This window comes from Pieris napi, chromosome 13 (genome assembly GCF_905475465.1).
Source record: "Pieris napi chromosome 13, ilPieNapi1.2, whole genome shotgun sequence".
Classification (NCBI taxonomy): domain Eukaryota; kingdom Metazoa; phylum Arthropoda; class Insecta; order Lepidoptera; family Pieridae; genus Pieris; species Pieris napi.
The window spans coordinates 3,771,254-3,915,432 of NC_062246.1; the positions used below are offsets into that span (position 1 = coordinate 3,771,254).

Below are 144,179 nucleotides of genomic sequence, written 5' to 3' on the forward strand. Positions count from 1 at the left end.
TTTTTAGTATAGTAGTTTATTCTAAGAGTACATTGTCTTCACATATAATTATTTAACAAATGTAACAAAATATTGTAAACCTATTTTAAAAGAGTAAGTGTGGAGTTTCTTGCCCATTCTTCTCCACACGAAACTACCTTTTGGAAGGGGCAACTAGAATCATCTTTATATTTTATTTTTTTTTGACGTTCAAAAGTGCCATTTTAGATGGTCTAATTGAAATAAACGATTTGACTTTGACTTTGACTTTGACATCTGATGTCAAATGAATTATAAAATTTTTTCATTAAACTGTTTTTATTAAGATGCTTAAAATAATTAAAAACATTGTGCACCATTTCACGAGATTGCCCTGGTAATGTTTGAAAAAATATCAACATTTACAGTAAAGATCAACATAAACAGTAGCAAAAGCAAAACAATAACAGCTGTCCGTTTTATACTCATAGGCTTGACCGAGCGCGAGAGAGACGGACAGTCTTTTCATGATGTATTTGTGATTGTATTTCTGTTTGACATCACACCTCGCGCTTATTCACAGACACTACACAAGCACAACGTGTAAATGTGTTGAAGCCGCCAGCTTTAGATATATTTTTATGATTTATGGCTAAAACCTACATTACTTAAAAATATATCTTAAGCCTATACCCAAAGGTTTCAATTATTAATTTACTTCCTGATTTAACAAATTATTATTGTAATGCATACATAGTTGCATTACAACAACAACGAAGAAATACATAAATACGCTAATAATATATAGCGAGGTAAGATGATATGAAGTGAGACTAGGCAAGAAAGGGGCGAGAGCATCTCGATACTCACTCCATATGTAATATAGGATATCTTGCTGAGTATGTTCAGCTGACATAATCTCCTATTAACTCTAAATTTGAATGTCATCGAATAATAAATTTTTATACTTTCATTATGATAACATTCACTTTACGGTGAACACAGAATTAGTGACCAATTTATGTTCCACAGTCAATAAATATAAATTTATGTCGTATTTTTTAATATTTGAAAGAATAAACACGAAAAAACAAAAATAATTATGATTTAATCTTATTTTAGCAAGTTCTTTTATTAAAATTTGTATTTAAATATGAACAATCGATAACAGAAACCGTTAATTTGCTCTATCTATATTTTGGCACAACACTACAGTGAATGTGAGAGAATGATAAAATGGTGCATTCGTCGATCAAACCGGGCCACACATTTGAAGCTGGAAATTAAATTAGACATCCACCATTTTGTTTATTTTCACGAAACCACTTCTATGTGTATTGTACGACTGTCGAATTTTTTTATTCATTGTGAGCTAACGTGAACAAGTTAATCTAGCAATGCTTATTAAATTAGGAATGTGCTATTAGCATACTGCCATCGAGCCCTTGTGTTGAAAATTGCAGACATCGGCCGCGCCGCTAGTAAACACTCTTTGAAAATTAACATCTTGCCTTCAAAGAAAAATAAAAATTCGGATGCGCAAAGTGCTCGTGTCGATGAGAAAGGCCCATTGAAGTACGTTCATCGAATTTTTCATAAGTCTAAAGGGAACGATCCCCGAGTGTTAAAGGTAGGTGAAGTCGCAATTTATGTGCGCGAAAAATACCTATGGGCTGTTTAACATAGTGAGGATTTTATTTAGGCAATACCGAAGAGTTGTGGGCGAGAGTCCCCGGTGGCGCGCCCGGCTAACATGAATCACACGTCTGCACCCGACAGGCAGCAGCACGACCCTAATGTGAAGGTTGAAGAGATGGAAACACAAGAAGGTCAGTCACCTATAATTAATTTTCTCACAAACAGAAATTCACTTGACATTACCAACACTGGGTTACCTTGATCAAATCATATGATTGTCAGTGTTTATAGTTCTGTCCTGTGGGTTATATTTTGTTTAATTTTCCACAAGGTGAGAAATAGTGTGGATACAATCACTTTTGTTATTGATTATTTCAAACCTTTACATAACCTCAATATAATATTCGTCAGATATTTAAATGACATAGTTTTAGTGTTTTTCTCTATTAAGAAGAGTGTGTTAGTGGGTGGTGTAACATTCAGTATTATACCTAAACTAAAAAAGTGCAAGGTGTTGTAGTCTATAATTAGAATCCTTTGTTTGGTGGTAATTTTTTATTATCATACATTTATTGCATTTGTTTACACTAACTTAGATAATAAAAAATTTAAAATATGATATGTAGACATTTTGATTGCCTAGATTCTTTGAAAGGATTATTGGATAAGGTGTTAGCTGTAGGAGCTGGATATTATACAATACTAATATTTTACTTTGCAAAAGCTCAATGTCCATACTAACTTCTAACAAAACAATTTCACAAGTTTTAAGTTTGATAAGCTTTTACTTATAGATTGATTTGACAAAAGTGAAGAAATTTGTAATTTTAACAATAATGATGACTCATATAAAATTATATAAAATAGTGCAGTGTTTTCTGCAACTATTGGTTTTACAATACCTTACTAGAATTTCATACATTCATTAGTTTTATAAATTTAAATAACCTAGACATGGTCCTGCCATTTTGGCCTCAATACATTTACATTATTTTGATTACATGATATTGATAGAGAGGAAGAACTTGGGTTTTTAATGTATAGTAAGATTCCAACAAAGAAACTCTTTATATATAATTATACATTGTTTTTTAATCTTGAAATTTAATTTTAATTTTATCTATAGTTCCTAAATTACTGAAAACATGAATAGATGTTGAAGGATTCAATTTTTTTTTATTTTATTGATGGCCATGTTTGTTGTTATTACTGTCATATGAATCTTGCCAAAATCCATGTGTCACTATTAGTGATTGTTCAGTGAAATAATAAGTAAATATTTAATATTTATTTTGCTTTAAGATTTCATCATGGTTCTTAAACATTTTATTCTAAATTACAGTGGAGACTGTAGAAACTGCTACTGAAAAGACTTGGGAAAAAACTTGGGAAGACGATTTAATGAGAGGCCGAATTACCCCCAATGGAGGTGTGGTGATGTCTGATGTTATGAAGAATCAAGAGACTTCTGAAATGCCTGTAAATATAAAACCTTATGCTTATTTAACTATACTAATTTTCCTAGCTAAATATATAGATTTTAACATTTGCATGGCAACAGAGCTGTTTTATATTGATAGAAACAGCTCCCACAAAGTTTTTGACTTAAGAAACTAAAAAATATGTATATGATTTTTAATTATTATCACAGTCAAGTCATGACTAAAATAAACATATCTTATGTAAAATGAATTAAAACTGTAAAGGTGTAGTTTTTTTTTCTCTGACCAGTGTTTGTTTATAATCATGATTGTAATCTATTACACAATAAAATTTAATAATAATATAAATAATTTTGTTTTTATTTAGCAACTGGCATGTGTTGATGCTGAAATGGAAGATGATGAAGCAAGATCAGAAGCAACATTTCGCTTCACAGTACATAACTTTAAAACTATCAAGGATTCAGTGTTATCGCCACCCTGCTATGTTCGTAATCTGCCATGGAAGATAATGGTAATGCCAAGACAGGCTCCATCGCCTGATAAACAACAACAGAAGTCCCTTGGATTCTTCTTGCAGTGTAATGGAGAGAGTGAGTCATCTAGCTGGTCTTGCTTTGCTATGGCTGAGTTAAGGCTCATCTCTCACAAACCTGACACTGAACCTTTTCATAGAAAGATCCAGCATTTATTTTATAGGTTAGTTGTACATTTATTTTATATATTGCTGTATAATAATACCAAATAATCTAAAAACAGGGAAATTAAATGAATAAGTAGTTTAAAATTTGTTTTGTTGAGTTGCTGTATTTATTATTGCTGTAATCAGTCATAATTACATTTTGGGTTTTAAATAATGAAACATTAATTTATATTTCCAAATAGTTTAGTTTCAATAAAGTGCTGAAAGCTGATCATACCTTTTACATGTAAAGCTCAAATGAACAAAAACCAAAACATTATTATGCATCTAATCTATGGTGATACAATATAATGCTAATAACTTTTATACCAGAAAGAAAAGTAATGATATAGACACCTGTATTTAATTGTCTTTCTAGTACCATAAAATTAAATTATTAATGTAACAACAAATATTTCAGTAAAGAGAATGATTGGGGATTCTCTCACTTCATGTCCTGGAATGATGTCTTAGATAGCGATAAAGGCTATATAAAAGATGATACAATTACTTTAGAGGTCCATGTCAGTGCTGAGGCACCACATGGTGTCTCTTGGGACTCTAAGAAACACACTGGATATGTTGGTAAGATCTAGTATTTTAAAATTAATAATAAATTTTTCTGAGTTCAGTTTATGTATGAACTGATGAAATCTCCTAAAATTGCGTGACGTAATACTTGAACGCTTATCTGCCATTAGATAAATAATATGTTGAGAGGAAATTCGTTTTAAATGATATTTGTCATGTTATTGAACATATGTGAAGAAAACATTATTTCTAGGGTAGAATAATAATATAATGAGCAATAACTAATTTCAGGGTTGAAAAATCAAGGTGCGACCTGCTATATGAACTCACTGTTACAAACGCTTTACTTTACTAACCAATTGCGAAAAGCTGTTTACAAAATGCCAACAGAGTCTGATGATAGTACTAGGTATCTATTATTAATTGGTTCTTTATGTATTTAAATAAGATAATGCATGTAATTATTTAGAAGATTTTCAAGAATTTGTACTTATTACAAACAAGCTTTAGTATTGAAGAATTTAAGTGATAGCCCTTAATGTTAATGCAATGCAATGTTATGCACTTTACACAGCCCTACGTATTATTACGGACTGCTAAGAAACCAATATGTCATGGGTAAGATTACTTAGAAAAAAAAAAGAAACACTTGTCTATATTGTATTTAGTTTTTTTTTTTTTAATAATTTGGGTAAGATCAGTGTTTTGAGTCCTCCAATATGATACATTATGTTTGGAGCTCTAGAAACAAAAAATAAACAAGTATTTGTAGGATTAGTATTTCAGGAAGTTTTTATAATTTTCAGGTCTGTAGCATTAGCACTCCAGCGAGTTTTCTATGAGTTGCAATTCTCTGATAAACCAGTTGGAACCAAGAAGCTGACAAAGAGCTTTGGCTGGGAGACACTTGATTCATTTATGCAGCATGATGTGCAGGAATTCTTGAGGGTAATTTAACAGTTTATTATTTAGAATTTTTAGATAATTTTTTGCAAATCATCCTCTATAATGTTACACTGTAGAGAGCCGGTGTTTACTTGTTGTTATGTAAAATCTTTTCCAATATTTGTCTGAGTAATCCGTTTAGAACGCAGATTACGAACCTACTTCTACGAAATTTTTTCGAGTAGTAGAATATATATATATTTTTTAATAATATTTTTCAATTTCGTGAACTTATGCTGAATTCGCGCTTTGACCAGTGTACTCAGTGCAAACGCATCAGAACGTTTTGGCCATTGTCAGCTGTGACCCCAATAAGGTTGCGTAAATTGTAAACAGCTAAGTCTTGTTACACAATGTAAAAGTAAATAACATGAAAATATAAATCAGTGATTCACCAAGTACTGCCTAATAATAATACCTTGACCGACCAACCGAAATAGAGAAGAGAGCATTAAAAAAAAGGGAATTATAACGAACAAACTTAGAAAATAATGTCCAAGATCCACAGAAGAAGATGAATACACAATAAACTTTCACCAATACACAGATGAGGAAGATTAAGAGAAACGGTGTGGATACTATTAAATCCAAGAAGGAAAGAGAGTGAATCTAACGTAATAGAAGAAAAATCCAATAAGAGTATAAGATTGAAATTTCCTATGCGAAATGCATGAATATATTTTTTTAATATTATTTATACATACTCTGAAAAAATCAGAATATGTGAGGAGGATTTTGTATGTAATTCCATTTTAAGATTTATCATAAAATATGATTTTTTAAAGGCAGATTGGATTATCTTAACTCACATAAATTTGACGTTTGTGTTGAAGTTTGTTTTAATTTAAGCAATCAATATTCCTTAAAGTAAACATAATTTCAGGTATTACTAGACAAGCTGGAAAGCAAAATGAAGGGTACATGCGTAGAGGGCACAGTGCCAAGATTGTTTGAGGGTAAAATGAGCTCATACATTAAATGCAAGAATGTCAATGTGTCCAGTACAAGAGTTGAGACCTTCTACGACATTCAGTTGAATATCAAGGGGAAGAAGAACAGTAAGTTTGAGTATTTTTTTAGAATATAAATATTATCTGTTTTGGTGCCCAGGGGATGGATTTCATAATATCCTGGTATAGCCAAAAATTATGTTGTTTACATTTGTAATATTAATTTGTTCGACATTTTATTGGAATCGCATACCTTCGTTAAGGGACAAAGGGCCTTTAGGATACTATAAAAAAGTTTTTAGAGTTATTAAGGTTAATACTAATGCAATACATACACTGACACACACTCACGTACACACACTAACACACTTACACATGTGGTTTCCTTATATATGTACATAATTTTTTTTAATGTTGCAACCTATGTAATAATATTTTTAACACAGTTGCTCAAAAAGTGGCGTATTGCAGGGACGTATAGCGTTCGGGATGTGGGCTATTACACACTCGTGCTTTTTCTTTACCTTTTCCGAACTAGTGCGTTTTCTTTCCCAACTGTCAAATTAATGTCTATTAAAAAGAAAAAACAAACCGAAAAGTTTTTACTAAAAAAAATCATAGAAGTTTGTATGACGCATGCAAATATTTCAAAAAAGAAGCTAATAATTTGTTTCAATATCAGATTTAATGATTTGATTCAATGAGTTAGGTTAGGTTTCATTTCATCTTATTAAATTTCATATCAATAAAAAAATTCTACTGAAGACTTGGCTGTATGGGCAGCCCCTTTTCCCTTTGCCTACCCAGAACGGGTGAAGAAAAAAAAATCTCTGCTTATATTATTTTACAGTTGGCGCCATTTTCCAAAAATGTTCTTTGCGAGTTTAGTTGTTTGTTATATTATATATTAAATATACATGAACAATCATACGAAATTAATAATAGTTTGTCTCAAACAGAAAATATGCAACCTAAAACTTCCCCAGTTCGTAAAAAACCTGTACCAATTTAAATGTATATGTGAATTATAACTTTTTTAAGAAATAAATGATTAGTTAGTTGAGTTTGTGTTTTTAATATTTTATTAAATTGTTAAATTTTTTCGCAACTGTATTAAAAATAGTCGTTCAGTACACGTGCGGAACCATCATTGCAACTTGTTCCGACTGTCAACCCTCACCTTCGGCTGCGCCTCGGCTCGGGTAGACATTTGTCGGAACTCTTTGCAATGACAGGCTTTCCGCACTCGTAATGAAATATACTATTGTTTATTATCTCTAAATTTTTCTCTACTTTTTAAGACCTTCTTTCGATCCGAAGTGGTGGAGGTCTGATGACCTGTTACACAGGTACTCTTACCTTTCGCAGGCATTAGTCTCACACAAACAAGCATTTTCCCTCAATAGACGAAAAACAATTATTTATTTCTAATAATAAATAACTGTAACTTGTTTACGAACTTTTTGTGAGAAAAATTAAAAATTATTATATTAATATTTTAAAATGTTGCTTTAATTTATCAACATAATGTTTCAAACGCCAATATGTATGGTATAGAAATTACAATTATCTTCAACTTGCAGTTTACGAATCATTCAAAGATTACATAAACACGGAGACCCTGGATGGTGAGAATAAGTATGATGCTGGAGAGCATGGGCTTCAAGAGGCAGAGAAGGGTGTGATATTCGCGACTTTCCCCCCCGTGCTGCATTTACACCTCATGAGGTTCCAATATGACCCCATCACTGACAGCTCTGTCAAGTTCAACGACAGGTATGTGTCAAATTGATTTCAATGAAACAGCCTTAAGATTTGTACAATGGTAAATGTAATTTCTGTATTATTTTTTATTTATCGAGTAAAAAAGTATAGTTTACGACTTGGACAGGTGTCTATGGATTACAGTATAGGGGACCGTTCACGTAGTACTTAAGCAGATTTACTGCATATTAATCCCCCCCCCCCCCCCCCCCCCCCTGTTGGCAAAAGCTAGCAAAGCTTTCAAAAATAATAGTACAAAAAACATATTAATTTTTGTAGGAATCCTCAAAATGCATTTTGTTTTTAAGCATAGGCAATGTAGACCAGTGCAGATAGCCTTCAAAATAAATAAAAAGTGAAAAAAATTACAGTAGGATGAAACCCATTAGAAAAGCAGGGGAATATGATCAAAATGAAAGGAAAAATAAATTACGGTCGATCTGAGGTCGGGAAGGGGTCGGGGGGGGGAGTTTTAAGGGTAAAAAACGGTTTATCTCGATTTCCGGCAAAACTAAAAGTCCTATCGAAAAAAGTTAAATGGCAAAGTTGTAGGTAATAAAAAGATCTAAAACTTTTGTATTCACACATTTTTCACATAACCTCAAAATTTATGTTTAAAATTCAAAAAACCAAGTTTTTGGTTTTTAATTTTTATCTTTTACAAATTTCTTTTTTTTTTAACGAAATTTGGTGAAAACTTACCTTATTATGTCCCAAATATACTGTAATTTATTTGATTAAAAATATTTATTTTTTCACCTTATTTTGAATTAATATCGAAAAAACACCCTAATTTTCAATCGAAAATTCTGACGTCAAAATTTCAGCTTTTTTCAAAAAGTTGGTGTGCTTTCAGTTCGTTGAAATCTCTACTTTCCTATGGTAAAAAAATATATATATATATAACCATAGTAAATATTCTCAGAAAATGCAAAAAATCGTATGCAGTAACGCCCAGACCCGTCATACCCTTCCCTATTTCTCTATGAAATACGAAAATTTATATGTTGAAATTATATGTTGATATTATAAAACTAGGGTGTGGCTTAACATGTTTTTTTTTCTGAGTCAGCTTGTTTAATTTCCGTTTAGTTAAATTAAATGAGTCGTCCTTTGGCAGTATTTAAATCACTATTTCATTATAGGTTTGAATTCTACGACCACATCAACTTAGATGCATACCTTCAAGAGAAGCCCGAAACACCAGCTGATTACACCCTACATGCAGTATTGGTACATTCAGGAGACAATCACGGGGGACACTATGTTGTCTTTATCAATCCCAAAGGAGATGGCAAGGTATACAATTTATTCATGCAATATAAACATTTCAAAGCATTACTATGAATTAATTGCACAAAACGTCATGATCGTAGGACAATGACGGCTTTGAAAAAAATCCAAAATCCACTTTTTATCATATTTTGATATCACTTTGACTAAATATTACGGTTACATTAAAAAAAAATCCATGTGTTTTAAATTTCAAATTAATAACATACAGTCGGTAAAGTGACGGATTTGACAGACGCTCATAACAACAGTTTTAAGAAATTTTAGGGAAATCATGCGAACAAAATATCATGTCATGATCGTAGAATAATGTCGGATTTGAAAAATATTAAATCTGTTTTAAATTTCAAATTAAAGTAATGTGACGGATTTGATGGAAACATGTGATTTTTCTAGAAAACGGTGTAATTGAATGTAATTATTTTTATTTTGTTTCAAAACAAACCCTTTTGTTTGCTATTACAAATTGTTTGTTAATACAAATTTGTTTTTAGTGGTGCAAATTCGACGACGACGTGGTATCTCGATGCACGAAGCAAGAGGCAATCGAATACAATTACGGTGGTCATGATGAGGACATGGCCCTAACCGTAAGACATTGCACTAATGCCTACATGTTGGTGTATATTCGGTGAGTGTTATGTTGTTATGAAAGGTTTTTTTAATAAGGGTATTTGTTTCCTTCTATGCCTATCCTTATAACAATACAGATTGTAATTACAATGTGCGTTAATTATGCTATGGAGGTTGGTTACTACAGGTTTGAATTTAGAAATGATTTATGTAGCACTAGCTGTTCCCTGCCACGCTTCGCTGTGGCACATTGTGATTGAACGGTTGAGAAATGTGAAACAAAACAAAGAAAACATTTCATATAAGTTTAATGTTGTAATACTTTTGGAAAAAAGATAAAAAAAAATAGATAAAAACAATCTTTGATGCGGATTATATATCATGCAAAAATTTCAATTCAATCGGTGCAGAACTTTTTGAGTTTTGAAGCGTACACAAACCAACATAAAAATTTTATATATATACATATTGGATAATCCATTTAATGAGAAACAAATTAACATGGGTAAAACCGCAATATACACCTTGTTACCCATACTGAAAAGCTGGAAGTGAAGTGATTATAGAGAATCCAACTAAAATGCTGTCCGATTAATCTTGTTAATTTACTGGTTTGACACCTATTTCATTTTATTACAGTGATTCACAATTAAAGACAGTGCTCCAAGAAGTTACACAGGCTGATATTCCTACTGAACTCAGCGAAAGATTAGCCGAAGAAAAGAGAATTGAAACTGTAAGTATTTGTCTAATAATTATTAAAGAAAAAACAAACTTTTATAAGTCTTGGCTTCATTTTAGCATATATGTATTTCATTGTCGGTAATTAGATCAGCCTAATGTGGCTGACAAACGACTTGCCACTATACTCTTGTTTTTTTTTTTTTAATACTCTACGTTTACATTTAACAGATTCGCCGTAAAGAGCGCAATGAGGCCCATCTCTATATGAACGTGAATGTGGTATTGGAAGATGAGTTCGATGGTCACCAAGGAAACGACCTCTATGATCCCGAAAGGGCTCACTTCAGGGTGTTCCGAGTAAGGAAGCAGGCGACCGTGGCAGAACTTATGGAGACTTTGGCGGAGAACTTCCGCTACCCACAGAAACATTTGCGCCCATGGCCGTTTAGCGCCCGTTCTAACCAGGTAAGGGGAGGGTTTGGTTCAAAAATTTCGAATTTTAATGTTGTTATATAATAATGGTGTGAACTTCTGGAATGATTTTATGAGTTGGATGAAGTCTGTTAATTATGGTTTATATAAATTAGATTGTTTATAATTAGGTATTACATTATTAATAAGTTAAAAATGTTAATCAAATATTTATTATTAAATAATCCGTTTCTGAACACTTTTTAAGTTATTAATTTATTTATAGAATCTTGCCAACGGTCGGCACGCTGATACATTGGTACAAGAAAAATAAAATAAAATGTAATGTGACAAGTACAAGTAGTACTTGTGAAGAGATAATAAAAATTAAACAAAACAATTAAATTAATATCTAAAAATATACAACCTTCACTTTTATGGCTTAATCATTTTTATAAGTTAACTTTACCGACTTTGATATAGTTATAGTCTCGTGTTCTTAAAAGATTATTTGCTTATCTCCAGCATTTAATAAAACATCCCAACAAAGTATGTTATATAGTCCATTACTTTTACTTGACTAGATTTATATGCGTATATATTAAACCAAATATGCTTATTACTGAAATATCTACCCTTACAGACGTGCAGACCGACATGCCTGGACGTTATCAACGACCAAAATAAGACAATAGCAGATATATCGGAGAACATTAATCCATGGAATATCTTCCTCGAAATGCTCGCTCCGGATTCTGGCTTCGCCACATTACCCCCCTTCGATAAGGACAATGACGTAGTGCTGTTCTTCAAGTACTACGACCCGAAGCAGAAGCGGATCCATTATTGCGGACATCATTACTTGCCTATCGCAAGCAAACCGGCTGATCTCATACCAATACTCAATAAGAGAGCAGGTAAGATTTATGGGTCGCCAGACAAAAGTATTTTAGCGTGTGTGATTGTGTACGTAAATGGTAATATGACGTCACTATAGTCGACGCAAGGAACTGAAGTATTTTGTAGCGTGTGTGGTTGCGTACGTAAATGGTAATATGACGTCACTATAGTCGTTTTAGCGTGTGTGGTTGCGTACGTAAATGGTAATATGACGTCACTATAGTCGTTGTAGCGTGTGTGGTTGCGTACGTAAATGGTAATATGACGTCACTATAGTCGACGCATGGAACTGAAGTATTTTGTAGCGTGTGTGGTTGCGTACGAAAATGGTAATATGACGTCACTATAGTCGACTCATGTAACTGAGTCGTCGGGCAATAAATGTCACTGACAATAGGAATATGCACGCAATGCAACCCGTTATCGATACTTAGCTGCGCACACGGGGTCGATGCGTCATCGTGACTCTATCGTGATCTATACAATTTCTCTTTGATACTTTTATTTTTAGATAGCGAAAAATTATTCCTATTAACAAAATTTCGCATAAGAATCGCATTTATCACGTTATCGATATGTTAAGACCTGTAAGTGCGAGGGAGACAGACAGATAAATATGATTTATGACCCGAAGCCTCAATTCATAATGCGTTGACTATATTTATCTACATTAAATATTTAATATAGCATTAATTGATTTTTAAAAACACAATCCTGTCCTAACAGATAACCCTAAATCGACAAGAATGCGACACGAAACAAAAAACTAATATACTTAGGAACCAAAGTTATATGTTGAAAATACAAATAATTCACTAACAAATAATAGAACATTTTTTAGGTCACTCAACGGACACTGAATCATATTTGTCTAGTCCCTGAACTGTAAATATATGAGTCCATAGTCACATTGCCCTAATGGGGCTCGGGGACTGGCCATTCTTTCACAAAAATGTATAGCTGCAAGGGTGTGGCTGATAGCGTCAGCCAGAATTTACGGCTAGACTATGCTAAACTCGGCAATATTTTTAGTATTTATATTGCCCAATATTTTTATTGTCAATATTTCTCAGCCATATTATTGCTATCTCCCTTTACGGCCTAAATGCGTCCCTTTTTCATGCTATGTGAAGTTTGCCACGATTCGTTCGACTAGTGCTATGTTCGTTTGTTGTGTTGGAAATAGCGGTAAAATATCCTCTCGAGTTCTGTGTAGTGCGAATTTGTAGAAATACCTAATTTTTTTATATTTTTAACTTCCTAGAAAATTTAAGTTATAACAAATACATTGACGTTGATTAATCCAACCATATTAGCTGTTTTAGACTTAATTATGAATTTATGTATTTACAGGGTTCCCACCAGACACACCTCTAGTTCTGTATGAAGAAATTAAACCTGATTTTGTGGAGAAAATCAACAATTACAACGACCCTCTCGAAAAGGTATTATTTATCAGTTTTTCCCTTTCAGACGCTTTTTAGACGTAAGGTACAAATAATTAGAGTTTTTAATTCAATTGAGAGCGTGTTTTTAGTACAGCTCTGATAACGAATTACTTATTTCGTTGGAGTAAAATATTTATTATTGATTGTAATTCAATTATTAGTACATTAATTATGAATTAGTTTTTTTTAATAATAATCTACAAGCTGCTAGATGGTTGAGGTATGGTATTGCATTTATTTTAAATAAGTATTTTAATTAAATGTGGTTGCAGCATTAAGTAGTACAGAATCATTAAAATCACCTTAGAAAGGCGAATTACCCTTAAAATTCTTAATGAATTATATACCTTAAATTAAATCTATTTTTTGTGGGATTAGGAGATAGTCATTGTGGAGTTGTAGGTTCAAATTCCAAAAAATAATTGGTTGGTAGGTAGTAGGTTCGATTAAAAAACAAAATTGTCTCTGCCCCATCGTGGGGCGGGGGCCATGTGGTAATAAGCACCACGAGCGGGTCGGGCTCGCCCTACCCGCTCGGGTTGAGTCGTGTGCACGCGGCCAGGTATTGGACGAGCTGATGGACGGCGACATCATCGTGTTCGAGCGAGCGGACAGCCGCCACGAGGAGCTGGAGCTGCCCACCTGCCAGGACTACTTCAAGTACATCTTCTACAAGGTGGAGGTGCAGTTCGTGGACAAGACGGTGCCCAACGATCCCGGGTGAGTGACGTCATCGTCGACTATCTATATCTATAATATGTAGATATATACCCATAACGTGATATATAATCTTTTGTAACCGTATTTGATGAAACGTGGACTGTAAGTTGGTATATATCTGATTTAAATTATCTTTATATGACTTTGTATTGGTTTTCGAAAATGTTATAAACAAACACACATAATGTAGTGCACGTGTTAGATTATCTAAATCCAATTCAACATTATTGCTAAGAATTGTGCACGCATTTACTTTATAGTAAGAACAAAACACATAATAAATAAGATCTACTAAAATAATGTGTGAATTTCAGATTTACTATGGAGCTGTCGATGCAAATGCGGTATGACCAAATGGCCCGCGCTGTGGGACAGCGTCTCAACGTTGATCCCTACCTAATACAGTTCTTCAAGTGCCAAAAGTAATTATTTATAATAATTTTAATTATTATTTTGCAACTATTTAACCTAATTTAATTTTAATCTAAAATTAAATAACGCATTTTAAAATTTATTTATTTAGTTTTAACCGAATTGTCTGATTGAACAACTGCTATATACAAATTACCAGGTGTAATTCCCACGTCGAAGATTGTTCTGTTAGAGAGCGTTCAAGTATTACGTAACGAATTTTGGAGGGGGGAGGTCCTTTTGTAAAAGATGCGGGGCGGGGATTGAATTACGCGTTATTGTTAATATAATTTTTGACTTTCCAGTACTTTACACCACATAATGGTATCTTTTAGGTATAAAGAGTCACTATATGGCCACGAAACGTTTTACTATACTTGGTTACGGCGCGTTACACGGGGGGTGGGGGGAAGGGTCAATAATCTCCAAAAATTGCGTGTCGTACTTACGTAACGCTCCCTTAAAAATTTGATATAGCCTGTATTTTGCTTAATTTTTTTTCAGTTACAAGGACACACCCGGTCTGCCCTTGAGGTACTCGTACGACGGAATATTGAAGGACTTGCTTGTCTACTGCAAACCAAAGTGCCCGAAGAAATTGTTCTACCAGATTTTATCTATTAAAGTGAACGAATTGGATAATAAGAAACAATTTAAATGTTTATGGGTAAGTAGTTTTAAACGTTTGCTTTATGCTTGCCAGACTGACTTTACTAACGTGGAATAAATATTTTGTTAGAAATCGAACCGTACCGCCGTACCTCTAATTACCGAGTACGTTTGGTATCAATTTTAGAAATATATTTATGCTAACTTTTGCAACCGAAGAAAATTCTGTAAGGAATTCTGTCTAAAGTAGTTTACTTTATGTCCTTGTTCACCAATTATATAAATATTACAAAAAAATAACAGACTAAGAAGGAGATTGCGTTGTATTGTATGTTCGCAAATCAATGTACGGCAGAAATCTATCTATATATAAAAATAATATTTTCGTTTCAGATTGGTCCTAATTATAAAGAAGATAAAGAATTAATTTTATATCCCAATAAAGGCGGCAAAGTCTCGGATATATTAGAAGAAGCAGCTAAGGTCGTAGAAATGTCACCGGAAGGATCTGGAAGGTAGACTATTTGAATATAAAATTGTATGGTCATATCTGTATATGTGTTAAAACATAGAATATTATAGAGAAAGGCTAATTTTTCTGTGTAATAATTAAATTTAAATACTAATGTACCAATTTGAATAATTATTTCCTGAGTTTCATAGGCTTTATTTATTTCCAAAACATTTAAAAAATTAAATATCGGGCCGCTAGTGTATTATGGAAATTGAGTTTCTAGTATATCTTACTTAAAACGCACATAAGTATGTCTTCGATTTCCGGAGAAACAATAATTGTTCTGGATAGTACGTACAGAGGGCTTTTTGCATAAAGGCTTGAACAGCTCCGTTGAATGATTTCGGATTAAGGGTATTGGTATTTATACAACAAATCTTAATATATATAAACGTGGTCACGTTGTTTGTCCGCTATGGACTCCTATAGAAACTACCGAACCGATATCAATAAAATTTGCACACCGTGTGCAGTTTGATCTAACTTAAAAGATAGGATAGCTTACATCTCAATTTATACCCGCAATATTATTTCTTGCAAAATATTTGTTTATTAGTCACAATTCTAACAGATGGCGCTGTGTTGAAAGCCCCAACGTTTCACACAAGCTACAATTTAATGGCATAACCACCAAAAAAGCATGGTGGTCCCAATGACTGGTGTTCTCCTACCGTTTCTCTTGAATAGTTTGCTACTATGTAATTTAACAAAAACCTGAGCCACAGCAACACTGCCGGTCTGTTAGTTGTATTTTAAATCTTTGATGGCTGTCAGAAACTAATATTGCTATATATAAAAATTGGACAATAATATTGTGCTAATGGTACTGTGATTTTGTCAAAACAGTGTCTAATAGACACATTTGGTAAATATTGAAGATGATTACTTTGTCCTAATAGATTACGAATCGTCGAAGTGTCGTGTCACAAGGTGTTGCCAGGGCCGGACCCTGAGCTAACATTGGACCAAGTGACAATGTCACCTCCCAGACTTTACCGGATAGAAGAGATCCCGCAGGATGAGCTGGATTTACAGGTATATATTTATATGTTCATATATACAGATAGAAAACTATGGATAAAGATGCGTTCAAGTATACACGCAATTTTTAGAGATCATTGACCCCCCCCCCCCCATGTAACGCGCCGTAACGTTTTTCTGTATCCAAGTATAGTAAAACGTTTCGTGGCCACCTAGTGACTATACCTAAAAGTCACCATTATGTGGTGTAAAGTACTGGAAAGTCGAAAATAATATTAACAATAACGCGTAATTCAATCCCCGCCCCGCATCGTAACGTTTTATAAAAGGAACCCCCCCCCCCCCCCTCAAATTCGTTACGTAATACTTGAACGCTCCCTAAACGGCTTCAGAAATATACCTATTAATGTTTGTTTCATGTAATTAATATAAAATATATTCCAGGATGATGAAATGCTGGTCCCATGCGCGCATTTCTACAAGCAGGTGTACGCTACGTTTGGGATTCCGTTCTACACGCGCATCAAACACCACGAGCCCTTCCAAGCTGTCAAAGACCGCATGCAGAAGAAGCTTGACATACCCGACAAGGAGTGGGAGAAGGTAGAACTCTTTGTAGACGATGCAGCAGAGATATCTGCAAATATGAAATAAGTGTTGTAGTAGATACAATTTAAAATTGATTAATTATCGCGATTTTTGTACTATGAAAACTTAACCCTCAGATTCGAAGTCTAGGCTTCGGGGCCGTTCAAGTATTACCCCCCCTAATTTATCCCCCCCTCCTCTTGTCAGCAAAAGTAAGCAAAGCTCTCAAAAATAATAGTACATACCTATGGCATGCTAGACTCAGTTTCAGCACTTAGACTCATAATTGGTCCATTTTTAAGCATAGACAATGTGTGGGTTATTTGTGTAAAAAAGTAAATAATTACTCGTGACGTAATCACCAAATGTGAAAATCAAAGACCCCCCTCCCCCCTCCCCTATAGTGCTTACGTAATACTTCAACGGCCCCTTAGGCATGTCATTTAAACCATCACATCTAACAAATAATAATATATACTAAACAATATATACTCATTTAAGAAATAAAATTCCTTGATATACCTATGATTTCTGTAGAAAAAATTACAATCGGTACTATAGCGATTTATCTATCAGCAAAGAGGTTACGCAAAGTACGAGATAGTTTAAAATAGGGGGTAACACTATTTATATAAAAAAAACTTATACTAACGTGTTCTAACGGAAGTCTATTTCTGTCATTTCCACTGTGATGAAAAGAGACAGGTATAATCTTAATTGTCTTTTTCAGTTCAACTTCGCAATAATTGTGAACGCAAGAGCTAATTACATAAGCGAAGGAGCTGTAGTGAACATATTCGACTTCAGGCCAAGTAGTAATGCAAGTGAGTATCACACACTTTTCTACTTCCGTTTGACCACTATTTTATTTGCGCCAAGTTTATTTAGATTATGTATGCTTTTATGCTTTTATTATTTGTATATAGAATTCAGATTGGTTTTTCTCAAAGATTTTTGAATTTTGATCTTTAATTCCATGCTACTTAGTATATACAGGGTGGCTAAAAAGTCGTGGATCAAACGCGACTAGGTCCTACATGAGGTCATCAGCAAAAAATTGTGTTACGGGAGGTCCCTAAGCTCAACCCCTGTACTTATAATTTATTTTGCGTTTTTATAAGAAAATTGTTTTTTTTTTCAAATTCTTATTAAAATTCGAAAAAATCTACATCCTGTATTTTTCATAATATCCACTAGATTGGTACTGATGAGTCCTTGCGTTAGACATGCTATTAATAGTTGTTTATTGAGTGTATTGAAGGCACTTAATATTATTAAGTTATACGATATAAAAATTTCACCAAATCATAATGACTTTTTGGCCACCCTGTATAAGTAGGTGCTATTGTTGGCCCATATAAAGCGTCTCTATAAATGCATCTTGGCGATATAAATGTGGTCCTAATTAAGTTTTACCAGCCTTCCCAACCCTACTTAGAACTAATACTCAAACATAATAAAGACCTATCGCTTCCAGACTCTTCGGGACGGCCTTGGCTCGGCCTCGAGCACATCAATAAGACGCCAAAACGTTCGCGGGTCAACTACCTCGAGAAAGCCATTAAGATCTACAATTGATTTAATGACCGTACTCTTATCTCTCACGAGGAATATATCCATAGAGTCTAGAATTTTGAATCCCGAGCGTATACGTACATGTACGTGCACGCATTCGCATTGCCTTTACACAGAGGAAACTTTATTTATTTTGGTTTTATTTATTTGAAACGCGTTTACTAATTACCGCTGTGCACCGATTTAATATGAATAGAAATAGCTTGCGATCAAATGAACACGATTTCTAAGTGTCTATACTTTCAACTAGGAATTTGTGTAAGCTGTAGAAAAGTTATTTTATTCACAAATTCTTTAAGTGTTCGTTTGATCGCGAGTGTATGTTTTCGTTAACATTTCCATTGATTTCATAATCTAAGTTCAGACTTAGATTCTAATTTTGCTGTTTGTTTAATAAAGCGCGCTACTGGCAAACTCGGGCAATAGAGTTACTAAATTTGTCCGTTTTATAAGATATTGTTTACGAAATGAATGTATATCTATTGTAGGTGATGATTAACAAATTTTCTAACATCGTAATGAAGTTTTTATTTGTTTCTGTTTTTGTCGAATTGCCGTGTATAAAATTTGTTTTAGCCATTCTGTAAAAGGAGTCTAATCTATAAATAGCGGGGTATATTACGTCGATTTAACCAGTATTTCGTAAATTAGACTCCTGAGAAAAATAAAAGGCGTAATGTATGAAGGATCTTAGACTATCAAATGATATGTTGACGGGAGTCGAAGCCGAGACTTAGCGTGTAAAACAGGTTTTTCATAAATGTTACGCGTATTACTGTCGTTTTAATGTAGAGTATTCGACGCACCCGAGATATGTTACGTTTATGACGAAATTATGTATATATATGATGTAATAAATTATGAAAAATACAATAAGTTTTCGTAAACATGCCTTAGACGTTTTCGAAATGATACTTATACCCTTTCGTTTATTTTACGATTAATGGCGCTCCATGCGCTTATATTAACAAGGTTTGGTATAGAAATAGATGTAGATAACTTGCCCAATATGGGGAAATGGGATTATTATCATTTTAAACGTTTTTAGCATTTGACAGTCTGTACACATGACAGCTTGAACACTTTTCAACGTTTCTCTGAATATAATCCTATATTTGTTTAATCTGGTTTGTTTTCACGTTACCTTTAAAGTTAGTTACATGAGTCCTAGGTTCGATTTCCAATATACAAGAATTGTTTCGCTTTGGTTGGCATTGGACGGCTGCAACTTGTCTTAATAAAGATGAATGAAATATACCGAAGTGTCTCCCGTGCATTGGTAGGCAACTAAGACATAAAATATTTAAGTTATTCGCTCAAGCTCATACAAATGTTATCACTTAATAAATTTTACATACACAAAAGTGTCTACATATTCCATCCCTACAATCCTTATGATCACTTAGGCTGAATGTGTGACATGGTATAGACATGGTGAAAAGCATAGAGGAGAAGGTAGCTTAAAGGTGATGTATTGGTTTTTTGTGTTTGTCATGTACAAAACGAAAAAGTACGGGTTTAGATCTCGAAATGGACGATAAAAATTAAAAATTACAGCTGGTATACCATAATGTTATACATAACCTAAAAACTAATTATTCTATTACACTATCTCACTCTAGTGATAGTTTATATTTCTTTAAAGAAATATTTAGTTAGAACTGGCAAAAAGTTTTTTGTTTTGCAAAATCTTTGTTGCTATAAACATTAGACCATGCTCCTCATCACATCTTGAACCAATTTAACATTTACCCAATTGCTCAAAATATGCGAATTCGAACAAACCAAGAGCATAAAAAAAAATGTGATTCATACGACGATATCAAGACTAAACAGTAGATCTTACTTTTTTTTTGCTATCTATTTGTATCACCTGACCTTGTCACGGACGTATATATTTAAATCCAATAGATATTTAATTTAAAAATTGATATGTGACGTTTAAATGACCTACATCTAGGAAGGTAAGGTATTTTGTCACAATGCCACACAGGACTAGAGCCCGCTGAATGGCGGGTCGTTAGCTATAATCCGATTCGGGAATCAGGGCATCGGACTATCCTACACCCGGGCCATTCGGAGCATTCCGCATTCCCGCGCTCGCCCCGCAATTCGGGTTCGGGAATTTGAATGCAAATTGAAAATGCCATTAGATCAGCAAACATCAGTTCCGAACGATGCCATTGTAAGCAGAAATCATTAAACACTGACTAACAATGTTTCAATTTCAGTCCGGAATTGCTCATTAAACGATTACTTGGATTTAAACGATTACATTCTTGTATTTTACCGTAATTGGCACTTAAATGTAGTGGGATTTGCTTTAACATTTTATTGATTGTAAGTCACAAAATACACTGTTTATTAAAGGGGCTAATAGGTATCGTCCCTATTGTTATTTAGGTAACCGTAGAAAATAAACGGTTCAAAGTATACAATATTTAATATTCAAGTCCCTTATTTGGCTACGGGGGAGACGAAATAATGCATATGTTTTAGTGATATTTTTTCTTTAGTAGTAGGGTAGGCACATGCCGTATTTTTAATTTAAGATGTGCAAGATTTCTCACAATGTTTTCAGTCGCCGTTCTAATGACGAACTCCTCTGTAAGGGCCGAAACACATAAGCGCGTTGCGGCGCCGCGCCGCTGAAATCGGCAGTGCGCTATAGCGGTGCGGCGCCGCAACGCACGACGTGAATTCCAGCGTTATGACGTCATACTTGTTGACAAGGATGCAGTTTGTTTCTAACACTCTTGCAAACAACACGTGTCAACCGAGAAGCAGTTTTAAAATTAAAATGTTTAATTTGTTTTACCTTAAAGTTAAGCCCAGCATTTCCAAAGCAGTAACTGGTTTTCTTCCTTTATTTTTTTTCTTCTGTATATATTTTGATAACTCGCTTAATAGCTCTTCAAATGATGATATACTCATTCTAAAGTAGGCAACAAATTTTTTTTCGTCTATCTTTAATGCTTCGTATTTTTTAGAAAAGAACTCGCCATTTGGATTCATACCCTTACTTAATGGATGTATCCAGTATCTTCTTTGCCGTATTTTTAAGATAGAATAATGTCTTCTTAATAACAAATAAGCAATAAGTTTATTACGATCCATCGCAGAGAGACGTCTATCCACACTCAAAAATCACGAGAAAATGGTTGCCCTACCATAATGCCCTGTTTCGCGACGCCGCAACGCGGCAACGCAACTGCCGATTTTGGCGTTGCGGCGCCGCAAAAATAAGCAGTTTGCGTTATGTGTTTCGGCCCTAACATTGCCGGGGATCGGTCGGCACAATAATCATCATAAATAAATTCTGACATTAATTGTAGTGTTCATGAAATAATTTCTACTAGGAAATGAATATAGCTGTGACAAATAGGGTTTTATATTAACACAGTTTTAAATTCTCAAACGTTGTGAAAAGATATAATTTTCTTCATCTCGTATCCGAGCTATATTTTTTACGGCATCGTAAACATTTTTATATTCATTGCCTCGGCCACATTCGAATTTTGCGTGTTATTTCGTAATGCCGAGATGGAAAATCGTTCTAAGGGTGTAGATGTATTATTGTTTGTTCTATATTTTGGTGTCTGTGAATGTACATTGACGACGGCTGTTATTAAAGACAATACTTCGCCGAAACCTGTTTATCGTAGATTTTATATAGGAAGTGCAGGAGTGAATGCAAAATCCACCGATAAAATGATTGATTTACTTGATGGGAGGCGAAGGAACAGTATGTCGGCAGAAAGCGGATTATATAATGGTTGATGATAAATTAAATCATAATAGAAATGTAATACATATTAGAGTTAGGTTTTGATTGATGTATTTTAAAGTTATGAAATAATAGCAGCTCTCGAGTTATTTATATACATATACTATTGTTTTAAACCGATAACTTAGAGTCGTGAAATTGCTTTACCTTAGAATTAAACGCCGTTTGTCATGCCTAAATTTTGCAACATGTTAACATTAGATAGTGTGCCATAATGGCATATCATAGAAAATTATAAACGTAATTATTGAAAATATAAAAGCGGTGTAGGCCTAGTCACCTAGTGGCTTCAACTTGGGACTCTTATCCCGCGGTCGTAGGTTCGATCTCTGGCTGGTGACAAATGGACTTTCTATGTACTCCTTTAACGCAAATGTTCTTGCTCGTACGGTGAAGGAAAACATCGTGAGGAAACTGGCATGACTCAAATCCAAAAATCGACCTCATGTGCCACAGACAGAATGCTGATTACCTACTAATTGTCAATAAAATAAAAATGATCAAAGAAACGAATGCAATCTGCATTGAATCCCATTAAAGCCGGAATTACATAAAGAAATTAGTTGCAGGAAAATTTCCCCAAAAAATCGGGCAGGTCACGAAACTCAGTTGCATTACGAAAATATTAAATTACGAGTACTCGTTAAAACTGTTGTCACGTTGTAAAACTAATGTCACGAAATTAATTTCATGCCACTAATCGTAATGTAATTCCGGCTTTAGTTGTAGCGCAACTTGAGTAATAATAGAAAACGTAAAACTTATAAAGATTAAATATGTTATTATTACCACATTTCAAACATACCGCTAGAATGTACCTTTATTATTATTGAGAATAATTTTTAAGCCAGCTTATCTAAAGATATCTTTAAGGCTCACAAATATGGGACTGGGACACTTGGTGCTTACTTCAGCCAAGGAAAGGTAATTGTGTCCAGAATATAGACAGGTAATGTTAATTTTTATTGTATTAATTACTGTATCAAATGTTGACCAATAAGGATCGAACTGAACGCGTCACCATTTCGGCATTCACTCTTCACTCTCACCTCATTTATGATTTCACGAAGGTTATATTACATGAAGTGTTCGACCAAAACCAAAAACAAACCATGAAATGTTTCCACAATATAGGTACTTACAATTTTAATTTACGCTATGTTAATAAACATAAATTTTGTCAGATTTTATTACAATCGCCAATTGGAAAAGTGCCTACCGTTTGTGTACAGTGGATGCAATGCAAATGAAAATAATTTCGAAACAAAATTAGATTGTGAACTGCGTTGTACAGGTAATGTTTTAAACGATTTGAAGTTAACGCCACTTGTTCTAGGTTTAGTGGCTTGAAACTGCGTCTTTTATCCCGGTTGTAGGTTCGAACCCCGGTTGTGTAATTATGGACCCTTATATCTGCGCAACACTGGCTCGTATGGAGAAGAAAATCATCGTGACTAAACATGCCTTAGATACAAAAAACGTCAAAGGCGTGTGTCAGGCACGGAAGACCTACTACTTATTAGAGAAAACAAATGATCACAAAACAGATACATAAATAAATAGGTAATAGCGTAGAACAAAAAAAAAACCATTGGTTTTTTTTTGTTTAGATGGTTTGGTTTACTCGACAATACGATAAAAAATAAGTATATCTATAAAGGAGACGAAATAGCTGTCTGAGCCTTAGATTTCTGTATCTGGTCCATGATCATTTGTTAATCTAATAGATGGTGATAAGCCTCCTGCGCCTGACACGACGTCGACGTTTTCGGTCTAAGGCGGCTTGCCTTAGATGGTTTCCTCACGATGGTTTCCATCACCGTTCTAGCGAATCTTAAATGCGCACACAGAAAGAAAGTCCATTGGTACACAGTCGGGGATCGAACCTACGACCTCAGGGATGAGATTCGCACGCTGAAGCCACTAGGCCACCACTGCTCTAAGAAGACAAATATAAGAGGGCTCCAAATAGAGGTACAAAATTGAGGAGTGAAGAAGAATTAAGAAAATTATCTGTGAATCCCGGGTTCTATATTAAAGTCTAAAATTAAAATTCAGTATTACCAGCTGCCATTGCATACACCTGTATACCTACAGACATGCGACTCGTAACAATTAAAAGTCAACCTTATCAATTATTGCTACGCCGGATCAAACGCTGGATTAACCCCTTGCTACGCACTGAGCTCTAGAAGCGTAGAAATGTAGTATTTGCAATTTTATTGAAATATGAATTGAGACGAAGATTGATTATACTTTTAAATCAGGTGTTACTTCGACAATGAACTCACGTGGAGTTGACCAAGGCCTTTTTTGCCAGTACCAACCTGATGTGGGAGCATGCCTAGCCTTTGAAACAAAGTAAGTTATCACTTACCTTATATTATCTGTATATTAATTTAGAAAAAAAGGATGCGTGTACTTATGTACGCGCGTAAGAAGTTATACTTCTTTGGCATTATTAAAAATAGTTTTTGATTGCATGCAAATAATTAATTACAATTAAATAATCAAAGACTGGAAAAGGAGTTATTATAGTCAATAAAGTTCAGTTTACATTTGAAAAATTAAATAAATAAGTATTTATTATTATTCTCTTACATTAAGTGTAATATAAATTCTATTATTATTCGAATGTTGTTTTTAAATTATGTCCAATGCCGTAGCATCTTCCGTGGGCAACTTTTTTCTGTTAATTTTGTGTCACGGTGCGCGCGCATCGTAAAATTTCACTCTCATCAATTTTTCATAACGCACCTAAAGAAGTATTACTTCAAAAATATAAGTACCGTGTAGTAACCATTTGGCCGTGCTTTACTATTACAATATAAAGCGTGTAAAAATATCGTCCAAAACCTGAAATCTAAGAGTGAAAGTCGACAACATAAGGCACAGTAAGTGCCTAATCTACTAAGAAATTTTTCATGAACGTAGATCAGAACTAGATCTCTCCCGACATTACTTAAACGCTAATTTAGTTTACACTGTTAATCACGAAGGACAGTGATTCGAATTAAAATTTGAAGCTAGACTTATGTCGACGCACACATAGTAAATTTACATAACATTTTTATTACATTCTAGATGTAATATATTTTTAAATCAATCCATATCTAGTTAAAGCAGGTATATTTTTATTTCAGATATTATTTCGACATCAATCTAAACACATGTTCTAAGTTTGTGTATGGAGGCTGTGCGGGTAACACAAATAGATTCGAAACAAAATTCGATTGTATGGCAACATGTGAACGACAGAATTAGTGACATTTTTAAAACTAATATTTCTATTTACGCGAATATAATAGATTTTAAGTGAATTAAAGAGGGTTTAATTTTAACAGTTTTAATGTTCATAAGTTTGCTAAAGTTTAGAAAGTAGACCTGTAGTGGTCTAATATGGTCACGGGTTGATAAATATTTAATCTTAAAATACTGGCATCGCACTCGCGAGCCCTCTGGCATTGAGAGTGTCCATGGGCGGCGGTATCACTTAACATTAGATGAACCTCCTGCCCGTTTGCTCCTTGTTCTATAAAAAAAAATAACCACATTACATGATTTGGCCGTCCTAGAGGATTTTCTGGTATCCATCACTTATTCTAAAATGATTCCATTGAAGGCCGTTCTAGTGAGTTGCGGAACTTTAAATTATATTGCAATAATATAACGGTAAAGACATATTTTGACTTGACGTATTGCTAAATTTCCTCTATACGAATTTCATTATGTATGAAGCCATAATAGATTGTAAAAGTAAGGAAGAATTATTAATTCCCCAGGCGTATGGTAAGACAGTAAAGCAAGTAATTACTGCGATCCTCAGTCTTAATCCTTGCCAGGACGATGAAAAACTCTGCTAATTAATAAAGGAACCCCTGGATTAATTAGTGAAGATATTCCAGTTCTCTTATTATATGGATTACGTTAGTTAGCGCTTTTATCCTACGGGAGTATCGTTAAAAGTTTCTTGTTTTATTTCGGAGCAATATTCATTACTCATTTAAAAGATGAAAAATATCTTTCATAGAACGGAGTTTGGAAATGTAAAGAAAATATTCCGTTGAATTCGCACATTAATGTTCTTTTGCAAGGTTCTGGAGTATCTTTTGAATTTCCTAACACGAGCTTAAAGCTACTAGGAAATAATAAACTAGGTATTGACTACAGCGTCGTTCAGATGTAAATTCAAGTTGTTCATTTTGAAAATTATAGGTAAAGGCGAATCTAGTCGTTTAAAAACAATACTATGTGCGTTTTCCAATTACAGAGCATAATGCGACTCAGTGCCGCACGATGCCGCATAATGCTGAAGCTTAAATGGAACGTGAATTAGTTTTCAAATGCATCAGCAGAGTGCGCTAAGTCAGTGTTGAAGAAAAAATGTTCTGAATAGAGTTAGCAACCTCATTAATGTATAAATAATGTGGTTAACAATAATAATTGGTTGAAAACTTTTTACGCTTATTTTAATAATCAAATTATTTCATTAACATGTTTTTACTGAAATAAGAGAAAACCTTTAAAGAATATAAGGTTTTAACAAGCTAAATTAACAGTAAAATATATAGTTTCATGTAAGAAGTTTACATCATTTACGTTTTGAGTAATTTTTTTAAAATGATTTCTAAAAAAATTATATACTTTTTCAAAACCATTGCAATGTTTACAAGAGTATAATCCTGTAAAATAAATTTGTTTACAGATTGTATTCATATTTTAAATGTGGAATATAAAAAAAGTAACTATTTATACCTTCATCTATACTTATATATTTTTTTTTTAACAGTTTGAAATAACTTTAATTATTTTCAAACAAATTTTTCAACAATAAATAATATTTACTAACGAAAATTTCGATAAATGCCAACTTAAAGAAAAACACTGGCCAATTTTCTGTCACTGTGTTGGTATTTATTGCGAGAAGCACGCGAGAGCATTAGTTTTGAGAGTGCTCAATTGTGCGAAGCGTTGCTGTAGTTGGAACATTCAACGTTGAGCATTATGCCGCATAATGCGCTCTAGTGCTGTAATTGGAAAATGCACTATATGGTCGATATATTCCTACATATTATATTTGACACAGAAGATTGAAGCCTAATCTACGTCTGAAAAAGTAAATTACACGCAGAAATATGTTTGCCTAATGCTTCGGTTAAATTTCACACAACGTTTCTATATTTTAAAATCAAAGAAAGACACAATATGCTGTAAAGGATATAATAAAAATGCTAATAAAGTTTTTGCGTCGGCCATTTTGCAATGTCAGTAATTGGAGACTAATTTATCGGTTGTACGAGCGAGATTTATTGTTGAAGGATATAACCCATTTTTAACCGAGCAAACAAATCGATATTGCAATCTATTTGACATAGTGTTTTGTAGTTCTCATATCATGTTAGTTATCACTATGCGGAATACATTTATGCAAATATATCGTATGTTTCGGAAAAAATAGCTAAGTTATCTAAGGTTTATTAAAATAATAATAATCCAGTGGCGATTTGGTGTCTTGGCCTCAGATTGCAAGTCTCTGTTAGCTGATCAGTCATCTGGCAGTCTGACATCGTGTCGATTTGGATATGAGACACACTGGTTTCCTTACGATGTTTTCCTTCACGTACGAGCAAGAATAAGAGATACACACAGATAGTAAGTGCACAGCCTATATCGAACCTACGAGTATAGGTTTGAGTGTCGCAAGCTAAAGCCACTAGGCCAACACTGCCTTTTAAAAGTAGTAATAATATAATTTACACAAGGGGTTTGGACTACCAAAGTCATCGTAATGAGTCAACCCTAAGATATTATATAAAAACCTTCGTGGTCGGATAGATACAACTTTACCACATAATCTGAAGACACATCTTTTAGTAGAGTACTTCGTTAAATATAAATATAAAGCAATTAAAGGCTTATAAAGGGATAATGTCCAGATTAAGCATTCTGATAAACGAGCTAGGTCTGGATATCCATAGTTGCTCCCCTCACACTATAAAATCGATTTTTGTTGAGTTTTATGTAATTTGAATTTTTTTTTATTAGTAATTGTTTGTTTTGATTAATAATTGTTTTGACTGATATTTGTATGATCTCTACATGTATGTCATGTTTGCCTTTAAGTGCTTGTCACATTAAAAATTGTATTTTGTGTTTGTTTTTACCAATGTGTCAGTGTGCCGAGCGTTGGCAAGCTTTTTATCAATTAAAAAAAAAAGGGACTGAAAGCTAGCTTATATATTATATAAATAAATAATAAGCTTATATATTATAGAAATAAGTAATGCTCATTCATTTTTTTAAACTTTTATTAAATAAATAAAAATTAATGAAATAAAATAAATGAAGATTCATAAAAAATTACAAAAATATAGACGTACCTCACCTAACCAATTTCAACGGCAGTAAATGCGTTACCAAAATATACATTTGTATAAAAATATGTAAATTTAACTTTTAAATATCAATAATAAGGTATAATATTCAATATCATTTATATTTGGACCCCCCAATCGCTTGCAAAGTAAAAAAGTGTTTTAAAGCGCTAAAAATCTTTGTATAATACTTCACGGAACAAACTGACGTGTCGGATCTAAATTTCTTGCACCTTATTTTTCTGCCGTCTGAAACAACATTTTGTATTTAAAAAATATAATGACTATTACTCCTCGCTGTGTGCGAGAAGCTCCATTTACCCGATGTAAAATTGGTCTATACCAGGCTAGCACCAAATCAATCGAAAGGTAATTATTAAAAATACACTTTGTAGACAAGCATATTACAAATTAGAGGATTATATTCAAGATAAAAATGCTTGGAAACATGCTGGTCCATAGGACAATTAAACTAGACAAAATCAAGTGGTTGCTAATACAGTTATATAAAAAAAAATCAGTGGCGCTACAACCTCTTTAGGTCTTGGCCTCAGATTTCTGAATCTGTTTCATGATCATTTTTAAATCTAATAGGCAAGTAGGTGATCCGCCTCCAGTGCCTGACACACGCCGTCGACTTTTTGGGTCTAAGACATGTCGGTTTCTTCACGATTTTTTCCTTCACCGTTCGAGCAAATGTTAAATGCGCACATAGAAATAAAGTCCAAGTCCAAGTGCACAGCCGGGGATCGAACCTACGACCTCAAGTATGAGAGTCGCACGCTGAAGGCACTTGGCCAATACTGTTCAGATACAGTTATATAGGTTTATATATTCTCTTAGTTCTTTAACAACTTCGACGTATTTAAAGAAAAACGCTTTTTACCGGATTAAAGTTATGTATTATTATAAATTTACAACTATTTGACATAATTTTAAATTTATCCGACGTTTCGCGTGCTTTACAGCGTGCGTGGTCACCGTGACCAAAAGAAAAAAAAAGCGTTTTTCTTTAAATGTGTAATAAGAGTTATGTTAATCAAAGACAACTTCGACGTAACTCACACACTGTTTGACTGTATGTAGGGACATGGTGTTATAAATTTTATTTTAGTATAGTAGTTTTTTTATTCGAGGTACATGATCTCCACATAATATAACTATCAAAAGTAAACAAAATACTGTAAAAACAGTTCCATTCCTTTTAAAATAGTTCCATTCCATTCCCATTCTTCTTCATATGAAACTATCTTTTGGAAGGGACAACGAGTCATTTATTAAAATAGTTTAACTTGTAATTTTGACATTCAAAAGTGCCTTTTTAATAGGCTTAATTGAAATAAATGATTTGACTTTGGCCATTGATATTAATTTAAACTCAAGTTCAAGTTGGCATTCAATATTAAGGATTCAAATAAAAGTGTGTATTATTTCTGTGTTAAGTAACTGTTACTGTTAGATACTTCAACACCAAGCCATATCACCAACCTCAGTCAACATAATATCGGTAAGTCCTAAATTCTAATAAAGTTATCCAAATAATAAACTACTGACATAAGATTATATGCTGCATAAAAATTCTGATATAAAAATGATACTTTATATTGAGTGATGGCGATTAGCCGAAAACAAAAATGCACTGCTTTTGTAGTAACAGTAGTAGTAGGATATATATATATATACAATGTATATATATATATATATATACACAATGTTATGCTGGATGTAAAACAAAAATAAAACAATTGAACATTGACTCAAGCAATCAGCGAAAACCTAAAATTAAAAATTGCCTTAAACGTATAAACTAATAAATAAAAGATTTTATTTACATATCATAAACGTATATATAATACTTATTCTAATGATATTACACACAACCTCATTCGTTTACCATTTGGCAAACATCACCCACTCTTTTTCATTTACCATCAAGTTTTTTTTGTGAAAACATGTCAATATAAATTCAACGAAATAATAATAATTGTTCATATGTCGCTGTATGTCGAAATAATTTTGAAACCCTGTATTATGTCCCAATAACCCAGTAATAGGAATGGTCATTCATGGGATATTTACTTGTCCTTACCATCTCGTAGCGCATCTCCTCGTTGATTCGCTCGCAGAGATCAGACGGTATGTCGGTCTCCGCTACGTCTTGTAAAACGTACTTTAACTGTGATGTTCTGGAATAATTTATTATTATTAAGTAATTTTTTAATAATTATCGTTAAAGGAGAATGCTTAACGTTAAAAAATCAGACAGATTGAAAAACTGGGACATAAGAGACAAGACAAAAGTCATAGACATTACCTCGAAAATAAAAAGACTTAAATGGAGATGGGCTAAACACAGGATGAGAGGAAAAGACAAATGGAGTAAAATTGTGACTCGATAGTACCGTAGGGAAGGCAAAAGGAGTAGAGGAAGACCACAAAAAAGATGGGAAGACGACATCAGACAAGTGGAAGGAGTGATGTGGAACAGAGTGGCCCAAGAAAGATATGAATGGAAATGGTGGCAAACAGATCTGCAGAAATCAAGCAAGATCCAAATATTAGAATACTTTTTTCAACCTTCTAATATATAGATTAATATATAAGATCTGATCTATGTTTATGTGTGTACCTCAGTCGATCTGAATAAAAGGCTATATTATTATTATTATAAGTAAATTTTGACGAACAAGGGCGTGTTAAGGTTCGTAAAACATTACCCAAAATTAAATATTCATGATTTTTGTTCTTGAAATAAAATTGGATAAACAACTCATAATTACGAAACGGGATTGCATAATTTTTTTTAATACTTTTTGTCCCTTATTGTATAATATAAAATAAGGGACAAAAAGTAATCGCATTTAAGCCATAGGAGGGTAATCCACCCTATGACCTCTTGGTTCTCCCTTGGTCCTTGTGTCCTTGTTAAATGAGTAAATATAATCGACATATAAATATAATAAGATGTGGTCTTATTAACACATATTCATTAATTCATTCGCACATTTAAAGAAATTTTACTTTGCCTGATTAAAGAGCTATTTAAAAAAAAAGTATTCAAAATTAAATCTTCGAAGAGCAACATTGCAATACTTTGAAATAAATATTTAAAATTCAACATTATTATTAGCACAAGGAACATTATTTAATGATTTATAATAACAGATATTTTTTTAATATGTTCAGTAAATATTCACTAAAAAGGAAGAGTATGATTGCCTATTTTTATTTATAAACCTATTTTAGATTATTTTTATTTTAGTAATTTAATTCAATATTAAATCACATGAGGAATTTTAAACCTTTTATATTATTTATTTATTTTATTTTTTATTTTATGTGGAACATGAGCATTGAGCACCTTATAATTTATATATAAGAAAACAACAATTAGTTCATCAATTAAAAATTCTTATATTAAGTCACAATCCGTATGATATACTAACTACTGCAGTGCGTCCATAGTAAAGCAGAGGTCACACCGTGTAACGGGCGGCTATTCATTTTGGCGGCACAAAATATTGTTGCGGCCAACACGCGCGCATGCAATTTATACTCGCCGGGTTACAACACTACATTGGCTTACGTTTTATTAATTAAATATGCTGGGAGTTTTAAACCTTCTGTTTAATCCTCTTTAGATTGAATTTGTTAAATTTAACTGTGGTGTAAATAACGCGAATGTATTATCTAGTTACGTTCAGTTAGTACAATACTTTATCTGCTTTTTTTAAACAGGATATGCTTTAGTTCCTTAATTATCATTAATAAGTCAGCCATCTCAGTAGACATAAAAACAACGAATGAAGTAAGTCTTTAGACATAAATTAAAAAGTAAAAAATTTCGAAAAAGAGAATGTACAAATGGCGCCAAAACGCTGATAACCGCAATGTGCGCATGCGCGTGGCAGCTGCTGCCAAAAAATTGCAATATTATGTCATAGATTTGACGCATCTCGTATTTTCTATAGTCTATTTGCAAAAATATCATGGATCCTCTTTGGTGACAGTAGTAGCACATTATTCTGTATTGTAATGAAATAAATGAATCGCTAGACTTCAAACATAATTGTGTGTAAAATAAATAAGTTGTTGTAAATGTACAACATATTCCGACTTCAAATATTATTATTAGGTGTATATATTTCTGAGTACTGTTTTTGTATACAGCTTTGTGATCCGTATAAAAACAAAAGGATATTAAGAACTTACTGTATATAAATAAGCATATAGGCACTTGTAGCTCGCCGGGCTAAGTAAGGTGCATCTTCTCTGCCGCCATAATTGTATTCTATTGCTTCTTGCTTCGTACAACGAGAGACTACGTCATCGTCAAACTTACACCACTGTAAAAATAATTATTTTTTAGTTCTGTCAGGAGAATATTCTCCCTAATTGTCTTTGGGTTACATGAGTACATATTTTTTTTTATGGCTCTGGCACGGTTTGTGCATTAGCCAGCGTCAAGTATAAGATTTTTATAATTCGTGCTTGTCTTAGAAATTCGACCATGTCCACCATGTACGGTTTAAGCACTCGCCCGGTACCGCACAACTCTCCCAAAGGCCGAGAACAAATTTAACTTAAATTAAAACTTGCCCTCGAACCGGGAATCGAACCAGGTACCCCTCACCTAGCTGCCACTTAATAAGACCGCTAGGCTATGAGGCCCCTAAAAGAGTACATATTTAAATAAAACTTTTACTTATTAAAAACAAAAGACAATATTATTTTAAATTTGACAAATCACAGAACCTTCCCATCGCCTTTAGGGTTAATGAAAACTACGTAGTGTCCGCCATGATTGTCTCCCGAGTGGACTAATACGGCATGCAATGTGTAGTGCGCAGGAGTGGCTGGAATTTCTTTCAGGTACGCGTTTAAATTCAATGCTTCGTAGAATTCAAACCTGCAAATTAAACCTTATAATGAATACTCACATTATGGAATAAATAGTTTCGAAGGGCTTTTGATCTTTGAATTTTGTATAAACAAAAAATATAAAGTGACTGTTCAATCACAAAACGTACAAATTGAATTATCGGCAAATTTTAGCATTTTATAGATACAAATCTTTTTCTTTCAGGATTCAAGATCAGCCTTACTTCGAAAGCAATTTTGCACTTATTATTAATTAAAAACAGTTACAAGGCTTAAAAGTTTATTTGTTGGAAACATAAACAAAGGTAAGTTTTTCTTCACACTAACAAATTTACAATTTATTAACAAAGACGAATCTAATATATAAAATTCTCGTGTCGCGGTGTTTGTGGTTAAACTCCTCCGAAACGGCTCGATCGATTCTCTGTTTTTATTTTTTTATGATACAGCATTAAAAAAAATACATACAAACCCTAACTTTCACCCCTCTACGATCAACCCCTATTTTTTTATTATAAATGATATACATGGTAAAACGACGTTTGCCCGATCAGCTAGTAATATATAAATTTGGTATTACATAAAGCATATAAGGATTTGGAAGCTACTTGACTAGCTTTGTTACGACTTTTACAAAACGCTAAACATTTGGGTCATATTATAATAATAATAATCGGCAAAACTTGGACTTTTCATACAAATTTTCAACTGACGAAAGACTATATAATATTTTTAACATATTTTAACACCAGAAATGTAATTATACAGTGCTTTGTGTACAAATAAATTCAATCTGCAGTTACTGGTAACAGAGATCGATTCGAGTAATATATTCAAGAGCACTCTGGAAAAACTTCAAAGATTCGAATATTCCAAAAGCGAAATAAATTGTAATTTGTTCCAACTCTCTCTCTTTAATCGGCAGCTTATGTCTGAGCGTCGTGGTCAGCAACAAAGCATCTAGAGCGGACAATCTGTTTCCACCGGTTTCTCTCCAGTGCATCTCTTATAACAGTGTATAGTTTTGAGGACGAGTATTTCACTTGATCGGTCCATCTGGTTGGTGAACGGCACGTGATCTTTGGCATTTCAGTGTTACCAAACACGATAAGTTTCTCCAAGTTCTCATTGCCGCTGCGTATTGAATGGCCGAAATAAGATACGATTCGCAGTAGGCATATGGTAGACAGGCGAGTCCGTATGCGGAGTTGGGTCACGATGTATTGGTGTTCTTCGCAGTCCTCGATATTCTGAGCATTCACCGCCAGCACCGCATCTCAAAGGCATCGCCTTTGCCTTTCTCGAGCCAAGATAGTCCATGTTTCTACTCCATACAGGAAGATAGGGAACACTGGAGCCCGTATCAGTCTTATTTTGGTTTTAATACCAATTCCTCTTTTCTTGCAGATGTTGCCTAAACGTGTCATGGTATCTTCCAGCCATGCTGATCCGCCTTTTTATCTCGGGGACAGGACTGCCGTCGAGACTTGGGATCCGAGATACATAAAGCGGTCTACGATATTGATGCCAGGAATGTTGCAAGTGAATATGGAAGCTTTCTGGCGCGATCTACTAAGATCAGTTTAGTTTTTGCTCTATTCACTGCGAGATCTATGCTCCTACTGACTAGCTGGAGTCTTTGGAACAGTTCTTCCACATCTTCCATGGACGTTGCTTGAAGAACTGTGTCGCCGGCATACCGTAAGTTTGCTCTCCTCTTTCCGCCCACTGGAAAACGCTTCTCTCAATTGTCCATTGTCTTCCGGATAACGTACTCTCAACTCTCAACCCTGTCTCACACCTTTTTTGGTTTGGAGCATATTGGAGTATTCAGTGCCCATCCTGATAAAAGAACGGTTTTCGATGTACAAATTCTGTATTAAAGCTACGAGGTGTTCTGGAACTCCCATTTAGAACCTTCCATAGTTTATCCCATTGTACATAGTCAAAGGCATTTGTATAGTCAACGAAGCATAAGATCACGGGGGTGTTGAATTCTTTACTCTTTTCGATGATTTGGCGAATGCTAAGGATTTGTTCTCGCACTGCTTTGCCTTATCAAAGCCTGCCTGCTCCTCAGGTATCTGTTGGCTAAAGTAGTAACTTGTTCCTACAACCTCTAGGTGTTATAAAATTACGAGTTACGATGTTCTATAAAAATACCTCATAGAATTAAATTCAAATATGGAACATCCGGGTTCGACACTTAAATTAACAAAGTGGTTATTGACAGGTGGAAGTACCTGTCATTAAACTTAACGGAAGTGTCGCTCTGCGGGTCGTATTGAAATCTCATCAAGTGCAAGTGAAGTATGGGAGGAAATTCGTCAAACAGAACGCCTTTGTCAGCCTCCTGGAGGCCATGTTCGCCTGCATCGTACTTGTTGTCGCCATCTAGCAGTTCTGTGCTGATGTAGTCTTTGAATGATTCGTAAACTGTAAACATATTTTTTATTCATTCTCAAACAAGATTTAATTATTTGTAGTACCTACCTATAACCATAATCTTCCACTTTCTTCATTTGTTTCCTTGATAATTTAAAAATAAAAAATAAATAAGTGGCGCTACAACCATTTTTAGGTCTTGGCCTCAGATTTCTGAATCTGTTTCATGATCATTTTTAAAAATCTAATAGGCAAGTGGTGATCAGCCTCCAGTGCCTGACACACGCCGTCGACTTTTTGGGTCTAAGACATGTCGGTTTCCTCACGATGATTTCCTTCACCGTTCGAGCAAATGTTAAATGCGCACAAAGAAAGAAAGTCCATTGGTGCACAGCCGGGGATAGAACCTACGACCTCAGGTATGAGAGCCGCACGCTGAAGCTACTAGGCCAACACTGCTACTTGATAACTAAAAATTAAAAAAAAAAGAATACAAAGCTTACCAACTTTACACCATGTACGTTGTCTAATATGACAAATACTAATACTCGATGACGATGGCGGGTATCAGGCTGATCACTTACTTGCCAATTCCAAAAAAACACCACAGCTTTTGACGTGATAACGTCTTTAAAATCGTTTTAGTCGGGTGACATGTTCAGAAACTTGTGTCACACCAAAACCTCACGAGCGCGATCGCAGGTATAACGAGAGAGAGAGACGGACCGATCTCCCGTCTCATCTCGAGCGCTGCCAGTCATTCCGTGAATGTATGAAGAAAAATGTATATCATAGTCGAATAAGTAAACTTGTCATTTTACACCCGAAATTTATCATCAAAAGTGTGAATAAAACGATAGATGTAATTTAAAATTTGAAAAAATTGTTATCTTCATTAATTCCTTACTTCCCAAAAACTTATATCACCAATAAGACGTTATCACGTAAACATCTCGATCGTAAACCTACTTTACAAACAACCAATATTTTTTTTGTTCAAAATATAATAATAAAGCCGTGTATTTAAATTTTTACAAAATAATTTCACTTAACTGTAAACTTTAACCTTAAAATAAACTCACTGTCTTTTTTCCCCTTGACACTTAGCTGAATATCATAAAAAGTCTCGACGCAAGCACTAGTGCAGTTCACATTCCTGCACTTGATGAATGAAGTCATTTTGCCTTCGAAAAATTTAGGAATAGTGCCTTCAACTGCAGTACACTTCATCTTGTTCTCCAGTTTGTCAATAAGTACCTTTAACAAAGTGTTTTGAATTAGCCTTATTATAAAATGCTTAATAAGTTATGGGCATACCATGGTAACCATAGTAACGAAATTTTAAAGTCACCCAGCGTTTGCAAAAGGCCTGAACATGTCGTATTAATATAATATATTCTATATGTAAAGTATAATACCTAGTGGAACAGAACTTTTATAAAAATGCATACGTCATGTGAAACTTTTTTTTTATAAAACAGGGCCAAACGCGCAGGAGGCTTATCTGATGTTAAGTGATACCGCCGCCCATGGACACTCTCAATGTCAAAGGGCTCGCGAGTACGTTGCTGGCCTTTTAAGAATTGGTAAGCTCTTTTCTCGAAGGACCCTAAGTCGAATTGGTTCGGAAATACTTCAGTGCAGCTGGTCATTATTCCTTTCCTGCATATATATTAGATGCGGGTAGGACGATTATTACAATTATTAAGTAAGCGAAGGTAGGTTTCGTCTGTTTATTTATATTCATTAAGTATATAGTGTAAAGGGCTATTATAATGTGCTTTTTATTTAATTTGATAATAATAAATACTGTTTAGTTAATGTTGTCGAGTTAATTTAACTAAATATATATATGACCATTTTAGGTTAATTTTCGGTATCAGCAATCGTAAGATCACGCTTCATGACCAATATTTATTATGTTCAGTTGTTTTTCTTTAAAAATAAAATCAAATCTTATTCCCTTCCAAATGTAATTTTATTCCCGTTATATATTATTTAGTTCGGCGTATATATGTATAATGTGTACATGTGTAATCTGCAAGTTAATATCAGATTCACACTGTCAACTGAGCGTCGCCATTGTCAAACTTACCCGTAGAAATTCCTGAACGTCATGTTGCATAAATGAATCCAAAGTCTCCCAGCCGAAACTTTTAGTCAGTTTCTTGGTAGCGACAGGTTTGTCTGAGAACTGTAGATCGTAGAAAACTCGTTGTAGCGCAAAAGCGACGGATCTTGAACTATCGTCGCCAACAGTCGGTATTTTGTAAACGGCTTTTCGTAACACATTTGTGAAGAATAAAGTTTGTAAAAGGGAATTCATGTAGCATGTCGCCCCTTGGTTTTTGAGACCTGTAAATGTGAGTATGAGTGAAGATGTATACACGTTTATTTTGTACATTTCTTTCTTCAAGAGTATACAAAGTAGTAAGAGTATACGCTTACAAAGTCATTAATACTAAATACATGAACTATTTACACTTTTAATAGCTGTCATTTATTTATAGCCAGATAAAAAGGTTTCCCTGTTATTAATCAAATCAAAATCAATTATACATATAGTTAACGCAATACACTTATGAACGTCAAAAAGAAATACGTATTAAATGCTTCTAATTTTACATTTACTGCCAATTCTCAAGGGCGTACAACGGAAGAGAAGAACTGACAATAAACTCTCCGCCACTCTTTTTAATCACCAAGTTTTTTGTTTTACACAATGTTTGTAAGGTGCTGCAACTATTAAACCATGACATCTTAAGAAATTAATAGTTAATTAATAATAATAAAATAAATTAAAAACAAAGATTTGTCCTCTATCAGCAGGAGGCATGGTGAAATAGGAGCACGCGCTTACATTCTCGTGGGAACAATACGCAATATAGCTTTTAAACGTACAAAATAATTATTTTTGAAGATTGTTATTAGAATTAAAACAACTTTTCACATCGCGTTAATACTTTTCGTAAAAGACCCATAAAATAGCGCATTTAACCAGCTAACGCATCGGTAACTTTAGATATTGTTTTAAATAGTATATGCCCTGACACCCAAATCATCAGTGATCAATAGGAAATGTTTACAAAACAAGAACTCTTTACCAACATAACCGGTATGTTTCTTCGAGTCCCAAGACACCCCATGTGGTGCTTCAGCTATCACATGCGCCTCAATGGTGATGGAGTCGTCTTTCACAAAGCCCTTCTCTTCATCCATAAGGTCTTTCCAGGATATGAAGTGAGCGAAACCCCAATCATCCTCTTTACTAAAAGTATTAAATTAAGTTTTATTTCGTACTATTCTATTATTGGAAATTAATTTCGTCATGCTTACGTAATTCAGATTCCTATTTATATTTTCAAAGTAGTGTTTGCCTTGTAAACGTATTGCTCTCAACCCTGAGGTAGTGAGTTCAAACCCCGATTGTTCCCAATGGCTTTTTTATGTGCGCAATTAACAATCGTACAGTAACTGTAAGAACGGCAGTTCTATGCCTGACAGAAGACTAGACGCTTGTTTTAAAAATAAAAATAATAGACAAAACTAAATATAATCTAAGGCATATTAAGTTAGGTTTACGTCACTAAAGACATCACGCACTGACTCCAAGCCTTTCTCAACCGCTGTCTTCGCCGTATTCTGGGTATCTACTGGCCCAAGATATCTAACGGGCAACTTTGGGAGCGCTGCCGAGAAACCCAAATTAGCCAACAGATCAAGCGACGCAATTGAAAATGGATAGGCCATACACTCCGAAGGGATTCCAATCATATCCCCAACAAGGCGCTTGATTGAAACCCGCAAGGAAAGCGGAAAGGTGGCCGTCCCAAGCAAACCTGGCGTACTGCAGATGAGGTAAAGGGAGCCGGAAAGAGTTGGAGCGAGGTGAAATACGAGGCACAAGAACGAACGCGGACTCACTGCCCCATCTAGGGGTTATAGGATATCAAGTCAAGTTAGTCATATTAAGGGTTATAACGCCGATGAAAAAAACCGTCGTTAATCAGGTGCGAAAACAATGCGAAACCGAAAGATAAGAGAGAAGGGCTTATCAATGTTTATATAACTGAAAACTGATCTATTAATGTATAAAAATAAATAAAAAATTACGTTAAAACATACGTTCTTCATTGACGTGGGTATCATATTAAAAATTAGTTCAAGTAATACTTACCAATGGTACATGTGATGCAGCTTCCTACATAGATGCTCTTCATCCGGCTTATACGTCAACAACTTAAGCTCCCCCAGCCCGTAGCATGACCAACCAGGTATACTGCAGTCCCCATTGCACTGCAGAAAGATTCCAAGTGCTTTTTGCTGTTGTCTTTCTGGAGTGCTTGTATTGCGAACAAGGACCAGTATCCTCCATGGCAGACATCGTACGAAGCAAGGCGGAGAAAGAACTTGTTCTTTTAGCTGGCTTAAGTTTGTGACTGTAAAACGGAAGGTGGCTTCGGAGCGAGCGATGTCAATATCTTCAGTCGATGCCTCCTGTAATTCGGTCGTACGTTTCGTATTTAGTCCTATTAAATCATATTAATCATAAAATAAGTTAATTATTTTAAATTTTTTAAGATAAATTTGGATAAATATGGGAATTATGTAAAAAAATCAAAAATTATAATCATTTATTAAACACGTAAATTAAAAGAAAAATGCACAACAGTATGTCTAATATTAATTTTGTATTGTTTTGTTTTACACATTCATCAAATTGGTTCCTTTATGATAAGGGTAATTTAAAAATATTTTTTACCGTATGGGCATGCTCTGTATGAGCAGTTTCTGGACAGGCGCTATCAAGCATTTTACCTCAGTGGCTAGGAAACTAAAACAGCTAAAACAACGAACTAAAACATAATAGCAAATACAAAAAGGACAGTGACAATTTAAATTCACATTATTTGACGATGTAAATGTTTGTTGTATAAAAATGTAAATACAAGAATTTTGATTTGTTTTGAACGATGATATATGCTGTCATTGTTTGCTGTAGTTGTCAATTTGAGTTATTCTAAATTCAAAGAGTTCAAACTGATCTGACTGAAAAAGGTTTAATGTAATGTTAATGTAATCATAATAGCAAAAATGAATAGTAATTCTTTACTTTATATTTTAATATTAAATTTATTTCACCACAATTATCGAGAATATATGATTGAAATTCTTTACAGAAAAAAACATAAAATAACTATTTATATTATATACGTTATATTTTTATCGAATTTTCACTCTAAAATTGAATTGAATTGTGAACATTCAGACACGATAATATTTCATAGGGTACTGAAATGAGTATATTAAAAGGTAATAATTAATTTAAATGTAAAATCGTTGACAATTTGTAAGGTTTCTTTCGATCCACAGATGGCGCTAGATGTCGATGTTGTTGTGTGCTGCCGATAATGCAGAACTATTCTTGTGGTTTGGCGGGAAAACACTGCATCTGTAAAATAAAATAGAGTTTTATAGGGACAGCTGTTAATTGTAAATTCGCTTATTCATAATTAAAATTATACATATCATCACGTAAACATAAGTTATGACTACTGAAATGAGTATATTAAAAGGTAATAATTATTTAAAATGTAAAATCGTTGACAATTTGTAACGTTTCTTTCGATCCACAGATGGAGCTAGATGTCGATGTCGTTGAATGCTGCCGATACTATTCTTGTGGTTTGGCGGGAAAAAACTGCGTCTGTAAAATAAAATTTATAGGGACAGCTTTTCATTCTAAATTAGCTTATTCAAAATTAAAATTATACACATCATCACGTAAACATAACTTATGTTTTGAAAGTGTAAAGAAACAATGGGAGGTTGAAAATAGGTAAGACTTATTCAGTTATTATAGTTAGAGTAGCGATAACGCCTTTTACTCTATCTAATCAACCTGACTGCGCCGTTACTAATGAAGTAACGAGACCGGAGACAGTAAGTATGCGTTGGAAGTTTCTCGACTCAGCGGCCAAGATTTTGAGTTTCAGAGCCAGCGAGTGAGTAACTGTCTTTTTTTATAAATGATATAATATTCCTTAATCGTATTTTCTGTGTAGCATTATTTTTGTTATTTACAACTTTGTTTGTTACAACATTAATTATATATCTCAATAAAACACGAATTTTCAGGGCGAAATTAATAGGTTCTTAATGACATTTAGGAATATTCATGAAACACTATTTTTACTCTTTTGGAATAAAAGTTTAAATACTATAATAGTAACAATGCATAGTTATCGCCAATTTAAAACATGGATTAAGAAAACGGTCCTAACTTTCCGCCGAGTATCTTTTATCTAACATTGATTAAACCAATATTAAACAGGGCATAATTTAAAAAATATAATATCTATTGGACGCAAATTTGATATATATAAGTAGCACTATATAACAGTAGCTGTGTTTTCTGCTCTACGCAAACTTAATAACCGGGTACAGTTGCCCGGATATTAATTAAATCCGGAGTCATCTTGCGAGGACATTATTCAATGTTTGGAGATTGACAGGCTGACTGGCTCCTTAATTAAAATTTGAACTCAAATAATTTTATTTGAAAGATACGAAGCAAATTGAGCAATCTTGGTAAACTTAATTAGTGTTATTGAGTGATTTCTGTACTATCTCTTATATCTTATTGCTAAAGTTTATTTTAACGTTTAAACCAAACCTTATGAGCTTTGATATGTTTATGTCTCAATGAGACAACAGCAATGTTTTATTAAATGGTTTTAATAAACCACGTAATTTATTGTTAAAATTAAGTTTATTTAATTAAAAAAAATTCATTAATAAAATTGTTCGTCACATTGATTAACGGGGCCGTACTTAAATAATGAAAATATTTTGACTCAAATATTGTAAAAAACCGTCAACGTTAGTTAGTTAAGTTATTAAACAAATGGGAAAGTTTGAAAAAGAAGCACATACAAAGAGGCTATAGTTGTTCGTATAGACGCTTAGCTTGGTTTAGTATTTTTAGTACTTAGTAAAACTTATATAACGTATCTACATATTTACGAACCGCAGAATTGGCTAAGGCCCGTATAGTTAAAGGAATCTCAAGTCACAATCTCCGCTATCGAGCGCTGTCAAATATGTCAAGATTTGCAAGCTCTACGTTTGACTGACGTTCTAGAATACAGACCCGAGAGGCTTACCCTAATCTCAATTCTTAAAAGGCCGGCAACGAACTCGCGGGCCTGGTATTGACAGTGAGAATGGGCGGCGGTAACACTTAACATCAGGTGAGCCTAGTTGGCCCCTGTTGTATAAAAAGGGTGCGTGTACTTATGTACGCGCGTAAGAAGTTATACTTCTTTGGCATTATTAAAAATAGGTTTTGATTGCATGCAAATAATTAATTACAATGAAAAAGTGATATATATGAAAAAGTGATATATATGATAATATAAATTCTATTATTATTCGAATGTTGTTTTTCAATTGTGTCCAATGCCGTAGCATCCTCCGTGGGCAACTTCATTCTGTTAATTTTGTGTCACGGTGCATCGTAAAATGTCACTCTCATCAATTTTTCACAACGCGCCTAAAGAAGTATAACTTCAAAAATTGTTAAAAACTTTCTCTACCCAGAGAATAATATTTATATCATATAGCAGCTAAAGCACGCCTTTCCGTATTTGCAGAGACCAGCTGATTATCTGTGTCCGCAAAACGTCTAAAATTTAATATTGGCATTTGAGTAATGCAACCAAAGATAAGAGAGGATAACTCGCCTAAGTGCATTAAACTTTCAGCGTTGTCGTTAAAATTTCAAGTACCAACTGTAGAGGATTTAACGAACGACTAATTGACTAACTCGTGTGGTTCGAGATAAGATTAAGTGGCCTGTGACTAGAGTTACAGTTAATCCTTAACTAATCTCAAACCTAATGTTCCGTCTCTGATGGAGCTCTATTAGTGGCCATAACTATAGTATATTGCAGCCTATGCGATAATAACTTTTATCTATTTCTCATTCGATATACTTAAAAAAAGTGCGTGCGTACAAAGTACACATGTCAGAATTGAAACTTCTTTGCCGAAGTAATTTTTAAGTCTTGTTCATATTCATACAAATGTAAAAAATTCCATAACTTAGAGGGAGGAAAAAAGGAAGATATGTTATTAATTTAATTTAATTGTCATTAAGATATTAAAAGTGTCAAAAATTATTAGAAATAATAAATTTAATATTTTAAATTTATTTCTTCGATAATAAAAATTCGTGATTTACAATTTGAAAATTATTTTGCATAAAATATAAAATGCTAATATTTCATAAATTCTCTACGAAATTTTAATTTTAATAATAGAATTTCTATAAGGTAATTCGCACTTCTCACTCTCTCTCAATCGGTCTCAATCGCTCTCTCCCTTTTCTTCGACAAAAACGCTATCTTCGTGACGTATCCGTAAAATTTTACCCTCATGCATTTTAATTATGTATTGATAAATATATAGTCATCACATTCCTGACATTAAAATTAAGATGAAGTAAACTGTTCAGGGAGGTGAGGTTAATGTAAATGCAACGTAAAACATAAGTTTTGGGTGCCTTTGCTTAGGTCACGGATTGTGTAAACTCAAAATATCAGAGATGTGAGAAAAACGATTTGGCGCTACGTTAGATTCTGATTGGTCTAACGGACGTAAAAACATGACGTATCGTGTTAACGCGTATTAGACTAGATATGATTTTTTGTCTTTCTCTCACCTCTGTTATTTCGAGTTTGCACCATCCGAGACCATAGCAAAAGCACCCGAAATTTAGGACATTTTATTATGTTGGACATCGGAGGTCTAAAAAAACGAGTTCTTTAAACTATTTTAATTAATATAAAACTTATAATTTAATTACAAGGTGTGGAACCTCGATGCTGCACACGTTTGGTTTCTTACATGTTTAGATTATATTTTAATTCCAAGTAACTTATGCTTAAGTATCCCACGTTCTTTAATACGCCGAGTATGCACAATTTGACACCGTGGTTCTGAGCTACACAACAAGTTTCAAAATAAAGAATGCTGTATGCTACCTTTCACGTGTACGTAAATTTAAATTTTCTATTATTTTATTGTTCGAATATTTTTTGTATATGGAGTCACTAGTCTAATTTGATCAAGGTACTCTAAGTATGTTCGTAACTAGGTTAAGTGTAACACAATCCGATACTAATGGCCTGTGAGTAGCGTATTGCGTTACAAAGTCGACACTATTCTCGGCGATAACTCAATCACGGATTTTTCTCTTCTATATCCTGCTACGTGACTAGGTGATGGCAATCGTAGGGACTATATACACTTTATCGCTATTTTTTATATCTATCTTAAGTGCAATTTGGATTAAGAAAACACAAAAATAACTGGTAGATTCTAGATTGTTGACCTGGCTATGTAAATTAGAAATATTGTAACCAGCCCTGCGATTCTGTAACTCACTTCACGAACTCACACAGCGGTTTTCGCATCGGCGGTCGCTCTCAAATCAGTCGTGAAGCAGTCATTTTATGATTTGGCATTCTGATAAACAATAAAGTACAAGCTCCCACCTTTTCAGAATGCCAAATCATAAAATGACTGCTTCACGACTGATTTGAGAGCGACCGCCGATGCGAAAACCGCTGTGTGAGTTCGTGAAGTGAGTTACAGAATCGCAGGGCTGGAGTTCTTGGTTTATATTTCCCGCGAATTATTTGGCGCAAAAAAATTGGACGCCTACCGTAAAAGCCCATAAATGTGTCTGGTATGTGGTCTATTGAATGTTTAAGTTGTTGGTGTACATTAAAATTAATAAATTAATTCGCAAAAGTTATTGTTATTTTGTGTGTTTATGTGTGTGTTTTTTTGGATGTAATATAATATGATAATATGTCTAATGTCTATGTCTAAAGTGAGTACTTTTATGCGAAAAGAGAGATAGTTGTTTTAGTTGATATAGTGTAATAGAACTTATTAAATTATTATAAACTAGCTGACCTGGCTAACTTCGTTCCGCCCTACAACCTTATAATATCGTTGTTACTTCAATTTACCTTATTTTAGGATTTCATTAATGTTAAGTATTACATTAATACAACTCTTTTGCAAATACAGAAATGTTTTATTGCTTGCCATTGCGAAAGAAGAATGGCAGTTTTACACATTAGACATCTTCTCTCTAGCGTCAATATGGCGATACTGCATGTTAAGCACTTTCTGATATCCAACATCTTTTGATCAGGATTAAAGCATGGTTATGCATCTCCTCATTCACCTCAAGATCGGAATTTCTTGAACTGACACGAATTCGACGTAAAATGATGCGTAGTTTTGTCAACAGATGGCACCATATGGTTTTTGCATTCGTAAAATTAATTAATTAATTAATTGTTATTCGGTAACTTATCCGATATTTTATTGCTTATTCTGCTATTCGGGACGGAAACAAATCCAACAAATCAAAAACCATGGCAATCGGTCCAGCCGTTCTCGAGTTATAAGTGTTGTAACAAACACGACTTTCTTTTATATACAGGGTGGCCAAAAAGTCGTGGATCAAACGCAAATAGGAGATAGATGAGGTCATCAGCGGCAAAAAATTGTTCTACGGGAGGTCTCTAAGATCAACCCCTGCAGAGTTATGATTTATTTTGGTTTTTATATGAAAATTGACTTTTTTTTACTAATTCTTCTTAAAATTCGAAAAAATCTACATCCTGTATCTTTTTCATAATATCCACTAGATTGGTACTGATGAGTTCTTGCGTTAGACATACTATTTATAGTTGTTTATTGAGTGTATTCAAGATAATATTAAGTGATACGATATAAATTTTTTTCAAATCATAAATTTTTCTTTACTTTGGACCCCACTGTGAAAAAAAAATAACTCCACCGAAAAGTGTCCCTGTACTACAAGTTTTGGCGCATTTAATAGGGATTCTGAAAAGGTATTACACGTGGCCATGAGTCGCTCTAATATCTTTCTAGGAAGAATTACAAACAACGATTGTGAAATAATAATTGTATTAAAACAATTATTTCTCAATGGTTGTTTGTAGGAAACAAAATATTTTACAATAAAATATGCTCAAAATTCCTGACTCTGACCATAATTCTTAATCTGCACCGTCTAATCAAATTCCTACATAACCCTCCAGCCATAGTCCAATTTTTTGAATCTAGTCCGATTCACACAGTACTGGTCACAGGTAGGTAAATAATCTATCATAAGGCCGAATCGTTGTTGTTTTTTCGTCCTAGAAAGGTATTTAAGCGACTCATGGCCATGTGTAATACCTTTTCAGAATCCATATTAAATGCGCCAAAACTTCTAATACAGGGTCACTTTTCGGTAGAGTAATTTTTTTTCACAGTGGGGTCCGAAATAAACAAAAAGTTTTGATTTGAAAAAAATTTACATCGTATAACTTAATATTATCTTCAATACACTCAATAAACAACTATAAATAGTATGTCTAACGCAAGAACTCATAAGTACCAATCTAGTGGATATTATGAAAAAGATACAGGATGTAGATTCTTTCGAATTTTAATAAGAATTAGTAAAAAAAGTCAAATTTCATATAAAAACCAAAATAAATCATAACTCTGCAGGGGTTGACCTTGGAGACCTCCCGTAAAACAATTTTTTGCCGCTGATGACCTCATCTATCCCCTATTTGCGTTTGATCCACGACTTTTTGGCCACCCTGTATATAGATGTTTAGTAGTGACACTAAACCCACTGGCTCATTCATAACAGACTAACAGACATTAAATTTTCAAACCTTTATTTACATCACTAATAAGTTATTTATTATCAATATTAAACTGTACTATCGCAAAAGCGTACTTCCCAAATCCAACTACGAAACTGAACAAGCAAAGCAAAGCAAACAGGTTGAAGGTACAAAATTTCGTTAACTAAGCATTAAAATAACAACATTTTACAACAGAATAACAAATTGTTGTATGTAACCTACTTTACTTAATAAAACCTACACCTCGTCCGTATATTTGCGATTAAGTTATACGAATCCCAACAAGCTTTCGCTGCTATTTTCCTTTCCCATTGTCGACGAAGAGTCCTTAGTTATGTTCATTGTGAGCTCACAAAGGCGTTGCCGTGTTTGCACCTGACTTTCATTGTTCGGTCCAGTAAACAAACTATGAACAACGGTAAATGATGAACAAATCAGTTTTATTAATTGGGACTAAATGCAGGCATAAGTCAACAAAAGACTTGTTTTTATTTGAATCATCTTTTGCCCTTGTTAAGAATTTACTTATTTATTAACACTTCGTTGCATATACATTAATATAGTACAATTGACATAATTAAATAAAAAGGAGAGCAACTGGCGGCCTTATCGCTTTCGAGCGATCTCTTCCAGGCAACCACTGTGAGAAAAGAAAAAAAAAGTATTAAATTACATAAGGTAGGCAAGAATTGCAAAAATACATTATTTCCTTTACATAAATTTCTTTATTATTACTGCTTCTATTATATGTCTAGTTCCGATATTACAATATTGGAAGAATTTAAATTTATACAAAAAGTAGTGCAAGAGAATTTAATATGAGATATATGAATATTTAAAACATTTTAAAAATGGAAAGCTGTAAAATGTAAAAAGCTTTACCCGAAATAAAACGTTTAAAAATCCCATAAAGTAGTAAAATAAATCCGAATCTATGCGTATTAATTTATGAGTAGAGCTCGGGCAGAGATTATGCAGATTCACATTAAAATTTATAGCTCTGCCTCTCTCAACGTCTCTGATAATATATAATTAAACACAGTGAACACTGAATGAAAAATATTTGAATGTAATATTTATTAATTATTTTACAAATTAAATTATTTTGATTCAAATATGCACTCTATGAATAATTAAAAATAAATCATAGTATAAAATAATACGTTTCTCAGTAATATATTTATTCGAGGTTAAAATCGAAAGAAACCTTCTGGTCGGTATATAGTGTTTTTTCATAGAATTATAAATTATACAACTGTATTTATATAAAGTATTATTATTATTGCGGTATTATTATTATTATTATTTTTATTGGAACTTAAGTTCCAATCGAATGTTCAAGTATATATGACAAATATGTACGGTGAATATAATATTTACAAACAAAAAAAAAAATGTTACATTTCCAAAAAAGAGCCTAATGTAGATTATTACCGTAATTTTGATTTTACATTATAAGTCAATATTTTTATTATCTAACTTTAATAACACACAAATATATAGTATTTACAATATTCTTAATCTACATTGTAATTATAATAATTATTATGAAATTAGGTCTGTCATTTAGTTCATTATTATTATTCCATGTTATTTAAAATATGAATAAATATATTATAATTATGGCAGTATACCACAAAGAGAACGTAGTGACAAGGATACAAAAAGGTTTGCCGATGTAAAAAAGTATGAATGAAAACCCGCTTACGATTACGATATATAAGGCAACCGTGTGTATCCCTTGTCGTACATTTCTGGACCAAATCTAAGACGTAATAGAAAATGGATGAGTCAAAAGTACCCATAACCGACGAGTTTGGTTGGTGAATGTCATGAAAGTGGATGAACCGAGAGAAGGTATGTCAGGACTGTAGCAAGCGGAGTTCCGTGGTCTCCACCTACCCCATCGGGAAAAAAGCGTGAGTATATAAATACATAAATAAAATTATAACATAATTGGTATCAGTTTGTTTCGCAATTTTCGCTGAATACTGCCATACGCATATGTTAATTATTATTCTGTACTTGGTTCCGATGAGACTTGACATACATTGTGAAGTAATCCTGTGCCACTGTTAGGCTGGGTGTACATACTACAGGAGTGAATAATAAAAACAAGGTTGCAGGTTTTCAATATAATTAAAAAACCTAGGGGTGGAAATATATTAACAATATAATAGGTCAGTAGAATCGCTAGTTTAATCACAGATACCTGACACCACACGTCTTTCCGTTTGAACAATGTAAACACAAATGAAACGCGTTTTGTCTTTTGTTTTACTTTGACTTTTTTGTACCTTTTTCAATCATTAGTATAAAATATTTCTAAGCTTTTGAAAATAGCCCCTTTATATTTTCTGTAGAACATTCCCTACTCTCAAGTTGAAGATAAGGCAGTAGTAATACCAGTCTTGTGTTTCTTGTTATTTTATGTGTGTGCATAAGGAAAATATGAGTTTAACGATCAATTGCAACTAGGGGTTAGATGGGGTCATCAGCTGCAAAAAATTGTTCTACGGGAGGTCCTTCAGCTCAACCCCTGCAGAGTTAAAATACTAATTCGTAGTAAAATTCGAAAAAATTTACACCTGTATCTTTTTCATAATATCCACTAGATTGGTACTGATGAGTTCTTGCATTAGGTTGCTATTTATGGTTGTTTATTGGGTGTATTAAAGATAATATTTTATTAAGTTATCCGATGTAAAATTTTCTCAAATCATAAATTTTTGTTTACTTCGGACCGCACTGTGAAAAAAAACTACTCTACCGAAAAGTGACCCTGTATTACAAGTTTTGGCGCATTTAATAGGGATTTTGAAAAGATATTACACATGGGCATAAGTGGCTCTAATATCTTTCTTAGAACAATTTTTGCAGTTTTTGCAGCCGATGATCCCATCTAACCCCTATTTGCGTTTGATCCACGACTCTTTGGCCACCCTGTATAGTTGATAATTAGATTTATATAAAACCCTGTCATGTGTACCGAGTTTTAGTCTCGCAACATCACAAGGCCATTATGCTGACTCCTCATTCTAATAGTTCCCTTATAAAGAACTTTGAAACGAGCCTCTGTGTGACGTCACGGCGCTAATTAGAAGCGAAGTACAAAGCACCACCTTCACATCGCACGATACATTTTTACAGAAAATGCTGTCGCTTCCTGTGTTTTGTTACGTAAGTACTCTGTAAGGGACACAGTGGGATTAATCTTATACAATAATAAATTCAGTTTTAATATTTTTCCTATCTCATTGGATTAAAAGGAATTATTAATAATGCTACGATAATAGCACTTTCTTTTAAACACGTTACTCAAAATTTAAATTAGGTATTTCCAATATGACTTAGGGCCCTATAAGAAGCGTACCGACCAGTGAAACGGACGGCTACGCACTCGATTTTTAGGTATTTCGACTCAAAAATTCGCTACTTACCAGAGCAACAATATGTAAGTTTTATTTATAAGATACCGGCGAACTTCGTACCGCCCAACAGACAAAGAATGACATGTTACAGATTAGCTGAAATTAATTTATGATTTTATGAATGTAATACAGTAAATACAAAATTAATATTATTAAGATAACCCAAAATTATTTTTTTTTGATATATTTTCCTTAGTTACACAAAATAAGTTCTGAACGCACTCATAAATATTTGACATCCAATATAATAGTCAATCCTTTTTCAATACTCAGAGTATTCAATTATTTATAAATCTATAATAAGCCATTATCCTAATAATGTGGATATATCTTGTCGATTCGAAACCTTTGTTTCAATACGTACACGTATTACGATCTTTAATTTGAGTTTACCGTATCGACGCGATGAACATTAAATATTTGACAGGTACGAAACCAATTAACATTTTGTATTGGATCTTTTTTTCTTTCTCTTTGTTTTTTCGACAATTATCCAATGTTTTTAATAGTTACTCTGCTATTTCGACAAAATCAATAAATAAAAGGATCTCCACCATTAAGTTGTGGAATAGGCCATACGATTGGCTACCTCCCTATCATCTTTTAGAACTCTTCTGCATAAATATTTCTTAACCTTATTCTATCCTGATGAATCGTGACTTGTGTAATTATTGTATTTCCTTTTCTTTTGTATTGCATCGCCATTCTGTGAGATTAGCTTTTTAGTTTGTTTTATTAATATTTTTTTTGTACTACTTTAGAATAAGGTTCTATAATTTTTTTTAATATAACATTTGGTTATGCTCTTCATGCACTTTACTCATCATATTTCTTTTTTTTTTTTAGTTTTTCTTAGGGTTGCCTGGAAGAGATCGCTTGTTAGCGATAAGGCCGCCCTTTGCATCCCTTATAATTTGTATATATTGTTTTATTTGTTTTTTTTAATGCAACGAAGTGTGAATAAATAAATAAATAAAAAACCATGAATATCGGTTGTTGTGTGTTCGAACAAACCCGACTTTGTTCTGTATAGTATGAAGATTAGTATCTTATTACGGCAAGCAATATTCTGGAAAACAAATTTAGTTCGTGTGTATCACTCACTTACTTTATAACTTTGTACAATATGAGCTGCCTTTGAAACTGCACTCGGTTTTGTAGATTTTAATTTCCGGATTTTTCTTTAAAGTGGTATTCGTATAAATTACTGAGACACAAAAATTTAAAATAGTTATCGAAACCTAACTATTAAGGAAAAGCCGAACACATAAAAAGATGTAGGTTTCCTTACAAAATATACATATATTGCTCATAATTGTAATTATTTTTTACATATCCTTATCCTTATATTCTATATTCGACAAAGTTGTCGAATATAGAATATAAGGATATATTTACCAAACGCAAACAAAATAAATTTATTCATTTAGGTAACCAAGTACACTTATGAACGTCAACAGAAAAGATGTTAATTTGATTCTAAATTTACAAAATCTACCCACCTAGGTATAAGTTATAAAAAGTCTACATATATATTATATAATGAGTGATACCAAAACTGTCTTCTCAATTTTATTATTTTACTAACCAAAATGCACAGCTTGAAATTCTGAAATTACATGTAATATAGCATATGTAATGTAATAGTATGTTCAAGAACATTCTATAAATTAAGGCATAAATATACGAACAAACTTCGATGCCAATTTTAATTATAAATACCCAACAAACGATTAATACTTGGGGGAAGGATATTCGTTGATCTTTAATCTTCATATTACATGAGCGCAGGGTTCGCGGGATTTCACAAAAATAACGTTTGGAAATGAATTCCTCCACACGCCTCGCTCTGAATAAATTATTCTTAGTTTTCTGTTTAAATTAAAATAAAGTACCGTTTATAATTCATTTATGGTATTAGTGAGAACCTATTAGATTTTTTCAGGACCAGAGTGTTTTCATAGGTTTTACAGGATTTGCGCTGGGTGGGTACAATCAAAAAGTTTTTTATATTTAGTTTTATATTTCTATGTAAATTTTTTTTTCATTCTTTCTTACATATTTTTTGGTTGTGTCCCTCTTTCCAGAATAATGCTGACGCTACCATAAAGTGGTCAAATCGTTATGTGAATAATGCAATAATTTCGGGTTAATTAAGTCTAAAATAAGTATCTGAAATGACAATATTTTTCTACAGAAACAGTACCCTAAGCAAATATCTCTCAAATCTATTGAGTTTTTAATCAAACACTTTAAACCCTCGCGGCGAAAAAATGAAACAGACTCATTTGATAATGAAAATCGATTGTCTTTTGTATTTTGTTGGGGCCAGCATTTCCGTATATATCAATGAAGCAAGAATATAATCAATGAAGATTTTTCACTACTAGATAATCCGTACAAGCTAAAGGTCCATACGACCTTTGATAATTGCACTATACAAATATAGATTGTGCATGAACTAAACCAGTATTTATTTTTGATAAAGAATTTCCTCCTTTGACTTTTCTTAAGTGTGTTCTAGTAACTAGTAGAACTTAATTTAAAGTATTTTTAATTTAAGATTATTTAACTTAAAATGTAATTTAACTTGGCATTTCAATCTTGACTTGTGAATCTAACAACTGACGCAAAACAAAAGGCTCTTTAGACAAAATATTATCGCGAGAACTTAAAGGATATGTATTTAGATTTTTATATAAACAAAACTGGCATTTCATACAAAACACATTGTCTGAGAATATATTAAGTAGGAACTTAATATATTCTAGTAGAGTAGAAGAGTATTTACAGAACAAATCAATCGAAGAAGACCTATCACACGTCCTTCGCGTCCAAGCACCCAAAAGCTAAAAGAATCAATTATGGTAGCACGCAATGTCAGGTCCCGTCAAAATTAATGATACAAAATAAATTATGTTAATAATTTAGGTTTGCCTTATACGCAGTATTTGTTTGCACACAATTTATTATAAGTAATTAAAATTAGTTTTAAAAATAGAAGTGGGTCGTTACTGAAGAGATTTATTAATCTCTTTCCAATGAACATAAGTGGTCGTCGCGTAATGGTTCTATTCAGTAGTTTTTCGCAGAATCACCGCTCAACGATTTTTCTCCTTTAAAGTTTTTTGGTTTTATTTGAGTGGATTCGCCTCGTCGGTTACTCTGTTCTAGAGAGTTTAACTATTGGGTTACAAGCGATTCTGCTGAGTTATGCTCGCCATAAATTCTAGAAATTCCGACACAGTAATTGTCTTCAAATTGCAAACGAGATTTACGTTAAATTATGTATCTTCTTTTTTTTTTACGAATGTCAATTGACTTTGTTTATTTTTGCGTGAGAAGGGGTTTAGATGAAAATTATAATCATTCTAGTAAGTGAATGAATATGTAACTAAACAATTGTGTAAGTAGTTTGATAGTAAACAATTAAAATAAAATTGTGAGAACATTCAAGGATTACATACACGGGTTGTTTACTAAAGGAATTACGGCAATTGACGATTTAAGTGAAAAAAAAAAAACCAATAGTGACATTTTAATTGTAAACACTCACTCAAATACTTATTTTGACCAAAAAATCAAGCTATAGGTATATTATTTACATATATGTAGTTGACATTATCTTTAATAGCTAGGTCGCCTTGATTATACGCCATTGCTTGTTCATTTAACATGACTTATACTGTGGCATTTTTATTTTGATGTTTACAGAATACTCGAACAAAATTAAATACAAGTAAAAAATATCAAGATGGCTACGTCTTTAAGATTAGCATTTAGAAGTGTTTCTTAACAAATATTGTCTAAAATGTTGAGAAGTGTTAGCGAACCTTCCCTTGGAACGATTGGTACTGGGTTAGTGCTGAAGTTCTTTAACTATTTTACTTATATCCTTAAATTAATGATTTTTTCGTTCTGTATTACTTTTGCGTTTAGTTCGTTCTGTACTAATGTTCCATATATAATAATAAAAAGCTGTGGTCACTTGGCTTACACCTATGTGCATTGTTTTCTTTCACTAACATTTCATTCTACTAACATAGATCTTAAGAAACTATTGTTACTAACTCACTAATCAATCAATGGACTGTATTTGTCTGATTAATAAAATTATTATTATTATTATTGTGCAGTGTACCAGGATCATGAACCGATTACGAGTTACCAAACATAATGATAATAATGTATTGCAATAAACACGGACTACAATAACGTATCCCAGGCTCCTGATATAGTGAGAACTGTATTTCAGGAGCCCGTGACTGTGGGCATATCACTTATACCAAAGATTAGATAAATATGAATGAAAGGGTTACGTTGGGACCGCAAGTATATAGCGGTTAAACATTATGCGATAATGTATAATGTGAAATAAAATTCAAGCTTAAGCAGGAAACGCTGTTTCTAGTACATAAGTAAAAAGTCATCTCTTCTTCTGTATACTCCTCTATCTAGGAGTTTTGTAGTTGTCAGGGAAACGCCCAGGATACAGATAGAAAGACAGAACACTGTTAAATGATTTGGTTCATAATGGTAAATTTTTAGTACAATTGCGACTATTGCAACACACGCGAGTAGAGTAAATTTGCCTAAAAATAAAATAAGGACATGGAGAGGGCAATTTCTATGGGAAAGAAAACTGGGAGGTATTACTAAAGCTGTTATGTTGCTGTCTTGGAATTTAAAATGGCAAGTACGTACGGGACTAATACACATATGAGATTGAGACATTGCTTAAGACAGGGCCGGATAGGTCAGAACTATGTAATTTCCAATATATACCGACAGCCGATGTCAATAATGAGTTTTTTTTATATTAAGAGAATTACATCGAACTTGCATACAAAAACATCGGGTTCAATATTGCTGTCACTGTTAGACGATACAACGTACGGTCGCAGGTCTAAGTTTTGAAGGAGGATACGAAACCGATATTACACTCAGATCGTCATAGTCGTAGAATAGTGACGGATCTGATAAATAGTAAACTGTACAGGGCAGCCATTTCAAAATAATATAATCATGTTAGTTTTTGTCATAACTATTTTAATTCAGATTCTGTTATTATGAAAATTGGCATATAAGCAAACAAAAGGGTTTGTTTTGAAACCAAATAAAAACAATAACATTAAATTTTCTAGAAAAATCACATGTTTCTATCAAATCCGTCACATTACTGTAATTTGAAATTTAAAACAGATTGAATTTTTTTCAAATCCGACATTGTTCTACGACCATGACGAGATATTTTGTTCGCACTATTTCCCAAAAAATTCTTAAAACTGTTGCTATTTGTAGCTGTTATTAGGTCAAAATGATTTTTCAGACTCTGGTGTTGCTAGTGGTAATATACAAATATATAATACATTTTCTTATCGCCTTCTATTTGGATGAAACCTGGCATTATTTGGATTATTTAATAATGTGTGGAGAAATAATATTTTTTATCGACGTAATATTGCATTGTCTGCATTCGTTTTGGCCCGTGTTACGACTTTATATACGCGTTTATCGGAGAAACTATGCGTTACTTGCTTATGATTTCATAACGATTATTCCCATTTCTACATTGTGTAAGTAGTTTTTCATTTATTTATCTAGTTCTGTAGTTATAAAATCAATTGTTAAATAAGGATCAGAAAAATTGAAGTCACTTCAAGCCTCTAAAGCAGTGTTTCCCAACCATTTTTGTGCCAGGCCCCCCTTAGCCTTAGCATCTTATTCCCGCATTATTAGTAACATACATAATATGTAATATTAAAAAAAAATTGTTCACTTAAGAAACTCTTACTATCTCTCTTGTTAAATTATAGGCTTATAAGACACAGTAAGTAATTTTTCCAAACATAATGAAAAACTGAAATTTAAATTCCAAATAATTTTGAGAAATTTTCGAATAGCCTCCCTTGACAATCAAATTGCCCCCCTGTGGGGCGTGGGCCCCACGTTGGGAAACACTGCTCTAAAGGGTCATTAGGATCCGATCAATTTTATCTAAGGGGCCCAAGCATATTTGCAAGGATATTGAGGCCATATAATATAACTTAAATATAATCTGCGTCCAACTGGGAATAGAACTTGATTCCCTAACTGTCGCTGTCCGTTTACAAAACGAGGTTCTTTCCCTTGACAACGTCCGTTAATAAAAATTACCGTTTATCTAATAAACTTACAATTACTGATTTTCAGCAAAAAATACGAATGGTTATGAAAATATATTGCTATGTAATCGATGGATAGAAATATGTCGCATTTATAGAATATTTGTTTATTTCAAGAACTTGAATGACTCTGTGAGTATTGGATTTTTAAATGTTTTTACATACTTTATAAACATGAAAATAGACAATTTTGTTAAAATACGTACTACGGGGTTGTATTGGCTTCTTTCATAGACGTTTCTACACGAATTTTGTAAATGATTGTCTATTTACTATGTTTATAAGACAGTACCGTTTTTTCAATTCTATACAACAATTGCTATATATTGCGTTTTTAGCAGTTTGGATTTCATTGTGTTAAATAAACGATTACGCAAACACTTTATATAATTATTATCTATATTGTTAGTGGATCTAAGTAGAACCGTGGTATTTTATTTCAGATGGGCAGTTCACGAAAGAAATTGTATTTCATAGAACATGCGCTAATAGTAGCATTGGTTTTACACGGTGGCACCTGTATTTGGTATTATCTACACTTGACATCTGCGAGTTCGTTTCCTTCTAATATATTAAAATTTTCATCCGAAATGAACGCTCAGAAGCTGCAATTTAACAGGTAAATCACTCAAATTCTGTTGTAATATTCGAGTATTTTGAATTATGCGTACATGAATATTTTTAGACAGTTCAAAAATATTTTTTTAATTGTTTATTAAGTGTTGCCTGATTATTAATATTATTAAAATTGTTTTTACAGCTACTTAAGTTGTTGGTACTATTGTACGTGTCGCTTGTCCAATTGTATTTTTGGAGATTCATTTCCATTAGTAAGTATAAAATATGTATTTTTTTTATCTACATACAGGCTTTAATGTACTTTTGAATTATTTGCGAGGTGTTCCCATGGGAATTTAAGTGCATGCTCCTATTTCACCGTGCCTCCTGCAGAGGACAAATCTGTGTTTTTAATTTATTTTATTATGATTAATTAACTATTGATTACTTAAGGTGTCATGTGGAACATGGTGTAATGATTGCAGCTCCTTACAAACATTGTGTAAAACAAAAAACTTGGCGATTAAAAAGAGTGGCGGAGAGTTTATTGTCAGTTCTTCTTTTCCGTTCTACGCCCTTGATATGAGAACTAGTAGTAAATGTATAATTAGAAGCATTAAATATATATTTCTTTTTTGATGTTCATAAGTGTACATTATACCTTTTTGAATTTTAATTTTCAAGCAAAATTCCAAACCAATATTATATATTATAAATTATATTCATTATAAATTGGAAAAAAAAAATTGGTTGAACGGTGGATCATACATACACAATATTTAGTCTCTTCGTTTATACGTACATAGATTAAAGAAAGACTATTATTTCAGCATAGCTCGGAAAAATGGCTGACATCCTTTCTAATGCTTTTCGGATATGTGTTCATACGGTATCGATTTATTGGTAGTCTGGCCTGGGAATTTGTTTTGGAGAAATATCGATGGTCTATTTTTGTTGATCAGGTATATTTCCATTAATATATGTATCGTAAAATAATTATAAAGATTTTTGTGTCAATAAAAAATGCGTAATGTGAGGGTCAACATTTTTTATCGACGAAGTACACAAAGCTTTTAATTAAACTATACTTAAATATTTTAACATAAATTGATATAACAAAAAATAATGACTAACCTTAAAATATGTACGTACGTATAGAATACGTACGTATAGAATTTTTAGTTTTTTAAAGCTCCTTTACTGCGCATCACCCATAATATTCAATCTGATAGGACATAAATCAAACCTCAGTTTCAGTATTTTTAATTGTGTAAATTAGATTGTATTTAGATATACCGGCACGTGTTGTTCTTCTTAGACTATGGGGCTTACAGTTGTTAATGCCTGTAGTTTCAGGTTAACTAGTCGAAATCTATTTTTTTTATTTCAAATCCATAACCAAGTAATTCTTTATAATTCACGCTGGTCTATACTTATCTGAATTTATTGTACTTGTTAATTCTATATATAAAAGTATATCTCAAGGCTAGGCTTGAGCCTTTGAAGGACCTTTGTTAGCAACCATTAAGTAGAGGGATAGAGGATATATTATTCTATTGTTTTAGTACCATCAAATGATCCGTTACCTCAAATTTCGTGGAGCGCCTGAGGGCCTAATAGAACAGTCTAAACAATACAAAGAACAGTTGTGGCAGATGAAGGAAGGGGTACTTACGTCGGATCACTTACAAACACTACCCTTTCCTTTTCAAATGGAACTTATCTTTGACATAAATGTCGGTCTTTTTCATGACTCCTTGCTCTTGAGAAACACTGGTAAGCTAAATAATTAATATGAATTATTTATTTGAGACACTTTGTAAAGTACAAAGAATAATTAATAATATTTACAAAAGCAGCGAGCGGCCTATTCGAATGATGTTTTTCACGCAATCACTGTAGGGAAAATAAATAAGTTGAGCGCATGAATTGCTAGCTATTCTGAGCAATTTTGCGTGACAAGCGCGTGGTCAGTTGCCGATGTCAGGAAGCGACTTAATATATAACAAACCTATATTACTTAATACTACTAATGTATAACTACCCTATCTACTATAAATAATAATTAAATCGAGGGAAATAAGCAAATAAAATGAATTTTTAATATCTCCGAAAAACGCTCACACACTTATACACCTCCACACATTGCACAATCCCACATAACTCAAAATATATAAAGTCTTTGTTAATACATAATGTTCATCGTATAATTGGTACATTTTGGCTATATTTTCTTTTGAATTGTAAATATTGTTCATTTTTTTCTGGAGATTATCAACAAACTGTTAAATAAATACTTGGGACAATAAATTCGTAAGTAAGAAATATATTACTTACGAATTTAGAATGAAATGTTTCAGTTATCATTCTTTAACGGATTACCAATCAATTTCTTCGAACCCGAAACAATTTTTATTTGCAAACGGTTCTAGCATCTTCCACACTAAAACTCGCGGTCTTCATTCGCGGTTCAACATTCTCCTTATTATTTCGCAATTACTTCTCTAGATGAAGCCTTCATGCGTCACATGTCGTTACTAATGCGACATGAGTTATATTTGAGCGGTCAATATATCTGGAGTCAAGGTGTGGTGAAGAACGGTATGATTTGTGTCAAACGAGGCGTCATCGAAATGTTATCTGATGAAGATGACGAAAGCCCTATGATAGCATTTAAAGAGGGCACTGTAAGTTTAAAAGCGTTATGTTTTGTATTTTTATGTAGATTTTTTATTCGTAGGAATCGTATCGAGGTAATCACGAAGTACTGCTTTGTCCATAAACCATCAAAAATATATAAAAATAAAACAAACGACGAACGCTCATCATAAATCTTCATTCAAATAATTATAGAAACAAATTTATCATATTACAAACTATATAAGAAGTGGGCTATGTTTAAATTAATAAAGGAATTAACTTTAAATCTTAAAATTTATTAAATTCATTTAAAACACTAAATTTGCATGTATCAATATTTTTATGTAATATTCTTCAGTAAATCTGGCAGTCGTAAATGAATCCAGTGTAAATTTAATTAGAATTTTTATGAGGAATATTTTTATAGGTATTGGGAGAAATAAGCCTTTTTTATTCAATACCATCAAAAGTTTCAGTGAAAGCCGCTACGTACGTTGAACTGCAGGTACGGTACACTTAATATGAAAAGCAAAAACTTTTATGAATATGCAATCAATACTGATATCTGTGGCTTAGTGGTGAATGCATGTCAGGTTTTCCGGGCTCGATTCCCGAAAAGATTCTTTCTGACGATTCTATTTGTATATCGAAATGGTCACAGACACAGAAATGGTTAGCCCTAAGTCTACTCCCAGTGCCCCATGGCCCCATTTGGTAGTGCAGGAAATAAAAATTTATTGCACTGTTAAAAAAAAATTTAGTTTTAAATTTAGGATACAATTTGATTGTCTTGTAAAAAAATGATTGTAAAATTTTATTGAATGAGGAAAGTAGAAAAAAATAATAAAAATTACAGGACTATTTATCATAAAAATAACTTTAGAATAATATTTCTGCTGTAAATTATATTTCATTACAATTAAGTTTTAAAAAAGTGGTATAATTCAACTATTTCAAATATATTTATTCTATTTCGGGTTAGCAAATATCACTTAGTTTCTTCCAGGTTCTGCGTCGAACAGATTTTTTACGAGCAATGACAGACAATCCTCTCATACTTCAGAAAATTCGCGAAAGTGTCGAATTACGACTAAACACTTCCAAATCACGTCAGGTATATAAACAAATTAATCTACATGTTGGTTGTGGCTTCGGCTGGGTATTTAATTTTCAAATTATACTGAAAACAAATGTTGTCTACGTAACTAAGGAAGAATGTAGCATTCTAATGGTGATAAAAACTGAAAGCGGTCGAGCGGTTTTTTGAGTTTATGGCATTCATTCAGTATTTAAATATGACGACGTGGAAAATCCACTAAATTATATGGATGTAAATTCATCATAAATTACTTTTATTATTCAATTATTTATTTATTTAAATTATTGTAATTCATCTCGATATTGTTAATACATGTAAATGGGAAGTCACAGGCTTCTGAAATACAGTTCTCACTTCATCAGGAGCTTGGGATATGTGTTTGTCATGAACGTATTTCTGGAAATAAATAAACAATTATTATTATTCGTTAGAAAATACACATCTTCCATCAATTATATGTGTACTACTTACATTTTAACTCTAATCCTTTTTTTCTTTCTTACCCCATATTAAATCAGTAAAAGCCAATGGGCCCAGCACACTTCCACAGCGTTTAAAACATTTGTATAAAAAGTCCTAGTTCTGCGCGTAAGCAGCCGCTCTAACATATTTCAAATAAATATATTCGTAAACTCAAAGTTCGTGTTGTAAGTTTTAAGTTGTTGTAGGCAGCCATCTTGAAACACGACGAAAACGATTCCCGCCTGATTCGTACTCGATACCGACCTATGAAGGTACTTAAGGATCATTTGTGGGACGTCGGAGAGGAGAACTCGATGTTTATCGATGATTCTCATATGTATTACAGAGGTTCGTTAATATGTAGTCTAAGTTATAAAAGTGCAATTTATATTATTTATTTAATGATAATTGCACTAAGAATTTGCAAAATGAGGAAAAAATAAAAATCTACCGGCGTTTAGATGACTGTTGACAACAATAACTGGACAATAATAACACAGGAATGTTATATATGGCCATTATTTATTCTATGGACCAACCAATAAGTCATAGATGAGACGAAAATCGTATTCATGATAATTGTAAAAAAACTACAAATGTTGACGTCATATGGCAGATAGTGTTGAAAATTCCCAATTTCAAAAAAACTAATTATACTCGTATTACTAGTGACGTCAATTGGAAGGTTAAGTTTTTTTCAGAGTTAAGTTAAATGCAATAAAAAATAAAATTCATAATTCTTAAAATATTTTATTAAAAATATTAAATAATTGAATTACATTTCAACGTATTATTAAATTACATTTAGATGAGAACAATAAAAAGCACAGGAAATTCACAACAGACTACTTAGAGCTTTACAAAGTAACGGGAAATGTCACCACTGTGGACTCCCCCCGACTTTGTCTCAGAGCGAGCTTTCCATGGATATTGGAGCCTGATACTGATTTCGTAATTATCTTTTGTTTATTTATACATCCATTAGCGCTCTGTGTTTTAGTGAGTTACAGAATCGCAAGGCTGTATCTTATGTTCCATAATAACATTTTTTTTTATTTTTACTATTGTAAAAATTTACTATTGAAATATGTACGTACTTTGTATGTATTTAATTTGTCAGCTCTACATTGCCGCTTTAACAAGGCCTTTGTTTTTTTAGACGCATATGTTCGACATAACACATTTCGCTATGGTCCTATACGTTTGCTTCATGTCTCCACACTTAGCCTTGAATTCAGTACAACACGATTGGGAGCGAGTACTGAGTACAATCGTGATTGCGGGATTGTTACTAAACATCTATATACAACTGACGACTGCTATTGTTGAGAAGGTACACTTGGAATGTAGTAGAAGTATTCTTTGCTAGAACGGAATACTCTATCGTAATAGATAACATATAGACCCGCATTTTAATAGTTATATCATCTTTATATTTAGTTCAAGTTTAAAATAGGCGTTGATCGTAGAGGGTAGATGATAATTAAGCGTGGTATGTATTTTTGTATGTTGTGTCATAAAAAAATAAAAACAAAAAAATTGTCTAAAAAATAAAAAATAAATGTTTGGGGTGGACACCCCTTATCACTTAGGGAAAGAAAGATAGTAGCTGATTCTCAGACTTACTGAATATGCATAAAAAAATTCATAAGAATCGGTCAAGCCGTTTCGGAGGAGTATGGGAACGAACATTGTGACCCGAGAATTTTATATATTAGATTATATTTAGTTAGTGAAGCAGAACGTAGTAGCACTTACTCGACAATTTTCTATCCTAATACTCTGAGATGAAAGCCTATGAAATTATTATTCAATTTGAAATACTTTTCAAGATTTTTGCAAGATAACTTTTCAAGTAAAAATATTCTTTGACAGAATAGACTGTTATTAGACTTGGCAGAGAACTTTTCTTTGATTGCATTTTGCAGTTCTATATCATAACTGCGAACCGCTCCGACATAATGTACATTACACATATGTACGAGTATATTCATGTTTACAACCTCTTCTTCATACTTCAACACAGCGATTAGGATGAATCTTGAATCAGTTATTATTAGTCCATTTTTTACAGTAAATAATATACGTCGTAGACCGTGCCTAATAATTTATTTAAATAAAGTAAAGTGGGAAGAAACTTATCATTTTTTGTTTATCATTTCACTGACATTTATTAAGTCATCAAATATACAACCATCCAGATTCAAATTAATTACTAAATTGTGTTTATAATACAATATTCAACGTTCATCGAATGGCCTAACCACTAAATGAGCTAAAACCACGTTTAAATATCAAATGTTATGGAAACACAAATGAGTGGTACAAATACAAAAAATACCTGTAGAAACTATTATTTAATAGATATTTACTTACATACAGAGCAGTGTTGGCCACTTGGCCACTTGGAGGTCGTAGGTTCGATCCCCGGCTGTGCACCAATGGACTTTCTTTCTATGTGCGCATTTAACATTCGCTCGATAGGTGAAGGAAAACTTGGTGAGGAAACCGGCTTGCCTTAGACCCAAAAAGTCGACGGCGAATGTCAGGCACTGATCACCTACTCACCGATTAGATAAACAAATGATCATGAAACAGATACAGAAATCTGAGGCCCAGACCTAAAAATAGGTTGTAGCGCCACTGATTTTTTTACTTACATACATATTTGTGCACAAGGGTACTTATTATGTATAAATAACATAGCTACATAATCTTACAGAAGGTAAGAAAGGAAACTGTCAGGGAGATAGCTGAGCAGAAAATGGCCACCGTTGGCTTTTATCTGGACGTACTCTCAGTTTTCCCGGTGTATATTTTCACCGACACATTGGACCCTAGCGGAGAAACTATTAGTAATCAGTTGGCTGTTATGTTCCCGATACTACAAGTATGGCATATTTGGGATTACTTCAGGATATGGGAAAGGAAATTTAATAGTAACGCGAAGGTTTCATATATTCTTCATATCACAAGTAGCTTTTAGTTTTATAGATAACAATGCAACAGAGAATTTGAAGTATTTGCGGATAGCAGGGTGGTGTATATGTATTGCGTTTTCATAGTAATAATATATTGCTTACATTAAGGACCTTACCTTAGATCTCTGTGACGTTTTTGGTCTTACTGTCTTGACTGATACGTTGATTTTCTAAAATGAGAAGATATTTGAAGAGAAAACCGGATTTCTCGCGACCTTTTCTGCACCAAGTTTAGAAAGTACAATCAAATTTAGACCCATTAAAAGAAAATTATATTTGTGCAGAGCTGGAGTTCGAACTCAATTTACCGACATGCTCACACACATCGTCCGGTTTACGTCTAGAATAATAATGAAAAACAGTAAAATGGAAATAATTTATACTTATTGTTTACCATGAGTCTTTATTAAAATACATGATACCGTTATTTATTTGAAACATAACGCGAGGGTGATAAAAATAAAAAAATCTAATTTAGGCTTCTACGTTTACGAATTTACTTAAAATGAGTTACTTTTATAAATATTTATTTATCTAGTTCTTAACAATTATTCTTATTTTTAATTTTATTTACACATGACTTCATTACTTAACTTATACCTACTAAACTTATTTTTTTCTACTAAGGCGCAAACTAGCTGCTTCGGTCTCTGGCAGAATTACCAGCACTGTAGAACAGTTGCTAGGGCCAATTACAACCACAGAACACAAGCATTACACAATTAAAACGTACCTTTTTCTTTAAAAGAAAAAAAAAAACAATTGTTATCCTTCATTCTTTTTTATATTTTTTGATTATTGTTACTTTTTGTGTTTCCGTGTGTGTGTAATAAATATGTAATAATAAATGTTATGTCTATGTGTAAGTTATTAGTTTGTAATTAAAATATTAATATTTATTGTTACAGATACTCTGCTTACTTAAATATTCATTACTATTTGTTATATTTAGTTATTGGTCAGGTTGTTTATTATACCTAACGGCATGTCCAAGGAAATTGTGTGATGAGGTGTGTTTTATTTCTTATAACGCGATATTTCATAATAGGGCAAAGGAGAACATTTTTCCGTGTTTTCCTGTAAAGTCGGTGATCAGGTCTCTGTTACTACTTAGTACTACTTACTCCACAGGTAATGACTACCTAGAACACAAAAACAAGTGGTTATATTGTTATAATTAGTTTTGTTATCTTTGAAGTGTTGTGAATATGTGTGTAATGGTGAATGTGGTAAATCACAGAACAGATATTTATTTATTTTTACTTATGTAACTTTAATGACGTTGTGGTTGATGACATTTTCCTTTCAAAAATTGTAATGTAGAGGGAGGGTAAAGCTTGCTGAGTTTCTTGCCCGTTCTTCTCAGAACAAGGCCTCCTGGTAGATTTGCGTACGAATGTGGCGTAGTCTTGCTTTTTCGCGAATTTTGTAAACGTTTTTGACATAAGCATGCCCTAAGACGCATCTAAACGTATTTTGATTGATTGATCTGTTAGCCAGTAATGACCGTTTTACTCGATATATACTTGTGTTGGCCAATATAAAGAAAGCAATCAATAAAAGTAACTAGGCTTGTAAAAGTTATAATTGTAGAATTCATGGCTCGTACAACTAATATACTGGGAAACAAAGGTGTTTGTGACTAATAAAGCTAAACACGAAAAGCCACAAGTGTCGTCGTTTTCCTTTGGCACCGCTGTATTTACTGGCATCGGAATGTCCGAAATTGCGCCGGGGATTGGTGATTTATTTTTGGTAAGTAAACAATTTTAAACTTTTCAATTTCTTATAAACGGCTGACAATGACGATCGAACGAATCAAAATAATAAAGGAATATACTATCTCTTAGGTAATTGTTTTTTTTTTAAAGAAACCACGGGCCAATCTCGGCAACACTGTAAAAAGGTTTACCAAATAAAAAAAAAATGATAACAAATAGTGGGTAGGTAGAAAATAGTTTATCGATATTCTCTCAAAATATTGTGGAGATTTCGGTCTGTATATACTCGTATTCAATCCTTTTAATATTCACCATCTTGGCATTGTTGGCCGTTTTTATTCGTAAGTTAAACCTAACTTTGTGGTGGAGGCTTATTTGGGACTCGCTACTGAACTCACTGAAATCCCACGCACTACGGTAACATCGTAAGCTAGTCCACATCAGGCCACACTATCAGCCGTTCAAGTCACGGCTCTCAGGCCTTAACGGCTATTTATGATCTTGAATTGACTTTGGCATAGTAAGGACCATCTCCCATCGGTCCGTTCATCCTGGTTTGTAGAGCTAAGGGGCGGGTCCAATGCTTGTTTACCAAGGCCAAAGCCAAGGAATGTTGACACACCCGTAACCTGGCCCTGTTGGCCTATCCTAATTTTCTCCAAATTTCTCATGTTCCTCGCAAAATAAAAGCAATAAAGACCTGGCGTCACTCAAACATTTCTAATTATACTTGTGCCCTTGAAGAACGAAATAGTATATCTTATATATTTATTTTCTAGTTAATTAGCGATAAAAAACAACCCTCTTATACAAAGAAAACAATCTCCAAATGTAATTAAAACAAAACACTATCGTATTTCTAGCTTGTTAGCCCCTAATGAGTTGTTTCAGGTTGTAGTACTGCTCATCTTAGGAGCGCACTTGACTTGTTTCTATGTCGCTAACGTATGTAGCGTCTTCTTGCTTGGAACACAACGGAAATTGAAATTTAAGGTACGCCGGAAATGCTTTGTGCCTTTAAGTTTGTGTCAGCGAACAGGAAATTTTTCTAGTTTGAATTAGAATTACGTTTATAAAATAAAATGTTTTGATATGTATGGGCGTATACTAATAACCAATGCGATACTGAGTTTTTAAATAGGTAACTGTTATAAATAAACACGTTTAATACAATAAACGTTCTTAATATTTTACTCATTAAAATTATATGCAGACATTGAGTGACGTAAATTATATTAACTTTCGTAATGTCATTAAAATTTCGTTTTACAGGACTCCATGAGAGAGCTCTTTTATTTTCTGTCTGTTAATCGCGTGAGTGGAAAAATTAAGGCTAGAGTGAAGAAATTTTTCGCAGTACAATGGTGAATATATAGTATAATAAACAAGTTTGTAAAACATTTGTAATATGTGAAAAAGAGAAAGAATGCCACATCTGGAGATCATAGGTTCATATCTTTGCAAAACAAACATTCCTTACAAGAACCATTCTTCACCCACGACACAGGGGCTTTCTAGTGTTGGGTCGTTTTGTCACAACCATATTTCTGTCATAATGAAAGATTAATGAAAAAAATCATGAATTATTATAAAGAAACAGTTGCGACTGTGTTTCTAGAGGTGATTTAATGCCTCAAAGGAGGCAAAGTTAAGTTAAATGAAGGCTAAGTTAACGCATTGTAAGGTAAATTTCAGGTATTATAACAGTGCAGTTACCAAAGAAGAAATATTCAAAGATATGTCTAGTAATATACAACATGAAATATCTTCTATAGAATTATTGGACACATTGCTCCTATGCCCTTTATTTCAGGTAATTTATTTAATTTTAACGCAGTGTGGATAAGTTTATATATGCAGATCTAAACAGTGATAGTTTTATGGCTTCGTATAATATATACGTAGAATCGATTCAGTAGATTTCTTTTTAATTTACCCAAACATTAAAATAGAACATGTGCTTCTATTTCTTCATTCGCATCGTCCAGGCGCGACCTGGAGCAACAAATGCAGATGACTGTAGACCGTAGCGGCCTACAGGACATGTTAATAAGGCACAGACCGTGCCTGGAACAGATGTGCGAAAAAATTCTTAAATATATATAAAGGCGGCAAACGAAACTGAATTCGCACATGAATATTGTAAATAAAAATATTACCGATGTAGCCGGGGTGGGGCGGGGCGTATTTCGCGAGACGCGTAACATTTGTGAACTAGTTTATTGTAATTAGTACAATAATATTATGTATCTTGTTTTTGTAAAAATTTGAGAGATAGAAAAAGTCTCTGGGCACAATGGCTGGGAAATAGAGTATTAATAATAATAATAAACATTAAAATAAAATGCACATTTCTAGATATTATACAATACAAGTCAAGCATCTATAGGGCATCGTTACATACTATAAAATAAAGTTCCCGGCAGATATAGTGATATCTGACGTGCTAAACACAAAAAACCACCGAAAAGATTTTTTTTTCACCAAAGATTCCTTAGAAAGGTTAATTATATTCAAAGGTTTTAAGAGTTCAAATAAATATTAAAATTATCGTTTAAGAGATCCCAAAACTATAAGGAATTCTCGTTCATTTTGCAAGCGGAAGTTAGTAATATGAAATAACATATAATAAGAGAAAACTCTTTGATAACAGGAATGCAGTCGTGATTTCTTGCAAACTGTCGTTGCTAACACGAGAACAATAGTTTTACCAGACAACGAAATTGTGCAACATGCTGGTGATATCGGTCGGGATATGTATATTATACAAAAGGTAAAGTAATACTACTTTAATACTTAAAGTGCAGTTGTACGCTTTAAATATACTTCAATTGGCAATGAATGTGCCATATTATTGAATGTGCAAGTTTATTTCGTTAGTTCGCTTAGTAACGTTAAGGCTGTCTGTTGTAATATATATATATATATATATATATATGTATTTTTTTAATGATTGTTATGCAATGTATGTGTAAATAAATGTTTAAAAAATATTAATAAACTATAGTAGGTATAATACAGTGAATGTAAAGTAGGTACCAACCAGTGGCACTACAACGTAGATCTAGAGCAGTGATTCCCAAAGTGGTCCATATCGACCCCTAGGGGTCTATGACAACCTGCAAGGGGTCTAGGTCAGCGAAAAAAAATTGGGGGTCCATGAAATGAAAATGGGGGTCCACGGTAGTGGATCTTAACACATACACTGATTGTACCTATTTACTTACATCATACTATCCTATAATATCAAAACATAAACATTATTTATAAAAGTACCTACATATCAGATTAATTTAAATTCAATTAATAAATTCATTAGTTTCGTAATTAGTTAATCTATAAGTTTTTAACACTAAACTTCACTACTGTTAGAAATGTACAGGAAATCAATATCAGGTAAGTAGGGGGTCTACCCTACACGGAAAAACATGGCAAGGGGTCTACGACACAAAAAAGTTTGGGGAACTCTGATCTAGAGCCTCAAATGTCTGTGTCTGTTTCGTGACCATTTGTTTTTTCTAATAGGCAGGTAGGTGATCAGCCTGACACACGCCGTCGAATTTTTGGGTCTAAGGCATGACAGTTTCCACATTTTCCTAGATTTGGTATACTCTATTATTTAAATGCGCCACAAAACATCAATATAGCTCCTTTGTTTCAAAGCTCTTTGTAATTGAGCGCTAACTCATCCATAACTTCGCTAGCAGCGAAAGCTCTAAGTTAGCAATAGTGGGCATGGGTTCACACTGAACGCCAAGCAATTTGAAAATGTCCAAAAGCCCCGCTGACGTGAGTGCCCTACCCCTGAACTCACATTGTTTTTAGGGTTATTGTAATAACCTCAATCAACAAGGAAAAGTGGTAAAATCAATCTCTCCTGGTCACTTCTTTGGTAGTACTGAGATGTTATATGGACTGCCCAAGGTAATAGCTAATTTCTGTTTATATGTATTTGCCTTATTATAGGTAACTTGTAAACCGGAGTTTACAAGTTAACGTATTTCGTTTACATTATGAATTCTAATCAAGTATTGTAATTGACTTTTTTAGTACCAGCAGGCTTACCATGTAACTTTATTAGCGGTACCTCGATTCCGACTTCAATATTGAGTTGGCGTACCACGTTCCAAGCTACAGCAGTGCTACGAATTTGTTTCTATAAAATCGGTTTTGTTAGATGACGTCATTAATATTCTTTGTTTGCGACTGCTTCTCTTTACTTATACACTAATATAATAAAGATTGATGATTTGATTACTTATTTCTTTAAATTGAATAGGCAAATATTCTATCTAACTTTTTTGAATATTTTCGTATGAAAACGTAATGAGGACATCAATATCAACAAATAATCTCCACGATACCATATGTCAAACTTATATGTATTTGATAAAATAAACACTCAGCCTTGCGAAGTCAGCACTTAACGCTAGAACGCTATTATAAACTAATTGTTAAGTCAATCGTTACAAAAGCAGTTTTCGCGAACTACCACAAAGTTACGTAATGCCAGGAGGTAGAATATAAATGCAAAGTGCTACAATGAATCAAGCTTGAAGTTTAATAAGCAAGTATTACAAGTGGTAATACCGCGAACTAATTCCAGGTGTATACAGTGCTGACAACGACAAATTGCATATTACTGCATTTGGAGTACACTGCACTGGTGCAATGTTGGAGCACCTTTCCTGACATCAGTCACCCCATTATAGCGGTATGATTCATGCATTTAATATTCGAGTACACGTCAGCGGAATGTATGAGGAATTTTACGATGTTCATATAGGTGATACTGAATTTTATTATTGTACAATGCAGTATAGGGACATTTGTTTATGCATTCAAACACGCATTTTAAAGCATAGACAACCAACTATGAACATGTAGCATACATGTAATGTATTTTTTAATTTCTAAGTACCTAAATATCCTTTTTATTGTGTATATATATAATATAATAAAGTTTTTTCTTTCTTATTTCACATTAGTAAATCAAAGGACATGAGAACTTACGAAACTAAAACGCTTCTCTATCCAACTCACCAAAGGTGAATTATAAGAATAAAATAAATTCATTGGCGCTCTTTAAGTGTTGGCCTCACATTTCTGAATCTGTTTCATGATCATTTTTAAATCTAATAGGCAATTAGGTGATCAGCCTCTAGTGCCTGACACGACGTCGACTTCTTGGGTCTAAGACATGTCGGTTTCCTCACGATGTTTTCCTTCACTGTTCGAGCAAATGTTAAATGCGCACATAGAAAGAAAGTTCATTGGTGCACAGCCGGGGATCGAACCTACGACCTCAGGTATGAGAGTCGCACGCTGTAGCCACTAGGCCAACACTGCTCTGAATTATAAGGTCATCTATAAGGTTGGACCCAATTAGTTCATAAATTAGCGTTTTTAGAATATTTAAAGTTTATGGTTTTATCCTCCTTTATATTTCTCCAGATAGTTTAAAACAAGATATGTATTTACTTTTCTTCACATAAATAGAACCTAGTTCATCAAAGTCGAATTAAGGTGCGCAAAGAAAAGAAATACATTTTCGCATTTCTTATATTGTTCTGTACTGCATCGCTTCTGAACTCAATTATCCAAAGCAATTATAGTTTCAACTATACTAAGATATTTCATATTACCGTGAAAAACAGAGCTTCGCCAAGCTGAAATTGCACTCTCATAATTGTAGTGAAAATTAACGTTTCCATTTAGACACTTCAAGATCCCACGATCCGCAAGCTGACGTCACTTTACGAGGAGGCCAAACCCCTTGTGGGTAGAATAGATGCCAAAACTAATAGAATTGCTGTGAGTTTTTTATAGAATACTAGCTGACCCGGCGCACTTTGTTCCACCTTACAGTCTAATGATATCGTGTTCTTTTACTTTTTGCAAATATAGAAATGTTTTATTGCGTGCCATTGCGAAAGAAGAATGGCAGTTTTACACATTAGGCCTCTTCTCTCGAGCGCCAATATTGCGTTACTGCATGTCAAAGCACTTTCTGATATACAACATTTTTTGATGAGGTAACTTCGATCAAGATCAAACCATGCATCTCCTCATTCACCTCAAGATCGGAATTTCTTGAACTGACACGAATTCGACGTAAAAATGATGCGTAGTTTTGTCAACGGATGGCACCACATGCTGTTTGCATTCGTAAAATTAATTTACTCATTTATTGTTATTCGATAACTCATCCGATATTTTAGTACTTATTCTGCTATTCGGAGTTGAGAAGAATCCACTAAAAAAGATATAACTAACATCGGTCCAGCCGTTCTCGAGTTATAAGTGTTGTAACAAACACGACTTTCTTTTATATATATAGATAACATACTATTTCAAAAATAGAACGTAAATGTATTTTAACACATACAAATTTCAGCTTTATCTATGACAGTTGTATCTGTAAAAAGATCTGTAGACAACAGTAGAACTGGCGTAGCGATTATACGACCTTATATATCTACTAAAACTATTCTTTTAATTTTTTCATATTAAATATCTATAATATTAATGAAGAATTATAGTAATGCAACAGTGTTGTCAACATAAAAAAATTATTAGGCTACTACTGCGACCTCAAATTCTGCGACAGTTCTCTTCTCTTTCTTGACATAGGTACCTACTCTAAGAATACACACTGCTCGATTCTGCGGTTATCTAGGTTTTTGATGAAATTAATTTTGAATAAATGTTGATAGTATGCTATGGATTAGCAATAGGGTTGCCTATAAAAATTTGCCGCATATTTTTTGTAATTAATATGCTGATATAAATTGCAACTATATATTTTCAAATTAACTTAACGTCATTATAAGCTATGTAAATAATTGAAAAAAAAATACGTTAGGGTTTCCAGGTATAAACAGGTATATTTTTGATAATCTAACATAAATCTAACTTTAATATTATCATAATTGACTAGTAATAATAAGTCCATTATGCTTTATCAAAATGTATAATTATTTAAAATGATAAAGTAAACTTTAATGTGTTTTTCTGTTTTTATTAGCTGTTTGAGCAAAGGTAAATTTATAATGTATTATTGAGGCGCAATGCAACGCAAACTTAACTGTCAAATGACAAATTCAATAACGTCTTTCAGTTTTGACAGATTCCATATTTAAAGTTCGCTGGCGCAAACTCTATGGATACCATAGAGTTGGCGATAAAGATATATTTTCCGATTTCAATGGTATTTCTTGAATAATAAATATATGATGATAAAAATAATAAGTCATGAATACGAATACAATGTAATTCTAAAGTTAGTACAATAATAATGAGAGTAGTGTTTTTTATCTTATGAATATTTTTATTTCAAACAATAGCTGAGTAGTTAATACATAACATGTTATTATCAATTAGCAGACCGTATTCTTTCGAACAATGACTTCTTATAAAGTTCGAGTGGCGTTCCGTTTCAGCAAGAAATAAAGGAAAGTTTCGTCATATTGAGTGGCCGAGAAGAAAAGCGTCAGTTTCTCGACGCATTTGAAAAGTTGGGAATTATGAAGTTAGTATTGATACTTATGGGAAATTGTCGGAGGGGAACGTTTATACTTTATTGGAGTATTGCGGTCGTAGTTAAGAGGTTTAGCAGATTAGCCCAGCTTACGTAGATCGATCGAAAGCGGTAAAAATATATAATTTCATGAGAAATGTATTTCAAAGAAAGCGTCATGATGTAATTATGTATAGAAAATTCGATTAGAACATCGATAGACTTATTATCACAGTTAAATTGGAATGTAGTCATCTCTTGCAGAAGTCAAATTTAAATTTCCTGATACAATATCTGTTTATGGTAGGGGAGCCCACGATGCTAAATGGGGATTTACTCGAGCGTCGTAGAGACCTATTGGGATGCAAAGCTTAGATAAAAAGAAGAAAAAAATGTTATATGATAAATTCCTTTTCATCGGTGGGGGAAGCGGCTATAGATTGTTAAATATGTAAAAAAAAAACTGTTGCATGGACATCCTCGAGCGCGTCAGATATTGATAGCATCTATGCCCTACGTATTTTTAATAATGTACGTATATTAATCTGATCGTTTGCATGATGCGGGTGGTTGTATTTAAGGGTTGAAAATTAAAAAAAAAAAAAATTATCGAGCGCGTCAGATTTTCTAAGGGAGTGTTAAGTGCACCAAAAAAAAGCTCTCATTCACTAATCTGACGATTTCGATGGGACGCAAACCCACAGCCATTTTCTTAATTTGCAAAAAAAAATCGCAATTTTGAAATACTCAAGCGCGTCAGATTAAGATATATGTGGTTCATCTTTATGTTCTAAACGTACTGTCTCATAATCTGACGATTATCTAGAGGGATTCGCCTGATCTGACAAAAAAAAATACAAAAACGGTTCACCTAAAGGGCCATCCCTGCAACTTCCCGCTAATTCCATTCCTGAGCGCTTAAAATTGATATTTTGAGCTCGCTGAGTTCAAAGAAATAACATTTCTATGCATTTGAGCTCTCCCAGCTCGAAAGTCTGATAGAAGTTTCATAGAACACTATTTTTGGAATTTTCAAACCGCAATAACTTTTGAATGGATCAAGCAATTTTCACGCGGTTGGCGGCATTCGACGCAGTTTTATCATCCTCATAAATAATCAATTTTAATTGATCGAACCACAAATTTCGGAGTAATCGCGAAAAAACACTTTTTCGGGTTTCTTTCGTGTACGATATCTCTCGAACGAATCAACCGCTTTTGACCAGCTTGGTGGCGATCGACGTGGTTTTTCAAGCTCAAAGGTGGATTAGTTTTTGAAGTTGATCGATAAAGAAACCACTTTAAAAAAAAATATTTCTTATTTTTTTAAGATTTTTCAAAATTTCTCAAAATCTATCGGTCCGAATCGGTTCAAATTCACAGGAAATGTAATTTTGAGGGAAATGTTTAGAACGCCGTTTAGTAGATTCCGATCGGTTTAAGAAAATGTAGGCATCACGCAGCTGCACGCATATAACTTTATCGACGAATTTTTGTTATTTCGGCTTGCGGAAATCGTCAGATTATATATTTTTCATTATTCTTGAATTATTTCCTTCAAAATAAAAAAAAAATTAGCTACGCTCGAGAATGTCGAGATGACGTTTTTTTTTTACAACTTTGTTGCCCTCCCCTTTTTTTCCGTCACTCTCAAATTGTCAGATTAGTGGAATATACACTTTTTAGGATGTAATTAACTCACCCTACCTTAATCTGACGCGCTCGGGAATTTCTGATGGTCAATTTTTTTTTACTAAACTGATTCTGTCTCCTTCACGTGCGGCTTTATATATGGGCCTCATATTTTGTGGAGGTACTTAACCGGGTACAAGGTATCCCCCTATATATTAATCTGCCGCGCTTGAGTAAATCCCGAAATCCCCTCTTGGGCTCCCCTACCATTATAGTCATTCTCTGGTGCATTAAATGCCGAATTTAAAAATACTGATATTTCTAACCAGACTGTTCATTAATCTACACTTAATTTTTACACTTTCATACATTAGGTTCCTGATAAAATAATAAAAAAAAATATTTTTTTAATGATTTATCAGCGTATAATTCACGTATTTATAAATTCCAATGTGGGGCAAGGGACAAACATATTTTTGGTAACTTTAAAGACAAAACTATCTCTGATTTGTCAGGAGCTACACTTTATGTCTGAGTTCAATGAACAACACATGCGTTCATTAACCATGACGCGGGTAGTTTTCGCTACTTTTACGTTTGGCAAATTGGTTTATATACTTTTAGATACGTTCGCTACATATTTTTCCCTGGAGTGATAACGCCGCATGGTGTATTTTTGAAGTTATGGTGTACACTGAGGTTTTTAGCAGCAATTTACTACACTCTATACATTCCTTATAGTATCGCAGTAAGTACTTTATCGTAGTAGTAAATTTAAGTTACTCAATTTCAAGTAATCCTTTGCCTCAGCAACGCTTGACAAGTCGTTTCTTAAACTATTGTTAAATAATAAATAATGAAGCTTTGTTTTATTTTAATGTCCTTAATTTACATTTCAAATGTTGTCAGTAGTATTGTTAGTATTTACTTATAGATAAATGTAAGTAGTAAAATGTCAGTCGCCTGTGGATATGGACCCCTCTTCCAACCCTTTCCAGATGCCTCTACCTTTGCCAATAGACTGCCATAAAGTCATAAACTACTGTTATTCATTTCAAATTATTTAGCAAATGAAATATACATGATGCATTATTTACTGTTATTGCTTTAGACCACTGCAGATTCTTATATGAATTTTATAAAAAGAAATATTTTCTCAGTTTATTTTGCGTCTCGCAATGTTCACGTTTGCGATGCCCCGCTTTAGGCCAGACATATTATACGATAGGCGTGTCTCATTAACTCCAATTAAATTTGTTTTAAAATACTCACGTGACCAATTAAATTGATGTCATTCCTATATATTGTCATACGTCACGTATCGTTGAGTATTTATATAGCCCTGGAGACATAGTCAAAAAATCTGGAACGAGTACTTGATTTTAAGTGTAATTAGTACTAAAACAACATTCAGTGTAATACTACCGGTTAAATGAGATACCGATTCTCAAGTAGAGGTTATATGTGACACTTTCATTTAAGGCTTACAATTTGAAAGTGGCAGAGGTTAGAAAGGCTATTGATACTATTATTTTCAGACAAAACAAAATAAGTTCGGAGGTGGCTACAACTGGATGGATATATTTTTGTACCTGGATATTATTGTAATGTCCTATGTAGCGTATTACAATGAAAGATCTGTACTCGTTACACACCCTCTTCTTACCGTCTCAAGATATTTGAAACATGGATTCATTTTAGATGTCCTAAGCGTTTTTCCTTTAGAAGAATTTGTAAGTTATTTACGTTGAATATTAAAATACCATTATTATAGATTTACATAAATATTTGTAAACATTATTGATGAGTCTGGAAAATACTATACTCGTACTTTCTAAGTAAATCAATATTACAACTTTTGTATTAAAAAGAGAAAATTCTTTCTAAAAAATTGTAAAATTAATCACCACCCGGCATAAACCTGCGGACTAAAACAAGCCCGTTGTTGATTTGTGGTTATACCAATAAGGCCATTTAAATGCTCATAAAGAAAAAAAGATATTTTACGGAAATGTTTTATAACTCTGATGTTCAAACAAATATAATAAATTAAAAATGGATTTCTTCTTTTCATAAAAGTTGAAAGAAATAGTATTTCTTGAATTTCAGTTCAGAATAATCAACGACAACTCTGACCTTGATATGTTTAGATTGAACAGAATGTTGTTGGTAAGTTTTAATTAAAATTTCTTTGTTCATTCTCTACTGTTTTACCTTTAAATTAATTGTCAAAATTCAAACACTTGTTATAATGATTTTTAAGCAAAACGTATATCATTAATGTGCCTGATTTGTTCAGATCACTTAAAAGAGTGAACGTGATTCAGATTCTAAATCCATATATTAAAATAAATAAAAACCGTAAGCTCTAGGCATTATCCATTAAACAATGGTCGCAAAAAAGTCTGTCTGTATTCCATAAAAGGATCATTTATTTCTCGATTATTTCTAGTATGAATATCTAATGTATTATATGGTTCGGGAAGAAAGAGTAAGGCGTGATTTGGGGGTACTTTTAGGCAACAAACTAACGTTTACAGAGCACCAGGACATAATAATAAAGAAAGTCTCTAAGATGCTTGGTTTTGTCCTGAGAAACTCTAAAGAATTCCGAGGCACCAAAACAAAAATTATGCTATACAATAGTCTCGTGTGGAGCTAATTAGATTATGGTACAGTCGTATGGAGGCCGCATTATACGACTCATATGTTACGACTGGAGCGTTTACAAAAAAGATTCCTATGGCATCTGCTTTTCTCCAGTGGCATCTCGAAAAAAAAGTTGCCTACATACGAAACCAGGCTAGCGCACTTCAAGATGTTGTCACTGGAGAATCACAGAAAATTAATTGATGTATCGTTTGCCATTAAGATTCTTAAGAATCAGCTAGATTGCCCCAACGTTTTAACAAAATTTAAATTTCGTGTACCCAGTAGATATCCCAGACATCCCATCATTCCATTTATCCCTCCTTTCCGGAGAACGCGTTTTGGCCAAAATTCACCGATGTCCAGATTGAGCACTCTGTTAAACGAGCTGGATCTGGATATCCATAGTTGCTCACCTCACACTTTAAGAACGATTTTCGTTTAATGTTTATTTAAGTTATATTATTGTTTTGCTTAATTAATTTTATTATATGCTATGTTTGCCTGTAAGTGCTTGACACATTAAAAATTGTATTTTATTTTTCTTTTATCAATGTATCAGTGTGCCAAGCGTTGGCAAGCTTTTATAAATAAATAATAAATAAATTACTGAAAACTAATTTCAAAATTGTATGACATGATGCTTTGAAGTATTAAACCATACACATACATCGCTTACCATATTAGGATGACTAAAGCAACATAGACATCAGATAAAAATTTGTAAAATAATTTGATTCATCGCCCATTTACAATTCACGATATCCAAATATAATCGTGCTAAAAGTGGTTAAGTAATTATATCTCAATAGTTGCGTTTTACAGGTCACTCGAATAACAAGTACATTTTCATATTGGGAAAGTGATATAATGCGTGTGAACCAAGCTGTGATCTTACTAAAATTCTTACCTCTGGTGGTGGCGATAGTTAATTTTTCGACTTCACTCATATTCATGAGTTCATGCAGGACATATATCAAACCAAAATCGTATTTTATACGTGTTGACTGTTCGAAAGCGCTGATTTTGTCCCAAGCTATGCAGAATGAAGAGAAATGTTAGTACTCTTTGTTTATACATTAAATATCAGATAATAGCCACGCGTAATATAAAAATAATCATAAATAGTATTTATTTTATCTCATTGATATTTATTACATTTAATTCTAGTTTACTGTAATTTTTTATACTTGAATTAAGTATATAATCATTTAGTTAGTAAACAAAATACGTTCTTCACTTAGAACTAGTCGCTTGTCTGAGTCTGTCAGATTAGCCAGTATATATATATGTATACACATATAAGTTGGATTATATCATACATTGGCCTGAAATTTTTGCATTTATTTGATCATTCTAGGACCTCGCCAATCAAGATAAGTGAGATCTTCTATATAAATTCAATATATATAAATAAACAGATTAATAATTTTAGCAATGATTATCGGCTTAAGAAAGACGAAACAAAGCAAAATTTTTGCATTAAAGTCATTAAAGTGCAATTTATTTTGCAGATGCCATCTCAGAGTACATTAGCATTTTCTACTGGGTTTTTGAAATATTTGTTGGTACGTGAACTTCAATATATATTGTTTTTGTATATGAACACCATCTTGTGCTGTCTAAGGAAGAATTCCTGTACGTTGTCTGGAAATTGTGTGTTAAAATATCGCCTGTATATCGGAATACGTCTTTGTCAAATATTTGTGTCAATATTTTTCAAAAGCGTTTTATACTTTGATAAACGCGGTACAGATACTGTTTACGTTAAACGTTTGGATCTTCAGATACTATCTAAACACCTACGCATACAAAGTGCAACTGTCAGACTCTGGCACCAGCGGCGCATTTATCTATTTTGTTATCAATTAAACGAACACACAAAATATAAAAAAAAAAATGTTTTATCTATTTCCAAGACATGTATAAATATTAAGACAATACTTCGTGGAACCAGCTGCTATTCTAGATAGCAGCTAGGTATTTCCGAATCGCATCTTAAGGGCTAGCATCGCACTTGCAACCTCCTGGTATCGCGGGTGTCTATTGGCGGTGGTAAACACTTAACTCTTCGTGATCCGCCTGTTCGTTGCCTATGGAATTATAAAAAGCCTCATTAAGGATTAGCGTGATACTTAATAATTTCCAATTCATGTCACATGCACATACCTCAAGGTATTTGTCAATTTCAGGATGTGGATGCACTCCTGTTGGGATATTAAACGCTGTTGATGTTTGGCTGTCTATGGCACTACAGATAATAGGAGTATTATACTTTGCTTTTATGTTTGGTTACATTGCCTCTACCAGATCTGCAGCTGTTCATGGATTGCTGGACCATAACGTAAGCTGTAATAAAAATATTCACGAGAGAAACATTCCTTATGCAAGACTTATAGTCAAAAGACTTTCTATTGAGAAATCTTTAGATAATACGATGTTCAGCCTTAGGTTCGTGACTATTACAAACATTAAACGAAAATTTACGTGATTCTTTAATATAATTTAATAATTATTATTGATTTGGTAACGCTTTAAGACACGTGGTTTAACTATATTATATTTGATTGTAGTGCTACATTGCACCACAATAGAAAGCCTTGGCGGGGAAAATAATGTTGTATTTATTTAGAAAAAAAATAAAAGAAGTGAGGTTTTTAGTATGCCTGGAGGAGACCAATTAAGCCGCACATTACGTTTTTAATAAAGTTAACTTATGATATAATTATAATAAGTTAACTACGGTTTTGCATATATTAATATGCAATCAAATAAATATCACGTGAAATATATATTTTAATTAAAATAATGTAATTGGTAAATGACAAAACCACATATAAATTCATTTATCTCGAGATAATAATAGGTCTAAATATCTATATAAAATACGAACTCTTTCATATCATATAAAACACGATAGCATTGGAATGAGATTTAAGAAGATCAAAGCAAATTGCGGATTTTAAATATATGGCAAATTAGTGATGCTCACGGGGAACCGGATATTAAAGGGTTTTCCTTCTACGTGACATGAGAGATGAAAAATGGATGAGACGACGTTATTTTTACAGACATCAATACACGAGCTTTTGAATCAGAAATCATCGTGTATCAGACAACATTTTTCCCCTATTACATACTTGAGTCTCTATAAATGGTTAAGTATATACAAATATTTACCAAATTGCTACGAACAGTAATACAAACTAACAAATATTAAATGTTATTTGTATGAAAAATCCAACGACTCGTTATTATTACATGTTGTAGTCATGATATTGAACTTGGGTGTAAATGATTAAAAATAAATATACATGACGAAACTTAAACTATGCGTCAAACTGTCCATTCTTGCTACGACCGCAAAAAAATAGGATATTTGTAGAAATTTCTTTAAAATATGTATATGTGTATATATAACTTTTTAAGTAATAATTAAATACCGTATTAATTGTTATTATAGATATAGTTACATTTATTTATAGGTAATATGATAAAGAGCAAATATTTATAATGTTCTACTGTTGCAACGAATAAACTCTAAATAAGTAAAACCCGACACAGTCTGCTAGTTAACAATAAATCTGAAAGCTTACTAAACATTTAAATATAACCTAATGCTTAATAAAACTTTATAACGACTGTTATAAACTCTACATTATATTAAACATTTCTTGTACTTTGTAAAATGTTGATACAACTTTTAATATCTCAGGTAAAAAATGTTGCGAACAAAACTTTCGTCATTAAAACGTTATGCGTCCGTACAACAATAATTATAGTTACTTTTAATGAGCTCAGTTCTCGTTACTTTAGGAAAATACGAGGGATTTGGAGAACTTTTTGTATCAAGAGAATGTCGATCCAATACTCACTGTGAAAACATTGAAGTATTTTGAATATGTTTGGAAAAGGACGCACGGGAGTAATCCACAGGTATGAAGGTTTTAATTAAACGGACATTAAAGAGTTTTTTTAGCAAGTCTGTGGAAAGTTTTAACGAATTTTATCTTAATGTAATGAATGTGTATGTACAATACTGGGAAATTTTGCGATTTAAAGGGCTTTGTAGTTGTGTCGTGGGATTTTACACTATTTGTATTATTATTTTGAAACAATCTGTATTGAAGATAAACATTTAAAAAATTGCCTCTTTTTTTGATGAAAGAGTTGTTTAAAGTATGTTTATTGTGTCTTAGTCGGTAATACATTTCTTCTGTAGGATATTGTTAATTGATTGCTATTGAAGTATATGAAACAATTTGCTTATTACACATATTTAATAATTAGAAAAGTTTTTGTAAATGACTTCTTTTGATTTTCTATTCTCACGTCGAATGCGGGATAAAAATGACTAAAAGAGCCAAATAAAAGTGTTAATTAGTAAGCGAAATTAATCTACACAACACCGCAATACCTTCCATTTGGGTAACTAATTAAGGCTAATAAGAAGAAATTATTGCCACAAATAAAAAAGGTTGACCCCAATTGGCTTTTTCATATCTCCGCCCACGACAAATGACGTTCATTACGACCCATGAAACCTTGTATATATATTTGTATGTTGTAATATTATGGAGTAGGCAGTAGACATTTTTCTGCACCTGTTCCATTAATACTTGATTTTAGTAAAGGTGATCTCAAATCAAGTCTTGTCTGTGCACTAATCGATGTGTGAATTTAACATTTCGACTTGATCGTTGAGGGAAATCGGGAAGAAATCGACATATCATAGACCTAAGATCGACAAAATGGGTACAGCAGTCTAGAGTCTACTTGCCTATAATATCTTAATATATATAAATTACGCGTTGTTTGTCCGCTATGGACTCCTAAACTACTTAACCGATTTCAATCAAATTTGTACACCGCACACCACTAACTTAAAAGATAAGATAACTTACATCTTTATATATATAATTCTTTTGTGAGTGTGTATGTCACTGAACTTCTCTCAAACGACTGGACCGATTTTGATGAAATTTTTTGTGTGTGTTCAAGGGGATCTGGGAATGGTTTAGATTCACAAATCAGTGGACCCGCCAGATGGCGCTGCAGTCGGTACTTTCATACTTTGCTTGACTAATTGCTTGAAATATCATGCAGGACAACGTCTGTCGGGTCCACTAGTATGTATATAAATCCACTGTACGCGTGTATGTCACTGAACTCCTCTTAAACGGCTGAACCGATTTGAATGATTTTATTTGTATGCGTTTGGGTGAAGCCCTGTGTGGTTTAGATTCACAAATCAGTCTGGAAGATGGCGCTGCAATCGGTACTTTCAAACTTTGTTTAATATCCTAATCGCTTGAAATATCATGCAGGACAATGTCAGTCGGGTCCGCTAGTTTGTATATAAATTATTTTTGTGAATGAATGTTTTTTTATACATCTTTTATGTATTTTTTGGCATAGGCTGTAAATAGGGTTGTTGTGATCTTTATATTTTTACTACAGTTTTTTGGAGTGTTCATTGTTTACAATCAGATATGTTTCTATTACATATCACATTAAGGCTACGTTTCTATCATATATTAAGTATATATATCTTAAGATAGCATTTCCGGGGTCATCTTAAAACATTCGTAATTGTAGGAAATCTGCCGTGGTCTGAATTCCGCACTAATGGAAGACACACTCGTCTTCATGTACGAGAGGGCACTGAGAGAAGTGCCCTTGTTTGGGAAAGTAGAACGGTCTTTTATCAGGGTCATTACACAACACCTCCACGAGATGTACTTCCTAAAGGGCGACACTGTTGTACAATGCAAGGATATACAGACAAATATCTATATTATTTATAAAGGAAAGGTTGGTGATATTTTTGTGTGTATTTTAATATGTTATTTCTTCTTTAAGATACGTATGTTCCGTGATTTACGGGAGAAAACAAAAATTCACTCAATATTATTTAAATTATTCATTTTAAACTTTTCAAACGTTTTGCAATCTGAAAAAAAATGATTTTTTAGTAACAATATCAAATCCTTTTTTGCTGAGAAAGGATTGTTTTTTTGTTTGTCTTTTTTGTTGACATAGGATTAATTAATTGAAAAAAAAATGCACAATCAGCCAAGTCAAATTAGCAAATGTCAAAATATAATTAAAAACCTTTATCTTTAATTATAATTATTACTAAGCTATATGCGTAAATATTATAGATGATTTAAACTCAGTTTCTATTGGATTTGTTCACATTCGATAACAAGCAAAACAATTTATATTTATCAAAACTATGCATAAACATTATTAAATAAATTAAGTAATAAAAAAAATTCTCCAATTACCAGGTGGACGTTTTGAGTTCGTACAATGAAATGATCACGTGTATGGGAACTGGAGGAATGTTCGGCAATTTCACCGGAGTAAGTAAATATAATATGTAAATAGCAAGCAAAGTGTTGTTGTAAATTTTCATTTCAATACATCTCCACATTTTTTTTATATTGATGAAGGCTGTATCGCGTTGTTAATTTTCCAATTTATTAAAGAGAATCACTAGACTGGCTGTTCTTTCATGTGGCAGTTTAATATGTGTCTAGAAAAGGTATAGAATAAGTAAAATTAAAGTATAAAGTGTCAGGGTGCAGACTTTTCTTTCTAAGTGCGCATTTAACATCGCACGGTGAACGAAAACGTCGTGAGAAAACCGGCATGCCTTAAAAAGTCGACGGCGTGTGTCGGGTACAGAAGCCTGATAACCTATTTGCTTATTAAGACAAAAACAAAATCCTCACGAAACATACATCTGTAGCAAAGGCCCTCGAGGTAGCTGTCCTATTGGTTTTTTTATTTCTAAAACAATATCTACTTACTCATAACTCTAGTCTCTACTATATCTATAGTAAAAATATTCGAATACATAAACAATGAATAGAATAGTCGTAATCTCATATCTAGTAGCTGAAATGAATGAGTCCGGTCTATATATATTAAAGTATTAATCTACTCTCTACTAGAGCTCTATCTATTAGAGTTAATGAAACGATTTTTATTTTCTCTATAGCAACCAATGTCTAGTTCGGAGGTGGCAATATACGCTAGCCGTAGCCTGGATCTATTGGTTATACCGTCGCAAACTTTTTTTAATTTAATAAAGTACTACCCGAAGATTCAAGGGCCATTGAGGCGGGCGTTTGAAGTATCCAAGGATTACATTTTACCTATATCAATGGAGAATGAAGATGATGAGTCATCAGGTACTTGTGAAAATCAGAAATTGCTTTTTTAATTTTCATATAATTTTAGGGAAATTAAATTTATTTAGTTAGCTAGATGACGAAGGGTACTTTGTCAGCGTAGACTTAGCTCACAAAGTAGTATGTATTGAAACGGCAGAATAAGTCTATATACGTTAAAAGCCAAAAAAATGTTTTTCAGAAGATTCAGATTTTGAGAATCTGTCCCAGGAATCGGGGTTTGACTCTCGGAGTGGTTCTAGCAGATTTGACTTTCCTGGTATGTTAAAAATTTCAATGAATTATTAATTATATTGCAACACGAATTTGTTAAATAAAATGCAGTTCAATTATTTTTCACATCGTATCCCTAACTTTCGAAATAACTACTAACTGACGTGAGACTGAACTTAAATTAAATTCCTAAATAAATTATTATGATTCATGTGCACTTTTTACTTTTTATTTTTCATGTATCCTTTATTAGTTAGTTTAGTTTGTTTTTTTGTTCCTGTTTAGTTTCTTTGTTTTCTGAATAACTATATGTAATATGTATTTATGCACTTCTTGCCTACCTTATCTAATTTAATTCATTTTTTTCCTTTTCTCACAGTGGTTGCCTGGAAAAGATCGCTCGAAAGCGATAAGGCCGCCAGTTGCCCTCCTTTACATTTAATTATGTTAAATTTTTATATTGTAATGCAACAAAGTGTATTTTTAAATGTTCAATCATTGGTTTTTTTAAATAATTTAAAATTGTTAAATCATTCTTACAATTATCGTACTATAGTTGGTCGTTTAATATATGTTTTTGTTTACATAACAAGAAATACTCACGTAACTAAAATACTTTATATCAAATTAAATTATATATCGGAGGTTTATTGATTTATGAAAATATTTTATAGTATCGACCTCGGTCCGTAGTTCACAATCTACAAGCAATGTGAGCCAAGCCAAGTCAGCGGCGAGCGTTCAAACTTACCAGAGTTACATGGACGTCAATAACTTATTGAAACCCGGCTCGAGATTGTTTCAGGCTAGTACAACGACTATACGTTACTCGAAAGTGAAAACGAAAACTAGAAGGCTGTGCTCAAGCCAGTTTCTTCCCAAACACACATTTAATTTTTTAAGCACAACAAGTTCGCCGGGTCAGCTAGTAACTGAAAATAGCAATAAAAATATATTACAAAAAATTAATTACTATCTATTATCTACAAGTCAATATATTTGGCTCCACTCGTGCGTATTGCTGCCAAATTACATATGAAAATTGAACATACGTCAGAAAGCGCCAATACTTTATTTTCAATTGCTGCGTTAATAGTTTCTTACAATTCCGTTTTTCAATTTAGCTTTTTTTCTAAATAATCAACTTCTAAACCACAGTAATGTAAAGTCAAAAGATATCTACTTATTTATGGGTGTGTTTGCTGTTTTTGATAGTCGAAGGTCGAAAACAACCAGCGATTGAGTAAAACTTATAATAAATAGCCAGTAAATAACGGTAATTTCATTGCATTATGTTAGTGCATTATATTTATGACTAGTCCATATATCCTTCACATATAAGAACTGAAGTTTTCTTCTATAACTCTGTAATTACATGGAGTGGATAGGTTGAAGTAGCTTGTCGTCGAATTTAATCGAATGCCACACCATACAAGATACTACAATTCGATATTATAAAATAATTATTTTCTTTATCCAATAACCATCAGATCGACCTTTGACCGTCTGATATATCTTCATAAATAAATATATTAAAATAATTTCAGGGTTTTGGTTATCTATCAAGTATAATGGCTACATGTAATTACATACTAATTTTGTACGAAGTGATTACATTGAATGATTGCACCGTCATATTTTGGCTTCAGTCGTTGTCAGATATATTTTTCTATATCAAAATTTATTTGTCATTGAATCAGGTAATCGTAATTCAATTCATGTAATTAATTTAATGTTGCCTTAGTTATTTAATAGCTTAATTGGTAACGCATAGTAAACTGACGCCTATTGGAACTTCCTGCATACGATTTCCGGTGATACAATAATTTCTCCATTACATATATATGCGCCTATAAGGATTCGTGACTACAACAAAGTATGAGTGATATTGAATTTAAGAGTTAATGGATATGTTTAACCCTTATCCTAAGATTTTATTTTATCTCTTATCTTAATATATATAAATTACGTATCACGTTGTTTGTCCGGTATGGACTCCTAAACTACCGAACCGATATGAATCAAATTTGCACACCGTGTGTAGTTTGATCCAACTTAAAGGATAGGATAGCTTACATCTCAATTTATACCCGCAATATTATTTTATTGCAAAATATTTGTTTATTATTTGATAGTCACAATTCTAATAGATGGCGCTGTGTTGAAAGTACCAACGTTTCACATAAGCTACAATTTAATGGCACCACCAAAAAAGCATGGTGGTCCCCATGACTGGTGTTCTCCTACCGTTTCCCTTGAATAGTTTGCTACTATGTAATATAACAAAAACCTTTGCCTCAGCAACGCTTGGCCAGTCTGCTAGTAGTATATAAAAAGTAATAATATCATATTTTTAATCAAAATCTAGTTCACAATGGGCACGATTTCCTTTGCACGGAATAAGAAAATCCTTTATATCTGAATTGATCGGGTTACTAGTCATAAATAAGTAAATTTAAATTTGTTTCTCCAGGGCTATGTGAACAGGCATGGTGAGCTCGTAATGAATTCTGTTAAATGTCGAAAGCGATATTACAAACATAAATTGTGGGTTTGGAGCGATCTGATCGCTAACTTGCCGCTCGAATTGTTTGGCTTCTGCTTTCCGTAAGCTTAGCCAACTATTTTTAAATTGTTTTAATTTAACACATATCTCAGGATCCCTTATGCGATCCAGATTTGTTGTCTATATGTCACCAGAATATAACAAAATCTAATAACAATAAATTCGTTATAACTGATAAATTTTTTGTTTGTTGTTTTTTGTAATTGGTAAACTTACCGAACTCACGCGTAAAATAATAAGTAAGCGATAACCAAACGGTATGTGCGCTTAGCTAACCTAACTGTTAAGAATCTTACTAAAAAATTATCTGTTAGTTTATAAATCAACCACGAGACGTCGCAAATTGACAAATTTGCTAAAATGTGGGCATAAAAAAATACAATTTATCTCTCCTTTAGAATCCTACGAAATTACTTGCGGATTTTGCTATCTTCTGGTGAAATATATATTTATTTTTTGTTGGTAGACAAACCACCTAATTTGAAACAATGATTCTTTTTCTCTTAACACGTAATGCTCAAATTATATTTATTAACACAATAAAAATATGCAAAATAGTCTCTAAATTGACAAATGTTTAAGGTAATATAAAAAGGTAGTTTTAACAATTCCAACTAACTGTTAATATAAACATCTTCAATTAATTGTTTTTCACAAAAAACCAGGTTCAAAACAGTTTATTGATAATATAGCAATATGTTATTTTGAATTTAGCTAAGCAAAGCGAATATTTTTCAATAAATCATTATTTATTCAAATCCCCAGCCGTCCACTGCTAGCTATGCATTATCTACGAGTTAATAAATTGTTTCGGCTCAAATACCTAGTTGAGTTTTATCGGAAAACTTCGGCTGAACTAACAAACAATCTTACCACCCTACAGGTAAATAGTATCTTTTTGTATTAAATGTGCGATAAAAGGATTTATGAGCTATGTTTGTCAAATATAATAATTTGGTTATTACAAACGTTAATTAGTAGTTCAGTTACGAAAATAAATCATTAATAATTTTCCTGGGAAAAATATTCTCGCTAATCACACACAAAAATTTAAAATTACCGCTAATTGACCTGGTAATCCTTATTATACCTATATCAAAATAGCCCATTTTCAGAAATATTTATATATTACCTAACATTTCGTTTAGATCGTTTTATATATATTTTTTACTAAACTAAAACTAAATAATCAAACTCCATATACGGATTTTAATATTTAATTGTTTTTGTCTACGTTAGTGATATAAAAGTATTAAATTTTCAGACTGCCATGACAATATTCATAGTTGCACTTCTTATACACACATTCACCTGTCTTTGGTTATTGACGTTAATGGCAACTTCACCTATAAGTTTGATACGTACTTTGAAAATGCATCTCCTTGATGAGTAAGATCCTCAAACTATTACAGTTTTTATCCTTAGACTTTTGTATTTTTTAATCATCATCATCAATAGATACCAGGGTTAATACAATTAAATAGATGTTTTTTGAATTGACTAGGAATCTAGAAATGAATAAACATGTTATGTGTAATTTAGCCCACAAGCCACATGTTCAATAACATAGTTATATTTTATTTAGTATTAAGAAAAAAATATCAAATACAGATACTGAAATCTGAGGACAAGACCAAGGTGTTTTTAAACATAAAGTTAAGCATATTATTTCATTTTAGTTATTTAGGATTGTTTCTTAATGCTTAAGAAAATAAATGTTTGTTAAAAGAATTACACGAGTTTTTTTTGTACAACGCGGTCATGGTCACAGATATTTGATGACGTGGACTATAGAAATTGTGTGACGTGAATGTTATTTTAATTAATTATATTTTTCGTGAAAATAATGTATGTATGTAAATTATAATGATAAATTAATTTTTAAATAACTTTTATTTTCAGAGACACGCCACAAAGGCGTTGGGATTATACCACGTCGTTCTATGTAGTTGTGTCTGAGCTTACATCAACTGGTGGAGATGAATTCGTTGTGAATGGGGCTATCTCTATGATTATATTAGCGATATGTTTCATTTCCGGAAAGATACTGGCTGCTATAGTTGTAGCTACGTCGATACAAATTGCGTATTCATCGAAGTACGCCTTGAATAAATATGAAAAGGCGACAACAGAACTTATTGATTATTTGACAAATCAAGGATTATCGAGTATGTTTAAAGTCTTTTAATTAATTTATGAACTGTAAATCTCGACCCAGATATTTTCCAAACAATTGTTAAATAAAGCTGAGGGCTGCCTTGGCGGTGATGCGAACTAATGTTCTTATTTGTTACGCGTCATTTTATTTGTTCACAATAATTACATACTATAATGTTTTTCATATTCTATGTCAATATGATTAATGTTGAACTATGATGATATATTAATATTGTCAACATTACAATAAGGTAATTTAGCATTGCTGCGACCTTAAATCACATAGTTTTCGGGACGGGCTCTAGATATTATTTTTTCTATATTTGTGGGGAAAAAATATAAAATATTTCGAACTAAGGAACCTTGTATAAACCAAAACGTGCCCTTGAAAGGAATTACATGTTGTTGTTATGATTATATTTCTTTCATAGCTTACCAAATAAAGAAGTTTTGGTCGTACGTTCGCCAACTTTGGGTGACGGAGCGTGGGAGACAGGTATGCTAATTAAGAAGTGATAAAGAATCCTTTTATTATGAATTGTCTCATGAAAATTTTGAATATTTCGTTTGGAACTTTTGTGGCATCGTAAATTAAGGACTAATTTAAATACTTATTGTTTGTATTTAATACTTAATAAATGCATATTTGTTTTTTCCATGGGCCGACCTCATATCTGGGGTACGTGGTAGCTATAGAGTGTATTTGGTGCGAATTTGTTCTTTACCGGTTTCTGTTAAGTACTCTTAAAAATGGATAAAACTTGGGTTCTGATTATACACGAAGTGTTCTAGTTGACACAACATACTATTCAATGTTACCAAAAAAAATATACCCAAACGGTAGCAGTACAATCTAGCATTACTATCAACATATACTCAGTACTTTCACGGACCATTTAACCAAAATGAGAGTATATTTTTATTAGCTCCCCGTCCTAATATTGAAAACCCCATATGTGCTGCGCTGTGACCTTATGTCTGCAATGTTCGGCCATCACCTACGAAATTGCTATATTTTTGCTGACACAGGTGAACCGTTCCTACGTCAGCTCACTGTAGTATTGGATTACAAAGTTTACTTCCCAGGTAAGTAATTTTTGTGAAAATGTTTTCATACTAACGAATTCTATTTACCTAAGTCGCCTGATATTGTATAAGACCTCATTTCAACTACATTACATATTTTTTATATCTTTTAGGTACTTATTACTTTGCGTTATGTCTTATACTTTCTGTGCGTTGTATAACCAGTAATTCCTTATATATTATATTATCTTTATAAATATAATTCTTCTGTGAGTGTGTATGTCACTGAACTTCTCTCAAACGACTGGACCGATTTTCATGATTTTTTTTGTGTGTGTTCAAGGTTGCTGTTGGTTTAGATTCACAAATCAGCCCGGCAGGTATCCTAATCGCTTTAAATATCATGCAGGACAACGTCTGTGGGGTCCACTAGTATTATATAATATAATATAATATAATATAATATAATATAATATAATATAATATAATATAATATAATATAATATAATATAATATTATATTATATTATATTATATTATATTATATTATATTATATTATATTATATTATATTATATTATATTATATTATATTATATTATATTATATTATATTATATTATATTATATTATATTATATTATATTATATTATACAATTGTAGATTGTCGCATATGTTTGAACGTTTAGTAATAGATAGTATATTTCCCAAGTAAGATGGCAAGGTATGGTTTTAATTTACATAAAATAAACGATTATTTTTGAAGAAGTCATAATCTGGCCAACCACGATATTCACGCGGGTGAAGCTGGAATCTAAATATAGACTAAATTAAATTAATAATTGTATCATTAATCATTATATAACAGGTAATTTCATAGTATCATTAATTATTATATAACAGGTAATTACATAGTAGTAGCGGGAGACAGTGAAGCACGCATGCATTGGGTGACCAGTGGAACAGTGGCAGTACTATCCGTGAAGGCTGATCTGACGGAGACCACACACGAGATTTTATGCATAGGCGACGTATTTGGCATATTACAGGGGCTGAATAGAGGAATTACTCATTGTTTTTCATACCGCGCTGAAACTAAGGTGATTTCTCCTTATGTTTCAGTACTAAGGCTTTGCGGTATCATTCATATATTAAGCGTCAACAAACATGTAAACTTCGTAAAAAATTGGCAGCCTTTGAGGCTGGATTTGATTTTGATTTACGTTTTACTGTACGGGCTTATGACATGATTTTTCCTCTGACGAACTATTCAGCTGCATCGATTCAATATAATATATATTATTTGTTATATTTATACAAACAAAATTATAGATCTTAGTCCTTCCAATTTGATTGCTTTATCACTACTATCTCTGTCTATCACAATTGAACACTGTTTTTAATTAATTTCAATGGTTTTCGAGAACTGCCGGCTTCTAAGCGATACATTATTCAACTCTAGCACTTTAAATAAAGGATCTTTAATTTTATAATGATATACTGATGATTTCTTCTTCATATACTTTGTATGAGGTCTTGAAAACCCCTTTGGGGTTCTGTATTTTGATATGGCCATAGACACATTTATATATTGGGGATTTGTTTAGTTTTTAAAATAAAATTATATTTATTTTAGGTCGGAATACTCACATTGTGTTTGGACTCATGGGTCAATATTTTACCATTTTTTCCGGACGCTCAAAGGATGATTACTGAACGATCTGAGGTTTTATTCACACAGATATAGGATACTATGCAAATAAAATAAATTGTACAAATTGTTTTCATTTATCCTATTATATATTACCCTAGATATAAGAATACTTATTAATTGCACATTACTTAAAACTATTACCTATGACGACGTGGCAGGAATAATATAAGTGATATGTGAAGGCATATCTATACCACAATTATTTTATATGTGTGAGACACGCTAATCACGTTTGAGACAATTTCATTGACATTCTACGGCAAGTAAATAATCAGCCATGTATGTACCAATACCATGTGTCAATCCGAAATCATTAGTGGTTTGTCAGGAATCTACTTCTGTAACTTTAGGTAGTTCGTCACGTGCGTTGGAGTGCTACTACCCTATGGAGATGGCAAGAACTTCCCGCAAATTCCTCCAATAAAAATAAGATAAGTACATTAGGCCCTACTTTCGGTAGGTAAAAACAAGTTTTATAAGAAATTTATCAAATTTCCCAGCGAGTAAAATATTGCTAAGACTGAAATATTTCGCTACTCAAAAGTTCTTAATAAGTTCTTTTGAAACTTTTATTTTAAGAGTGATGAGCAAGCGAAAGGAATTAGAAAGAAGTATTGCTCTTAACAGAGTTTTATTATAAACACTTTTTTAAATTGTTGTGACAAATAATTAAAATAATAATAGAAATAACTTGCCTTCAAATGTTTAGTGATCGTAGTCACTCTCAGTTAATTAAATAATTTATAAATAAATTTATTTATAAAAGCTTGCCAACGCTTGGCACATTAATACATTGACAGAAGAAAAATAAAATACAGTTTTCAATGTGTCAAGCACTTACTGGCAAACATAGCATACAAGAAGTAATAAACTTAATTAATCAAAACAATAATAAAATTTAAACAAACACTAAACGAAATTCGCTCTCAAAGTCTGCGGTGAGCAACTATGGATGTCCAGATCCAGCTCGTTTAACAGAATGCTCAATCTGGACATCGGTGAATTTCGGCCAAAACGTGTTCTCCGGAAAGGAGGGATAAATGGAAGGATGGGATGTCTTGGATATCTATTGGGTACACGGAATTGAAATTTTGTTAACAAGTTGGGGCTATATAGCTGATTGTTTAGTATCTTAAAGGCAAACGATACATCATTTAATTTTCTGCGACTCTCCAAATAATTCTCCAAATAATGTGTTTAATTCACGAATGTGTAATAGCGTAAACGTTTTGTTTACTTTTCTTTATGTGTAATTTTGGTCTGAGACATGTCGGGCTTCTCATGATGTCTTTCTCTCCGTTGAACCAAGTGATTTGCGTTGAAAAACAATTTGTAGGTCCACGTTCACCACGTCCACGTCGTTTCAAGTTATAGTTGGTGCGCTTAAAACCACAAAGCTAACGCGCTCTTATAAAGGGTTTTTCAACAAGAACTTTGTTTTCTAAAACAAAATAAAACAAAGAATTTAGAGGAAAATGAATAAAATTTTTATTGTATCACAAAGAGAAAAGTTTGGCAATTATGAATGAAAAATGATATCTGGCAAATGTCCACCACGACCACGCTGACAGATGTTGATTCTTTCATCAAAATTTTTAATCACTTTTTGGCAAAATGGAGGGTCTATTTCGTTAATGACATCACGGATTTTGAGTTTTAAGGCTGCAATCGATTCGATTGGCTCCGTATAGACTCTGTCTTTAACATAGCCCCACAAAAAATAATCCAGTGGTGTTAAATCACACGATCTGGCTGGCCACTTAACAGCTGAATTTCGCGAAATTATGCGCTCGGGAAATTTGGTTTGCAATAAATTGATCGTTTCATTGGCTGTGTGACATGTGGCACCGTCCTGTTGAAACCACATTTCAGTGATATCCATGTCATCAATAATAGGCCAAAATTTAGTGGTTAACATCTCGCGATACCGTGATCCATTGACTGTTACCGCATTTCCAGCCTCATCTTCGAAAAAAAAACGGCCCAATCACGCCTCCAGACCACATAGTGCACCACACAGTAACACGTTGAGTATGCAAAGCCTTCTCAATAATTGCTTTAGGATTTTCAGAAGCCCAAATGCGACAATTTTGCTTGTTGACGTACCCTGACAAATGAAAATGGGCTTCGTCTGAAAAAATGATTTTTTCAGAAAAACCAGCAGGTTGTTCCTGAATGAACTGAGCGAATCTGCGGCGATTTGAATGGTCGATCAGCTTTAATTCCTGCACCAGTTGAATCTTGTAAGGCTTCAAAGCCAAATCCTTTCGCAAAATTCGCCATGTTGTGCTTTTGGATAACCCCAATTGTTGAGAACGTCGTGAAATTGACAAATTTTGATCTTCTTCAACACTGTGGCTCACGGCGGCGATGTTTTCTGTTGAACGACCCGGTCGAACACGTGTTGGTGTTGGCACATTTTGTACCGAGCCTGTCGACTCAAATTTCGCGACCAAATTCTTAACAGCGGTCTCAGAAGGACGATTATGCTGGCCGAAAATATCACGAATTTTACGAAATGTAACTTTAACAGAACCACCATTTTTATAGTGGATTTGAATTATTTTAATGCGATTTTCGAGCGAAATTGAATTCATTGTAATAATTGCCAAAGCACCTGCTACGAATACCGCCAAAAACTAAATGTCAAAACTATCACGTTCTCGGTGTTGCCACAATTGAAAAACAAACTTCTTGTTGAAATACCCTTTATAAACAGACATTTCGTACCAACATATGATTTCTAAGGGCGCAATTAACATAGTAAGGTAGACATCGTGACTCGTGAGGAAACCAGCATTATTTACACCCAAATTGCCGACTTGTGTCCGGTACAGACTAATCATCTTACATAAAGAAAATTATTCAAGAATACATATCGCGAGTGTAACAAATGGTTCTTGAGACACTGAATTATAATTATTATAAATATTATGAGATACAAGAAATAAAAGCCGAAATTGTCAAATTGCTCAACAAATTGAAGAATTGAATCAGTTTTAATTATAAATCCTATTATATCTCCTTCCTTTATTCCTTTTGTATTTCAAACAAGAACATTGAAGAACGTAATTAGTATTTTTTAAGTATAAGCATGAGGCTGGACGGCAAACAAAACGAAGATAAGATTTTTTAATAAAATTTATATATTATTGTTACATATATTGCTGTAATATAGTTCCACAGAATCGTTAAAAGTAACAATGAAGTAGTTTGTTAAAGGTCATACATTAAATTATAGTACTGAAACACTAAAAAATTCCATACACCCTAAATATTTATATAACCAAGTAAAATCAAGATGCTTTCCACGATAATATTCATAATACAGGCCGAAATAAAACTTACAATACCTACAATCTTTTGTTTTAATCTATACAACTGCTATTTATATACGAATATCTAAATGAGATATAAAAAGTTATCGCACGACATAGTTTTTAGTTTAAATCGATATAGTCTTTTAATAAATACGTTATCGAAGCCAACCTTCATTTTCAACTTGTTTACGCACTTATAACTATCACGGAGATCTACCTTGCGATTCTGTAACTCACTTTTTGAACTCTCACAGCGGTTTTCTCAGCGGCGGTCGCGCTCAAATCAGTCGTGAAGCAGTCATTTTACGATTTGGCATTCTGATAAACAATAAACTACAAGCTCCCTCCTTATCAGAAAAGTGAGTTACAGAATCGCAAGGCTACTTAGGAAATTATATTTTAATAAATGATTCAACGAGGAACAAATTTCACGCTTGCACCGTCAATGGGTGCCAGTACAATGCTGTATGGGTCACTTTTTAGTTCATACGGCATTATTGGCTCAATTCTAAAATTGTGGACAATTTGAACCAATGCCGTTTTCAATTGCAGCATTCCATAACGTTTACCTGAAAGAAAAAAAATATTTATAAATTTACAGCGAAAAATTTATTTTTTGCAACGAAAAATTTATTTTGCATCACTGGAATGCTATAAAATATTTCCCCGAAAGTGTTCATAAATACTAAGGTGAAACATTGAAAACTGTAAATTATGGAACAATTAAACTAGTCTTGTTGGTACTAGACTTGAATTTCGTAATAAATTTTAAACTATTTATAACTTATTAATACATTGGAGAATGTTTAATTATGTTCATTACACGCTAATGAAATCATATACGTCATCCCCACGAAAAAAATATAAAGTTGTACATTTATTCAATTTTCTTACAAAAATTGTCTCTGTTTTAACACCATACTTTACTTTACCTATTCAAGATATATATATTTACCTATACAAGACCGATGCCCTTCGCCGAAAGGTAGGAACGTATAATTTAATGCGTCGAATTCTGATGACGTTAAAAACCTTTCTGGACGCCATTCATTCGGTTCCGGAAAGAATCGCTCATCATGATGAAGAGCAGCCACATTTACCATAATTGGAATTCCCTTTTCCAGGACTATGTCATCTGTTAACTGGTAATCATTAACGGGAACTCTATCCAAGTGCTGTAATGGTACACATTTTCTTAACGTCTCTGAAATTTTTCAATGATTGGTTAATATCCAATTCTGAGGGTATCGTCAAATCTTGAAACGGCTTATAGTTGAACTATGTACTAAAACTAGTACTAATGCTTTGTTTTGGATACCACAATTTCTTTTATCAATTATTATTGCTAAACATCGTGGAACATTTCATAATTTTTATTTATCCCGATAGACGATCATTGTGTCTATTTTCGAAACTGTATTGTGGAGTCTGCTTATATAGTATGAATTACTGGTTACTATAATTACTAGCTCCTATTAATCATTTCTATGAATTTTTGTGTTTCGCAAAAATGTTGTATTATTATTATTAAAAACGTCTCTGTCAGCCATAGGTATAGAAGGTAAAGAGAGAGTATTTGAACTTTACTGAAGCACCAAAATACATTGTTCGAATATTATTCACCTAGTAATTACATTATTGTGTCAAATCGACGTTTACGCACACACGATGAAAACTATTAATTAGTTTATAGTTTGTTACTACATTAAATAAATTTACAATAACGTAGATTAATTAATTATATTGTTCACACATTTCGACGTTTAGAGTGCCTTAATGTTGAACAGCGAGATCACTTCTAAATGTTATGTTTGCGTTTAAATAAGTTTTACTTCAATATGTATTACTCATTAATATTAATGTTTTCCTACCGTTGATAACTGCAATCAGGTACTTCAGTTCGGATAATTCAGTGTAGTCGAGAACGTTCTTTCCAGATCTACGTACAACATCATTTATTTCATTATATAGCTTTTCCTGTAAAGAGCATTTAATCTAGGAAATAGTTCATTTTTGTTGCAAAAGAATAATTAGCAATTATTATTAACTAAATTAAATTATTATTTAATTGCAATTAGCGAAAACGAAAACGCATTTAATGATCGCTTTAATTTTACAAAATTTAACTTCAAAAAGAACTTATCTAAGAAATATATTACGAATTGATAAACTCTTTCTTCAAACAGTTCTTTTGTTTTCTAATTACTTTGAAGATTAAACACAAAACTGTACAAACTCCAAACCAATAATTGATCTACGTTGTGTAATTCGCTTAATAAAGTAGCGCTACAATCTTATACAGATATTAGCCTAAGATTTCGTCAATTTTTAATCATTTGATTTGTGCACAAGAATCTCAACACACGGGTTGAACCCCAAAGGGGGGAAAGTCGCACGCTCAAACTAGTAGTCTAATACTCTTCTGCCTGTTTGATAAACTATTTAAGGATAGTAGCTTAAATGAAGGTCAAATTTCATATGAAATGTCTAAGAAATGCCAATCAAGTTTTGGCCGTTGACGTCCACGGTGTCCTTCGATTTTTATTACCTGTTCTTCCTGATGATATGCCAGCTCGAAAATTGTGTATGTAAGTGTGACAGTGGTGGTTTCAATAGATGCCATTATAAATGCAGCTGCTTGGGACAACATCAAGTTTTCACTTAGATCTAAAATTTTTAATTGTTTTTTTTTTAATTTATATTTAATTTTTTTTTTGAGAAACTTATGCTTACACTAACTAACTGTCACACATTTTAGATGTAAGATTTTGTAAAATAATTAGTAAATTTAGGACTGTGTGTGATGTCGTAAGCTTAATAAATAAAATTTTATTTAATATAAAATACAAAAAAAAATATTAAAAAAAATATATTTCAAAAAAAAAAAAGTGAAATATAACCTAAAGGTGCTATCAGACGGTTCACTCGAATGATTGTTCACTCGAGTGAATGCTTCATTTTTTTTCATTCTATGTTCACACGGCTTAGACGAAATGATACAGAAATGAACATTCATTGTTCTTTTTTTTAAATATGTCATCGAATGAAGTCGTACGTCTTGGAATTAGTTTAATTTGTGATCATTTAATCAAAGAGTTGACAAAAAAGTAGCAAAGAAAACGTTGACGGTGGTGGGTGCGACCATGGATTGAAAGAAGAAATTTATTAGGAGCTTTCAATACATTGTTGAGAGAACTAGCCGTTGAAGATCCTGATTCATATTGTAATCATCTTCGAATGGATGAAAGTAAAAAAAAAAAAGTTATAACTTCGTCGACAACGTGATGTCCGTTGGCTACAGGACTCGAAACAAAATGGTCGAATCCGAATGAACGTTCTCTCAGAGTTCAGACCGTTCATTTCTCGTTCATTCGGAGTGGGATTGAAAGATACCGAATGCCAATATCCAACACTGTTGGATCGGTTCACTAATGATTTCATTCGGCACTCGTGTTTCATTTTTTGTTCAGACATTTCATTTCGAGTGAAAGGTGAAAATGAACAAAAAATGAACCGTCTGATATCACCTTAAGCGTCAGACGTCAGCAAGCAACGTACAAAATATTTCCAAATTTAAAACAGCTTAAATATTTAAACATTTATCTCATTTGTAATTAAAAATAATTATTTCCCATAATTGTTGTATAGTAATTATAAATTAAAAAATGCATTTTACGTCACCAACATGTTTTTAAACTCATAATTTCCTGTGTGAAATGATAAAAATTAACCGATAAAATTCTTTAAAGGTTATTTTTTGTTATGGGTAGCGAAAATTTATTTTAAAGTTATAATATTATATAAGGTATTCAAACACTGCTCTAGAAAATCCGCAAGGTTATTTCTCATAGTCCATGTTACATCGCGGCCACTATTCTCTAGTAAGTTATAAACAAATTATGTAATTACTTATCTTAGTTTCTTGCCCCTTAAACTACGTGAATTTATAATTTATTTATTTATAGCATACATAGGCAAACTTTAACAAAAAATATTTCAGTTTATAGTATCAGTTTTAATTATACATTACATAATTAAAACTGGTTTTTGTACAATTCCCAAAAAACTTTTTGATACATATTTTTTTTCTAAGTAGGTGAACGAGTCTAATACACAGCAAATAGGTTATGTTTCCGGCGTTGGTGATAATTGTCGGAAACGTACACACGTTAAAAGGCGTAATATATTCAATTTATAATCGTGAAGACTTTTTTTATCTGGTATATATGTGTAGGTAAATAACTTACCATCATAGCCAATAGCTGCAAATTTATCCCGCAATTTAAGAAAGTATTCGAGAAGGTCAGTGTTGTTTTTCTCTCCTTTTGCTTGGCGTAGCTTCACAACTGACCAAAACATCTTTTTAAATATTTCTGTGGCAGGTCCCGAAAAAAACTTCATCCTAAAATGTACAAAAATATTCTTAATATTACAAAGTAAATCGAAGTTGTATAAAATGATATAAATTACAATTACTATATTTCCTTAATTCTCTATAGGTAGAGGAATATTTCACAATCATTACTTTTCCTAGATTTGAGGTTGCAATCGGTGAAAAAAGGGACCGCGTGTAAGAAATAAAAAAATATACCTCAACGCTTCTGCTAGACTCGGTATAAAGAAAATCGTCAAAATCTCCATCCCTCTAGAAAAATTGCATTTAGTAATGTGACTAGTGATGTCCCATAATGGTGATTTCTCTCCCTTCAATGTACTCAGGCGAAGACCGAAGACGCTAAACGCTAGAGTGTCTGTGACGTACATGGTCATAAGTTTCTAAAAAGAAGTATTTATTATATAAAGAAGGATTATTTAGCAAGTAGCTAAAGATATGACATAAAACCTCTTTGTTTAAATTTCGAATTTAAAAATAAACTAAATAATAATAAGACTCGCTAAATTTAATTAATAATACCTATCTTATCTTAGTCGGAAAAAGTAGTATTGCATACTTCGATATATGTTATCTATGCAGTTCATAAAGGTCATGATAAGACCGCATCGGTACTTTATAACTTCAATATGCGATTGCGATTGTGATCCTGGCGCTTTTGTATGATTTAGATTTCACATTTGAGGATATTTGAACTCTAATAAGTATTGGGCATAGGTATGGTCACTATGGACCATGAACCTTTATAGGACAACCAGGCTTTTGTGCCTTGCTGTGCCAATAGATTAATTCTAGGCTATGAAGGCCGTGTTCTTATTTTAAAAAAAATATAAATAAGCTACAGATTATATGAATTAAACTAGTATAAAATTACCTTTATATTAACCGGCTTCCCTTCTTCGACGAAGTCTTTTTGAATTTTTTCTTTCAAGTCCTGCGCATTGATGTTCATTAATGTTGTGACCGTTTTTAGACGAGCCGTTGTGAAGAGTGGAGAGTACGCCTGCTGCAGATCTTTTCTTAAACGACCCTGCGTAAAAATGATTATTAATATTTTTTGTTTGGTGAATTGAGTGACCTGAAAGAATCATATAGCAAACGTAATTATAACTATGTCAGTTTCATCATACCGAAACCCCAAAAAATATAGTTTCTCCAAACCTCGGACCACTTATATATGGAAATGGCTACAGATTTGGTTTGGTATTTCTAAGCATTAACTTTGTATGTAGTTATAATTGTCTTAAATTTAAACATATTAATAGAAGTAATAGAAACCCTTTAACTTGTATTATATAATGTTATATTAAGTATTGTTCTTATTATCTTCCTTTTTCTGACCTGAGACTGCAGGTTATATTGGACGTCAAACATTTGTTAGATTAATATCATAACTTGCTCTGTATAATTTATAGCAATTAAAAAACTTGTATTGTAACAATTTAAAATTAAGAACTTTTGTCCATGTAACAAGCTACAAAGATGCAAGGAACGAAGAAGGTAAAAAATAAAATAAAAAATAAAATATGTTTATTATGGAACGTAAGATACATGTATCACTTATTCCACGTCATTAAATTTGAAGGCATCCCTACTCATCGGCAAAGAAGACAGAGGGTGTAGGCCGAGAGAAAAAGCCGGCGTAAAAAACTCTCGGTACTCTTTTAAAACAGCAAATCATCAAACAACACTTATTTATAACAAATATCGCAAATTAATTAGAAGTAGCCTGTCTAGCACTAGTCCCAGGCCCTTTTATCAATTAGATAATCGTTGACTTTATAGTAAGCCTTTTTACACAGCTTTTCTTTAATACATTTCTTAAATTTATTGAAAGGCAGTGATAAAAGAGCTTCTGGGATTTTATTAAAGAAGAGTATCCCTTTCCCCAAAAAAGAATTACTAACTTTAGATAGTCTAGTACGGGGAAATTGCAGCCTGCGTTTGTTCCGTGTATTAACATTGTGCGTATGTTCTATTCTAGTAAACTTATCACTATTTTTGTATACATACATAATATTTTCATAAATATATTGCGAGGGAAAGGTAAGTATATTAATTTCCTTGAATTTATCTCTAAGAGATTCCCTACATTTTAAATTATAGATTGCACGAATAGCCCTCTTCTGCAGGATGAAAATAGTTTCGACATCAGCAGCATGACCCCATAATAATAAGCCATAAGTCATTAAGCTATGAAAGTAACTAAAATAAACAAGTCTAGCTGTATCGACATCAGTTAGAGAGCGAATTTTTTTAACCGCGTAGGCTGCAGAACTAAGTCTCTTCGCCAATCCGTTAATATGAGGGGACCACTGAAGTTTTGAATCCATGGTGATTCCGAGAAATACAGTTGTATCATCCAGATTCAATTCCTCACCGTTTATAATTGGTCTAGTATCCATAATCCTTGAATTTTTTGCACAAAATTTAATGCATTTTGTCTTTTTTGCATTAAGTAGAAGGTTATTCATACTAAATCAAATAGCCATCAAATAGCCACTTCTTACTTGTGTGTTTAAAAAAACCTAGGGTTGTATGCAAATCAAGCTACAGAGGCGGATTAAACTAAGCGTCAAATGATATCACATAAACATAATTAAAAGTAATACTTAATAACCTTAAAAAAATTAATATAATGACTAAAATATATTATTAAAATGAGTCCCTTTAGGCATGGTTCCGAAGATACTGGCAGCGTTCCCCCTTTGAATAGCTTGACTAATTCTTTGTCCGACGTAGCTGCCAGCTCTTCGGTCTAAAGTGTTCTCGACTAACCTATTTGCTATATCCTTAAAAAGTCTTATAGCGCTAGGACCCATCGGACGAATGGGACAAAATAATATTCGGAGCCTAGCCCTTTAATTCAATTCAAAATAAATTATTCAACATTAGTTTATTTAGCATTAAGCAATACACATAAAATTAAATTATGAATTTTATAATATTTATGAGGGTCTCACAAAATACTGAACATCGCATACGATTATCATAAAATATGATAAAAAACATCTGATATTAAGTTACATAAAACAGTACATATAACATAAAATATCTTAACAAACTGTAAAAAATAAAATTGTTTATAATTCCGCGAGTATCGCATATTAACCTATTGCTTACCTTACTGACAAATAAATTAAGCGATCCAATGGGATCACCAACAGTCCCAGAATAAGTAAATCTATGTTGAAAACAATCTGAATCAACAAGAACCTTCTTCGCAAGCTCCGGGGACTGTACCACCAATCCTGGCTGAAGCCCCAAATATATTCCGACGCAGTCTTGAGGAAATTTCTTTTTCAAATCGTAAAAGTACTCCCAAAAGCTCTTTCTCATGAAAAAGCTAAAATTTCCCACAATAAACCTGGGTTCTTCGTGCACTATTCCCCGGTCCTTCCAATAGTTATACCGCTTACGAATTGAGAAGTAAATGTAACTACATATAGCAATGACAAACAATGTAAAAAGGCACAAAGTCAACATTATGAGCGACTTGTCTTGATGAAATTTTGCCGTAATATAATGTTATTCTAGCTGATTTTAAAAGCCTGAGGTAGGTAGTTAATTAAATAACGTACAAATATTTCTATCTCACTCTGTCTTTTAAGATTGAGATGCCAAGTCGACCGGTGTTTTCTCATCGGCTTTTTTAATTGGAATACGATTATGCAATATAATAATGTGCAATTTAAAGTTAGTTAGTTGTGAACTACTTTAGTTGTTAATGGTTTCAAAGCATGCATGAAATCTAAAATAAATTGAAATTAGTTTAATTAAACAAGATATTATTAAATTCAAAATATTAACTACATAACTTATTGAACGTCAGAAAAAGATCTGATCTAATATATGGAAACGAAGATGAGGATAAGTGTGTGTTTTTGACAACCCAGTCCCGAATGAAGACAGAATAGCAATTTAGTTAGTAGCACGGAATTGCCCGTGTAGTTATAACACGTAGTCCGTCCAGAAAGCTATACAATTTTAAAACGTAACCTTTAGATTTATTTAAAGTATGAGCAAGTAAAAAATGCTATACAATATGTATTATGAATATTTAAATGATCCTAATCATTTGATGTCAATTTGATGTTGTTTTCCAGTTCAAACAATTTGTATGACTCAAAACTTACCGATTAAAAAGAGTTAAAGTTTCTTGCCAGTTCTTCTTGCCGCTCTACGCCCTTGACTTGCGAACTGGTAGTAAATGTAAATTTACAATTAATTTAACTTATTTTTTGACGTTCATAATTGTACTTGTTTACCTATATGAATAAAGTTATTATGAGTTTATTATGGTATGTTACCAGCTAATGGTAGGGAGTGATGGTAGGAGAAGTTGGGGTCGATGGCTTACCCGTTTTTCTGACCAAATAAAGACATTTATGGGTCTCAACATCCCTAATGCACTGAGACAAGCTGAGGATTCAGCAGAAGGCTTTTCAAGACCTTCAGTAATGAAGAAGAAGAGAGAATTGTTTTGGCTTATAACCCTTTTATTCTGACTCGAATTTCTGTATCAACGTATCTGCGATGAAACCTAAATCGTATTTAGAGAAAATACGATTTTCTTTAATTAGACCATTTAATAACAATGATTTGATTAATTTCTATAATTATCAATTAATAATTCGACATATTAGAAGCTATTAGTTATTAATTAAGTTGCTTAATACTTTTCCTTCTGGGATTATTTTCACGATAAATTAATTAGATATATACTTAGTTTCATACTTTGTTTCTCACTGTGGATTTAGAACTAATCATCACAAAGTGTGATTAATTAGCAAAAATTCAAGTTATATTGTTTTAAAAATACATGTATTTTAAGACATCATTTAGTTTGGTATATAATTAGCGGTCTTATCTTAAAAGGTAATAATTAATGCTAAAGAAAAATTTAGCTGGTTTCCATGTCGTTCAAAATAGCGATCTGAGAAAGGTCAAGGTGGAACATGTCATGGTGTTATGTAAATAGAACGACTATGGTTTAAAGATCGCAAAAAACATTGGCAAAAATCATGAAATCTACGTAACTGAACTAAATTACTAATTATTTGATAAAAAAAACTTAATAAGATAACAGAGAATAATAGCAAGATTTGTTTTTTGGTTTAAATTCACTACACCCACAATATATTTTACTTGCAAAAATTTTCATTTATAATGACGTATTTAGTTTTTGTTGTTGACTTTTGTAAAAAACATTGCAATTTCAATGTCATGGATTTAATTTCCAAAAAATTTTGTTGAGCTTACCGAGAAACAAACTTAACTCTTGCACTATCAATGGGTGTATGGGTCACTTTCAAGTTCATATGGAATTACCGGCTCGATTCTAAAATTGCACACAATTTGGGCTAATGCTGTTTTCAATTGCAACATTCCATAACGTTTGATTGATTGATTATCATGATTATTATGATAAAATATAAGTTTTGAAATATGCTTCATTATATAAAATTCATGGTACATGGTACTTGTGTATTTATAGGATAAATTTTCTGTCTAGTATCAATATTTTATAATTTGTCAAGAACCTAGTACATCATATAATAGATAAATAAGAGATGAAACGCCTGAATAAACTTTTGTACGCGAACAATTAGTGAATTCAACCCTGATTATTTCTTCTTCCTTATTTAACACATAGCAGGCATAACATAAATTACACACAACAAAAAATACTGTTTTATATTTTTTTACCAAATCCAACAATGGATTTTGATCATTTAGATTCCAAAAGAATAATAATCACTTTATTTATATCGCAAAATAAGTAATGAAAAAAGTAAACAAAGGATGTACATTGTACATGTTTAACTGCTAAGAGCAGTGTCTTCCAATAACACAGCATCTGATTTATTTATTTAAAGCATAATAGGACTGCCATGAAGTGTTCAATAGGGCAATATTAACTATTTTAAAATACAAAACTTGCACTTTTACGAACGGTCAATTTATATTTATAATAATTTTTTTTATTATTTTAAATAACCTTTACGCCATAACATAAAAATTATAATATATTTGCATAAAATAAAATTTGCAGGTAAAAATTAAGTTGCTTTTTGTGCCCCTAAAATCAGTTTTATTAAAGTATATTTCTTACCGTTAATTACTGCAGTGAGGTACTTCAATTCGGATAATTCAGTGTAGTCGAGAACATCCTTTCCAGAGCGACGCACTGCGTCGCTTATTTCATAATATAAAATTTCCTATAAAAATACATTTTATGTTCATGTTTAAATACAGAAAGCATAAATGGTACTTTAAAATTTATAAAATTGGTTCCGGGTTAGCAATTGGGCAAATTCAAGAAATCTTAAATTTTCTTCCAAATAGCTTATTACTAATTCCAAACTTTAAAACATTTTATGAGAAGTATATTATTCTGTAGCGTATGCCATCTGTGTTCTAGTAACAGCCCAAATTCTACTGAAGTCAGTGGTATAATTTTCTTTTAATTAGTAAAAGAAAATTACTAATTAAAAGAAAATTACTAATTGAAGCGGCTGAAAAAAATAAAGCATGCAAATACAGGGGTCTGGGCTCAGAATATGATTTTGTCCCATTCGGTGTCGAGACCCTTGGTCCGTGGGGTCCTAGCGCTTTAAGGCTTTTTAAAGATATTTCAAAAAGGTTAGTCGACATCACAGGAGACCGAAGATCTGGCAGCTACCTCGGACAAAGAATTAGTCTAGTAATTCAAAGGGGGAACGCTGCCAGTATCTTCGGAACCTTGCCTAAAGGGACTCCTTTTAATGATATATTTTAGTTTATGTTAAGTTTAGTTATTTATTTCAATGTATATTATTTTATTATTATAAAAATAAATATATTAGTAAAACATATTATGTACAACATTTTCAACAATCACCTAAAATCGCGTGCCTTTAATTAACCTTGAAAAATCGTCACAATCATTATTGAGGCGTTTGTAATTGCTTAAAGTAGTTTTTCTGGCCATGTGTACTGCAATGATGGATAAGGTAAAAAGAAACAAAGTCAACATATTTAACGTCTACCCTTGTTAAAAGGCATCAGCTAAGTATTCTATTTTTTTGCTTTAACATATTTTTGTTATTTTTTTTTATTTATAATGCAAACAAATGTAATTATTTTATTTTATCTCACACACTGTATTGTTTTGTTTTTTTATTATTTTTATTACTCTTTAATGTTAATATTCTACGGATTCAATATTTGTAAATATGTGAGGAACACGTATACTAACTTTTTTAGTATAGTAGTTTATTCTAAGAGTACATTGTCGTCACATATAATTATTTAACAAATGTAACAAAATATTGTAAACCTATTTTAAAAGAGTAATTGTGGAGTTTCTTGCCCATTCTTCTCCACACGAAACTACCTTTTGGAAGGGGCAACTAGACTTTTTTTGACGTTCAAAAGTGCCATTTTAGGTGGTCTAATTGAAATAAATAATTTGACTTTGACTTTGACTTTATAAAAAACAGTTTTTTCCAGATAAGGTAAGTATAATATTATTTACGCTTTAATTAAAATTGTCTTTTACTTATAAAATCGATAAAATAAGTCTGTTTTAATATTCTTGTTATCGGCTACATGAAATTTTTTATTAGCATAATGCATATTGATTAGGCGACTTTATTAATTTATTATTGAAATGTACATCAAAGACGTAAAATGCATTTTCATTTTAACGTTTATTTTATTACTTGAATCGAATGTGACAAAATTAATATTTTTTAGAATTATTGTCAAGTAAAGCTTACATTGTTGATTATTTAAATGACATGGAAATTATTTTCAGTTTAAATGAGAACCCGCCTAAGTACCTACTACTGTTTTCGGACTAGGGCGCAAACTGTTAATAAACCTATGCTTAAAGTATGTTTGTAATATAAATGTATAAACAATGAACATTTTAACGTACTAACGATCAAATTTTCCTTCACTGCGTATACGTAAATTCACAGAAAGAGTTCCTTAGTTAAAAAAATTAGACTGATTTATGTTATATGAATAAGGGGGTGCTTATTGTACTCATTACTAAAAGAGGTGGAAATTATAAAGTAGTAGTAGGTATATAATTAAAACCTCTTCTTAAAGAGCTCTTCTACAAAAATACCTAGAGAGGAAACGAATGCTAAGGCGCATTGTCTGGATTCTGATGACGCCTCACGTAGCACCAATATTGATTTACGATCCTTACACCGGTATCAATCTTGTGTCAGCGGAATTATTTGCGCTCGCAATGGAGTGGGTAAATTGATTGAAATTATCCGACATTTACTATGAGTAGTAGACTCAATTGTGTCCTAGTTTTTAAATGAATTTACACATACGTAACTTTGCTGATAAATGACCGAGACACAACATAAACTTATTTCTGCTATTAATTTTCAAGTATTGCTTTGGTTAGGAACTTATTTAGACATATACTCATAAGGGTAAAGAAAAGTGCGATTTTACTATGATTTATTTTCCTATGTGATTGTGTGTTTATTTTTTCTTTGCTTTTATTATTGAAACAACGTTGGGAACCTCGCAATAGCACCAATAAATTGTTTTATTTTGTCTATATTAAGTAAAGCCTAGTATTCCAATTAATAACTTTGTTTTGGAAGGAAAACTAACCTAAAATTTAGGAGTCGAATTTAAATATTATGCAATAAGAAGAGTAACAAACTCTTGGTTTTTCAATTTTACAAATGACTATTAGTATGACAGCAAACATCTTGATAAAAATAATATAACCAGTGGCGCTACAACCTTTTTAGGACTGGGGCTTAGTTTTCTATATCTGTTTCATTATCATTTGTCAATCTAATAGGCAAGTACTACTTGTAGTACTTTTGGGTCTAAGGCAAGCCGGTTTCCTCACGATGTTTTCCTTCACCGTTTGGGCGAATGTTAAATGCGCACATAGACAGAAAGTCCATTGGTGCACAGGCGAGTATCGAACGTATAACCTCAAGGATAATGATAATGTTCAACTCAATCATCTTGATGCTTAAAATTAAAAGTATATAATATTTGTATAGCTGTATAATCATGTTGGATCTCGTTCCAGACAGACTACAGACTACATTCAAACTACTCTAATCTCTTTTAAGAAAAGTTGCACTGTATAGCTAGTATGATATTGATAATACATTTATTTTATTTTATTTATTATTATTTTTTTATTATAATAATAGAATAATTGGTGTCATTTACTGATAAGCTTTTTGTTATATAACAAAACCAATTAATTTAAGAAAATGAACATTAGTTTTCAATTTTATTTACCTTAAGCCTATACAGAATATTATCATTTACAAGTGGCACGCCATATGAAGTCTGGCGCAATAAAAAATCTAATTTTCTTATATTGACGCTGTAGCCAAATGGAGGCAATATCGAAGTGCTGATTTGTCGCTCCGGTGAATATCGCTCTGGCGTTGATTCAAATCGACGAATGCGCCCGGTGAAAATTGAGCTTGCCTAATTCTTGTTACAATTTCGTGCTTTTTACTTGGCCACAAATACACGGATTAAGTAATTAAATGTTATATTTTTGTATTACATGTGTAGTTCAGCTTGTATATAATAAAGAGCAATTATACTAAACATATGGGATACACATACTAGGTTAAACATTTGCACACTAAAACTAATGAAAATAAACACAAATCATTTCATTTAACCAGAAAACAATATGTTTACCCAACAGGTACCATAATAATACAACACCATTGGTGTGTCGAGTTCCAATGCTGGGAGAGGGTGAAAACTAAAAAAAGTTAGGAATATATAAAAACCTGTATTTGAACCCTACTTGTGCCTTGGATGAGCATGTAAAGTTCCAGGTTGACACACGTCCCACAATAGTATAGTTATTCTTTTAACTAAAGTACTCTCTCGTCTCTTTCCTTCAAATTGTGTTTCAGTCGCGATGAAAAGAGACAGATGAGGATTTCAGTTAAAAGTGTGCATTTACACTGGAATCTCATACTTCTATATAGCATATATCGTATAACAGAATCTCTCGAGGTATTTAGTGTTTTGTTCGGTTTGTTTTTTTTTGTTCTAATTTGAATAGAAAGACTTAAGCAGGCTATGCTAAGGATAAAAAAAATATTTTCGCTTAATACATATAAAAAATAGAGGTCAATGACCGAGGTTTGAAGGCGATTTAAAATTAACTTTTAGTATTCATCTTAGTTTATCCAACTTAATTTCGAGGATATTTAATGATTTCCTAAAGCATTTAATTTATTCAAAATGAGAAATTCAAAGATGTTTCAATAAATTGAAAGTTTAATCTTACTTAAAGCGGGTTTTCAGACGCATTCATCAAGCGCTGAAGGTTTTTCGTATTTTATCAATATTTTTTGCGTTTGCAAAGGCAGATGACGTTGAGGCATGTGGAAGATTAATCTAGTCTGCGGGCAGATGTTGCGGTGAGATGGGGGAACTGGGGGGAAGGGGGGGGGGGTTAAGTGTCCGCGTCATTTAGTTCAGCATTATATCAAGCTTGCTCGACGCGTTGAAATTAAATCAGACTCATTCCACTGATTCATTGCAATCATTACTCATTATACAATGCTACAAATTGCTCGTATAAATTTTATTGCTATTGTACAAGCGGTTCGGGATTAAAACGACCTTTTAAGCCCTTGTGAAGGTAGATTCTGTTCAAATACCAAGTATTAAACAACGCCTGGAAATGTGGAACAATGCGTAATGGTTGCTCCTTACAAACATTATGTAAAACTAAAAAACCTGGCGATTAAAAAGAGTTTATTGCCAGTTCTTCTCTTCCGTTCTACGCCCTTTATTTGAGAACTGGCAGTTTAAGTTTGATTATAAGCATTTAATATACATTCTTTTTTGACGTTTAAAAGTGAACAATGTGTTACTTATATGAATAAATTATTTTGATTCTGATTTTTTGAATAAAAACAACTGGTTGCTGGATAGATTTTTTGTAATTAGTTCCTTATCCAATGTTAATTATTGGTCAAGGCCTCCAATATGAGTTTGAACAAACATAATCTCGTTAGTTGAGCGGAACTAAGTTAATCTAATATTTTTCATATAAATAAATTGCGCGAACTGAAAATAAGCCTTTTAAATACAATAATTGATTAGGCGATATGAAGTTTTTTATTTTTATTAAAGACAATTTAAAAAACCAAAAAACAAACATAGTTTGCTTTTCTAAATTATGTACACGTATTACTCGCTTTCTTACATCATAGGAATCGTTTTTTTTACTAGTCATTTCTACAGTTATAATTAAAAAGTTCCTGGTGATTTTAGCTCACTTATAAAAAAAATATTTTATCAATAAATTCAGCAACAGCGAAGTGGCTATTAAGGGTCAACAATTATGTTAATGACATTTTGTTATCGGCGTCCTCAAATATAGTTGACATTTTTCATAACACCGAAAACAACAACATGGCTCATCATAAAATTTACATGGATTGGGCCTTTAAAAAGAATTAAATCTAGATCTAAAAACAAATGCTGTGTATCGCAACATGCCTTCGGCTCACCTGGAACTGATAAAATAAATGTAGTTTCTTATCTATTTGTTTAAAAATTGTTTAAAATTCTACATATATAATCAATATTTTAATTAGTCTAAGGCCTGTAACCTTGAAAATATGAATATATCACCGCTGCTAATTTGCGTCACATTGTTGGCGTAAAATAATGTATAATGTTATAATTATTAAGTATATTGAATGACATAATGTTTAATTTTGAACTATTTTATTGTATTGTCTTTACCGCCGCGATTCCAGCGTAATTTGAAAAAAACCCGTTCTCAATATAACGCCCATAGTACTTGACCATTACTTTGTTAGGAGGTTAATACATCATTGAACAATGAATCTATCATAAAAAACCCTTCAGCTCTAAAATATAAAATATAAATATATCAATTGGGTTGGCTTTTCTTATAATAGATGGTTTAAAAAAACTAATTTACTCTAATTATTATCGAGAGGAAGACGTTTAAATATAATTCCAAGAAATTGAAAATCCATGCGATATAGGAAATAAGGAGAATTGAAGTTTATTTTCTCTCTAATTAGTCTATCGATAACAGTGATAAATTTACATTGAACAACATTTTAGTGAATGAAAAGAAGGACTGTTTTTTACCATTTATCAAAAAATACTAGATAAACCTTGGCTTGATATACATTTATGTATTTACATAGAAGTACGAAAATATATAGTAATATCGAGAAAGGAGAGTTAATATTTTGTTTTGTTTACGAAAAATAAACTAAATGGATTACAATATACTTACATATAACATACTCGTTTCTGGCACATTGAAGTCTGTTGAAGTTAGTTGACGAATTCTCTCTATATCGACACGTTTCCAGTTAACCAGTTGTGACGTAATACGTAGCAAAGTTCTATCCTCTTAGAGTCAAAAGTTGATGATAACTGAATCAAGCGTTATTTATTTAGGATATATTTAGTATAACTTTTTCATTTTTCAATAAAATATACTTAAATCCTGAGTTATGTAACCTAACTTTAGTTAAGTTACATATAAATATTTTAGTTAATAGTTATAAGCGTAAACAAAATGTAAACAATAATCGCACACTTGAAGCCAATATTGAGCCCTTTAGTTTTTACCACACTCATATTTTGTATTGTAACATTCTCGTTTCCGATAATATCCAATAACATAAGTGTCATTTAGATTTATGAACGCTTAGATAAGCCAAGTTAGTTTTTGTTAGCAGCGCAACCCCACTACCCCTTATTTTATGTTAGTTATAAGCTCATATTTAAAACCATTAAAGTCAGTTGTTACCCAACATCTCCATACTACTACCGCCACCGAACTTAATTCCAGTAACAACGAAATTATTGTAATAACCTGGACGTCGAGTAATTTTTAGCAGTTATGGACAGAGATAGCACGCGAATGTGTATTTTTACATTAATAGTATATAATGTATGAAATTCCCGGTAAGAAGTTTCATTGAAATGTTCCTCGCGTCAACACGCACCTAAACAATAAACACCCCCACAAAGTTATTTTTGGTGTTTACACACACTAATACCATACACTTCGTAACTTTGGTCTATCGAAAGTTATAAATACAGAGAATAACCAAGCATTTGTGAGGAACTACAACGTGGAATCGATGCCTTTGTAAGGCATTACTAAAATGGTGTTATAATACCGAAACGTATTACATTAAATGACTTTACTATTAAAAGTAAGAAAATATTCACTATTAGTTTAGGTAAATTAATAATAGAATATTTCTTATATTCGCCGTCGTTCCACTACTAAGGCAGTTTTTGCCGCGCACCACCACTATGTGAAACCAGCTGCTCACTCAAGTATTTCCGAACCAATTCGACTTAGGGTACTTCAAGAAAATACCAATTCTTGAAAGGCCGGCAACGTACTTGCGAGCCTTCTGGCAATGCGGTATAACTTAACATCAGGTGAGCCTCCTGCCCGTTGGCCTCCTATTACATAAAAAAAAATATATGTATTTGTAAAGAAGTGCCCTTTATTTCGTTAGTGTGAATTTAAATATTATTTCGTAGGCTAGCCCATTTGAAAAAAAAAGATCAATCCACCTTTTTATTACCATTTTGCTATGCAGTTTTTAATAGGCGTATAATTATATTAAATGCCTGTGTAAAATCGTTGAAAATCTTCTAAATATTTACATATTAACGTACATATAAATAATAGAATGCTCTTTACTTTTTTTGCACACAAGCATTTTTGGAAAAGTTCAATAATAACACACTTAATAAATTTATCCAAAAATTGTTATCCGTATGACTAACACATCAGAAAACTTACCTGTTTCTGACACGCACTAAAAAGTGCGCCGAGATTCGAACCGAAGACCTTTACCAGAAGGAGTATTATTATAACATATATCAAAGGGTGGCCCACGCTACTGTGGTTTTGGGGTACACTTTGCATTTTTAGTACACGTTTTTAAACTAAATAAACGATAAAATAGAATATTATATTACGATAGCAGCGAAATCCCTTAATAAATTTTGATAAAGCTCATACTTTAAATAAATATTCATTTGTAAGTGAAAATTCGCGGTTCATGAAAATGCTGCATCGCTCAGCGCACGGTCGTTTGTGGAAATGATTTATTATTCAAGTACATCCACAATGCGCAGTAAAAGGCTATATTGGAGGGTAGGCAGAATTCACTATTGCATTTCGTTGTTAGTTGAATACTTATCTCGGTATGCAGATACTATTTACGGTATTATGTGGGGACCAAAATTGAGTATTATATTCAATCTGTAATGGAAAGCGATCTCTGTAAATTTACACCTAAATTATGACGGTTTGTATAATGCTATAAGATTTTAAATCGACAGTGATATAATAAATAGAGCAGTGTTGGCCTAGTGGCTTCAGCGTGCATTTCTCAGCCCTGAGTTCGTAGATTCGATCCCCGGCTGGAAAAGAGACCAATGGAACTTCGAACGATGAAGGAAAACATTGCGAGAAAACCGGCTTGCCTCAGACCGAAACGTCGACGGCGTGTCAGGCACAGGAGGCTGATCACCTACTTGCCTATTAGATTAACAAATGATCATGATATAGATTGAGAAATCTGAGGCCCAGACCTAAAAAGGTTGTAGCGCCAATTTTTTTAAATTTTTATATGACTTAATAGTTTCCTATAAATAAGTCTTATCTGGTAGATGAGTCAGATAGGGATAGACTAAACGATGTCCCAATTAATTGATTTTGATTAATTAACTTTGGACATATTGCGATGGCAAACCAGATAAAAAGTGGAAAGCAAAAGACCGCGGGGCTGATCGCCAACCAGCTGGTATGACCAAGTCACGATTCTCATGGGTCTACCCAAAACAGCTGCGCTATAGACCAGGACAGCAGGCACCTTCAACAGACAACGTATGGGTGACGTCACCCAACGTTACATTAAGGCCGGAAACTTAAGCTTACTCTTCACATTCGTCAAACAATATTACTCTCATACTCACACATAATGTTGCCGTAGTATTGAGTTATTATTTTTTAGTTTCAATAGTATTGAAGCGTTTTTAATATATAGTAATACTCATAATTAAAAATCTTTTGCATAAAACATATTTAAATCATAATTCTAGTTAGTAAAGGGTAATGAACTGCTCTTTAAAACTTTTTGCGTTATTTGCACCTATTTATCGTGCGGCTGGTTTTATAAGTCGATTGAAACGATGCGTGTTCGACATCGACTAATTACCGCATGATAAGTGAGGGTAATGCGTAATATGAAAATGTTGTTTATTTTGATTTGTACCCAATCTGTCTAGATTATCTCCTTTTAGATTTTTCCATTTATAACTTTTTATTTCGTGTATACTTATGAAGTACAAACTTATTTGAGCCGTAAATTTTATTTAAATACATCTTTGCTTGTAAATCTAATATATAAAATTCTCTTGTCGCGGTGTTTATGGTTAAACTCTTCCGAAACGGCTTGACCGATTCTCATGAAATTTTGTTTGAATATTGGGTTTAACAGAGAATCGGACAACATCTATTTTTCATTCCCCTAAATGTTAAGGGTAGTCCACCCCTTAATTATTATTTTTTTTAATTTTTAGATAATTTTTTTTATTTCTTTATGATACAGCATTAGAAAATACATACAACCCTAATTTTCCCCCTCTACGATCAACCCCCATTTTTTATTATAATATACATGGCAAAACGACGTTGGCCGGATCAGCTAGTTTATGTAAAAATTATCATGGCTTTTATAATTTCGAGTTTCGACGTAAAAATTAAATCGTAGTAAAGTGCCACGCTTTCAGCGTTATCTGTAAACACTAAAAAATTTCATATAATTCATAATTAAAATACGTTATAACCTGTACTCCAAAACTCTTTATCTGTTAAATTAATTAAACATCGTAAATATCACAGAAGTATCTAGAAAATGGTGATGCGATTAGAAATTACTGACAGCTGAATGGCGATCGACCCAAACTGATTGAAAACTCAATGTTAATTCGACAAGTTTACCGATTCAAAAGTTCTCAACAATTGAGTACCGTAAGACATCGCTAAAATAGCATCGAACCTTTGAATAATCGAGTAAAAAATTTGGAATTTAAAGCGAGTTCGTTCGTGTTAAGCCGTCAGTACAAATTAGGTTAGCCGGCTATGCCCGTGTGAACGAGTTATGCAAATCGAGTTATCTGTTTTCCAGCGTCCAGTTAATCCACTTCTTTCTCTTTTAGTTCGTGGCTGCAGGAAAATTGTGCTATTTTGCATTTTGATGAAATATTTCGCTCGTTCTTCCGCCAATATTGTTGCGGTTCTGAAGTTAGATTGCTCTCTTCCGTCTTATTATGGTTTATGCAATGTTAAGAACGGAGTGATTTGGACGTAGATTGGTAAGATATGATTCTATCTGTACGTTTATCTCCTCAAATCTACAGGAGATTTATATCCAAGATGAAGGTCTATTTGAATTATATTTATCTAGTATTTAACTATAATAAAATCGAATACCATATAGTGAAATGTTTTAGAGTAGGGTTTTGTTTTTATAGGATAGGAGGAAAACTAAGCGACCGACTATGGATACTTGCACTGCCAGAGGGCTTGCGTTCTTGTTGCCATCCTTTGAGGTAATGGTACGTAATATAACACAGTACAGCCTTGCGATTCTGTAACTCACTTTTCGAACTCGCACAGCGGTTTTCGCAGCGGCGGTCGCGCTCAAATCTGTCGTGAAGCAGTCATTTACGATTTGGCATTCTGATAAGGAGGGAGCTTGTAGTTTATTGTTTTTCAGAATGCCACTGCGAAAACTGCTGTGCAAGTTCGAAAAGTGAGTTACAGAATCGCAGGGCAGTTCATCCTTCTTAGGCAATTCATTTAGGATCTCCGCTATTCATTTGTGGAATATTTTGCCCGATTCCATACGATTGGCTACCTCGCTATCATCTTTTAGAACTCTTCTGTATAAACATTTCTTATCCTATCAATCGTGACTTGTGTAATTCTTGTGTTTCCTTTTCTTTTGCATTGCATCACTATTCGCTGTTCATGAATCTGTAATATTAGCTTTTAAGTTTTTAGTTTGTTATTAATATTTTTTTTATATTACTTTAGATTAAGGTTCTATATTTTTTTTATATAATATTTGGTTCTGTACTTCTCGCATTCATCATGTTTAGTTTTTCTTTTTAACTACGGCTGCCTGGAAGAGATCGCTTATTAGCGATAAAGGCGCCCGTTGCATCCCTTATAATTTTTATGTATTGTGTTATTTGTGTTTCTTTTATTTTTATTGCAACGAGGTGTGAATAAATAAATAATATTAAATCTTTGTAATTTGGCTGTTAGTAAGTAATCTAAAAATAAAAGTTAACAAGTATGTACGTTCCGTTTCCATGTAAACGGGCACAGAATAGCATGTAACATCAAAGATAAAATTTAATTACTTTTCCGTCAGTACCGTGTTATACGAGAATTTTCGCTGAACATTTATTGATACCTACTGTTTCTCATGGAAGTAAAGAAACGGAGAAATGACGATTATTAAGAAGCAGTGTCGGAAATTACATAGTTAAGTGGTATTGTAGCACCTCGTAGTCATAAAATGGACCTCGTAAAAGCAGCCTGGCAAAGCCATTTCCCCACAGATGTTATCACCATATAAAATCCCAAAATTAAAACCTATAAAGTATCGAGCGATATATTATATTGAATAATAGCTATTTACGTAACATTTTTGTACTTAGTTATACTTTATAAGATTGATAAAGGGTCTTTCTTTTAGAGTACTAAAAGAAAAGTAGTAACTCAATCTTGTTTTTTAAGAACCAGAAAATGGGGACAAAGTATACAATTTAGAAAACAATATTTTGTGCTTACGCTGTGATGAAATGATTAACCCTGTACTTTACCCGTGTAATTAATTGTTTTAAAGTTTTCATAATAAAGGGAGACAATCCTACATCAAGACAATGTATGACAGTGTTCGAAAAATGTATTAAAAAAAAGGTTTGTTGGTTTTTGCTTTAGGTCTAAGCGGTTCTTACTTTACAGCAAACAGTGGTCAGGAACTGTGTCTTTAAAGTTATATAAAAAATATGCTTCTATATCCGTCAATGAAGTTTTATTTCAATATTTCTATATTTTCGCAAAATGCCATCATCACCAAAAGATCATATCAAATCTATTTAGTATTGTGAAAAAAGCTTATCCCGCGTGTGTCTACAAGAATGATTTAGATTTAATCGAGAATGGTTTATAAATACAATTATTAGACAGGACATCGTCTATCGGGACCGCTAGTGTCATATAATCCAGTTGCGCTAATATCCCTAAGGCATCTTGTTCTTGTTTTAATATTTTGTTTAAACACAGAAGAATAATTTATCTATCTAATTTATCAATACAGATAAGTTGATCAGCGTCGTACGCCCTGTAAATGTTTGGGTCTAAGATATGTTTGTATGCCGGTTTACTCTTGATGTTTTCCTTTTACGAGTAAGTTATGAGTTACGTTGAATGTAATATGTATTGTTAAAAGGTTAGTCGACATCACAGGAGACCGAAGATCTGGCAGCTACCTCGGACAAAGAATTAATCTAGCGATTCAAAGGGGGAATGCTGCCAGTATCTTCGGAACCTTGCCTAAAGGGACTCCTTTTAATAATATATTTTAGTTTATGTTAAGATTAGTTATTTTTTTTTTCAATGTATATTATTTTAGTTATTATATTTTAAGGTTATTAATTGTTATTATTGTTCTTGTTTTTGTGCATTTGTGTGTTGGATTTAATTATTTAATAGTGATTATTATACAATAATTTAATAACTAATATACTTTATGTTCATTAATAATATGTATTGTTATTTACTATTACTAGAAGTCAGGAATCAAAATACGACCTGAAAAACAAAACGTGATGGAAAGAAGCTTAACGCAAGTCGCGGTATAACAGTAAAGCACTATAGAGCCAGAATATATAGTGTAAATATTTCCGACAAAGTGAGATCTGCCTTTCATTCGCGCTCGCAAAACTGCCATCCTTATTTTTCATTCAGAGAGGGAAAGCGAACAGTTGCCATTAAAAGGTCCGACATTTGCCCCAAGAGAGCTCTTTCAACGGACCGTGAGTGTAGGTGTAATATGACTGACACGGAGCTGCGAAAATATGTCTAGATTATTTGGATAATTATTTTCCTTGTGTCGCTTTCTTTCAAAAATACCGCAAACTTACAACCAACTGTTTGTAAGTTTACGAACGCACAATATTTTCCTTATTTTGCTTTGTTAAAAGAAAACTATTAATATGAATTAGGTGCTTGAACTCACATCTTCAGGGTGGTTTGCAAGGTTAACTACTAGACCCACTCTTCTTAGGCTTAGACATTGCAATAAAGTGAGTGTAGGCTTGTGAATGACTTTTATTTAAACTGTGGGTAGTTTGGCAATATAAAGCAGGCGCTTGAACTCACAACTTTAAAGGATGGAAACTGGAAATTGTTAAACTACTAGGCCAGTTAGAAGCTTAGACATTGCAATAATGTGAGGGTAGGCTTGTGGATCGATTTTAAACTACCCACCCAGGCATGCAAACCGATCACTTTCCGAACCGATTCTGAATCGAACCGTTCAGAATCCACGGTAAAAATTTATAAAAAATATGTCGAATCATTTCTTCGCTGTTAATGTTTTTAAACGTCATATCTCCACACTGTATTTGTCAGTCGTACACTGCTTGATTCAACACAGATCGTGTATAGATAGAAATGTTAGCTACAATATTACGCGGCATAAAAGAAACTCCACAAATACCACAAAAGAACGCAAAATTGCTTTTATAATCAGTCTCGAAAATTGTATTATTTTCATCTTAACGTAACATCTTTCTTATTATATTCTTTTCTAAATAATCTGATTTGACAGGTCAATGTGCTCTTTAGTGTGTATCAGTTACGAAAATATGAAAAACAAGTTGTTTTAGGACTTATTAATAAATCTGTAATTAATTATTGTTGGTAAATTTCAACTTGGTTTTTGAAATGAAATTAATGCAAATTTATTATTTTAGATACATGGGATATAAAATAAAAAACAGAAGACAAACACATTCTGCTCAATTTGGTCAATACCATATTTTATTCAATACGTGTACATGCGACATGATTTCCATCCGACCAATCAAAATGGAACTCATTTGTCTTTTGTTTTTCTCATCACCTTAGAAGATCATTTAAGTACCTTGTTGTTACCATCGTCAATATGTTTCTTAAAAAATGTAGTCGCAACAAATGGTCGATAAATAAGGCAAGTTAAGTAAGTGGACTTTTAAGTAAGGCGTATACGCTAAATTTTATTTTAAAAGAATGAATATAATGGTAAATTATGGAGAACATCGTCGAGCATACTAATTATATTATACTCGCGACAATCCACTAAGAGGAATCATCTAATTAGACATTATGTCTGTTACATTTCTGAAATCCTTTGTATTGCAGAATTTTATGCGTTCTTTGTTCCTACATCATTTTTAAGAAGTCATAAATATTTTCGACCCTATTCCCATACTGTAAGGTTAAAATTATTTGAATAGTGACAGTAAATATTGAGGCAGTGACAATCGGGGGAGAAGACCGTCCGCTAACGAGCCCCCTCCTCATTTTCATTTTATTACCGTCCTTACTCTATTTACAGTTTTTCTTTAAGTATTTATTTTCAACGATATTTTAAAAAAGCCAACTGGAAAACCCTTCAAAGCCTTTTCTTATAACAATTCTTTTCCTGTTAGTATTTCATGAATATGAAAATGTTTCAGAAGTATTTTTCAATAACCTTTAAATATAAATATTTTTAATTATATATTTTTTGATATTGATATACTAATCATTAGGAGAAGTCTAACCTACTGAAATAATACGAATTCGAAACTCCTATAGACTCCCAATTCCCTAGAATGCGATCTAGGGCAAATAATATCTTGAGATTGAAAGAAGAGTGTCTACCTGGAAGAGATTTTGGCCCCTCAAGGAATAACTTAAAAGTATAGACTTCCCAATGGTAGCTAAGAAAAAGGTTTTTAACTTATGTATCCTACCATGTGTCACATACGGCTGAGGGCATTATATCAGAAACATCTTCTAAAGTTGAGAACATGCCAAAGAGCCATGGAAAGAATGAATGTATGAAAAATTGTGGGTAACACTGAGACATCGAAAAAGAGCAGAACAGATAAGATCAACGACCAAAGTAGAGGACAGTATAAATAAGGCAATTGAAATGGCGCTGGACCGGGCATATAAAAAAAAAAAAAAAAAAAAATCTTTATTTTTCTCCACAATCTTACATTGATATTAACTAATATTAAGAAACAGATATATTGTCGCAAGGAAACATTATAAGATTGTGAGAGACTGGTGACTGAACTAAGCAGGGCTTGTATCTCAGACCACCAGCCTCTCCCCACATGGTGTAAAAAGTAACCAGTAACAAGAGTAAATTATTAATAAGGACATTTTACAGATGTAACATGGAGAAAAGAGGTACCTAATTAAAATATGTAGGTGTGCAATCGCGCCGATATAACATCCGTGCTAATTATTATATATATTATTATATATATATATATATTAGTACTTAGATAAATATATATATATTAGTACTTAGATAAATAGATAACAGTACTTAAATAAGTATAAAAATAAATAGTAAATCAAAAATAAGCTATAAATTGTAAGTTAGACCATTGGTTGGATTAAGTTTTCAGTCTCATCATAGTTGAGACCTTGTATGTAGGCAGTGACCTTCTTTTTACAACTGAAGGATAAGAGTAAGTGAATATTCAGCTTGCGATTTAGTTTGTTGTAAATAAAAGGGCCGAGGTAACAGTAGAAGCGGTGGGAAAAGGCAGTGTAGAGAGAAGGAAGGTGAACAGGGGGTGGGCGGCGAGCAGATCGAGAGGAAGAAGGACTAGGTTTATGTTCGTGATGCTGTTTGAGGGCTGTGTTTAGGATGAACAGTTGACGTACTGTAAGTATCTGAGCTTCCTGATAGAGGGTGAAAGTAGGGAAAAGAATGGGTTTGAATAAGCAAACTTTTAGAAGAGCCCTCTGGGCACGTTCCAGGGACAGCAGATGGGTTTTGGCTGCACCACCCCAAGTGGTGATAGCATATAACATGACGAGAGATACCAGGTTGAAATGAACAAAAATAATTACAGAATGGCAACCACGCGATGGAAAAAGGAAAAGAGGAAGACAGAGCAAGAGATGGACAGTCGATATAAAGAGAATAGAAGGCAATTTGGACAAGAAGAGCTAACATTAGAAAATAATGGAAGCAGTTCGAAAAGGTCTATGTGTCACAGGACATGCTGATTACCTAAAACGCGTCATATTATGATGTATTACACTAAGTTTTATTTATGTATTAGAATTAAGTGTTATTATGTCACTTCAATATGTGTTAATATATTATACTGGGTGTCAGCAATAATGGCTTAATAATATAGACTCCCAATTGAGTATGGCCAGACATATTTCTACAACTGTTTCATTAATTATTTATCTTTATTATCTAGTAAGTGATCACTTCTTGGTTGACCGACTATTTTCCGGTACAGGGCATATTAGTAACAATGTACATCTAAACCATACAAGCAAGTGTTTTATACACACAGCAATCTCATCATCAATGTAGGAAACAGTTTGGAACGTCAACTTAGGATGAATCTTATCCTAAGTTAAGCTAGAGCAGCAAAGTTGCGTAAGTACGACTCTTGTACGTCAGAAACGGATTGGAGTTTGACATAGCTTCTGCTTAGTCTTAACTCAGAATTTTACCCATAACGTTTAAAGAGGCACACTTAAAATTACCATGTTTATTTGCATAGTTTCAAAAATGTTTAAGTGGACAAAACATTGGAAAATCTAAAAATGTTCCATTTCAGTCTGTAAATTTTGAAAAAGTTCCAAATTCGAATAGTGGAAACCTAATTGTGATACGGAGAAATGAAGCGAAAAGCGTTGTTCATTTGTAAAGCAAACTTTACGTAACTGTTATGACAATCAACATGGCTGACACAACCAATAAAATTAAGAGCTTTCACATTAATCAAACGAATGTTATTTACATTTTCAATTAATTAAAATGTACACAAACATAAATGTTACAGCAAATGTATGTTAAAAACTAAATTATAATTTCCTGAAGTACGTGATCAAATTATAAATTAGTATGCAACTGTGTTGTTTTTAATTTGTTTAAAAGATTCATTCACATATGTACTTAATGTACAGTGTACACATATGAACGTCAATAAAGACTAATTTCGATGTACAATCAGTTTCAAATCTAATACGTAAGACAGACAGAGTTGGTAAAAAACTCTCCTTCTAATCACTAAGTATTTTATTTTATAAGCTGTAATAATTAAACAACGCTCAACTCAACATGTTTTTTTCCACTCTAAGTGCCCCTTTTCTTAGCTGATACATTTGTGTATAACCCAAAATAGTAATTGTACCCTGTTGAATCCTGGCTGATAGCGGAAAATTTACAAACAATAGATCGGAAAGAACTTTCTCTCCGGTATAAGTCCTGCCTTTAGGAAGTTCGTATAATAACCAAATTTATATAATTTCCATAACGTAAACATTGTATCTGTTGCGCTACTAACAAATTAATCTCATTATATTATTCTGAAACGTATATTTTAGAACTAGGCTTTACTATTTACTAACGTTAATTATTATCCCAACAATTATTTTATACCAAACTGTTACTATACTGTCATGTGCAGAAATAAAACCACACAAATAATTTTGCTATTAATTATTTTTTAGTTCTCTCATTAAAAATACTGTGATTTTAGCTTAGAATCTAAGAAAGCAAATATACCCGTAAAAACGAGGTGAGTGTAGACATCTAAACAATCAAACTAGTGTGCTTAAACTACATTATTAAATTGCAAAGCTATAACAGTGTAAGAAGTAAAGAACATGACACTAGATGGCAGCAGTGTCATATCAATCGTAAGAGATCCAAAGGCGCGTGTGCGTAGCTTGCGAGTGGCGACCAGTTGTAATAGATCCTTTGTGGACCCGTATGAGCTGTGATCTGGAACATAGAAACAGTGGTACTGATAACCATCTAAAATTAACCACAGATTACAATCCTTTGAATTCGTTGTATTACAATATAAAAATTTAACATAATTAAATATAAAGGAGGGCAACTGGCGGCCTTATCGCTTTCGAGCGTTCTCTTCCAGGAAACCACTGTGAGAAAAGAAAAAAAACGTATTAAATTAGATGAGGTAGGCAAGAAGTGCAAAATACATATTATGTATAGTTATTAAGAAAACAAAAACAAACTAAACTAATAAAGGATACATGAAAAATAAAAAGTAAAAAGTGCACATGAATCATAATAATTTAATTTAAGATCAGTCTAATGTCAATTAGTAGTTAGTACGAAAGTTAGGTTTATGATGTGGACAGGTAATGTTTGTACAGAAGAAATTTAAAGGAAGATAGAGAAGGAGCTAAGCGAATAGGGACGGGAAGTGAACTCCATAGCCTAACTGCAGAGACCTTAAAGGAGTCTTTAATGTAGGATTTTAATATCAAGGGAGGGTAAAACTTGTTGAGTTTCTTGCCCTTTCTTCCCACAACAAGGCCTCCTGGTAGTTTTGCGAACGGATGGCGTAGTCTTGCTCTTTTACGATTTTTTTGTTTTTGACATTCATAAGCATGCGCTAAGACGCATCTAAACTGAATAAACTTATTTTGATTTGATGAATTTTTAATTAGTCCTGTAAAATAAATTTATTTGCGAGGTTTAAAGATGTTTTGATTCCCTTTTCCCTGATGAATTGCATTGTATTATAAAGGTCTTAATTAAATAACACATGTTACTTACTAATAGGACAATAAATCAAGAGCCTAGCGAGGTGGCGTCGAAGACAGTCAGCTGAAGTCTGCAGTGTATGAGCGCTGCTCGTAAGCATAAATAAGGCGATTATGTACAGCAGAAATTTCAAGGAATATAATATAATAGATTGATTGAGTACTCCAGATGATCCCTAGAAAAAAATTATATTAATTTAAAACCGTCCTTAGTTTTATTTAAATACGTAGAATATATGAATATATTTTGGAACTTGGTCAATGTGGAATTCATAGTTGAACTTATGTAAACTACCTAGTCCAGCCATAAGTTCTGTTACAAATGAAAATGCATTTTTAAAAATGAAGTGATGTAATATTGTCAAAATTTATACCGACAAATTTATTAAAGTCTCAATAAAAAAATAATAATAATAATGTTTTGAATAAATGACCACCTTTGGCTTTTATACAGGCCTTTAATCTGTTTGGCCACGAATCTATGAATTTACGCTCTGTTTCCAAGGGAAAATACGCGGCTCTGCTTGCTCTAAAGATTTTTTAAGAAACTCAATGTCGCCATGTCATTTAGAGCAGGCAATGTCCTCTAAAACTGAACATAATTTGAAGTCTAAAAGGTTGAGGCCTGGGCTAGATGAGGGCCAGTCTTCAGCTCTTATAAAGTCCGGAACTTTGATTTCAAGCCAGGCTTGGGTACCTAAAGAGGATATTTCTGTGCTTTTCACCTGGGTTTTTAATAGTAAAGATTGATTTAGAGCATGTCCTATACATTGACGATAAGCATCTAGATTCAGGTCTTTTTTTGTAATACGCGACGAAGTCCTAGCGGGAATCTTTATTTCTCGCGATAAGATTGTTTTGACGAATTTTGGCTTTAACAATAGTAGTTTGTAGTTCTAACAGCACGCGGCCCGGCCGCCCCGATCTTTTCTGGTCTTCGACAGATGAAGTTTTGTTGTATCTGTTGATAGTACGATACACGAACATACGGCTGATATCAAGCTTTTGAAGTGTCTGGAATATGACCGACGGCTCCATACCCACTTTGTGCAAGGTGATCATTGCAATCCTATTTCCTTTATCACCCCCTATTCCGTTTATAATTTGATAATGAACACGAAAAAATATGTATAATTGCGCAAAATCTAAAGAAGTTTTTAAAATAATATACGTCTTCCAAATTCAAAATAAGTAAAAAAATTAAAAAAAGTTTTTATGTAACAGTATTTATGGCAACAATACTTTTAATTAAACTGGCAGACGAAAGTGTGTCCGGCTCATGCCTCAAAAATTTCGACACTTAAACCATTAAATAAAAAAAAAGATTTATGTTATTTTATTTTAAACAACAAATAACCTTCGTCGGTTGTAGCGCCACTGTTTTTTATTTTTAAGACTATGATTATTAAGTCACGTTTACTTACGGAAACACCGATGGAAGCAGCCTTATACAAGAAAATTATAAAATATAGCATAGCAGTGAGAAGAACAACAGTCATCTAAAAACAAAAATTTACTATAAATCATGCATCCCTCCAAACATTAAAAAAAACATTTGTATAAGCAATAAAACTTATTTTTTTACCGCCCATGGTTACTCATGGGCTCGGGAGTGCGTTGCCGACCTTTTAAGAATTGGAGTACCAAATTTTTTACGATTAGAGTATATTTGAGTCGTCGGTTCTAGTAATTCTGTCAAAGATCATCCAAACCTTGTACGAAAAATATAAGCTCACCTGAACGCCAAATATATTGTTGAAGAGATTAGAACTTTCTTTAATGTTTGTATAAGCAACGGTCCATTTTTGGAAACAGCATTCATTGCCATTTTCTTCTTCAATTTCATTCTCAGTTTTACTTTCATAGAATTTTGCTTTCTCCTCAACTCTTCGGGAAATGCAATTAACATGCACTGTTAGTACACTAAGAATGCTATACATAACGATGTATTCAAGTATATATCTTATGTTGGTAATTCTTAAATTAATATAGAATATAATATATTGAATATCCAGCGGTACTCCGTTATCCACCGTTAAACGATGACAGATTACAAATATAGTAAAAATTCCGTAGCAAATAAGCACAATTTTTAAGGCTTTATATTTCTTTTCTAAGATATTAACATAGTCAATTTCGGGCAAGAACTGAGCTTGATTCGCATCAATGTACTCGATTAGTTTTTTGAAGGATTTAGTGTACCACCTGGCGGATATTATTATAATCAATCCATTGACATGACTCAATAAATACGTTGCGAAATTAGACCAAGATGTCAGATGCGATAGAACCAGTACTGTATTGATAATAGTTAGAGACAGCTCAAAAAGAATTCGTATATTGATAAGAACTCGATTTCTCCTTGAGAAAAAATTGTAATTCCTATAGATGCAGAGTAGATTTTCAAGTTTAACAACAAGATTTATCGTTTTAATTTTCATTGTGAAAATCCACTAGTGATGTTTGAAGTTTCAACGTCAAGTAATTTACGGAGCACTAGAGTTTGTGGTAGATTCATTATCGTAATGTACGCATACACTTAAATTAAATAGGACCGGCTGACAGACAAGTAAAACATTCATATCGTGTCTACAATCTATTTGAGTTCCATATATCACTTGAAAGGAAAACTGTGTTTGTATATTTACATACGTGAATATTTTTTTGTAATACTATGGTATTAATAAGTTTTGTTCTTAACCAATATACCGACACTGGGTACTTATAATAATAACAATAGTTCCCCTTAGATGTGGTCTCAGATTGCAACTGTTTCTTAAATTATTTTCATTTTTTATATAGACAAGTAGTTGTTACTAATTTAACTAACTACTAGTTAATCTACTACTAGTCAAACTAACTACTAGTTAATCTAACTACTAGGTTAACTAACTACTAGTTAATCTAACTACTAGTTAAACTAACTACTAGTTAAACTAACTACTAACTATAGTTTAACAAGCGGCCTTTTGTGCTGAGTTGTGCACACAGGTTGTAAATTTTTGGATTTAATTCATGCTAGCTTCACAACCTTTTTCGAAACATCTCTCATCTGGCATAAAGGTGATCTGCCTAATACTATATAATATGAAAAAAAAAAATATCTGGAGTGCATACGTCATAGTGAAGTTAATACTTCACAGGACATGCCGATTTCTATGTGTTTTGTTAAATAACTGATCTCCTATTCTGGCGCGTTGCGATCTGTGTCTACGAATTCGAAACAACAATTGTTTTACTAGGAATCGAACTAAAGCTCCAATTAAGCTACAGAAAAAGTAAGCTGAACTAAGCATTAAATGCTTTCTAAATTCTTAACAAGTGACAAATAGTATATCCTAAAATTAGGATAGGATTAATCAAAATAAGCCGTTGTGTAATAAATTAGAAAAGCCATTGAATTAATGAGTGTTCAAGGCGTACACATTTTCATCGGCTTAAGTACATTACTGTGCACAGAGTAAAGTCTGCGCCGTATGTGTTCTCTGTGACTGTTGACAAGCATAATTATAAAAACCACAACGGCTGAGACATTATTAATTTATTTTAGTAGCGGTTGAAGTGCTCATCGGATTTTTGCGTATGGTACAAGTGTAGAATAGTTTACCAGACAGTCATAATACATATATGAGCAAACAGCGAGAATGTATAACATCTCTCGGCAAAAATGTATAACAAACGAAGAAACCATTGTACGATCAGCCTTGCGATTCTGTAACTCACTTTTCGAACTCGCATAGCGGTTTTCGCAGGGGCGGTCACGCTCAAATCAGTCGCGAAGCAGTCATTTTACGATTTGGCATTCTGACAAGGAGGGAGCTTGTAGTTTATTGTTTATCGAGTTCGAAAAGTGAGTTACAGAATCGCAAGTCTGTTCAAATCTCATCATTCATAGTCGAATATGCACTAACACGTGACGTGTTATTAACTCCGTTTGACCAATCGCAATCGAAGGCGAATTCGTTTTGCTTCTTTCGTTTTACATTCTCACTTAAACGTTTATATAAGATAGCCAATGTACACAACATAGCCTTTTTTGTCAACTCAAAATATGACAAAAGAGTCGAAAGTACCTTACAAGACAACGCACTTTACTACTTACAAGGCACTTTGTGGAACCAGCTACCGTAAAGGTAATTCCCAACGACTTGGCCTTTGAGAAGAGAGGCTAGAGACGAGAGAGAGAGAAATGCGAGAGAAGACGAGAGAGGCAAGTAGGTGATCAGCCTCCTATGCCTGACACACGCCGTCGACTTTTTGGGTCTAAGACATATCGGTTTCCTCACGATGTTTTCCTTCACCGTTCGAGCGAATGTTAAATGCGCACATAGAAAGAAAGACCATTGGTGCACAGCCGGGGATCGAACCTACGTCCTCAGCGATGAGAGTCGTTCGCTGAAGACACTAGGCTGCTTTATTTTAAGTTATCGCAACATTTATTCCCTTGTACCATAAGCGCTCACTGTGTTTGCGATGCACTGCAGTGTTGACAGTTGTGTGGTAATGGATATTGAAACTACTGTACGTCGTTTTAATTTTTTTGTTGTCTACATTATTAAACCACTCCTAAAAGCATGTATTGGTTATGCAAATAATGCTCATGTTCTCTTATTGTTATAGAGTAGATATCTTTTGTATGAAAAATTCAGTTGTAACTCTTTAGTACAAAATACGAAAAATGTAATTTTTAATATATTTTTGTATGAATATTTGAGCTTCTGAATTAGAAACTGAACAATGGACTATCGAACAACGATCTTACGGATGTTCGCTTTGAATAATTTTGCTCGTAGTAAACGTGTAGTATTAAAATAGAGAGTGAGTATAGAATTCTCGATACCAATATTTGGCCGAAACTTCCTCTCAGGATGCAGGAATTAATTTAATTTAGAATATCGATTGCGATCCTTCTTTTGAAAACTATTCTTTCAGTTCCATATATTTTCTGTTTTTCTCAAATCGAATATAACAAAAGTCTAAGTACCCTCCCATTCATTTCTTTCTACGAAATAACGTTTGCACTGCAATTAAAAGAGACAGATAAGTACTTATAAAATGGTGGGCTCATTGCGAGGATAGAACTAAGCGGTTTTGAAATTGAATATTTTTTATAGAACATGGGGCAAACGTGACGGAGGCCCATGAGGTTAAGTGCCCATGGACACTCACATAGTCAGTGCGCTGCCTCCCCTTCAAGGATTTGTACGACATTTTATTGAAGGACACTAAATTATTTTGGAAATACTTTAGTGGGTAGCTGGTCCCAAATAGTGGTGTTGCGCCACTAAATGTATTAAATTAATATGATATATTTGACTTATTACTATGGTAAGTTCGTTTACTCTTTCAACTTCGGAGGTGAAGAATTAATGAATTCAATTAAGTCAATTTCAATTATATAGCACAATGTATGTTTACTTTTATTTATAAATAATTAATATGACAAAGAGTATATTATTTTAAAATCGATTTTATAACCTCTTCTTCCGGTTTTTTAAAGGATGAATACGTTAAGATGAATTAAAGTAACAGCATATTATTGCTTACATAGCGACAGTTGAAGCTATGGGTTCCACATAGCACGTACTGTGACCGCCGAATGCGGTTAGCCGTCAGGGCGTTTACACAATAATATTCTGTTTAATAATTTGTACAACAAGCATGATTGCAATCATTTTTAAAACTTCGAGCTTTTTGAAATTGGCATAATCCTTAGTTAATGGAACTAAATGGCTCAATAATTACTATTAATTTGATTTAGTATAATACATAATAATGGAAATTGAAATAAAAAGATTGGTCCCTGTGACAGTGTACCTTTTAGTACGGGAGGTAGCAACGTTTGAAAAGAAAGAAAGAGGTCAGCTGATTTTGTGATATGTCTTCCTTCTTACACTTTCGGTTAGAGTCTGGGCAATCTGGCTGGCGGAAGCGGTTGCATTCATTAGTGCGCATCCTATCTGTCCTGGATTTTAAAAGCATTTTAAGAAACGTAATTTTTCCTTTTTAAATAAGTCTGCCTGACATACTTTTTTTATTGCCAGACATTTTTCACATGGCTAACTATGTGCCAGACACGATTTAAATTTTTTTTTTTATAAAAATTTCAAAGTATTTTAGAATGTCTGTAATTTTAATATTATGTTATTTAAATATTAGAAAAACTAAAAATGAATTTGCCAGACATTAATTTGATTGTTAAGCCTTGAATTAAAATGAAAAAGTCATGAAAAGAACAAAATCATAGTTGGAGGAAAGACTTATTATTGAGCCGTTTATTATTTTCCGCCTGCTCTGTAGCCGCGCCACCTTTTGAGCTTGTCCGAAGGAGGTGAGACGGGGCTAACGTGTCCACACAAGTAGCATCCCATACTAAACCCTGTCCCATCCCATCCGGCCGCCTGCCATGGCTGGAACATTGACAGAGGCATGAGAGCGGATGTCGTTGAGCGCGGTATGGCGAGAAAACCTCCTGTACTCTTTTGGCAATGGAGGCCAAGGTGTCCAAGGCTACTTACTTCAAAGCCATAGAAACACAAATGCAATAGGCACTCCTAAGCGAAGGCTGATGGCAATGCGGAGTAATTCAGGTTACAAAAGAGTGCCAGTGTTTGGCGAATGATAAGCATTTGGCCGAATTACCATATGAAACTCATTCCTCTTTGTAAAAATTTCTATAGTTAAAAGCTAAATCATTTTTGGATTCTATATTATTGTTATTTGTTATAAAATTAGTTATATATAAGTAAGTCTCTCTCTTGGCCTCAGATGCTAGCATCAGTTCTTAAGACGCAAAACGCATTGAATTTATACATAAGGGAGTCATAGTTTGCTCAGTCTTCTTACCTAGTGGTCAAACAATTACACATAATAAATCCATTGATACAACTATGGAACTCAATCTGGATAAAGTACGCTTTTTTAGTTTAAACATACGTGTGAACACTGCTTTATATGGATGATGTGCTATGTCATAGGAGATGTCACGTACAATTGCCATAGGACGTCTTTAACTATGAAATCGTTATTAGTTGATCATAATTGCATTAATTAAAAAGAACTCCTTTTGAATCACTAAAGATTCACAATAGTACACGAACCGTCGAAAACCCAATAAATAATTTATGTAAGTAACATTTATTTCCAATTTACAAGAAAATTAATTTTAAAAAATTGGTTCCTGTGGCAGTGTACGTTAAATGCAGACAACATATTTTATTCGTTGAGCGCGGAATCCACCAGCTCTGGGGTCATCGGTACTATCTATTTACCTATCTTATCTATTAATTTATTTTTTATGTTATTAATTATTTTTGTGATCTTATTTTGTACCTACGAATTATTATTCATAAGTTCTAGAAAAAACTGTATTGTTTTTAATTTCCATAGTTTATTGTTCATCAGAACATATTCTTAACAATTATTAATTATCTACTCTAGAATCACATCGTTATATTAATTAAAAACATGATTCGCACACAGTTCAGCACGTATGATAAGTCAGACGCAATGTTCATTAAAGCATTACATGTTAATAATGGCTTTTGTAACAAGAGTTCCCGTTGATAAAGGCAATTGGCGTTGGGCCGTGGCTGGAACAAAGTGGTCCATTACTGAGCATCCCCTAATGGACGGAGAGTGGACGATTACAATTACCGCAAGATTCAGCTTTAACCACTAATGATATAGTTAATCTGAACTTCAGGGTTACACTTACTGTGCTCCTAGATAAGAATAAATCGTTTCGTCCAATTAATATTAAAGAAATAATGTTTTATTTTGTTAAATCGTCACTACAAGGAGACACAATCTGGGGAGCACCCGCTAAGTTGAGCAAAAAAGCGTCACGGCCGTACCTCCTTTTTCTCGAAGCAGTTCAGGCCATTGTCGACTCCTGTAACTTTATTGTGCTTCATCCACATAAGAAGGCTGAATTTACCGTTTCCAACCAGGGATATTTCAAAATCCATTTGAACCAATAGTTTAGTAATTATAACTAGTAAAATTTCTCTCACTGACTAACCGATCAATAAAACTCAAAGGCTCTTCTAGCAGACATAGGGTCCCTTAGTAGGGACTTGACATTACATGAATATCAAAACAGTTTCTACGGTTGAAGGTGCGGTTGCTTTTTTACAAGTTATGTTTTTGATGGCGTTACTTCAACCAAAAACGACATCCTAGCTTTCAATTTATAGCGACACCTATAATCTGTGGCAGGAATCCGTGCAATGGGATCGTACCCAGATTCGCGTTATCAGTGTTTCAGACTGCTGAGCAAATAAACTTGACTTCTGCCACTAGTTCCTAACCTAACCTTTCTTGCTTCAGAGACATAGGAGTGACAACTCCTCTACATTTATACAAGAACCCATAAAGAGATCAATCAATAATACTTCATTGATTTTGTTTAGTTATGAAATACTATATTTAACCTAAAGCACTAATCTTTTTTCATTTCAAAGTAAACACTATAAAAGAGAAAATGACAAATAAAGCTTAATAACACATACTAGTTTAGAATTAATAAGTAATAGATATAATTTCCAGGTGTCAGTGACAAAACATACGTACAATAAATGTTAATGAATTTGAATATTTGCTTTATAATGGTAATTATTAATAACAATAAGTTAACGAATAAAATATTGGGCGGAAAAATAAATGTTTTTTTTAAAATATTAAACAATGTTGGGTGTGGCAGAGAAAGAATGAAAGTAATAAATGCCGTGGATATCACAGCGTCTAGAATCAAGTATGTGTGGTGTAACATTGGATAAGTAATAGTGAGATACGTGACCAGTGTGGGGTAAAAGAGGACGTAGAGAGAAGGAGGAAAGGGAATGCTTAGGTGGTTAAGCCATGTAGAACAAATGAATGCGAAACGATTAACAACTCTGTACGACATGGCCAGGGCCAGTTAAAAGAACCGAACCGACGAGCATGAATGGTGAATGTATTCAAAGTAGATGAAGCGAGAGAGGTATATCAGGAGCGTAGTAAGTGAAGATCCGTGTCTCTGCCTGCTCCAGAAAAGGCGTGAAGATATAATATAATAATAATAATAATAATAATAATAATAATAATAATAATATAATAAAAGCCTTTATTGCTGTAATTACTTATACTAGTACATAAAAATGTGAAATACAAAAAAATTAACACTAACAATTTAAAAAAAAAATACTACTTATTAATCGGCAAGCCGGTTGATTTCTGTTATACATCTTGTCCTTGGACATAGGCCTCCTCTAAGGGCTTCCACTCTTTTCTGTTTCTAGCTTTACGTAGTCACATAGGGACAGCTACTCTTCGGACATCATCCGTGAAGATATAAATAAACATAAAAAACCGATTTTTTTTCATAATAAATAAAGGCACACTTTAAATTCAAGATAGAAGAAAAAATGCAAATTTTATCATTTTCCCAAAGTTTACATAATGTCAGAGACATAATCGCGACGACAGCAATTTTCCGACCGGAAGATTACAAATGTAGATAAAATTCTTAAGATCTCGGAATAGGCTTTGTCGTCCTTTATTCGTTTCTGCGATCACTCAATCGGAAAATCGCTAATGAGACTAAATGGCTGAACACGCACGAAGAATGTTCTTTTTCGTTGAAAACCATTCATTCATTTCATTTACGATAATATAACAACCAAATTAAACAAAGTAGGTACTAAGGTTAAACATATTATATATTTGCTATAAAAATCAAAACGGAAAGAAAATTATGAATAATAATGTCTATGAATTCCGACAATAAAATAAAATTGTTTTATTTAGATTATGGCGTATGGCTCTTTTATTGAAGGACTATAAGTTGAATTGGTTCGAAATTACTTCAGTAGACAGCTGTTTCCACATAGTGGTGGTGCACGGCAAAATCTGCCTTAAAAAATGCTCAGTTGTGGAACGACGGGCGTTGCTGATACGAAAACTGAATTAGATAAGATATAAGATAAGGAGAGGAAACAAAATATAATTTATTAAAGTAGCTAATTTAACGTATGTCCGTAAAAAAAATTGTTGCTTCTAAATACATTTACTACCAGTTCTCAAATCAAGGGCGTAGAGCGGTAGGAAAGAAATGGCAATAAACTCTAGGTCGCTCTTTTAACTCGCCAAGGTTTTTTTACAAAATGTACTTTGTAAGCACCTGCAACCATTACATCATGCTTAAATAATTATTGGTACGGTCTTTTCTTGAAGGACCCTAAGTCGAATTGGTTCGAAAATATTTCAGTGTCCAACCTACATGAATACATAATAAATATATTTAGAATTTTGCCTCTTTTAAAATAGCATAAGTAAGTAATAAGTATTTTAATGACATGTTCTCTACGTCAATTTGACCAGAAAACTCAAAACTTCTGTCAAACAAGTGGCTAGCACTAGACCAACGAGGCGGTTAATTTACATTATACATATTAAAAAAAGGGATTATTATCTTCCTTTTTCTATTATCAATTCGTTCGCGAGGAAAATTGCAAAAGGGTTTTAAAGTGCTAAAGATACAGGGGGTGGGGTTTGGATTAAAAGTGGGAGAGGGGGAGCAAGCTCGTTAGCAACCATTTTTCCTCAAAGCCATCCCGGGGGAGTTGTGACAATTCCGATTGTGACGAACTACGCCGACAATTCCTATTTATTATATTTTAAAAGGAAATACCAAAGCGGGGATTATAGTATCTCTGTTTAGTAATTAACGCATGCCTGCGGCATCACATGCGCCATAGGTATTCAATTTTAGATAACATAATATAATGCGAACATCAAATCTGGCATAATTAAACAGATAACTAATTATACGTGAAACTGTTATTTTAGTTATAACATCAAAGCCTTCAAAGCATATTTCTTATATGTATTTTTTTATCTTTTGACACTTACTGAATCTACAGTTAAAGAAAAAATATTCCCCTGCACCATTAATAAGGATGGGTTATGGTAGCGCAACAGCTCATGGTTTGTCAATCTTCATATTTTCAGAATGTCACACATTAATATCTTCCTAAAAACCATGACCCTTGGTCCGTGGGGTCCTAGCCCTATAAGGCTTTTTAAGGAAATAGCAAAAAGGTTAGTCGACATCATAGGAGACCGAAGAGCTGGCAGCTACCTCGCACAAAGAATCAGTCTAGCTATTCAAAGGGGAATTCTGCCAGTATATTCGAAATCTTGCCTAAAGGGACTCCTTTTTTGTTATAGATTTTGTTAATCGAAATTCTGTCTTGAAGATCTACGTCGCGTCGGAGACTTTTTTATCTAAATATAGTAGTAATAAGTTATTATTTAAATGTATATCTTCCTAATATTGAACTCGTTAATGCTTTTGTACGTAAAGCTTTTTCAACTGTAATTATTACATGTTATAAAATAACTTTTCTATTTACGCAGAGCAGCAACATCGTAGCAATTTAATCAAAGTCCGCCAAGTGATTGTATTAAAAAGTAATTTGTTTTAGTTCGCGCGGAAGGCGTGGCATGCTGTTAATTACAGAACTAATTAAAAACGTCGATTGCTGTAATTAATCTTGCCGGGAAAGACGTGATTGCACCTCAGGAAGGACTTAAATAAATTTACGGCCACCGCATTTTAATAATATTTCAGGTACAAAAATAAATTTATAGTTGAAGATAATGAAAATTCACTAAACAAATACTAGCCAACGGGCCCCAGCATTTAGAAAATACACATAGGTAAGTGTGTTTTCTTCAAGTCCAATACATTACGACGTAATTATAGTCACACACAAAACTAAGAGTACCTAATCCTATTAGTATAACTAATTTATATGAAATGTTTATTAACCCTAGATAAAGGTACTTATAGGTAATGAGCACAATGAAATGTATTTTAAAAACAAATGAAGTCGCATTACAGCGCTGACTAGGCGAAGGTTTAATTAGTGATGCACAACTTCCTTCTTTTATCTCGTAAATGTGGATTGACAGTTGAGCCCAAGATGGCACAGCCACAGGACCAAAAAAAAATTTAAAAATTTCATTGATTATAGAAACGTCGCGCCGCCTTACAAAAATACTTCGTCAAACCGTTGTGTCGTAATAAACAATAATAGTTTGTGAGGGCATGTAGTGAGTATAAAGCAGGTTATTTAATTAATATATGTGTAAGTACCAAATTATAACGCTTTGACTGTTATAACTAAAACTCTCGTAAGATAAGACAAAGTACCATCACAACAATTGAGTTGTAGAATGATGTCGAGAGGAGAGTCGATTAAGAGGCAGCGTGGATAAAAGGCGACAAATTGACAGTAAATTGATTGAGAGTCCACTCCCGCCTCAGTGAGCCATAGATCTAATTACAACTTCATCTCGACACGTACACTACGGCCAGAAAGACTTTTTAAAAAACCGCCTTTGAGACAAAGTACTAAAAATTGTAATAATGTTAGGACGTGTTTTGGTTACGTTAATATTAGAATCACCCATGAATGGCTAACATAAATATACATATAACTACGATACACTCAAAACTGTATTCCATTTAATACATAAACGTAAAACTGCAATGCTCCCGCCATACAGTTTTTAAATCACAAGGTTGAATAGATAGAGTGTCGCAGCTTTCACATCAAATATGAAAGGCCGGCCCGTGCGGTACTCCACTATGGGACCATATTTAATACAAGTAAATGTAACGTACATTTTCATATTTTACCTTTAAAACGTACACTGCGTAACAAGGCTTGTGAATTATCAATAGCTTGTAAAAGTTTTTGGAGCAGTATACTTTTAAATTTTTATGAACATTTTGCTTTTTAAAATTTATAGGCGAGGTAAGAGTGATTGTAATACATGTAGATGCCACGAATAATACCGCGCTTCTTGAATCTATTACTTAGTTTTTTTATAATATCGATCTTTTTTCGTACTTCTTACAGTTTTATTTGAGAATAGATTAAAATCCTCGATCGATCTGTTAGAAGAATCCCAGTAATTGGGTTTTAAAAAAAAAAGAAAAATGAGTTCACGATACAATCAATTGAACTTTTATTTGAATATTAATTAATTATAAGAACAGAATAAAGTGAAAGCCAATAAATATGTTTCCGCGACTAAGGATGATAACCGAACTAACTTCGTATTTTAATTATTGTTTCACCTCTCGGTGGGAAATGCTGACTAAACAGAAGATACTAGTGTGTCAGCCAGATAGGGTGCAAGGCTATGATATAACAGATCGATTGATATCCTTTCCATAAGACCTTTTCCATTATTATAATTATTTTGTAGTTTTATGCGTAATCTCCCACATATTAAATTATCTACGTATTTTTAATGTCTTTCTGGCTTGTGTGTTTGCATATATTTTTTCTTTATGTATCTGTGAATCTGGATAAATCCAACTTTACATTTTATTTGACTTTTTTAAATGTGTGCTATTTCGGACTTCGAGACTATGAAATTCCACTTCCACCAACTTACACCTCGTTGACCGACTTTCAACATCTAAGCGCTTGTGTAAAATCGACGCGCGACTGATCAAATCATTTCGACTTCGTTTTTGAGCCACTGCTGGGGCCTTGGCGAGGTAAACTACTGATATTTATCTCATAATCAAGTATCAACGCAATAATTGCCGTGTCATAACTCCTCCTTTCTTGGCGAATCCTTTAAGGTCTCTGCAGTTAAGCTATGGAACTCACTTCCAGTCCCTATTCGCTTAGCTCCTTATGTGTACGTGCAACAAAGTGTAAATAAATAAATAATTATCAGTCGATTACGTAAAAGGCTTATTAGGCACTCATCTGTACTGAAGAAAGTCTCGTCCTGTGTGTCATATATGGATGACTCACTCCTGTTTTAAGTCGACTTTATTCAATATCCTTGAGCGCCAATTAACGTTTATAAGATAATTACTAATGTTCCGCATTTAGTCGGTTGCGCGGGAATATTATAATTTTCTCAGTGTTATGCAAATTTCCGAAAGATTTATAGGTTGCAGTAGTTAGATACGCTCCAAATAGCAAGTCATATCTACGAGCGTGACTTGTGTTATTATCTGCATTTGAATTTAATTTAAAGTTGAAACTAAGCTTTATCTTGTTATGGGGAGCTCATGAGTCTTGATATTCTTGTACTCTATGAATAATATTATGAAATAAACGTAATACGTAAGTGACGAGAAAGTTTTTTTATCTTGATTACTAAGTGGGAAACGTTTTGAACTTAATGCATACGAGTTATATTACATACTTTATTGTATTAGCTCTTCTCTGTGATAGTGTAAGTATTATTTTATTGCAAAAAATAGATATATTGTCATGGACTTCTTAGAAGTATTAAAGATGAATCCCTTCATAGCTGGTTTGACAACTTGCACAAATTACGAAACACATCCAAATGGTGCTCTCAAAAAGGATGAATATTCCATTTTACAACATCTTTCATTGATGCCTCGAGTCTACAGCATGTAGTGGCATCATTTTATATAAATATTATATTATATAAATATGTTTCTAATTCGCACTCGTATATTCTATCGTGTTGAACAAACTAAATAAATTAGCCAGCCTTTCAATAACTTGTATACAAAAGCCTTCAGGCGTATCATCCATTAAACGTATGTCTATCAATAAAAAATCGAAAAATTTGCGCCAACTAATGTCCATGGGTCAGGTTGTCTCTCTCCCTAAAATATGGCGAGGGGGCCGATGGCTGGCCATGCATCATACTTGTGAACGGGTGCTACTTGTGGTGACTGGTTGTACTTGAATTTGTGTATGTGGTGATGTTAGTAGTTTCAACTATGTCTTTGCGTGTTGTTCCCACGAGAATGTGAGTGCGTGCTCCTATTTCACCATATCTCCTGCTTATAGTGGACAAACCTTTGATTTTTAATTTATTTTATTAATAGTTATTACTTAAGATGTCATGTGGAACATGGTGTTATGGTTGCAACTCCTTACAAACGTTGTGTAAAACAAAAAAGTTGGCGATTAAAAAGATTGGCGGAGAGTCTATTGCCAGTTCTTCACTTCCGTTCTACGCCCCTGATTTGAGAAGAAAAATTAGAAGCATTTAATGTATATTTCTTTTTTTGGCTTAATCAACGTTAACGTCAAATCGCCAACGAAACTATCCTTACTGATTGGTTTCTAGCGTTGCGTAGGCATGCATCTTAAATCGCATACGTCACGGAGAATACAATGATTGTTCGGACTATACCTGTACTTGAATGTAAACCTCTGACGTCGAGGCAGAATACGAAATTCCTTTTAAACGGAATTGACGAGAGGCCTAGCTTCCACGGCGGGGCGCTTTTAGGACACTTTCTGTATTTCAAATGGAGTTAGATAAAAAAAAATTAGACATGTCGGACACTTGCGGTGGACATTCCTGACACTTGTAGACGCATAAATGCGTTAGAAATCGAATAACTTTCTTTCAATGAAAATTGTGTTCCAAACTACTGGACTAAATATTACGCATTCGTAAAACGAATTTAATATATTGACACAATTTTCAGCATCTCCTCCTCTACGAGTTTATTATGTGCGATAAACGTTTCTGCTAAGTTGAATTTATGCAGAATATATCAGTATGGCGACTCATTTTGGAAGTCAGATTTGTCGTGAAACTAGCGATAGTGCAGTTTCAAATTTAAATAGATCTTCCATTGTAGTCACAGACATCTTTAAATTACTTCTATTAGTAGTATATTTTTTATTATTTTAATAACATGTTAGAATGTTAGTTTAGAATGTATGCACGAAACTCAAGCATAGGTAGTGTGTTCGGACCCCGTCTCTGCATGTGTTTATCTTGTGGATAAGCGCAATTCATACTTAGGGTCTGTTTCACAATGTACGGATAAGTTCTACATAAGTTCCAAATTAGCTATTTATTACTTATTGGTAGGATAAACACAATTGTTGCGTTTCACGACTGCCAGATAGCGCTATTCGTCACATAAAGTCCATCATAAGTTATGAGTCCGATGAAGTGTCAAATAGCACAATTTATCTTCCAAATAATTTATATGTTGCATAGCTATTTGGTACTTTATCCATACATTGTGAAACAGACCCTTAGTCAAAGATCCGTCATCGGAAACGTCTAAGGCCCAGAAAAGCAAGTTGAAATCGAATATAGGACCCCCAGAGTTACTTATTACCCCACGAGGTAAATAAATAACCTATAAATTATGTAAGAATACGTCTAAAGCCCTAATATACATCTGCGTTCCATTACGTCAACAAAAATAACACAGTCATGCGTCAGCCAAAGCCTTATTTATATCCTTCTCGTTAAAGACCGCATTATACAGTTATTTTTGCTATTTGATATTCAATTTCAATTCCTGGATAAGACGTGGTATGGAAAACAGATATTTGAATACGGTAATTTCGTTTCTATATATTAGACTCTGTTTTGAATAGACATTAGAAAAAAATAGCCGGCTGAGTCTCTCACACCAGTATGCGGTCATGAACATGTCTATAAGCTCAGTGTTTAAGTGACGATAACAAGTGATTAGGTTTATATATTACATACATTTTGGTTTTTCATTAAACCTATGCTCTTGCATAGATTAGAAATTTAAGTTTTAATAACCGATATTCAGTTTAGAGGCATAACTATTTTGCCCGACTACTTCGCAGAAAAACGTAGTTATAAAGATCCATGCATGCCTTAGATGCCGATTGTATGAGAGTTAAGGAATAGACAGTTTTAATGTGTACTATATCTCCTGGGTATAAGGCATGTCTGAATAAAATTAAGCCGCTTTAACCGAGTCGGTGGGATAAATTATAAAATGTCAGGCCGTGTTTATATGAGCGTAAAAACATATTTTTGTACGGTTTTCGCCAATAGATAGGATTCTTAATAACTTAATTAAATAATTCATTACACTATGTAAATTGATATATAACAATTGTTGTTGAAAATGTCGCATAATTTCCGAGTTATCTATATATTAAATATATAAAACAAAGTCTTGTTAGTTACACCACTTACAACTAAAGATCGGCTGGAACAATGTTAGTTATCTCTTTTTTGGTGGATTCTTCTCCGCTCCGAATAGCAGAATGTGTAATACATTATCGGATAAGTTAACGAATAAAAATAAATAAATTACTTAATTTTATGAATGCAAACTGCATGTGGTGCCATCTGGTGACAAAATTACGCATATAAAAGAAACCTACCACTTTGTTCTTGCGCCGGATAACAAAGCAAAAAATGTTGTATATCAGAAAGTGCTTTAACATGCAGTATCGCAATATTATCGTTAGAGAGAAGAGGCCTAATGTGTAAACCTGCCATTCTAAAAGTTGCACTAATGTTATTACCTTAATGAAATCTTAAATTAAGTTTAACTAAAGATATTATTAGACTGTTAGGCCGAACGAAGTTCGCTGAGAAAAATTTATAAAATAACACGGTTCAATTCATTCTACTATGCCTAAATTTCAAAAGATGGAATGCTGTACTGCAGTGCGCCATTAGTAAAACAATTTTACAGCTTTCCCACATGTTGCAGTTAATGTGATTCCGGTGTTCAGAGTACGCGTCTAACACGTTGTAATGGAATCCTTTTACGAATATGAGAGTATAACATAGAAAATTCTATGAGTAATGCATTTTTAAATACCGACGCATATGCTTGCAGAGTAATGATTGTATGAGAAGTTTCATAATAAAATATTTAGGCAAATGAGAGACAGTCCTAGTTAACAGCTGTACCACTCATTACAATTAGTCGTTGCGATAATAATTCATTATGTAGCCTTCAATACATTAATATTGTAATTATAAGAGACTAAAAAAATATAACAGAAGGATCAGTGCTTTAGTTAGACAAAGTCATTAATTAATACTGTTTTTCTCATTATGATAACAGGAGTAAGTTTATTGGTAATCCAAAGAACGCGTACATGTTCATTTAATTTCTTTATTTTAAAAAAATTACACGTTCTATAAATGAAACGTGGTGCAATTCAGTGAACAAAATAATCATTCAAATA

General features: G+C 32.9%; 4 protein-coding genes and 1 long non-coding RNA gene across 10 annotated transcripts; 3 read left to right on the top strand and 2 right to left on the bottom strand.

The window, feature by feature from the left end:
- The first annotated feature begins 1,174 nt into the window (after window positions 1-1,174).
- On the top strand, window positions 1,175-19,740 carry LOC125054981 (ubiquitin carboxyl-terminal hydrolase 7). Of its 4 annotated transcripts, none has more exons than XM_047657134.1 (23): window positions 1,175-1,588; window positions 1,661-1,787; window positions 2,939-3,075; window positions 3,406-3,737; window positions 4,142-4,305; window positions 4,543-4,660; window positions 5,058-5,199; window positions 6,080-6,254; window positions 7,730-7,922; window positions 9,056-9,209; window positions 9,698-9,834; window positions 10,416-10,512; window positions 10,689-10,925; window positions 11,515-11,788; window positions 13,125-13,216; window positions 13,782-13,939; window positions 14,254-14,361; window positions 14,855-15,017; window positions 15,353-15,474; window positions 16,373-16,508; window positions 16,899-17,057; window positions 17,773-17,866; window positions 18,505-19,740. In XM_047657134.1, the coding sequence occupies exons 2-23, from the start codon at window positions 1,712-1,714 to the stop codon at window positions 18,618-18,620; spliced, it is 3,384 nt and encodes a 1,127-aa protein (XP_047513090.1). In that variant the 5' UTR covers window positions 1,175-1,588; window positions 1,661-1,711; the 3' UTR covers window positions 18,621-19,740. The 4 variants fall into 4 exon arrangements, with proteins under 4 accessions (XP_047513090.1, XP_047513092.1, XP_047513091.1 ...); XM_047657136.1 differs by having other exon boundaries at window positions 18,520-19,740; XM_047657135.1 differs by having other exon boundaries at window positions 13,794-13,939.
- Window positions 19,741-22,127: 2,387 nt separating this feature from the next.
- Window positions 22,128-23,646, top strand: LOC125055554. The gene is made up of 3 exons (XR_007117924.1): window positions 22,128-22,392; window positions 23,278-23,353; window positions 23,589-23,646. It is a non-coding gene; the product is annotated as an uncharacterized LOC125055554 (long non-coding RNA).
- Window positions 23,647-28,704: 5,058 nt separating this feature from the next.
- Window positions 28,705-41,046, bottom strand: LOC125054973 (ubiquitin carboxyl-terminal hydrolase 7-like). Of its 2 annotated transcripts, none has more exons than XM_047657110.1 (10): window positions 40,807-41,046; window positions 40,222-40,541; window positions 39,149-39,312; window positions 38,140-38,399; window positions 37,127-37,301; window positions 35,903-36,095; window positions 33,534-33,687; window positions 32,991-33,124; window positions 30,858-30,964; window positions 28,705-29,027 (listed from the first exon to the last, which is right to left on the bottom strand). In XM_047657110.1, exons 1-10 carry the CDS (start codon window positions 40,855-40,857, stop codon window positions 28,894-28,896), a joined length of 1,692 nt encoding a protein of 563 aa, XP_047513066.1. In that variant the 5' UTR covers window positions 40,858-41,046; the 3' UTR covers window positions 28,705-28,893. The 2 variants fall into 2 exon arrangements, with proteins under 2 accessions (XP_047513066.1, XP_047513067.1); XM_047657111.1 differs by having other exon boundaries at window positions 28,870-29,027; window positions 30,868-30,964; window positions 40,807-41,045.
- A 13,993-nt stretch (window positions 41,047-55,039) lies between these two features.
- Window positions 55,040-93,583, top strand: LOC125055559. Its single transcript, XM_047658019.1, has 46 exons — window positions 55,040-55,086; window positions 55,777-55,924; window positions 56,558-56,804; window positions 57,421-57,524; window positions 57,836-58,011; window positions 58,153-58,222; window positions 58,781-58,912; window positions 59,516-59,726; window positions 60,459-60,637; window positions 61,018-61,095; window positions 61,597-61,704; window positions 62,358-62,499; window positions 62,960-63,102; window positions 63,311-63,484; window positions 64,874-65,101; window positions 66,041-66,142; window positions 66,726-66,887; window positions 67,745-67,846; window positions 68,126-68,217; window positions 68,549-68,666; window positions 69,507-69,626; window positions 70,679-70,777; window positions 71,460-71,567; window positions 72,572-72,667; window positions 74,296-74,384; window positions 76,629-76,752; window positions 77,543-77,737; window positions 78,114-78,173; window positions 79,479-79,710; window positions 80,168-80,221; window positions 80,846-80,997; window positions 82,470-82,589; window positions 84,252-84,467; window positions 84,947-85,021; window positions 85,663-85,855; window positions 86,037-86,114; window positions 86,743-86,873; window positions 87,616-87,768; window positions 88,542-88,675; window positions 89,400-89,517; window positions 89,899-90,023; window positions 90,537-90,802; window positions 91,223-91,287; window positions 91,718-91,877; window positions 92,717-92,913; window positions 93,450-93,583. Exons 1-46 carry the CDS (start codon window positions 55,040-55,042, stop codon window positions 93,558-93,560), a joined length of 6,234 nt encoding a protein of 2,077 aa, XP_047513975.1. The 3' UTR covers window positions 93,561-93,583.
- A 3,667-nt stretch (window positions 93,584-97,250) lies between these two features.
- LOC125055544 (cytochrome P450 6j1-like) lies at window positions 97,251-106,589 on the bottom strand. 2 transcript variants are annotated; one of them, XM_047658007.1, is made up of 8 exons: window positions 106,503-106,589; window positions 102,115-102,270; window positions 101,439-101,623; window positions 101,095-101,249; window positions 99,396-99,514; window positions 98,719-98,824; window positions 97,803-98,051; window positions 97,251-97,416 (listed from the first exon to the last, which is right to left on the bottom strand). In XM_047658007.1, exons 2-8 carry the CDS (start codon window positions 102,190-102,192, stop codon window positions 97,259-97,261), a joined length of 1,050 nt encoding a protein of 349 aa, XP_047513963.1. In that variant the 5' UTR covers window positions 102,193-102,270; window positions 106,503-106,589; the 3' UTR covers window positions 97,251-97,258. The 2 variants fall into 2 exon arrangements, with proteins under 2 accessions (XP_047513963.1, XP_047513962.1); XM_047658006.1 differs by lacking the exon at window positions 106,503-106,589 and adding an exon at window positions 104,364-104,775.
- Between the last annotated feature and the right edge of the window lie 37,590 nt (window positions 106,590-144,179).

Bases quoted from the DNA above. Each gene is read 5' to 3' on its own strand.
- LOC125054981 (XM_047657134.1), top strand. From the start codon at position 1,712: ATGAATCACACGTCTGCACCCGACAGGCAGCAGCACGACCCTAATGTG. The intron at 13,940-14,253 runs GTGAGTGACGTC...TGTGAATTTCAG, and splicing joins ACGGTGCCCAACGATCCCGG to ATTTACTATGGAGCTGTCGA. The intron at 17,058-17,772 runs GTAGAACTCTTT...TGTCTTTTTCAG, and splicing joins CCGACAAGGAGTGGGAGAAG to TTCAACTTCGCAATAATTGT.
- LOC125054973 (XM_047657110.1), bottom strand. From the start codon at position 40,857: ATGCTTGATAGCGCCTGTCCAGAAACTGCTCATACAGAGCATGCCCAT. The intron at 40,542-40,806 runs GTAAAAAATATT...ACCGAATTACAG, and splicing joins ATACAGAGCATGCCCATACG to GAGGCATCGACTGAAGATAT. The intron at 37,302-38,139 runs GTAAGTTTGACA...ACTTTGTTAAAG, and splicing joins ACGTTCAGGAATTTCTACGG to GTACTTATTGACAAACTGGA.
- LOC125055559 (XM_047658019.1), top strand. From the start codon at position 55,040: ATGTTGAGAAGTGTTAGCGAACCTTCCCTTGGAACGATTGGTACTGG. The intron at 63,103-63,310 runs GTAATTATCTTT...TTGTTTTTTTAG, and splicing joins TGGAGCCTGATACTGATTTC to ACGCATATGTTCGACATAAC. The intron at 91,878-92,716 runs GTAAGTAATTTT...ATTATATAACAG, and splicing joins TTACAAAGTTTACTTCCCAG to GTAATTACATAGTAGTAGCG.
- LOC125055544 (XM_047658006.1), bottom strand. From the start codon at position 104,726: ATGTTGACTTTGTGCCTTTTTACATTGTTTGTCATTGCTATATGTAGT. The intron at 101,624-102,114 runs GTAATTTTATAC...ACTTCTTTTTAG, and splicing joins GGAAGCCGGTTAATATAAAG to AAACTTATGACCATGTACGT. The intron at 101,250-101,438 runs GTATATTTTTTT...TGTACATTTTAG, and splicing joins AGTCTAGCAGAAGCGTTGAG to GATGAAGTTTTTTTCGGGAC.